Source organism: Pongo abelii, chromosome 3 (assembly GCF_028885655.2).
Source record: "Pongo abelii isolate AG06213 chromosome 3, NHGRI_mPonAbe1-v2.0_pri, whole genome shotgun sequence".
Lineage (NCBI taxonomy): Eukaryota > Metazoa > Chordata > Mammalia > Primates > Hominidae > Pongo > Pongo abelii.
In genome coordinates this window covers 15,177,150-15,321,328 of record NC_071988.2, presented here as the reverse complement: position 1 = coordinate 15,321,328, position 144,179 = coordinate 15,177,150, and the positions used below count along the sequence as shown (strand labels likewise).

The following is a 144,179-nucleotide window of genomic DNA, read 5'->3' as shown; positions in this document are numbered from 1 at the left end:
GGCACACACTGCCTCATCCTTCAAGGCCAGGCTCCAATGTGAGCCCCTCTCTGTTGGTGCCATTGGCTCGTGATGCTCACCATGCCACCCCACGCCTTCATGGATGTCCACGGGGAGAAATGCATGCTTCCTCCAATGAGCTTATGGCGTGCTGGGCAATGAGCAAAGAAAGGCTGTTTCCCCAAGTTTTCTTCACATCTAGATGAGCTTAGGAAACGTCCTTTTCCAGTGCCCTTGGGGAGACTGCAGAGGACATGGAGCCATACAGTGCATAGAAGCTTCCTGCAGCTGCAGGCCTCTCCACCTCCCCATGCTCCCAGGACCGAAGGGATCTGTAACTCCTAGAGATGAATGTGTGAAGGCCCATTGGCTTTTATTTCACAAGAACCCTAACCTAGGGGCAAAGTCTGCCCAGGTTCTCATGGGATAGATGGGAACTGCGGCTTACAGGGGCCGAATCCTTTGGCAAATGCTGCAGAGCTCAGAAAGCAGAGCCTGGACTTGCCTGGGTCTATGGGCAATGAACCTCCCAGCAGAGTGTTTGGGGCATTGTCATATGGTTCTTAAATCTGAGCCTCTCCCTCCCACAGATTTTGGGGAAAAGACAATCCCTCCATCTTAGATACCTCCATCTTCCATTCTCCATAGCACTTCCTGGTATATACTAGATGTCTTAGTCTAATTATTTCAATAATAGGTTGAGAATCTCAACTTTAACCAGCTTAAAAGAAAAGAAAAACATTTGCTGGCTCACTGTATAGAAGAAGGGAAGATGGTTCAGATAGACATGGATCCAAATGTTTGCATAATCTGTGTCTGGTCTCCGTCTCTGTGTGTGTGTGTGTGTGTGTGTGTGTGTGTGTGTGTGTCTGTAGCCCTGTCTCTCTCCCTGTCTCTGTGTCTCTCTGTAGTTCTCTCTCTCTCTGTCTGTAGCTCTGTGTGTGTGTGTGTGTGTGTGTGTGTGTGGATAGCTCTCTTTCTCCACATCTGTGTGTGTGTGTCTCTGTGTGTGTGTGTGTGTGTGTGTGTGTAGCCCTCTCTCTGTGTGTCTGTGTAGCTCTGTGTGTGTGTGTGTGTCTGTAGCTCTGTCTCTCTCCCTGTCTCTGTGTCTCTCTGTAGTTCTCTCTCTCTGTGTGTAGCTCTGTGTGTGTGTGTGTATAGCTCTATCTTTCTCCACATCTGTGTGTGTGTCTCTGTGTGTGTGTGTGTGTGTAGCCCTCTGTGTGTGTGTGTGTGTAGCTCTGTGTGTGTGTGTCTGTAGCTCTGTCTCTCTCCCTGTCTCTGTGTCTCTCTGTAGTTCTCTCTCTCTGTGTGTAGCTCTGTGTGTGTGTGTGTGTGTGTCTGTAGCTCTGTGTGTGTGTGTGTGTGGATAGCTCTATCTTTCTCCACATCTGTGTGTGTGTGTGTCTCTGTGTGTGTGTGTGTGTGTAGCCCTCTCTGTGTGTGTGTAGCTCTGTATGTGTGTGTGTCTGTAGCTCTGTCTCTCTCCCTGTCTCTGTGTCTCTCTGTAGTTCTCTCTGTGTGTAGCTCTGTGTGTGTGTGTGTGTGTGTCTGTAGCTCTGTGTGTGTGTGTGTGTGTGGATAGCTCTATCTTTCTCCACATCTGTGTGTGTGTGTGTCTGTGTGTGTGTGTGTAGCCCTCTGTGTGTGTGTGTGTGTGTGTAGCTCTGTGTGTGTGTGTGTGTGTGTGTGTCTGTAGCTCTGTCTCTGTGTTTGTGTATGTGTGTGTGTCTCGGTAGCTCTATCTTTCTCCACATCTGTGTGTGTGTGTGTGTCTCTCTCTCTTTGTGTGTGTGTAGCTCTGTGTGTGTGTGTGTGTGTGTGTGTGTAGCTCTGTGTATATGTGTGTGTCTGTAGCTCTGTATGTGTGTGTATCGGTAGTTCTATCTTTCTCCTGTGTGTGTCTCTGTGTGTGTGTGTGTGTGTAGCTCTGTGTGTGTGTGTCTCTCTCTTTGTGTGTGTGTGTAGCTGTGTGTGTGTGTGTGTTTAGCTCTCTGTGTGTGTGTGTGTGTGTGTGTAGCTCTCTGTGTATGTGTGTGTGTGTCTGTAGCTCTGGCTCTGGGCGCGTGTGTGTGTGTGTCTGTAGCTCTGTCTCTCTCCACATCTCTCTGTGTTTGTCTCTCCCTGTCTCTCTCTCTTTCTCTGCTGGGTACTTTCCCCTATCTAGTTTCATTCTCAAGCATGTTCCTTCTATTTGCAAAATAAAAGAACCTGGCCTTTATCTACTTTGCACTCACGTGAACTCTGAAGGGATCTCTCACTGCCCACCCCTGGTACAATCACTGAGTCTGTCACAGGGAGCAGCGGCCACATGGTGGACAGCTGCCCAGAAACCCACAGAGTAGAGGAGGGCAGTTCTCAACAGGAAAGGGGCTTCTACTGTCCACAGAAAAAGACGGATACAACTTGCATGCCTGCACTTCAGGAGTTACTCATTAGATAGGAACTAATCCAGATCATAAACTACAAAAACAATTCACAGTCATCAGCCAGTTGGCTATATGACTGAGAAAGACTTCCTTGGGGCTGGGTACCATTGAACTAATTCAGGAAGCTATCTCAAACTCATGAGACACTCTGTCGGAGGATCAGTAAGTAATCTAGTTGCCTGAAGGAGCAGGTTTGTGGTGGGAGAAGTAGGAGAAAGATTGCAAAGTCGAAGAGAGGTCTTAACTGCAAAGCTGAAAAGTTTATCCCACTGGCCAAAGATGACAATTCACCTGGATCATTTTCCCCTCCAGTGCCCCCGGAAGGCTGCTTGGCACTCCCACGAGCCTGAATACAGCCTCAGAGGCCATTTCAACCCCAGCCTCCAGAATGCCAGCATAAAGAACAACCTGTCCGCCGGTTCTGCTGTAGATAGGGGAAGGGCTTTTGATCCTCATTCTTAAACAGAAGAGTGAGTGAACTTATCCTGTACAACATCCTCAAGCTTTAAGCAAGAAATTAAACATGCATCAGGAGTAGAACTTCCATGGAAGGCTTTCCTTTCCTTCACATTTTGTTCAAGTTTAATAACCCTGGAGAAAAAGTAGAACCAGTACTATCTAAAGTCCCAGGGTTCGATGTCTCCCCTTGGTCTGAGAAAGGATTTGTCTCCAACCAACCAACCCTACAGGGGAGATGGAAAGAGAAAAAATGGCACAGAGACAGGGCTGGACAACCAGGGTAGAAGGAACCTTCATGTCATTATGACTCTTTTTAGGGTGCTTGAAGCTGAGAAATATTCACCTAACAGAACTCACTTTGTCCTTCCAGCAGACTGGTGAGACAGTTATCCTTATTTTATACTAAGGAAACTGAGATTTAAGATATTAAGCAATTTTCCTCCAATATATCTAAATAATGATGATAATGATGATACTGATATTAACAATCAGCAACATGGTGCTTCTCCATTCCAAGCACTGCTGTAAAAATGTGTCTCACTTCATTTTTACAGCAACCCAGCTATGGTCTCCTTTCGTTTAGAAAGGAGAATACAGAAACAAAAGCACAGAGAAGGTAAAAAAAGCTTGCTAGGCAAGTTCCTTTGACCTGAAAATCAGATTCCTCATCTGTAAATGGGGAGAACTGTATCCACTCACAGGGTTGGGTTATGCTTAAGTGAGATCTGTACAAAGTATTTAGCACATGTGTCTGACACACAATGAAATGAGAGAATTAAAGATCACTTCTGTTATTTTTATTAAAATGAAGTAATGTGCCATACATTGAAAAACTTCTTTTTCTCTTTCCTTCCCTCTCATTCTTTACATATGAAAAAAAAACAAACTTTAAAATCGTTTTACATTTTCAGAAAAATTGCAAAGAATATTTCCTGCCCCACAGTCACCCAGAGGCCCCCATGTTAACCTCTTACATTACTGTGGTGCATTTACAACAACTAATGAACCAATGTTGATAACTCGTTATTAAACTCCATACTTTATTCAGACTGTATTAGTTTATAGCTAATGTCCTTTCTATTATTAATGGACTATAATTTTTGCAGCAGTTTTATGTTTACAGCGACATTGAGCAGAAAGTACAGACTGTTCCCTGTGTCCCATATCCCCATCCAGGCACAGCCTCCCCTACTGTCAACATCCACTCCAGATGGGATATTTGTTACCGTCAATCAACCTACGCTAACACATTATGACCACCAAAAGTCCTGGTTTCAACTCTTGGTGTTGAACATTCTGTGGGTTTTGAGAAATGTATAGTGACATGTATCCACCATGATAGTACCAAACAGAATACTGTCACTGCCCTAAAACCTTCTGTTTGCTTATTCACTCCTTTCTTTCCCCTAACTCCTGGCAACCACTTCTCTTTTTACTGTTTTGCCTTTTCCAGAATGTGAGATAGCTGGAATCATACAATATGTAGCCTTTTCAGACTGGCTTCTCTAGTTCAGCATTTAAAGACTCTTCATATCTTTTCACGACTTGATAGCTCATTTTTTAAAAATCACTGAATAATAGTATATTATTGGATAGTATTATTAGATACTATTATGAATACTATCCACTATTATTGGATAGTATTAATAGTATTATATGGATGTACTACAGTTTTTTTGCTTCCAAATTTTGGCAATTATGAATCAAATTACTAGAAAACTGTATGTACAAGATTTTACATGGACATAAGTTTTCAATTCATTTACAAAAAATGCCAAAAAGCAAAGCATGATTGCTGGATCATATGATAAGAATAACTTTAGTTTTTAGGAAGTGTCCAAAGCGTCTTGCAAAGTGGCTGTACAATTTTGCATTCCCACTTTTGGTATAAATGAGAGTTCCTGCTGTACCACACCTTTGTCAGCATTTAGTGTTGTTGGTGTTTTGGGTTTTGGCCATTCAAATAGATATATGGTGGTGTCTCATTTTCATTTTAATTAACAATTCCCTAATGACGTGATGTTGAGGACCTTTGCTTATGCTTATTTGCTATCTGCATATCTTCTTTGGTGAGATGTCTATTCCGATATTTTGCTGATTTTTCTTATTACATTGCTTTTCTTATTGTTGAGTTTTAAGAGTTATTTGCATAATTTTATTACCAGCCCTTTAATATATATGTTTTTTACAAGGATTTTACTCTGTCTGTGATTTGTCTTTTCATTCTCTTAGTGTCTTTCACAGAGCAGAAGTTTTTAATTTTAATGAAGTCTAATTATCAATTTTTTCTTTCATGGATCATGCTGTTGTGTTGAAAATCTCATCACCAAACCCAAGGTCAACTTGATTTCTTCCTATGTTATCTTCCAGGAGTTTTATAGTTTTGCATTTTACATTTAAATCTATGATCCATTTTGAGTATGATTCCATTTTAACTTCTCTTTGAGTGGTTGCCCTGAGTTAAGTGATACACATTCATAATTAATTATAGCTCTACATCACTTCATGAGTAATGCAAGTATCTTATAATCTTATAACAAAGTGTTACCAATTCCTTCCTGTCTGTCTCTTGTGACATTGCTGTCATTCATTTCACTTATCCATATATGCTAGTATCACCCAATACATTGATACTATTGCTGCTTCAAACTGACAGTTACCTTTTAGGTTGATTAGGAATAGGAAATAGAAAAAATTTTATTTTACCTTCATCTGTTCCTTCTCTGTCACTCTTCCTTTCTTTATGTAGAGCCAAGTCACTGAACTATATCATTTTTCTTCTCCCTGCAGAATATATTTTAACATTTGTTGCAAGAGAGTTCTGCTAATAATGAATTTTCTGTCTTTGTTTAAGAAATTCTTTATTCCTTCTTTCTTTTTTCAGAATTATTTCATTGGATATAGAATCCTAGACTGGTGGATTTTTCTTTCAACACTTTATTTATTTATTTATTTATTTTGAGATGGAGTCTCACACTGTTGCCCAGGCTGGAGTGCAGTGGCACGATCTTGGCTCACTGCAACCTCCACCTTCTGGGTTCAAGCGATTCTCCTGCCTCAGCCTCCCAAGTAGCTGAGATTACAGGCAACTGCCACCAGGCCCGGCTAATTTTTTTGTATTTTTAGTAGAGATGGGGTTTCACTATGTTGGTCAGGCTGGTTTCGAACTCCTGACCTCATGATCTGCCCACCTTGGCCTCCCAAAGTGCTGGGATTACTGGCATGAGCCACTGCGCCTGGCCTCTTTCAACACTTTAAATATGTCATTGTACTCTCTTCTTCCTTGCATGCTTTCTGATAAGAAGTCTGATGTAAATCTTATCCTCACTTCTCCTATAGATGAGGTGCTTTTTTCCCCTGACTTCTTTCAAGATTTTCTCTACATCTGTGCTTTTCTGCAGTTTGAATATGATATACACAGGTGTAGACTTTTTGATATTTATCCTGCTTGATATTTTCTGAGCTTTCTGGATCTGTAGTTTGATATCTGTCATTAATTTTGGAAAATTCTTGGACATTATTACTTTACATATATTTTCCGCTCTATTCTCCCTTTCTTTGCTTTCTTGCATTTCCACTACACAGAGGTTATACCTATTGTCGCTGCTCCACATTCTCTTGTAGCTGTAGCTGCTGACAATTCAGATTCCTCTAGTGTCATTCTTTTTGTCTTCTCTCTTGACTTTGGCCTTCCCTGTACGCTCTTCCTCAGAGAGAGTGCCTTGCAGTTCTTTCAGTTGCAATCCACAGTGACACTGCATCCTTGTTGGCGGGGTCACCAGATATCAGGGAGAGAGAGCATCTTACCATCTTCTGATTAAAACTCAGACTTTTCTTATGCCTGGGTCTTGGGATCATGACCTTCACAAGTGTTTCTTCCATGATATAAATTTCCACCATGCCCCTTGGCATCCCTCTCCGGCCTCAGTATTCCAACTCTATTTCCTTGAAGCCCTGTCCTCTGATGGCTATGAGTTTTCTTCCCCTCAGGAGGGACAGGAAAGCCAATGGGATCTGGAGTGGGGAGGAATTTCCTCATTCCAGCTAGAATAAGTTTCCATTAAAGTTATTTTTAGGAGAGCTGCCCTTCTTCATCAAGTAGGCTCTGAGCTTATTTCACAATAGTTACTCTCCCTTTCCACTGCCAGAGTCTCAAGGAGGTTTTTCTCAGCCTCCCCATCATGAGAACTTGATGTGGCTCCTAGAAGGAAGGCCCATTGAAAGTTTGGAGACCTCCACCATTTTCCCATTCTCACACTGGTCCTGTATCCCAGGCAATTCATTTAAATTACTACTTAAATATTCCCCAGTGTATGGCATTAGTAGCTTCCCTCTAGGTAAGCAAATCTCTGGATGCATCTATCTCTCTACCGTGTTAAGCTGGCAGCTTGTTCTGCAATCACACTTCTCTGATGATTCCAGGAGAAGTCACTGATTTTCAATTTGTCCAGCTTTTCTTTTAAAGATGGGAATGATGGCTTCCTAGCTGTTTACATGCTTGAGCTAAAACTCAAAGTCCCTACTTAATGTTTTATAGTTTCAAAATGTGCTTTTTTTATTTTAATGGATTCTATTGGAAATTCCTTATCCATAGAAATCTTCTTGAGTCTTATTTTGTTGTATTTTGTGATCGCCGTGACTCTGAAACTACTTTTTTTTTTTTTTTTTTTTTTGACAGAGTTTCACTCTTGCTGCCCAGGCTGGAGTGCAATGGTGCAATCCTGGCTCACTGCAACCTCCGTCTTCCGAGTTCAAGCAATTCTATTCTCCTACCTCAGCCTCCCAAGTAGCTGGGATTACAGGCATGTGCCACCATGCCTGGCTAATTTTTGTATTTTTAGTAGAGACAGGGTTTCACCATTTTGGTCAGGCTGGTCTCGAACTCCTGACCTCAGGTGATCCACCCACTTCGGCCTCCCAAAGTGCTGGGATTCAGGGGTGAGCCACCACACCCAGCCAACTCTGAAAGTTCTAAGCAGCAGACTTTTCCTAGTTCCACAAAGAAATAACCAAAGAGCTGTTGGCCTCTAGCTAGATCACATACCTCTTGTTGCCTAGCCTGGAATTCCACACTGCTGCCCACTCCCTTTTGGAACCCATAGAACACTTACATGCAACATGCATCCTGGAAGTAAAAGAGAGTGGTGACCAGGGGACCATCTTTGACTAATGGAAGGAAAGAAGCCGATGGATAAATGTTTTTCTCTTTCATCTCCCAGGGACATAAGGATTTCAAAAGGCCCTCAAAAGATCCTGGTGAGACTGAACTCCCAACCCTGCAGCAGTGGCCAGTTCAATAACTCATTCTTGTATCTGCTTCCTGATCTACTCCCAAATTTCTGCTCCCTGAAATCATTTTCCAGAGGATTAGCCCATATGAGAACCTTTGTCTTGGGCTTTGCTTTTGGAGAACCCAGGCTGAGATATAAGATTATTTAGAAGAAAAAATTATAACATGTCTATAAATGGATAAAAACAGCCATTTGCCATTACAAAGATGAATTCTTCCCTTCCATGACTTTCCAAAACTTTTTTGCCTGTAAATATCTATTCCTCTTAGCTTATTCTTCCCATCCTTCTGCATTTTGATAGCACATTATCAGTTGCATAAAATTGTCTGTTCTTACCCACCTCCCTCTATATTTTGAGAAATTTAGAAGAAAAGAAAAGAAAACGATGCCATTAAGGACTATTCCTTATACTCTTATGTTAACAAAAGATTAGCAAGAGTTAGGAAAACAGTACTCAAAGTGTGGTTTATGGACAGACTATTGGCCTACAAACTGCTTTTTTAGTTTACAAACACTTAATAAGCTTGCTCCAAATGTAAATCAACTGAATCACTATATACAATATTATGACTGATTTTAAAAACAAATTTATGACTTCTTCAATGAAGAAAGCAAGGCATTGATTTACATTGGTGTGTCAGACTCCTGATCTCAAGAAGTACTGTCTCTTTGAGTAACACTGGATTACAGGATTAGACAGTTATCAAAGTACTAACAGTGGACATTTCTTAGTATGCACTTGGTTCTAAGCACTCTTTCATGGGCTTTACTGATATTACCCCATTTAATTCTCAAAAAAACCTTGCATATGAGGTAGGTTATATTATTATTCTCACTTTATAGGTAGAGAGACTGATGCACAGTGAAGTTTAATAATTTTCCTAACATTACAGAGCTAGTAAGTGGTAGTGGCAGCCTCCCAGGTGACTGACCCCCAATGGTCTTTGCCTCTTGGTATTTACTCCCTTGTGTAGTCAGCTCCCATAGTGTATTTGTGACCAAAGCACACAGAAGTGATATTGTGTGATTTTCAAGGATAGATCATAACAGATATTGTTCCTTTTGGCTTGCTCTCTGGCATCACCTACTTCAAGGAAGCCAGCTTCCACGTCATGACAATATTCGTGCAGCACTATGGAAAGGCAAGAAACTGAGGCCTCTGTCAGCAGCCAGCACCAACTTGCAAGCCATGGGAGGGGGCATTCTTGGAAGAGAAGCCTCCTGCTCACTCAAGTCTTCAGATGACTCCAGCTCTGGCTAACATCGTGACTATGACCTCATGAGAGATGCTGAGTCAGAACCACCAAGCTTAGACACTTCTCGATTCCTGACCCACATGATATGTGCAAGATAATAAATTTTTATTGGTGTTTTCCATCTCTAAGTTTGGGGCTAGTTTCGTATCCAACAATAGATAACTAAAATAGTAGTAGAAAATCTGGCTCCAGAGCCTGTTTTGTTAATTGCTATGTGTACTATCTCTCAACTGAGAGTTTATCTTGGGTATACGAAGAAGGATTAAAACAGAATTGAAGGTGGAGAAGGAAATTACTTCCTTCCTATGTGATGTTATTTAATGCCAATATTGTGTACCAGCTACCCAGCTACCATTGTCTCCACTAACACCAGCAGCATGCATTCAAAACTCTAAGAGAACAGGAGTAGACAAGAGAGTATGGGATTTGAAGGAAGATAGTCTGGAATTGAATCCCAGTTCAGTTCCTTTGCTCATTTTGGGTATTCCAAAAAAGAGGCCATAATAACCAGCGAGGAAAACAACTTGTAAAGCCCAGTCTCTCTGTGCACAGCTGAGAGCTGGCTATATATATTTATTTGGGATGTATGGATTTCAGGGATTCATGGAATTTCTCAGAAGTGGGGGTATTTACAGATTGGGTAATATTTAGCTGTATGCCTGCGTGACAGTCTTGCTGATTGGATGACTTTCAGCAGTGTTTGCGCTGATGCAAAATAGCTAATGACCAATTAGGAAAAGTTTAAAACCATGTCTGGCAATTGTTTCAAGGCCAAAGAACAATGAGCCCTTTCCTAAGAAGATAGGAACTTTCTGTTCTTCCTTAAGCCATTTCCCTTCAATGTTCTTACCTGTAAAATGGGGAGAATACAGACAACTATTTATTAAGGGCCTACTATGATACTTGCCACGTGCTAATCAACTCAGCCATTGTATGGCAGCAGGTGCCATAAACCATAAGTACACAAATGTATGTGGCTGTATTCCAATAAAACTTTATTTACAAAAATAGGCAGCATGCAGGATGTGGCCAGTGGGCAGTAGTCTGCCAGTTCTGCTCCAGGTTATCTTTAGTCCCAGCTGTGGCCTGCTCTTCTGCCTCTCCTAGCTTCTAGCTCTGCTGTCCTGTTGATCTGTATTACACTTTCCCCTCTCCTTAAATGCTTTTCTTCTACTGATCTGTTAGCTTTCAGTAAAGCTTTACCTCATCGGGAGAAAGTGCTGTCCACACCTTTAGACTATTACAGGCCCCCCTGCTGTGTGCTCCCAAATGCACTTCCTCTTTCGCCCGCCACCTTCATCTCACTTTGTTACAATTATTTATTTCCATGTCTTTCTTCCCTGCTAAACTGTGAGCTCTGTGAAAGCAGGGATTATTTGTTTCCCACGCCATTTGATCACAGGGCTTAGCACAATTCCTGACACATAGTAGGTGTTTGGTAAATACAAGGGAAAAGAATGAATAAGCACGAATTTACAGAGAACATCTAAGATAAACTTTGGCTACTGTACACTTGTGTCTACCTATTTTACAATTTTTCCTAAAACCACCTTGTTCCCAAGAAATGGATTCTTCACATATATATATTTTCAAGCTCACAGGCAATTTTGCCTCTATTTTACAGCGTAAGAATTTTGAAATGAGGAAACATCAGTGAAATCCATGTTTAAGGCACTTTTATTCTCATGCCACTATTTCCCTGCAATGGTGACCTTTAAATTTAGCCTGAATATAAGTGGGGTTGTCAGAACATCAGGTTACATTATGTTATTCAGCTATTTGTGCCTTTTAAAGACGATGTAAGTTCCAATATAGACCGCACAGCGGGAAAGTTACCCTGATGATATTCTGGAAACCGCCGCAGCCAGGATCACATCCGCAAGTGGGTCAGTATTCAAGAAGGCTCATGCTTCTTGGAAGTCACTTTCACTGGAAACAGGTCCACATTTATCCTTCCAGAAAATAAGTAACCTGTGGCTCGTGCATGGCCTGTCTTCTTCAGGCAGATTGGACAGAGGATTGTGTTTGAAAGAAAAGGATGGAAATGTGCCTGCAGCACTTATTTTTCTCCTTCAGGGTGGCGTGTGGAGCTGTGTGCTTGGACCTGCAGTGAATGGTGGAGTCACTGATTGTTCCACCTAATCTGGGGCTCAGAGGACTCTGGGATGGTACTGGTTCTCCACAATTCCTCCTAGATGTAAACCAGCCCCCCGACCTTTTTTGCAGCTGTTTGACTAGCTGAGCCCACTTCCTCATTGATAAACAGCTTTGATAAATAGGTTGAACCAAACAGCTCCCAGAGACACTTCCAGCTCTGGTCATGCAGTTGATTTCTTCAGGATGCTTTCAGAGACACAGCTATCAGGGCAAGAAGCATGGGGCATGGGGTGAAAGGAGGAGGGAGAGGGGATCCAGCTTTTAATGGTAAGGCAGGGCTTCTCCACTTTTTGTTGCATTGCCATGAAACAAAGACCTCTCGCTGTGCTCCCAGTCCCAAAGAATATGCTGTAAGCTGATGTCTGAGAAGAAAGATCCGAAGGAGGTGCATAGACACATAGAAATCACAAATAATAATAATAATAAAACCTAATACAATGCCTAACTTGCTCCTTAGAAAACTGCAATGTGGCACTAGACAAAAGACACGTTCCTGGGCTTTACCACAACCAGTCCAGTTTAAATGACAATGGACCTGCACACTTTAATAGTTTTTAAAGCCCATTGCCTATAGACAGGCAGGATAATCTAGTAACAATGAGAAACATCATCAGGCACTAAGTTCTAGCACTGTTCTGATTGTTGTAAAGGTGTTAGGTAGAGTCATATGCAGCTGCTGTTTTTCTAGGCCAAAAATGGATAAACACTAGCAATTTCATATTTCTATCTAAGATTAACTCTTTTGATTTTTACAACAATCTTCTAAACACTGTTGTTGTCTTTTGTTATGAGCTCTAGATGGGTTTTTAACTCAGCTCTGCTACTCTGGTCAAATGTGCCTTCATGTTCTCCCATGTAAAATGAGACTAATAATACTGCTTGCTTCATAGGGTTATCACGAGGACTAAATGAGTGAATAAATGTAACAGTGCCTGACACATAAGTGCTAAATAAATATCGGTCATTGTCATTAGCTTTACGTAAAGTGACGTTAAGTTCTTCATTCTAGAAATACTTTGTGCAGTGGCATTTCATGTTTTTTTTTTTTTTCCTGCCAGGCACTTATTTATTCTTCTCTTCTAAAATAGCATCCCAATTTCCCTTTCAGGGAACTTGTGCCCCCGGCTGACTATCCGCCAAGGATCCTTGCCTCCCCTCACTATGGCGTATATATGTGCCCTGAGCTGGGTTAGCCAGCCTCTCTCCTGTGTCCTGTATTTTCCAAAGCCACATTATTCTGCTTTTCCTGTGATTCTGAAGCTCTTCTGTGTCCTTCCAATAAATTCCTTTTTTATTGCCCATGAACAATGGGCATGTGGAGGAAATACGGAAGGTAATTTAGCAGATTGTTGGCAAGTTAAGTTAGCAAGATAAGTGGTTTCTATTGTTGCAACTAAAGATCTTTAAAATATATATCATTGGAAATAGACATTGTAATGTTCTTTTTATGAATAATGAAACCAGCTAACATTTACTGATTCTCTGTCTAGACTTTTACTATGTGGTTATGTTTAACACATTTCTGCGACAGTAGGCATCATTAACCCCATTTTGCAGAGAAGAAAATTGAAGACTTAGATTCCCCTGCCAGCTTGTCCTGCTTGTGTGTCCTTGAGCAAGTTTCTGAACATCTCCAAGGTCTCAGTGTCCTGATATGTGAAGTGGGGTTGGTGACATTTCCCACCCACAGGGTGGTTTTGAGAATCAAGCAAGATGATGAAAGTATAAAAGCTCTTTGTAAACTATATAGTTACATGCTATATACGGGTGAGATTGCATTAGGATTCTCTTTGACGAAAGGACACATTTTAACTCCTGTGTCTTGGTGCCTAATTTAAGCCATTTGTTGTCCTTTCTGCATAATAATAATAATAACAAATAAATAATGCATGTTTCAAAGTGAAAGCCCTAGCTAACACACACCCCAGAATGAGATTCTTTTTCTTGGAAGCAAGACTACACCTATGTAGATTTCCTGGCTGCTTTATTTTCTTGCCAGGCTAATCACGGCTGAAGCTTGTGTTCTTTGCGTTTCTGATCAAACTTAGAGCCCTTCTCTTTCTTTTCCCTTTATTTCCCTCCTGTCTTTCCCAATCTCGAAGCTCCCCAAGGACCAATAAATTCCAGCAATGACTACACACAGCCTTCTAAGGGTTTTCAGTATATTAGAAATAAGATCCAACTTCCTGTATTGAAACCAGAATTTAAATGAAGGTTTTCCAAAGTCTACTGAGGATTATATAAAGAGTAAGCAGGAATCATAAAAATTAGGAATATTATTTTCAAATGCCAGGGTTTTTAATAAACAAATAATGTATGGGATCAGGCTGCAGTATATTAGCAAAAGATAAAGAAAAATGAATGGAAGATAAACGTATTTCACTGTGAAAACCAGATGAATATTCTCATTGGCCCACAGTGCCATCTTGTGGATCATTTTTAAATAGGGCTTCATTTTCAGTTGTGATTGCATTTGTTTGACTGTTTCTAATCATGTAAAGCATCCATTAAAGTCTGCAAATGATTTCCAGGTAACCCAAGAGAACATAGATGAACACACCTGGTGGAACTCATATGTTTATTGATATCTCATCCTCCTTAGGCATAGTTGGCCTGTCATTTCATGCTTTAAATAACTTCTCTCTTTGCCCTCTGTAATAGTAGATGTTCATGGTTCTCTCTGGCCATTTTCTTCCAGCCTTCACCAAATCTACTTTATCTATGTAACTCCTTAGGTATGTTCTTTGCCTTCTCTTTCTAGATGTAGTGGTTATGCACCTTTTCATAGGTTTTGTAACCCATAGAGAACCAATGATTACCCATGGTCCACGGACATTCTTTCCAGAAAAAGACACTCAGATGACTGTGCCCCTCCTGGCACACACACTCTGATAGACACAGAACACACACTCTTACACACTCACACACACCTACACTCACATACATGCTCACACATTTCGGCCAACAATTTCAGGGGGGGTTCACAAAGCTCCTGGTTCCATGTTTAGAACCTTTCCTTGACAGTACTTCCTTCAGTGATGTTATGGAATCCTAGACTTGTTAACTATCACACCTATGAAGAGGTATCTCAGATGCCCAGGTTCTTTTCTGTATCCAGTCCTTTGTTTCCAACTGCCCTCACTATTTCTGATGTAAACATCCTGCCCTTCCCTATGGCTAACGCTGTAGCCATGTTGATCTCCTCTCAAGGAACACTTCTGGGCACATTCAAATTCTGTTCACTCTCCAAGCCCCAGCTCATATGCTACCATCTCTGGGAAGTCAGTCTCTAATCAGAGAGAATTAAACTTTCCTTTTGTGATCTCTTAGACTATTTTTTTAAGTTTTCACATTAAATATTTCAGACTTTCTGCTGTTTATAACTGCCTGAGTAGATAGGTTCTTAAGGAAAGAAAACATGTCGGGTTTCATTTTGCAGCTTCTATCATAACAAGAGAGGGGCTTACCTTGTAGCTTGTAGGTTTTCCTTTAAAGTCTTTGAGATTGGAAGACTTGGTTTAATTTCTCACTTTAGACCTTAATGTGTGACTGTGAGCAAGATAGTTAAGCTTTCCAAGCCTCGGTTCTTCATCTGTACACAGGGATCCGATGGTTCCTATATGTGGGGTCTGTGGGAGGATTCAATGAGTCAAGGTATGTAATGCACTTTGCATGTTTCCTGGCACACAACTGGGGATCAAAGTATGTTTCTTGAATAATAGGACCCTCAGAAAAGGAAAAGAAGCTGAGGTCACTCTCTCCAAAAAAATGTATTCCCATGATTTTGAAATCAAGGAGTTTGTCCTTTCTTTCTGTAGGAGTGATTAGGGTGTCCCTAAATGTTAGAAAGTCAGTTAACAGCAGAGAAACAAAGATGAATCAGCAGTTTGCTCTAATAGATCCAATCTTTGAAACCTTTCAGTCAGCATTGGGATGGCAACCCAAGTAATTTTTTTAAGTATTATTTTATTTAGGCCTGTGTGGCTGGCTTTTCAGTCTGGGCTGACCATTAGCAAGAGTGATCTGCAGCTGGTTTCAGTCTCCTGGCACCAGTGGTTTTCACAGCAACAGCAAGTTGTCTGTGGTGCAGTAGAAAGAGCATGAAGTTGGAGGTAGAGAGTCTGACCCAAAGGATACCCTCGTTCCTCCAAACCACATAGCCTGGAGAATAAATATGGACTTCTGCTGCTCATTGACATGCGCATGTCTATTGATATAAATTATTTTATGTCCTCCAGCGTGATATTTTGTGCAAAAAAAACACTATTTTTATAAGTTTATATTTTTAATTAAAATCTGTTTATTTTACAACTTAAAAAATATTATCTTCCCGGTTTCTGCCATATTGCTTGCCAGCCCACTCCCCAGAGTGTTGATCCAGTTAACAACGGGCTAGATCACATTTCGCACAGCTCCCACAGGCTGAGACGTGAAGCTTACTGTTTCTCCCTCCTCACCCCTGCCATCCTTGTTGAACTAAATATCCTCCAACAATATGATTTTCATTAATCTGATAGATGTACTGTGGGGTCATGTTGCCATTTAAGTTGGGCATTTCTATGGTTATGAGAGATGTTGAACTTTTTTCCTAAGCTATTTAAATTTCCCATTCTATGACTCCCCTACTCATGTCCTTTGATGACAGAGTTGGCTTTCTTACCTTTTTCTTGTTGGTATGCAGGAGTACTTTGTATATTCTAGGTATTAATCCCATTCAAAAATTCTCCTATTTTTTTCTTTAGCTTGTAGCTGTATGTTTAACATTGAAGTCTCTAATTATCTAAAAGTTCCTCCCTTGACCAGCCTGGAAAACAGAGTGAGATGTCATCTCTACTAAAAAATACAAAAATTAGCCAGACATGGTGGTGTATGCCTGGTCCCAGCTACTCAGGAAGCTGAGGTGAGAGGGTTGCTTGAACCTGGAGGTGGAGACTACAGTGAGCTGTGATCGCGCCACTGCACTCCAGTCTGGGTGACAGAATGAAACCCTGTCTGAAAAATAAAAGAAATAAATTAAAGTTCCTCTCCTTGTTTGTGGAATAAGATGAAGCTCTCACTTTATTTTTCTCCTTAATATGAGTCTATTTCCCAATATCAACTTCTTAACAATCTGTTCTTGAGCCACCGACTTGTCTTGCCACCTCTATCATATATCAATTACTAGATATATATGGATCTGCTTCTGAATTTCCTGTTCCATTTCATTGTGATAGTTGAATCTTCCTGTAATAGTACTGTTTTTGTTTCCATGGTTTTGTAGTATATCTTCATATCTGCTAAGAAATTCCCTTTTTCTCTTCTTTTTAAAAATTAACTTAGCTATTCGTGAACTTTTAGTATTAACCACAAATTTGAGATAAGTCTTAAGTTTATTTTAAAAATGCTGATGTTTATAAACTGCATTAATTTCTAAATTATTGGTTTGTTTTTGTTTTTGTTTTGTTTTGTTTTTGAGATGGAGTCTCGCACCATCGCCCAGGCTGCAGTGCACTGGCGTGATCTCGGCTCACTGCAGCCTCTACCTCCCAGGTTCAAGCGATTCTCTTGCCTCAGCCTCCTGAGTAGCTGAGATTACAGGTGCCCGCCACACGCCTGGCTAATTTTTTTGTATTTTTAGTAGAGACGGGGTTTCACTATGTTGGCCAGGCTGGTCTTGAATTCCCGACCTCGTGATCCACCCACCTCGGACTCCCAAAGTGCTGGGATTACAGGCATGAGCCACCATGCCCAGCCAAATTAATTTTTAAAGAATTGACTCTATTACAATTTTAGGTCATTCCACCCATGAACATAATGGCATTTTCATATATTCAAGTCTTTGTCTATTTCCTTTAATAAAGCTTTAAATTATGATTTGCAAAGCTCTTATATTTTCTTTGTTAAGTAAATTCTTAAATATGCTAGAGATTTATTGCTGTTGTAAATGTTATGTTATTTTCCATTATATGTTCTAGTTTGATGTTGCTGGTATAGAGAAACACTATTATCATTTGATACAGTCTCTGCAAATATTACTGATATGTCTTATTAATTCTAGCTCATGACGGTTTGAGTTTTGTGTAGATTATCATATCATCTTCAATTATGTAACTCTTCTCATCCCTTCCAGTCTTTAAATTTTATTTTTCTTGGCTGATAGTAGCACCCAAGACCTCCAAAGCCAAAACCACATTCACAGTAGCAGTTCTATTTTCCCGATCTAATGAGTTCTATTTTCCCGATCTAATGAGAATGATCAAAGATTTTACCATTAAAGATCATCTTACGGTAAGGTTTAGGTATGGATATTTTATCAAGTTTAAGAAATTCCCTGCTAGTCTGAATTTGCTAAGAGGTTTTAACATAAATATATTTTGAATTTTATCAGATATTTTAATCTACTAATCATACAATTATTCTTCTTTAGACCATTTATTTGGATACCTAGTTAATTTTCATTAATATTTCTCATGTGCTAAAAGAAAATGTCATCAGTTAGGATTTTTTTGCTTATATATCTGTTATCAAATTGTCTTCTACATGAAAGTCACTCATTCTACTTTTAAAGTGTTTACCCTTAATTACTAAGACCTATACTTGTGTTTATTTTTCTATATGGGTCTCCTAAACTTAGCATTAACTCTATGTTTCTCCAAACAGTACAAAGACCCTAATTATCTTCATTCCTTCTCCTTTTTTTTTTTTTTGGTTTGATAAGAGTCCACTGTTTCCATTATAGACTTCTCACATCCTAATTTTCAAGTTGGTTATTCTTTGCAAGTGCTTGTTCTGGCCTTTATTACAAATTCCCTTGACTACTCCTTTGAGATATTTATTATATCTATTTAGATTTTTTTAATATGCTCCATTCATTCTACTGCATCTGGTATAGGTATTTGTTTTTGTTGTTGTTTGTTTGTTTAACATTGATTCAGTTGGCCAGTGTCTTATGATTCTCCCTGGGAGCTCATATTCCCCTGGGAATATGAATGGCTTCACCATATCATCTCTACCAGGAGAGGCAAAAGTTCAGCCCCTGGTTTCCCTCCTGTAAGTCTGGGGAGAAAGGACCCTGCCTCAGGACATTGGGCCTCTGGGATTACTTATTTCTCTTGGTATTGTCCACTTGCTGCTTCTACCAGCAACATTGACCTTTACTAGAACTGCTTTAACAAGGTACCACCAACAGAATGGTTTAAACAGCATATTGTCCCATAGTTCTGGAGGCAAGAAGTCCAAGATCAAGGCGTCAGAAGAGTTGTTTCGTTCTGAGGGATGTGAGGAAGAACTGGTTCCAGTTCTCCCCTAGCTTCTAGTGGTTTGCTGGTGTATTAGTTCATTTTCATGCTGCTTATAAAGACATACCCAAGACTAGGCAATTTACAAAAGAAAGAACTTACAGTGACTGGGGAGGCCTCACAATCATGGCAGAAGGTGAAAAGCATGTCTCACATGGCAGCAGATAAGAGAAGAAGAGCTTGTGCAGGAAAACTCCCCTTTTACAAACCATCAAATCTCATGAGACTTATTCACTACCACAAGACAGCATAGGAAAGACCTGCTCCCATGATTCAATTACCTCCCACAGGGTCCCTCCCATAAGACATGGGAATTTAAGATGAAATTTGTGTGGCAACACAGAGCCAAACCATATCATTCTGCCCCTGGCCTTTTCATGTCCTCACATTTCAAAACCAATCTTGCCTCCCCAACAGTCCTCCAAAGTGTTAACTCATTTCAGCATTAACTCAAAAGTCCATAGTCCAAAATCTCATCCAAGACAAGGCAAGTCCCTTCCTCCTATGAGCCTGTAAAACCAAAATCAAGTTAGTTACTTCCTAGATACAATGGGGGTACAGGTATCGGGTAAATACAGCTGTTCCAAATGGGAGAAATTGGCCAAAACAAAGGGGATACAGACCCCATGCAAGTCAGAAATTCAGCAGAGCAGTCAAATCTTAAAGCTCCACATGATCTCCTTTGACTCCATGTCTGACATCCAGGTCATGCTGATGTAAAAGATGGGTTCCCATGGTCTTAGGCAGCTCCACCCCTGTGGCTTTGCAGGGTACAGCCTCCCTCTTCACTGCTTTCACGGGCTGGCACTGAGTGTCTGTGGCTTTTCCAGGTGCACAGTGCAAGCTGTTGGTGTATCCAGGTGTTTTCATACATCCTCTGAAATCTAGGCAGAGGTTCCCAAACCTCAATTCTCCACTTCTATGCACCCACACCACATGGAATCTGACAAATCTTGGGACTTGCACCCTCTGAAGCCACGGCCTGAGCTGTACCTTGCCCCCTTTTAGTCATGGCTAGAGTGGGTGGGATGCAAGACACCAAGTTCCTAGGCTGCACACAGCACGAAGACCCTGGGCCTAGCCCACGAAACCATTTTTTCCTCCTAGGCCTCCGGGCCTGTGATGGGAGGGGCTGCCATGAAGACCTCTGACATGTCCTGGAGACATTTTCCCTAATGTCTTGGGGATTAATATTTGGCTTCTTGTTACTGATACAAAATTTTGTAGCAGGTTTGAATTTCTCTTGAAATGGGATTTTCTTCTCTATCACATTGTCAGGCTGCAAATTTTCCAAACTTTTATGCTCTGCTTCCCTTATAATACTTAATACCTTTAACAGCACCCAAGACTCCTTTTGAATGCTTTGCTGCTTAGAAATTTCTTCTGCCAGATACCCTAAATCATCTCTCTCAAGTTCAAAGTTCCACAAATCTCTAGGGCAGGGGCAAAATGCCACTAGTTTCTTTGCTAAAACATAAAAAGAGTTTTGCTCTTTGTAACAAAGGTGTTTGCTCCAGTTTCCAACAATATCTCCACCTGAGATCACCTCAGCTTGGACCTTATAGTTCATATCAATCATCTCCATCTGAGATCACCTCAGCTTGATCCTTATGGTTCATATCGCTATCAGCATTTTGATCAAAGCCATTCAACACATCTCTAGGAAGTTCCAAACTTTCCCACATTTTCCTGTCTTCTTCTGAGCCCTCCAAACTGTTCCAACTTCTGCCTGTTACCCAGTTCCAAAGTCGCTTCCACATTTTTGGGAATCTTTTCAGCAGCACCCCACTCTACTCATACCATTTTAGTGTATTAGTCCGTTTTCACACTGTGGATAAAGACACACCCGAGACTGGGCAATTTACAAAAGAAAGAGGTTTATTGGACTTACAGTTCCAAGTGGCTGTGGAGGCCTCACAATCATGGTGGAAGGTGAAAGGCATGTCTCACATGTTGGCAGACAAGAGAAGAGAGCTTGTGTAGGGAAACTCCCCTTTTCAAAAATCATCAGGTCTCTTGAGAGTTATTCACTATCACAGGAAGGACCTGCCCCCATGATTCAATTACCTCCCACAAGCTCCCTCCAATAAAACATGGGAATTTAAGGTGAGATTTAGGTGGGGACACAGCCAAACCATATCACCTGGCAATCTTTGACATTTCTAGACTTCTAGCCATATCGCCCCAGTCTCTGCCTTCATATTTACATGGCATTCTCCCTGTGCGATGTCTGTGTCCAAATTTCTCCTTTTTATAAAGACAACAGCATATTGGATTAAAGGCCCACCCTATTCCACTATCATTTCATCTTAACTAATTATATCTACAATGACCCTATTTCCAAATAAGGTCACATTCTCAGGTACTGGGGCTTAAGACTTCAACATATAAATTTTGATGCCTTTATAAAAAATATGTAGTTTGAAAGACACAATTCAATCCGTAACAGCCTTCAAAGTACCTCCCTGGACCTCTGCCCTGGGTGCTGCAATTTTATAATCTAAATAACTAATCCTTGCTCTGTAGAGAGGAATGGAGAGGTTTGTCCTCAGCTTTTATTTTCTTCCCATCCCAGTTGCATGTATCATTTCTCTGTGGTCTATAGTGAGGGCTAAGCTTATGATAGTGTTTTTCTGATTTATGTTGGCAGAAAACATTAGAGAGAGAAACAAACACAACGAAAGAGCTTCCACCATCTGCAGTTCCTGCCTTCTTCCATTCTAAGCTGCCATTTTTCCTCTATATTGTGACCCAACCGTTGTTTTATCTCTGGGAGTTTTTTACAGTTTTTATTCACAGTCTCAGATCCACCACCTTCTCTCTTGCTTCTGTGGCATTTCAAAAAATTCTTTCACAGGCAAGAGACTTAGTCCACGTGAATTTGATATCTAGTTGGAATCATCCTTTGCCTGAAGTTGTTTTATAGACACCAGTATGCAGGAAAACCCTTAGTTTATCAGGTATTTCTCATTTAGGGAAGAAAAAAATGAGTGTTTTTATAATTCCTACAATGGAGGCAAATGGATAGGTAATTAAAGCTAAAAGCAAAGTTTGAAATATATTTTAAAGTTAAAGATTTTTGCTCAAGAAAGAGTAAGCAGCTGTAGAAAAGTTAGTACATTGATAAATGATTGTTTTCCAGACATGGATTATTGTTGAAAACAAGAGGATGCTTGTTAAACTGCCGTAGATATATTCATTTTTCTTTTCAGCATTGTTTGCTTAATACTTTGTTATGGTTCTTCCTGTCAACTTAAGAATAATGAGATCTATAAGTTTGGAAAGGACACTTTATTTCTTATAGAGGATTACAGCTTGTAAAGTGACCATTCTGACAGGCTTGGAGTGTAGCCTCCAGTCCAAGCCTAGAATCAGGCACTTGGAGAGAGGGAAGCGTGAGACAGGAATTTAAGCTGAACAGGTTGGCCAAGTATATGTATTCAACAGATTACAGGAGGAGCTATGAATATTCATGAAGGTGGTCCTAACTCAAGTGTACTGAATAAACATACAACCTATGTTCACTATGGGATGGAGACTTAACCTTTAAGTGTATTATATAGGTCTTTACAGGACGCAAAAGCATTCGAGTGTGCAGTCTCTGTAAACTGACCAGAAGCAGTTCATGATCAGTGACCTCTTATCAGGAGAAAGTGATTGAAATCAGTCTCTTGTCCAGTGAAAGCTATACCTGTGGCTTTTGGAACAGGAGAACCAGTCAGTATCTTGTGGTAGATGAGCAGCAAATTATTTTAATATTGCTTATCTTGAAGCCAGTGCTTGTTTCACTGCTAGAGAAAAATAAAAACCTGTGGCAGTTAGAACACGGTTTATTTGTTGCCAGCTGTGATGGCTCATGCCTGTAATCCCAGCACTTTCGGAGGCTGAGGCAGGGGGATTGCTTGAGCCCAGGAGCTCAAGATAAGCCTGGACAACATGGCAAAACCCTGTCTGTACTAAAAATAAAAATAAGTAAATAGATAAAAATAAAAAACAAAAAATGTTAAGCAGTTTTTTAAAAAAACAACATAGTTTAGTCTTTTAAGTGTAGGGGCATAGGTCTTGCCTGGCATGGTCTTAGGTTTACAGGTTGGGATCATATTGCCACAGAGTCCATTCTGTCAGTCTTACGATCTCTATTTTAACATCAATGCTGATCAGTTGTGTCTAAACCCAAAAGGAAGAGGGTATAACGAGGGGAATCTGATCTACTGTCCCATCATGGCCAGGAACTCAGTTTTTACAGTTTCTCTGGAGTACCCTTGGCCAAGGGGAGGTGATGTATTCAGTCAGTTGGGGGAGTTAGGATTTTCTTTTAGTTCACATTTCTCATGCTCTAATGCACTTTTACTAGCTGAATGTGATGGAAGAAATCATGGGTTGAGAGTCAAAATGCCCAGGAGCTTGACTTGACACTGAGCAGGTCCACTGAGCTTCCGTTCTCCTCTGTCAAATGAGGGGCTAGAGCCCACATTCTGTCCACGTTCTCACCACATTTAACATTCCATGAAACAGCATTTGCTTGTCACGGAGTGAAGATCACTGTGCATTGTACTTTTGTTAGTTTGAGAACTTGAAGGGGCTAAACCTCCAAGAAATTTTGTACATATTTTCTTTTGTATTGATTTATCTCACAGATGGATGATATAACCTATTTGCAGTAATTCTGAAGTAATTTTATAAATCTGGTGGTAAAATGAGATTTATAAATAAACAATTTGACCCTAATGTCTACATTTCTAAATGGATAGAAAATGAACACTTTCTAAGAATACCCGAAACAAAGCCATATAATATGCAAAAGCAGACAAGCTTTCCTTTGATTTAAAGAATGTACTTCAAAAAATGAATTTACTTCTCAGTCTATCCTTGATGGTCATGACCTTCGGCATCTTGAGGCATACTGGCCAGATGTCCTGTAGAATGTCCTGTAATTTGAGTTTGTCTGATGTTTTTCTTGCAATTATCCTGGGGTTATTGGGTTTTTACAAAAACCTTACTGATGTGAATTATATCACATCAGATTAGGTGATACATGATATTTGCATGATACCACTATACTACGTTAACTTTTATTACCTGACTAAAACAGTGTTTTCCAGGTTTCTCCACTGCAAAGGTACTGTTTTTCCCTGTCCCTGTGCTATTCTTTGGAAGGAGTCATTAAATGTAGTTCGCTCTCAATGACAAGAAGTGGGGGAATTAAACTCCAACTCTTAATGGAGTGGAAGACCACTACATATGTCATTTGAAATTCTCCTATATTGCTTGACCTTTTGATACACTTGTTCTATTTTGTTTTGTTTGTTTTAGCCATATATCAATGGTGTGATACAGTTGGCTCATAGCTTGAAAGAGCCTACTGTTAAATTTTCAGAAACTTTGCATACTGATTGACATCATGTTGGTAGCCTAAAATCAACTATGGTGGGAGTGTTTACACCATAGATATTGGCAAACACTACAAATTAGGACTTTTTTCCTAGGGAGCTGGCTGTAAAAGTTATCAGCACACCCTTGTATTGTACATATGCCAAATAAACATACCAAAATATTAAATGCCAAAAAAGCAAAGGAAGATAGTGAACAGATATCACCATGGGCCCTTTATTTCTTTCCTGATTGAAACACAAAAAGAAATCAGAAGATGTCCATGCCCTGCCACCTCACTTCTACATCAGACACTACGCCATTGTCAATGAAGAGGCTCAGCCATAAGTCTAGGCAAGCTCTCAGCTGTTTGACCCCATCAATGGAGCCATACCATCTATACCATCTCTGGAGCCATAACATTCTTCAGACTCCCAGCTGATAAGCTTTTAATATCTATGTTGCTTTGTATTATCCTGAATGCAAACGTGAGGTTTCTGGATCAAATCAATAATTATTACTTATTTATAGCAATAACTGCATCCATTCGTCATGCCTCAATTCTTTTCCCTTCAGGAGTGGCACAATGAGAGCCACACATGCCCACCCAAAGGAGTTTCTTGTATCACGGGAGAGGAACCCCAGAAAACACGAATCTGCAAGCCTACATACAAGTTGCCCTCTCCACTCCAGAGAGAGGGAGGGAAATCTGGTCTTCTTATTGTATATGTAGGCCCTTTGGGAAGGAAAGAGGAAGTTTCCTGGTTTCTTTCCCTTCTGAATGTAAATAAATGTCACATCCCCAAGGGTAAGTAAGACAAACTGGAGTTTAAACCAAGGGCCTTATTCCCCCATTTGAAATGCAAATACGTAGATAACTCTTTAAATCCCTGTTAAGGTCTCCTGGATTTAAATCACCATCTCACTTTCAGGCTTGTTCTTTATCCCAAGCCCCAGATTTCTTCACTCAGAAAGCCCTATACATACAGATACAAAAATATCTTCTCTACTTTCCCACACCATCTCCTAGTAGAAGGCAGGGATCATGCAGATCAACAATTTGAAGTTTTATTTAAAAAGAGCTAAATGGAGAAGAAAACTCCTAAGCAGTCTCCAGTCTCTGGGGTCTTCTGTTATAATCCAAAACACCAATATTGTGGTTTTATCAAAAGAGATGAGATAACTCCCATTTATAGGACCCTAAAATTGGGCAAACAAAATTTTTTAGAAAGATCATTGGTCTCATGAGGAGAAACAAGTAACAAGTGCTGTCTCTCCAGGAAAATGATAAATGCTCCTCTGCAAATTCATCAGGCAGAGTTGGTGTCTATGTTGTGCAGAGTGGCCCCAAGGTGAGCTGGAAGGATTGCATCCCCTGTCATCCCTATCACTGGGACTCATTGCAGGCCTCCTGAATTGGAATCGCCAAGATTCTGGTGCCCAGGAATCCAAATTTTTAAGTCTCTTCAGGTGACTCAAAGGGCACCCCAATTTACCCTCAGCTTCTCCAAGGTTCCTCCCAATTCAAAATGTTATGGTTCTGAAAAAGGTTACAGCTCCACCTACAGATGATACATGGTTTTGCAGCAACTCAATATATACCAGGAATATAGTTTCAGTGGGATGTAAACACGAAAACCTGAAACATTAACTTTTCTACAATTATTCCCTTCATATAGACTCTTTAAAATGTCCTTTGATATCTGTATTATGCTGTTTTCACACTGCTATAAAGAACTACCTGAGACTGGATAATTTGTGAAGCAAGAGGTTTCATTGACTCACAGTTGCACAGGCTTAATGGGAAGCATGACTGGGAAGCCTCAAGAAACTTACAATCATGGCAGAAGGTGAAGGGGAAGCAGGTACCTTCTTTACATGATGGCAGCTGCGGGGAAGTGCCATACACTTTTAAACCATCAGATCTCATGAGAAATCACTCACTATCATGAGAAGTTTGGGAAATTTGCCCCCATGATCCAATCACCTCCCACCAGCATTGGGAATTATAATTCAACATGAGATTTGGGTGGGGACACAGAGCCAAACCATATCATTCCTCCCCTGGACCCTCCCAAATTGCATGTCCTCACATTTCAAAACCAATCATGTCTTCCCAACAGTCCCCCAAAGTCTTAACTCATTCCAGCATTAACTCAAAAATCCAAGGCCAAAGTCTTATCAGAAACAAGCTAAGTCCCTGCTGGCTATGTGCCTGTAAAATCAAAACCAAGTTAGTTACTTCCAAGGTACAATAGGAGTACAGGCATTGGGTAAATGCTCCCATTCAAAAAGGGAGAAATTGGCCAAAACAAAGGGCTACAGGCTCTATGCAGGCCTGAAATCCAGCAGGGCAGTCATTAAACCTTAAAGGTCCAAAATAATCTCCTTTGACTGTATGTCTCACATCCAAGCCCCACTGACACAAAGGATGGGCTCCCAAGGTCTTACGCAGCTCCATCCCTGTTGTTCTGCCGAGTACAGCCTCTGTGGCTGCTTTCATGGACTGGCATTGAGTGCCTGTAGCATTTCCAAGTGTATGCTGCAAGCTTTCAGTGGATCCACCATTCTGGGGTCTGAAGGATGGTGACCCTCTTCTCACAGTTCCACTAGGCAACCCCACATTTCCCCTCTGCACTGCCCTAGTAGAGGTTCTTCATGAGGGCTCTTCCCCTGCAGCAGACTTCTGCCTGGACATCCAGGCTTTTCCATGCATCCTCTGAAATCTAGGTGGAGGTTCCCAAGCTTCACCTCTTGCCTTTTGGGCACCTGAAGGCCCCACAGCATGTGGAAGTCACCAAGGCTTGGGGCTTGCACCATCTGAACCAATGGCCTGAGCTGTACCTTGGCCCTTTTTAGCCATGGCTGGGGCGGGAGTGGCTGGGACACAGGATGCCACATCCAGAGGCTCCACAAAGCAGCAGGTCCCTGGGCTTGGCCCATGAAACCATTTTTTTCTCCTAGGCCTCCAGGCCTGTGATGGCAGCGGCTGCCATAAAAGTCTCTGAAATGCCCTGGAGACATTTTTCCCATTGTCTTGGTTATTAACATTTGGCTCCTCTTTACTTATGCAAATGTCTGCAGCAGGCTTGAATTTCTCCCCAGAAAATGAGCTTTTCTTTTATACCACATGGCTGGGCTGCAAATTTTCCAAACTTTTATGCTGTGCTCCCCTTTCAAATATAAGTTCCAGTTCAGATAATCTCTTTGTTCATGCATATGAGCATACATGTTCAGAAAAACCAAGTCAACTCTTGAATGCTTTGCTCCTTAGAAATTTCATCCAACAAATACCCTAAATCATCTCTCTCTAGTTCAAATTTCCACAGATTTCTAGGGCAGAGGCAAAATGCTGCCAGTCTCTTTGCTAAAACATAACAAGAGTGACTTTTACTCCAGTTCCCAATAAGTTCCTCATATTCATCTGAGGCCACCTCAGCCTCGACTTCATTGTCCATATCACTATCAGCATTTTGGTCAAAACCATTTCACAAGTCTCTAGGAAGTTCCAAACTTTCCCACATATTCCTGTCTTCTTTTGAGCTCTCCAAACTGTCCCAATCTCTGCCCATTACCCAGTTCCAAAGTCACTTCTACTTTTTCAGGTATCTTTATAGCAGTGCCCCACTCCTGGTACCAATTTTCTGTATTAATTTGTTTTCATACTGCCATAAAGATACTACCTGAGACTGGGTAATTTATGAAGAAAAGAGGTTTAATTGGCTCACAGTTCTGCAGGCTTAACAGGAAGCGTGATTAGGAGACCTCGGGAAACTTACAATCATGGCAGAAGGTGAAGGAGAAGTAAGCACCTTCTTCACGTGGCAGCAGGAGGTGGGGGAGAAATGCCACACATTTTCAAACAATCGGATTTCATGAGAACTTATTATCATGAGTACAGCATGGGGGAAATTTGCCCCTATGATCCAATCATTTTCCATCAGGTCCCTCCCTCAACATCAAGAATTACAATTTGACATGAGATTTGGGTGTAGACACAGAGCCAAACCATATCAACATCTTTGAGGGACATCTTGGGCAGGTGCTATAACTTTCCAGACATATCCTGCTATTAAAAGTCCAGACCAGTTTAAAACTTGAGACTTAAACATGATGTAAATCTCATCTTCTCTCTATTCCCTCCTCAACACTGCCAACCTCAGGCTGTTTTGGTGGCATAAAGAATTAGGATAGAAGTTGGGGACTCTTTCCTAATCAGTCTCAGACCCCTTAAAGGAGAAGGAGAAGTGTGTAATTCCTGACACACGAACATCCATCCCTTTCCTCTTTTGAGTCTAGCTCTCCCAAGGTTAGTGGAAAGTGGAGAGGAGAGAGACTTGTTGGAGAAGATTGTGTATGGAGGATGTCTTTTTATGTAACTACTAACATTTTGTGACATATTGGTGGTGGAGAGGCTCCCCTCCTTGGGTCAGATTTGGACTGAGATTGATTTTGTTTTGAGGTCATTGTCCCTCACAAGTACCACCACTGTCCCTCAGTAGTACCGTGTCCCTCACCAGTACCATTAAGATAAGTGGGGATTAGAGCACACCATTCATTGGCATACCATCATGGGTGCTTCCACTAAACAGTAGAGTTGAATAGTCATGACAGAAGCCATGACCTACAAAACCAAAAATATTTACTGTCTTAAACTTCATGTAAAAATTTGTCTACTCCTGTGATAGTTGGAAGAACTCCAGGTTGGAGTCAGAAGATATTAATTTTAGTGTCATTTCTACCTCTTTCTCAACTATGTGCTGAAGATAGTCTAGCTTTCCACCTGCCCATTATCCATTCCCTGCTTATTCTAGTAACTCACCCCAGGTAAAAGTTCCACCCAGGTAAAATCTCCGTTATGACACAGTTGCATCACTTAGGGTGACTTTAGGGGCAGCTCCAAACTGAGGACCCAGCTTCAAACTGCTTTAAATAAGAAGAGAATAATCACAGAAGCCCTCGGGCAGGCAAAGTTCGATGGCTCAGGGATGTCATTAAAGACCAGGAATCTTGCCACCTCTCTACTTTGCAGGTTACAGTGACATCTTAGTCTTAATGGTTTATTCCCTTTCTTCTGGTTTCATGTTGCCAATTTTTCTTGCAGGAACTACCTCTCCCAACAGAAACACTTTATCCAGAAGTGGTTTGTAAACTGTAAAGTAGCAGGTAAGTATAAGGAGTTATATTGTCATTGTTATGTTGTTATTTTGTGAAATCCCTAACAAACAAACAAAAAACAGCAGTGGGTTGTTGATTTAAAGTCTTTATTCTGGCCGGCCATGGTGGCTCAGGCCTGTAATCCTAACACTTTGGGAGGTCACGGCAGGCAGATCACTTGAGGCCAGGAGTTTCAAGACCAGCCTGGGAAACATGGCAAAACCCTGTCTCTACTAAAAATACAAAAATTAGCCGGGTGTGGTAGCACATGCTTATAATTCTGCTACTCAGGAAACTGAGGCATAAGAATCACTTGAGCCTGGGAAGCGGAGGTTGCAGTGAGCCAAGATTGCGCCACTGCACTCCAGCCTGGGCAACAGAGTAAGACTCTGTCTCAAAAAAAAAAAAAAACGCATTGGGGATAAGGAATAAACAAAATATCTTGGTTCTTCAGTATTGATACATTTACTCTTTCATTCATTTATTCATTGATCATATACTAGAGTATATGTCAAACACTGTGATAGATGGTGGGATACAAGATTAAGACATAAGAAGATTAAGACAAAGAAACTCTATAATGATTCACTAATAAGGCCACATTCTGTGACTTTTATTTAAGGAGTTTTTACCTGGTTCCAAAGTACTTCTAAAAATGTTAACATCAGTCGTTAAAATTTGGATGCTCAAAGGTTAAATTTAACCACTATGTCCATTTGTTTGCCCAAATAGTGCTTTTAAATAATTGGACATTAACCCTTTTGGGGTCCACTTTATAATCTGCTGGTAGCTCTGAAAATGGGCGTGAATACAAAAATTTGCATACAATTTTAGGGAGTTCCATGAATCCTCAGGTAAAAGCTCTTTGATGTGACAGTTGTATCACTTAGATACAATTATGATTATTAGAAGGATTTAAGCTGCAATTAACTGTAAATCCAAGCTCATACTGCTTTGAACACTGCTTTGAACAAGAAGCAAATATACCTGGAAGTCCAATTAGGCCTTATGTTCCAGACCGAATTGTGTTCCCTTTGCCCAAAATTTATATGTTGAAGCCCATCCTCCAATGTGATTGTATTTCGAGATAGGGTAATTAAAGTTAAATGAGGTCATAAGGATGTTGCCCTAATCTGATAGGGCCAGTGTCCTCATAAGAAGAGGAAGAAACACCAGAGCGCTCTCTCTCTCTCCACGAGCACACACAGAAGAAAGACCATGCAAAGACACAGTGAGAAGATGGCAAGCCAGGAAGAGAGGCCTCACCAGAAACCAACCCTTCTGGTACCTTAATCTTGAACTTCCAACCTCCAGAACGATGAGAAAGTAAACTTCTATTGTCTAAGCCACCCAGTTTGAGGTATATTGTTATGGAAGACCTAGCTGACTAATATATCTTTCCAAAATTGGCAACTCTCTAAAGCCTTCTGTTGGCTTCCTGCAAAAGTTGTGTTACTCAAGGATGACATGACTATGGCTCTGATGTGGACAATGTTGCAAAAAGCCCTGAGGCCCATCAATAACATGAAAGATGGCAGCTGATGCGTATTGAGAACTTACCATGTCCCAGGTACCATACCGTGTGCCCTACATATATTATCTCATTTAATTATTATGATAGGAATAATTGTCCCTATCTGACAAGAAAAAAAGAAAACTGAAGGTATTTGACTCCAAAAGCTTTTCTCTCTCCATTATGCATCCCTAGTTTGAGTAACTAGGCTATAGTATGGCCCAAAACTGTACCCCCAAAGGCTGGGCTCATTGAAGGGGCCCCAAGTTCACAGTCATCTCTGATCCCACATTCAAACACTCACCCAGTCTTTCTGCAGATGCCCAAGATGAACCCTTAGACCTGTGTAGTGACAGATGCAAATTTGTTCTCTGGACTCAGATGTGCAGAAAAAAATAACTATTCCACCTAATACCTGTCTACACCCAATGGATAGTAGAAAAAAATCTAAATTTGTAACACTCTTCCAGTTTAAAACAATGCCATTTCAGATTAAGTACTTAGTCAGCCCAAATTTCATATATCAAAAAACTGAAACATGTGTAATCCACTCTTCCCATTATTAAAACTTAACGATGGAGCTGAATTAAGAAAAAAGAGAATGTTATGTAGGGGTGTAAGATGCCCAGTCCCTGCCTCCGCTAGACTGTGGATACCAGAAGGAGTCCTGGGAGAGAGGAAAAGACAAGAATGAGAAACCCATCCCCACCTCTGGTCCCAAGGGGATATAGCAGAAGTGTGAATAGACCAGCAGCCAAAGAGATAGCCTGTCCTTGTTTCCCCTCTCTGGGCTCTGGCTGGGAAATGGGGAAGGGTGCATCCCTAAAAATCCCTAAAAATGGGAAAGGGGGGGTGCATCCAAGAAGGTATAGGACGCCAAGGAAAGATGGCACTTGCCTCACTTACACATGTGGCTCTGAGGGGCGATCACCTGCCAGAATGTCCCATCACCACCATTGAAGAAATCATCTCTGAGTGCCTTTGACATGTCAGGCACTGATCCAGCACATCAGACAAGAAGATGACCATATTTTAATTGCATGCACGTGTGTGTGTATATGGATTTTTGGATCATTTGATTCTATTAAACTTCCTGAAAAAAATATAAATTTTAGAGATTAAATAGTATTTTCACTGCACCAGGGGCACTTTGGGATTTAAAGACCGTTTTTAAAAGAATCCTTTTGTAAAGTTTAAGTCCCCAGTTGTTTGTTTTGTTTTGTTTTTAATGCAAACTCAAATTTTTCCTATACATTTGGTTTACTTAAATTATACACACACACACACTCACACACAAAAATATCTCAATTCCCTTGGCAGCCTATGATATTTGCTTCATTTATCAGATTGGAGGAAGGAGAAATATTGAAGAGAAGAGGAAGATGAGATGGGTAATTTGTGCTGTGGAATTTTTAAATAAAGTTTTCCTAGAACAATCACATTTTCATATTTGCAGTTTATATTGTTTTTCTGTCATGAGTGGCTTAGAAACTAAACAAACAAACAAACAAAAATCTACATCAGAGGAAAGGTAATGGAACAAACTGAAACGCTGGTTTAGAACCACGAGTTTAGTGGGAGTTTATTATTATACTTCCTTAATTCTGCCACGTGGCAAGGTTTTCTATGTGATTAATGAGCCACCATTGTACATTACCAGAAGGCAAACAATTCCAATTACCGATAGAGCTAAACCATAATTACCATGCAAATGATTTCAATAATGTAATAGAATGGAATATCTGGTCATTACAGGGCAGACAATTCACAATGTTAATTGGGGTTAGTCTGTTTTCAGAGAGTAAATAATATTAACAGTAATATAAATCCAAACTAATATTAGGTTTGACTTTGCTTATGATCAAGGGGAATGGTCTACTTCCGAAATTACGTTTACATTACAAAGACAAACCATACTCGCTTCGGTTTCTATCATAAGTAAAATGATTTGTATCGAAAATACTGGGAAGCAAAATGATACTGAGATGAGACTGAAAATTTGAGAAGACAGGTCAGCAATTGAAGGCCTTTAGGCAAGAATTTAGACATGGGAATAGACAAGCTCTAATTCCCAGTGTTGCCTCCTGGGAGCAGGAGATGATGGTTGAGAACTCCGAAAAGAGGGGAGAACAAGGAAAAAGAAAACTGCTGTTAAGTCACCCTCTTAAATCCTACTTTTCCTTTCATTCTTTCTTCTATTATCCAAGTTTTAATCTTACATAACCACCTACTTGGTCTATTGTAATAGTTTTCAAGTCAGTTTCCTGCTCACTCCCTCCTCTTCCCCATTCATACTTACCTCTTCCCCATTCTGTGCAATATCAATAGAAAAACACGAAGTTCTTCCCTCCCACTACTAAAGTCCCAATACTTTCTACTTCCGTTCTGAATACCCAGAGGCTCCTTCCCCAAGAACCTTCCTCTCACCATTCTGTACAGTCCCTAGGACGTGCATGGTCCAACTTGGCCATTTATATTTATTCTTCCAAGGCTCCCAAGGCTCCCAAGACTCAGATGAATTGGGGTTTTTTTGCTCCAGCAGCAGTGCCCTGAATTTTGTGAAGTTCCTGTTGCTTATACTTCCACAGTAGACATAGTTTACGTTCGTGGCTCCTCCCATCCTATTTTTAAGCTTGATTCTCCAGTTTCCCTCTTATTACCTGATCCATACATCCCTCTAACAAATTCCCCTTTATAAGATCTTGGCCAGAGTTCATTTTTGTGGCTTTCCAAAGAGGAACCCTAACTGATACACCTCTCCTAAGAAATTTAAGCCAGATCCACATGGCTTCCCCCGATAGGAGGGAAGACAGTCATGATTATCTGGCAAATTGGGGCTGTTTCTAAGGATTGCTTGCGGTCATTTTAAATTGGAAAATATCCTGTGAGTAGATGACATAATCAGATGCAGTGGAGGTAGTGGTTAAGAACCAAGCTCCAGAGCCAGGCCTTGCGGGTTTAAACCTCACTTCCTCCACTGAATAGTTGTATAACCTTGGGCAAGTTGCTTAAAAGTGAAATGGAGAAAGCAAGAAGCCATTCCTCCTGGAACTGCTACAAGAATGAATGAGCTGTACATGTGGAATTCATAGAACAGAGCCTGACACCAGCAAGCATTTGTAAGCATGTAAAATGTGATTATTAAGCCTTCTGAAAAAATAGGCTCTGTGAGTAAGCAAATAAGATTTTTAAAATAATGATTCAATCAACTTACCTGACATCCGTATACAAGTAATTGTATAGCATCCAAAGTAGTCACCCTGGGGCTACAAATATTCTCATGATGTTGCCATTATTCAAGGTTTTTTTTTGTCAGAATTTCTCCTTTAGAATTTTATTTAGAATCTGCCATACATAGGTTTGATTGCCCTTGTTCCAGCAAAAAAGGGATTTAGTTACAAAATCCCAACGAAAATAATGATTAGAATATGTAGGCTCAGTGTGTGACCATTCCTCCTTCTGGGCACCCAAGCCTTGTGCTGCAGGTAACCACAGAGGTGAGGAACTGTGAATCTTTGCCCCTGTGAGCCTCACTGGCTTGGGGAAACCAAGTCCTGTGGAAAAACTCCAAGTGCTTGCCTGGAAAGACTCTAAGTCTCCTTAGCTGCCTTGACAAGTTATCACATGGCTTCCAAGGAAACCTCAGTCCCAGAAAATTTTCTTGGCTCTATGTCCCATCTCACATTTCCTAAAGGTCTTGATCAGTAAGTGCTGCTACTACCGCCACCGCCTGTTGGTCCTTTGCCAAGGCTTGGGTGGGTTGCTCCCCAGTCCTGTCCGTAGTGCTTTCTTAAGCTCTCCAAAGGTATCCAGAATCAGTCCATTCATCATAGCCCCTGACACATGTTAACTTGAATCAGTTCCCAGCAAACTGAATCTATGGGGTAACTGAAGGTCCAACCAATGCCTTATTAAGGTTTAACCCTCTGCACTGTTCAGGATTTGAAGATAATTGAGAGTGAGAAAATTTAGCTCCCAACTGCCAATAAGAGCAGGAAATAAAAAAGCCCATGGGCTCCCATCCCAGTGCCAACTGATGCTGTGCTTTTTATTCAGGACTCCCCAGTGCCGACAGATGTCTTGGTTGAGGGGTAGTGGTGGTAGATATCAACAAGGCACAGGTGTATTTCAATGTATGTGTGAATCAGAGAAACAGTGTTTGAGTAGAAGCTGGCATTGATGATCCTGTTATGATCCCAAAAGGTGGTCCAAGTGACCAAGTCCTATGGTGAACACAAGCAGTGGTACAGTCCTCCAGTAATAACTACTTTTTAGGGATACTGGCTCACCAGTGATGCCGCCTAGAAGGCCTCTGAGCCCAACCAGTCAGGCTCTTAGATGAAAGCTGCTTCAGTTCCTACAGCCTCAGAGACAGAGACAGATGATTGTCTCTGAAGCCAGTATGGACACTGAGTGCAGCTCAATGAGTGAGAAGAGGCTTGGGAATAGATGAGTGGTTCTGCTGCTCACCGCTGGGAAGCCTAAACTCCAGAGACAAGGGTTGGTGGGAGGAAAAGCAGGTTTATTTGGAGAATCAGCAAACCAAAAACATGGTGGACTAGCATCCTAAAGTATCATCTTAACTTGGTACGAATTTCAGGCTCTTTTCATGTTAAGGGCAGGGGGAAGAAGAGGGAGTTGTGATCAAGAGATGACAAATGACTGCAGGCATCTGAGCACCAGTGAGGGTTGGAGGAGGTTGGCAACTTCTTTGTCGTTGGTCAGGTCACAGTGCACCTGATATATCTTTAACAAAGTACAGTTAATTGTTTACCTACTTTCCCTCTAATTCCAGAGTTAGTTACAGAAACTCCATGACTGCTGTTTTTGCATATTATCTCAGTGCTGTAAAATTATCCTAGCCTAGGTGCAGGAATGGGTAAATGCTCCTTAAACAAAAACGGAGTTAGTTATGTTAGTTCATTTGCTGTTTCCCTGTTACAATAAAAGCCAGGGCTGTTCAGAAACGGGGCTACAGTTGGGACTCTCCTGCGAAGACACAGGCTCCAGGGAGGTCATTCCCTACCCGTGCAGGGGAAACAGTCCCTGAAATGAGGGCAGAAAACAATAGAGGAGGCCCATTCTCAAGGCCCTTCTGGATTAGTGACCCACAGCATGAGGCTCCATGGAGACACCTGCAGCACTTACAAGGCAGAGCCCAGTGGGTTTCAGTGACAACAGGTTGGTATAGGTCTCCTGCCACAATTTTGACACCGAGCTCCTAACACCATCTTGGCAGTCTCAGTGACCATTTCTTCAGCAATGTTGCTAAACTTAAGCTAGTTCAAATTAACACCCAATTTTTTATAATTTCTCCTTTCTCAACTACTAAATCTTGTTCACATATATAAATTGCTGACTGTATGTATTAATGCTTTATTTTGAATTCTATAAATAAATATTCTTAAGGAAGATTCATCTGTTTTCATTTCTTATATTGTCCTTGTTTTGTTTTCAAGGGGAGATCAGCCTTATAAAATGAACTTAAGAACTTTGTCTTTCTCTAGTCGCTGGAACAGTCTGCATAAGCTAGTGAAGAATCTTTCTTCACAATTTGATGGGCTTAGTCTTGAAAATTGTCTGATCCAGGTGAGTGACAGCATGTGTGTGTGTGTGTGTGTGTGTGTGTGTGTGTGTCTGTTTTTGAAGACAAATTCAATTTCTCTAGTGTTAACAGGACTTTTCAGATTTTCCATATCTTCTTAAATCATTTTTGGTTCTCTACGTTTTTCTACAAGCTTAATGAACTATTTGCAAACTTTTTGGCATAAAGTTGGAAATATCTGTAATATCTTCTGTATCTGGTTGTGATTCCTTTTTCATTCCTAGTGTTAATCATCATTTGCCAGTAACAAATGCTTAATATCAATTATCATTGCTGTAAGTTTGTCTGTTTTGTTAGCCTTTTCAAATAAGTGTTTTAATGTTCACTGATGGTCTATTTTTTTGCCTCCCATTTAATTAATTTCTGCCTTTATCTTCATTATCCCCTTTTTCTCTTGCTTTAAGGTTACTCTGCCATTCTTTTCCTAACTTCTCAGACTAAATAGTTTCTTTTGTAATTTTATATCTTCTTTTGTCTAATAAATGTATTAAAGCCATAAATCTAAAGTATTACAATAGCTAAATCCCATTATCTTTTATATGTAGTGTTTTGTTGTTATTCTCTTCTTAATATTTTGTAATTTTTATTATAATTTCTTCTTAAGATATACACCATTAATTGATAGCTATGAATTTTTTTAATTTCCAAAACTATGGGGATTGTTTTTAGTATCAATTGCTAGTTTAAATTGCATTTCAGTCAAACAACGGGGCCTACAGCATATTAATTTTTAGGTAATATAACTTTTTTGTGGCTCAGATTTTCTTGTGTGTCATTCAGTAATATGTGTATTCTCTAACTAATGGGATCAGGGCTCTATTATGTTCATTTTATTGTATTGCTCAAATTTTCTAAATCTTTAAACAAATTGTTTTATCAAATTTTGAGAACATATGATAAATTCTCCCATATTTAGTAAGAATATACCCATGAAATTCTTTAGGTATTCAGCTTTTTGAAAGACGATGTTCTTAGGTGCAGATGGGGTCAGACTATTTTAACTTCCTGTTTTTATTTTATTGTTATATAGTCACTCTCTTATCCCTAACATTGCTTTTACTGCTATGAAAAAGGTAGTATCAAGCTAATATTGATAATTAATATTAATAATAATGCTACTTTTTTGGTTTTTGACATGGAGTCTGGCTCTGTCACCCAAGCTGGAGTGCAGTGGTGCCATCTCTGCTCATTGCCACCTTTACCTCTCAAGTTCACACAATTCTCCTGCCTCAGCCTCCCGAGTAACTGGGATTACACGTGTGTGCCCCCACCCCCGGCTAATTTTTTTTTTTTTTTTGTATTTTTAGTAGAAATGGGGTTTGGCCATGTTGGCCAGGCTCATCTCGAACTCCGACCTCAGGTGATCTGCCTGCCTCGGCCTCTCAAAGGATTACAGGTGTGAGTCACCACACCAGGCCAATAATAATGCTACTTTTAATATTGCTATCACAACTTTTTGGGGAGGAGGGCTTGCATAGAAAACTCGTTTCCTGGAGGCAGTGAGCATGGCTTGGGCTGCCAGCCTGCAAGCTCAGGACCCCTTTGCTTAGGCCAGTCCTCGGCGAGAGAAAGCAGAAGCATGCCCTATAAGCTCTGTCTTGTCTCTCCTTGCCCTGCATGTGCTGGGCAGGGACAGGGGAGCCAAGACTTTGCTGATGAGCCCTTCTTCATGGGCTGCTGACATCTGCAGATGCTGCTAAGCAGAAGTGCCCTGTTCTGAGCAGCTAATCCTGCTCCTCCTACCGTACTGCAGCTCCTCTCCACCCCGGGTAAGTCTATCCCGCTCTCTCACCGAGGACAAGGAGCATATCCCAGTGTCTAGCACATTTGATGGCTATCAAGACACTTCAGCCTAAGCTCAGCTCTGCCATGAAGAAGCTCGGAGACCGGGAAAATCTACTTGGCCTGTCTGGGTGTATGTTTCTTCTATAAAGTAAGGGAGGTACATGTTTTTAAAGTTTGAGATCATTGATAGCTAAGGGAAATGCGATGAATCTATCTAATTGTAGTAAGTGATCTTGTTTTTAACATATTATGAATTTCAAATCCTAAGTGCTTCACTGAGAAATTAGACAAATCCTCAGAATTAGGCACAAGAAGGCTTGGTGATGGGGAATGGCAGGAAAAGCCATGAATAATAGGAAATATTTATTAGATTGCAGCCTGGTAGAGCAGGAGCAACTTTCTTTTAAAAAAATCAAACTAATGATGACTTTTTTTTTCCAGAAAATTCTCCTTTTTCCTAAATTTTCACATATCTGGGGAAAATGACAATTTTCAAAACAAAGCAGGTGTAAGTATGGCTAAAACATGTTTAATACATAATATCCCTTTGAATTTTATCTTGGTCCTCCAAACATCTAACAAAGTAACTTTCTCCTAAGGAAAAAAAACCAAACACATACATATTATAAAGAGCTTTTCCTAGGAAATCTTACCTATACCAGTGTTTTCACCCTAAAGTGCTACATAATTTGGGAAAATCCCGATACTTATCAAAATTCAGATACAAAAAGCACAAATCTGAAATCCCAGGCACAGTTCTCCTGCTTCCTTATTGTCAAGCCTATGAATTTCACTAGGTGGCAGCATGTAATAACAAATAATGACATTATAAGGTTATAAATAATAAAACTGTAACAAGCTACTTTAATAGCAAATGTCAGCCTCACAAAGATTCTAAAATAATAGAAAGAGTTCTAGTCCTTTTTCAGCATAACTCTAAAGTCCTTTAGAGGACTTTTTTTCTCCACACATTCACACATTCTATTTTAAGTAAAAATTATAGAACTAAAGCCTAATGGCTAGAGGGGTTAGGATTCTCTTTGACATCTTTTCTTTGTTAATATTTAGATAAAAGAAATGAAAACTCACCTCTAAGCCAAAAGAAGTTTTAAAAGATACCAACAATTAGTTACAATTAAGACTTTCTCAAGGTCAGGATTTTATTTGGCAATTAGTGATCTAGAAAAGAATGCCAAAATTTTTGATCCAGAAAAAAACATACCAATGCAACTGAAATATTTAAGGCCATAGGTAGCATTCTACAAATTCAGGGCATGAACATGTTTTGCCTGGCCTGAACTCTGTGTGTGTACGTGTGTGTGTGTGTGTGTGTTTGTGTGTGTGTGTGTGCAGAATTGTCCATATTCAAATTTGAACTTTTTCACAGAAAACTGAGAGAAATTAAGGAAGAGCTAAGTTGATAGAGAGTCACTTTCATAGATCGGAAGACTCAATATTATTAAGATGTCAATTCTACCCAATCAAATTTCCAGCAAGCATTTTTGGTAAAGATTGACAAGTTAATTCAATAATTTGCAAATCCAAATGACACAGAACTGCCAAAACTATTCTGAAACAAAAAAAGAATAAAGTTTAAGAACTTAAACTACCTCATTTCAAAACTTATTCGAAAGCTGCAGTAACCAAGACAGTATGATAGAGATACAAAGAGAGACATACACATCAGTGGAAGACAAGACAATGAAGAGTTTAGAAACATGCAAACATATATGGCCCATTAATTTTTGCTGAAAATGTCAAAATAAATAAATGGAAATACAGTAGTCTTTTTAGTAAATGGTGTTGAAAAACTAACTATCCATATGCAAAAAACGAACTATCCATATGCAAAAAAACTCAATTTTTAATTCACACCACACATTAAAATTCATTTAAAATGGATAAGACCTAAGCGAAAAAGCCATAACTACAAAACTTCAATAAGATGGAAAAAAATTTACATTAAAAAGCACGAAAGAAAATCCTCACAACTTTGGGGACAGGCAAAGAGTTCTTAGATAGAATAGCAAGGACACACCATAAAAGAAAAATTGATAGATTTGACCTTATCAAAACTTGTCCTTTCTAAAAGGCACTATTAAGAAAATGCAAAGACGAGCCACAGATTGGGAGAAAATGTTCACAATCCATATATATGAGAAAACACTTGTATTCAGAATATATAAAGAATTCTTCCAACTCAATAACAAGAAGACAAACAAACACCCAGTACAAAATGGACAAAAGATTTGGATGCTTTATTGGCTAATAAACTCATGAAAAGACAGGCAACATCTTTAGTCTGTAGACCAATGCAAATTTAAACCAAAATAAAATATAACTGCACACCTATTAGAATGGATAAAATTTAATAGACTGGCAATATCAAGTATTAACGAAGGTAAGAAGCAACATTGCTGGTGAAAAAACCATCTGACAATTTCTTATAAAGTTAAATGTATATTTACCATCTCACTATTCAGTATATACCCAGAAGTAACCAAAGCATACGTATATGCACATGAATCTCCATAGCAGCTTTATTCATGATAGCCAACCATTGGAAACAACCCAAATATGTGGTTTGATTGGATAAACAGATTGTGGTATATTTATAAATAGACTACCATTCAGAAACAAAAAGGAACAAATTACTGATAACAACATGAATTAATCTCAAAAATGCTTTGTTGAAGAGTCCAGACACAAAAGAGTGTATACTATCTGATACTATTCATATAAACAGTCAAAACTAATGTGGCGCCTGGGCGCAGTAGCTCACACCTGTAATCCCAGCACTCTGGGAGGCTGAGGCGGGTGTATCACTTGAGGTCAGGAGTTCGAGACCAGCCTGGCAACATAGTGAAAACCCATCTCTACTGAAAATACAAAAATCATCATGTCGTGGTGGCAGGCGCCTGTAATCCCAACTATTCAGGAGGCTGAGGCAGGGGAATCGCTTGAACTCGGAAGGCAGAGGTTGCAGTGAGCCGAGATCGCACCATTGCACTCCAGCCTGGATGACAGAGAGAGAGACTCTATCTCAAAAAAAAAAAAAAAAAAAAAAAAAAAAAGAAAACCCTACCGTGACATTCTGCATTCGAACAAGCACAACTAGTCTATATTAAGAGCAAGCAGATCTATGGTTTCTTGAGATTGGAGATGGGGGACTTTGAATGCAAAGGGGCATGAGGTAACTTTTTAGGGTGATGGAATCAAACTTATGTCTTGATTGGGCTGGCAATTACATAAGTGAATATATATATATATAGAAACTTATCGAACTGTGCATTTAAAAGAAGGGGGGGAAGTATACAAATTATCCCACAATAAAGATAATCAAATTAGTGGGCCCAGAAGTGTGGGGAGGGGAAATATAAGACAGAGTAATTGCACCAACGTTGCTGTTTTCTGCAGCTTCCCTTTGATGCGTGACACATGTGTGCTTCCAGTAGCCATGCTTCATGCTTTCTGCACTAGAATATATTAAGGATTCAATACAAATAGCAAAGAATTCTGTCTCTCCACCTACAAACACTTCACACTTTATTTTTCTGCATTTTTGTACATCTGCTTTTCTTTCTGTCATCCGGACTGCTGCACTAGTCCAAACATAGCAATGAAGAGTATTGTGTGTGTGTGTGTGTGTGTGTATATATATATATATACACATATATATGTCATCTGCCTTACATAAAATCCCACCAGTCATAAGCCCAGCATAGCAGACACTGGGAATATAAAGCCTACCTGCCAAAAAATAGTAAGTGCAGAGACCATCACATATTTATTTCTAAGGAGTCACACTTCACCAAATGAATAAGGCTCCAGGGGAGGTGGAAAGGACAGGGCCAAGAGACAAGCATGGGAACTGGCCTTAGGAAAAATCCAGGAACCCTGTCATTGAGACAAGAAAGAAGAAGGGCTGAAAATAGAGGTGTTGTGAGGGGGATGCTGCAGAATCGGCAGCCTTTTGTCTCTGCATCGTGGAAGAAAAAGTGGATAGGGTGGGGTTGGGGCTTGAGGGAAATGAGAAAAGTTTGCAACAGCCACTGTGAAGAACTGGAAACAAGTTCACCACCGAAGAGCGGTACTGACACTGCTCAGTGCCAGGTTGATCAGAAGCCTTCAGTTTCTGAATGCACCAGTCAGTCTCCAGGCAAAATGGTCTCTTCTGAGAGTCTTGGGACTGTTCTTTTTTTCACAAGCAGGCATTTGAGCATTTTGAAAATGCAGAAGTATATATATATATATATATATATATATATATATATATATATATCACTACACATCTCTGGGTAGTGAGACTATGGAGGTGTTACTTTATATTACTATTAGGTTGGTCAAAAGTAATTGTGGTTTTCATCGTTACTTTAATGGTGAAAACTGCAACTATTTTTGCACCAACCTAATATAAATGTCCCTAAGTCTTCTCCTTTCCAGCTTAACATCTCAACCTACAATCATTCCTCAAAAAGCAATCATTTTGCCATCTTGGCAGTTTTCTCTTGGAAAAAGATAAATTACTACAAAAAGTTAATAATTCTTCACATTACTTTATGTGATGGTTAACTTTATGTGTCAACTTGGCTGGGCCACAATGCCCAGATATTTCATCAAACTTTATTCTAGATGTTTCTGTGAATATGGTTTTTGAATGAGATTTGTATTTAAATTGGCTGACTTTGGGCAAAGCAGACTGCCCTCCATAATGTGGGTGGGCCCCATTCAATCAACTGAAGGCTTTATTAGAACAAAAACTGATCTTCCCCCTGAGAAAAAAGAATTCTGCAGGTGGACTGGCTTTGGACTTGAAGTGCAGCTCTCCTGTGGGTCTCCAGTCTGCTGGCCTGCACGAACAGGTTTTGGACTCACTAACCCTCCACAACCACATGAGCCAATTCCTTAAAATAAACCCAGATAGATAGATAGATAGATAGAGATATAGCAACAAAGATAGATATAAACATAGACATAGACACAGACATAGACATATAAAGATAGCAATATGTAATTCTGTTGCTTCTATTTCTCTGGAGAATCCTTGCTAATATACCTTATTTTTTTAAATGCCTTCACATAAGCTATCCAGTAGGTGGATCATGGAAGCCATTTTGCTAATCAGCTCATACAGATTTCATTCACTCAGAAGGAGACATAACATGTAAGATCCTTCCTCCATTTCTTCTCACTAACAGTAATTTCCAAATACCAAACCCCATAGAGACCACCAAATTTTGTGTGATATTTAGTATATCAATAGAGATCAGAAAAGAGTTAGTTACACAGTTGTATGTTCATTTTTTAAATTAAGACATTTATTAACAAGTGCTTGAAGTTTGTTAACTTTTTTGAAAAAAAGTCGTTATAAACTTTTATTACAAATTAAAAATGTTCTTAAAAATCTCAACTTGACTGGATATAAAACATTTAAAAATCTTTAAAGGCATATTGAGTGAAACCAAGCCTCCATTCATGGCATTTAAAAAAATAATTAGTGAGCAGGAATTGGTTTATTTTCCAACTTTCCCACTGATCTTCAAATACATCACTTTTGTTCAAATAATGCAAGGTTTCTAACAGTCCAATTGTAAAGATTTTTACTAAAGTGGATTTGAAATTTAGCCTCTAATCTATTGAGAATGATGAGGATTTTGCTGGAACAAAGATGACTAATAATTATTATCAAGAATTGCAACAGCTAGGCTGATGCAATTGGCAACTCACCCACATATTTCCAAAAGCGGCCCACCTTTTATAGATGTGTGATGTGATACTAGCACCCTTCTCCTCAGGCTAAGCTGCCAGGGTCTTTTCTTTGACCCAGTTTGTTGACAACTCATTACTTTCAAGCAAACAAATCCTTGTCCCTGTGTTTAGGATGGGAAGAGAATTGAGGAACATAGTATATACAGGATATATTGTCTCTCTTTTCAACTCTAGTTATGTAGGATTTTGTTTGCGGGGCAGAGCTACTTTAGATCAGAAGCACCAGCATAGCTAAACCAGATATTAAGATAGTGAAATTGCTTTGTACTTGTTGGAACATGGCTGCTATCCTATGCAAACACCTTCACCCCATACTGCCACTTCCTCTTCTCTGGTACATTCTTAGGACCCCTCCAAGACCTTTCCACAATTTCTAACTAAAGGGATAATGCATGGCAGAGTTGGGGCCCCCAGGACCCTCATCTGGAGCTACTGCCAGCATTTATTCCAGTTGGGCAGCATCCATGCCCTATTGATTGCTGAATATTCTAATAACATACTTGATTGATAGGAACATTTTTGAGCATCTTTTGACCTCCTTTGTTTGCTCATAGAGAGATTCTGATTGCTCAATCTATTTTTATTAAAAATAAGAAGTACAAGCATTTGTATAACAATCTACCCTTTGTAGCTTTCCCAATACATTAGCTTATTCAACAACTAGTCATTTAGCCCTGCTATGTTCCAATCACTGTGATAGGTATTTACACACACATGTATATGCACACATCATTTATTCCTCATGACAGTCCCTAACTTGGGTGGTACTATAATAATAATTTTACCAAAAATTATAATATTAGCAATATTATATATTAGTATATTATTATTGTTATATTATTAGTTATAATAATTATAATCACTAATAATTATATCACCATAATTATATTATTAGTATATATTATTCTGTATGCTAGATGACAGGCACTATGCTAAACACATAACATGGATTTGCCAATTTAATCTACAAAAATGTCTTGAGATATATTCTTTTTTCATCCCCATTAGATGGACAAGTCAACTGGGACTGGAAAAGGTTAGGACACATCCTTAAGGCTAAAGAGCTGTAGGAACAGGGCAAGGACTCTGATCCAGGTTATCCAGTTCCAACTTTTCCACTGTTTTCTCCATTGTTCCAAGTTCCCTTGCATTAGAAGTTGATATTGGCAGAAGTACTGAATAACAGGGCTATAGTAATTTCTAAATGGATACAAGTATCTTGAGTTCTGACTTTCAGTTTTGGCATTGGCATCTTATATTTTTGACATTAGAAAAGTGACAAATTCATGCAAAAACCAACTGTTTTCTAAACGAAGCTCTGCTCCAATTTCTCTTTGCTAATTATTCTGTTTAAAGGATGGGCATTTTGCTAGCCTTTGGAGACTCTTTCTGTGTTTTTCTTATAAATTTTATTTAAGATTTCTACACTGATATATCTTGCTAGGGATATTATAGGGAAGAAGCGAAAGCTTGACCTGATTCTGTCTCCTCTCCCAACTTTTTCCTACTCTTGTCCAGGGAGGAATGCTAGACCATAAGCTTTGAGGAGAGGGACTATGTCTATTTCGTCACATCTCCAGCCACCAACCTAGTGCCTAGAACATAAGAAAATAATAAATATTTTTTGAATGCTGGAATAAGTATGGGTGGTGCTTTTTAAATGTCTATAAGAGCTACAATTGTCATAAGTATGATAACTGTATGTTTTAGCTCCCACAACATTCTGCCCACGCCAACCAGGTTAAAAATCCACTATATGTAGTGTACGACATCTTGCATTTGGTTCTCTCTTCATTCTTTTATAACACTTACAAAAAAATTCATTCATTTATTTAACAGATATTTGCTGAACACCTCCATATGCCAGGCAATTTGCTAGATTGTGGGACTACAGTGATGAACATGAAGGTAAGTCAGGCCCCTTCTCAGAGAGCTTAGATCATAGTTGGGAGGAGGAAACAGGATAAACACATCTAACAAACAAGTTTTTTAAAATAAGCAAATTAATTAGCAATTGTTTGAAGGACTATGACAAAGATAAACACGGGAAAGAGATGGAGCAGCTGGGAGTAGCAGTGAGAAGGTGACCTTTCAGTTGAGACCTAAAGGATGAGGTTGACCCAGCCATGCAAAGAGATGAGAAAAAGAGCTCTCTAGGCAGAGAGGAGAGAGGATGAGGATGACCCAGCCATGCAAAGAGATGAGAAAAAGAGCCCTCTAGGCAGAGAGGAGAGCAAGTGCAAAGGCCAAGGTTCCTAGGGAACAGAAGGGAGGCCAGAGCTGCTAAAGTCCAGTGAGTCACGGAGAACAGCGAGGGGAGGAGCAGCCAGGCCTAGCAAGGCTCCGTGGTGCAGTTTGGATTTTATTCTCAGACAAATGACAAGCCAGTAAAGGGAGATGAAAATAATTGTCTCTACTGTGGAGAGTGGGCTGAGAGGGAAGAATAAAAGCAGTGGGGTGATGTGGGTTGCACTCACAAGATGACAGTGGAAATGGAGAGAAGTCAATGGATTCAAGTTCTACAGCAACTGGTTATGTCAGACAAAGGGAGAAGGTAAGGGAAAGGATGTGACTTAAGCAACCAAGATAGGGAAGAGTAAGGTAGGGGTAAGTTGCAATCAAGAACTTTCCTCTAGCCCTCTAGGCAGAGAGGAGAGCAAGTGCTTCCCCTTCACCTTCCGCCATGATTTTAAGTTTCCTGAGGCCTCCCAGCCATGCTTTCTGTACAGCCTGTGGACCTGTGAGTCAACTAAACCTCTTATCCTCATAAATTACCCAGTGTTTTCCACTGGCTATGACATACCCAAATGGAAATATCAAGTAAGCAGTTGGATATACAAGTCTTGAGTTCAGGAGAGAATGAAATCAAAGCTGGAGGTAGTAAATCTGGGAACCAACCACAGATAGTTGGGATCAACACCAAGCTAATACATACAAGGATCTGCTATTTAAATACCAGTTATGAACCATGCTAATTCTATGATCTTGAGAAAATAACGACCTCACTCCGCCATTTTCTCATCTGAAAAATGGGAATGAAAGTAATGCTTTTTAGGGTGGTTGTGAGGATTAATAAAATGATCCCTAGTACCTGGGTAAGCGCTCCAAGAATGTTATTGTAACTGGTTTATATTATTTTCCACAACTGCCTTTACACTTGCTCTAGGTATGGCCGTTTTAAGACAACTAAAGCCTGAATGCTTTCCATGGGGTCCACTCAGACATGCTTGCTCATTCAAACTCTGCAAGTCCTGGAGGCTTACCCCTCTGCTGGCCCAAATCCTCACCAGCCATCTCAAATAGCTTCAGCCAGCTTTGCAACTTTGGAATTCTCCAGGCTAGAGAAAGGCACCAGTCTCATGGAGTGATACATCAAAATCCACTCTCCGTAGACATCTTCCCTTCGAGATCTGCTTTGAGGGCTGCTCTAACTTGGCATAAGAGGACAAACTCTCGGCTTTCTCTTGCGCGCGTTGTATGGTGGCAGCAGGCGCAGCCTCGAAATGCAGAACGACGCCGGCGAGTTCGTGGACCTGTAAGCGCTGCGGAAATGCTCCGCTAGCAACTGCATCATCGGTGGCAAGGACCACGCATCCATCCAGATGAACGTGGCCGAGGTTGACAAGGTCACGGGCAGGTTTAATGGCCAGTTTAAAACTTATGCTATCTGCAGGGCCATTCGTAGGATCGGTGAGTCAGATGATTCGATTCTCTGATTGGCCAAGGCCGATGGTATCGTCTCAAAGAAGTTTTGACTGGAGAGAATCACGGATGTGGAATATTTGTCATAAATAAATAGTGAAAACCTAAAAAAAAAAAAAGGACAAACCCTCTTTTCATCCCACAGAGTGAGGAGTCAAGAAATGTCAAAATGCTCGTACACCTATAAATCCTCTTTAAGGCACCTTCTCAAGCCCTTTCTTACATAGTTGAAGGGGGTTGATGGAGTTGATAGTCACAGGTTCTGTATTGTAATTTCTCAGTAAGTCCTAAAAATGTTTCCAGTGTCACTATTTATAATGTAGAGAACTTGTACATTATAATCAGCTTTGAGCTTCAGCCACAATTCCAAGAAACAAGAAACATCTTGATATGGTTTGGCTCTGTGCCCCCACCCAAATCTCACATTAAATTGTAATTTCCAGTGTTGGAGGAGGGGTCTGGTAGGAGGTGACTGAATCACGGGACAGACTTCCCTCTTGCTGTTCTCCTAATAGAGTTCTCATGAGATCTGGTTGTTTGAAAGTGTGTAGCACTTTCTCCTTTGTTCTCTCTCTCTCCTGTTCCACCATGGTAAGAAATGCTTGCTTCCCCTTCACCTTCTGCCATGATTTTAAGTTTTTTAAGGTCTCCCAGCCATGCCTCCTGTACAGCCTGTGGACCTGTGAGTCAATTAAACCTCTTTTCTTCATAAATTACCCAGTCTCAGGTCGTTCTTTGTAGCACTGTGAGAACCGACTAATACACATCCTATTTCCCACCATATATATTTAATTTTTAATTTTTTTCTCAGTATCAAATGTATTAGCCCATATAGCCTCCATGCAAATAAATACTGTCTCATGAATCTGAAGTCGAAAGAGATTTAAGACAAATGATGGTATATAATACTGCCTCTCCTTTCTATATGCTTACGTATTGGGTTACAAATATGAATAAGGCCTTACAAAAATCTGTATTATAGAGAAGTTTGCCAAAAAAGTCATCTGGGTGATGTTTGAGTTTAAGGGAAGGTGATAATTAACCGATGCTTTTCTCCAGAGTTCAAAACTAATTAAGAAATGGAGTCAGATTCAGAGAAGCCAAATCATTGGCTGTATAATATAGAAAGGCTAGAATGGAGAAGGCAGCTTATCCTTTAGTCAAATGTAGGCTTGGCCAGGTGCGGTGGTTCATGCCCGTAATCTCAGCACTTTGGGAGGCCTAGGTGAATGGATCACCTGAGGTCAGGAGTTCGAGACCAGCCTGGCCAACATGGTAAAATCCTGTCTCTAAAAAAAAAAAAAAAAAAATTAGCTGGATATGGTGGCATACGCCTGTAATCCCAGCTACTCAGGACGCTGAGGCAGGAGAACTGCTTGAACCCAGGAGGCAGTGGTTGCAGTGAGCCAAGATCATGCCACTGCATTCCAGCCTGAGCAACAAGAGTGAAACTCCATCTCAAACAACAACAACAACAACAAAAAAAAAACCACGTAGGCTTCCCACTACTTCCCTCTACTACCAGCTCAGAAAGGCAGGCTGCCATATTTGTCAAGATGAAAGCCTGTCCTTGAAACCCTCCCACATGGAGGTGGGAGTCATGAAAGCATGCTTATTGTGGCAGGCAGATCTCAGAGAGAGAAAGGAGGGACAAATAATCTGAGAAGCTTGGACAAGAACAGATAAGACTTTCCTTGCCTTCTAAATCAGAATAATGAAAATGGAAGCAGATGCTAAAAGTAATCCTTGCATCTATTTCCTTCCTTTCTGTTCCAGAGAAAGGAAGGTTGGAGCATAAGGGTACCCCTCAACAGGAAGAATGAAATGCTATAAGAATAGAGAGTACAGAAAGAACACCTTGAAGTAGAAAAACCCACGAATGGCAGAATCCATGGATGCTCACTTGTTCTGAGCCTGTAAGGTGTGATTTTTTTTTGTTTGATTGTTTTTAAGGAGAAGGTATGCAGGAAGCTTTCCATTCAGAGGGGAAGCATGAGTGAAAGACAAGTGGAGGAAGGCAGTTGGGCTCAGGGAAAGATTAGTGGGCTAAACTTACTTGAAAATCCAGGGTTTGGGTGGGAGAAGAGTGAGAAACAGTGAAAAGGCAATCTGAAGCCACATCAGGGAAGGTCTTGATTACAAGTCAAGGACTTTGTGTACTATTTGGTCAAGAACTGGAAGGCAGTCAAAGTTTTTGAGTAGGAGAGGAGCATAATTATAGCAAGGCTTTAAGAAGACTAAGTGGGCAGCAGGGTGCAAAATATATAATCTAAGGAGAATTTGGGAAGGAGAAAGTTCAGTTAGAGGCTCCTGTATAGATTGGAAGAGGAAGTAACATTAATTCATGTCATTGCAGTGGGACTCGAAGAAAAATGACATTTGTATAGTGCTTTAGAGTTTACAAAGTTCTTGTTGCATTAATTACTTCATTTACTTCATTTGATATGACATTTGTGGAAAGTAAGTTAGCTCAAAGATAAACAGACCATAAGACAGTTTACAGTCAATAAATGTGAAATGAATAAACATAAGACTCTAAAGGGCTCAGTGACTACACACAGGAGGGAATGCAACTGAGGAGTCAAATATGACTCACGGCCTTGAATAACCGGAATTATTCATTCATCAAGTATTTGTTGAGCTTTTGCTATATGCCAGGAAAAGTTCCAGATGCTAGGATTACAGCAAAGAACATGGTAGACAAAGACCCTATTCTCAGGGAGCTAATGTACTAATGAAAGAGAGTATCAATAGATATATAAAGAAATATAAAACATCATATGACAAAGGAAAAAACAAATCAGGGTAAGAGGATAGAGTCTGTGGGGGTGCTTTTTTAGATATTATGGTCAGAGAAGGCCTCTTTCCGAAGTGACTATTGGGCAGACACCAGAAGAAAGCCAGGCAGTGAGCCAAGTGAAGTTCTAGGAGAGAAGTATCTGGGGCAGAGAGAGTAGCATGAAAAAAGCCCTGAAATGGGTGTCCATCTGGTGTGTTCAGAAAGTAACAAGGGGGCCTGTGTAGGTAGCAGAGTCAACAAGGAGGAGGTGATAGGTAATGAGCCCAGAAAGATAGCCAAAGGCCTAATCCTGAATGGTCTTGTAAGCCAAGGTAAGTACCTCTGGCCTTTGTTTGGAGGAATCATTTATAGAGAGCAAGAGTAAACAGATACCAGTAAGAAGGCACCATGGGAGCCCAGGGAAGAGAATGGTGGCTTGAACTGATATAGCACTGCTGGAGGAGATGAAAAATGGCCAGATTCCAGATCTATGATCAGGCAACGTTTGTACGATTTTTTTTTTATTGGATTTGATGTAGAGTAGAAGAAAAAGGATGATTCCAGAGTTTGTACTCAGAACAGCTGGATAAATGGTGGTGCCCTTACCAAGATGGGGTATGGTGGGCAAAGACAGCAGGGGCTTTGCTTAGCCCCTGCTAGATTTAATAAACGTCTTGGACATTCAAGTGGAGATGTTTTGAAGGAAGGATGTTATCATGGAGTTAGGAGGAATGTCAGGGTTAGAGATATAAATTTGAGATGGCTTCACCACCATCAAAAATAAAGAAACCAGGAGAGAGAAGTAGATTCACATACTGTATGTATTCACATTCAGTATGTATTAAGTACAGAAAAAGTGTGTGAATCCACTTACTATGTGTTAAGCACTTTTTTAGGCCCTGAGTGTACAGACATCAAAGACATACTTCTTCACTTCCAAGGGCTCACAGTTCACCTGGGAATACAAACAAGTAAGCAACCAGCTACACTTTAGTGTGATACGATCTATAACAGAAGTTTCCAAGGGGTGCTATAAGAGACAGCAGAAGGGCATCAGATGCAGGAAGCCTTCCTAAGGAAAACGATACACAAGAAAAATTTGGAGGGTTGAGGAAGGAATGTTTTGGGACAAAAAATTCAGGCCCGAGGAGAAGGATGTTTCAGGGGGACAGAACATAGTTTTCAATAGCATAGAGGCATGTGAAACATGACATGTTCATGAAACTGCAGTTATGTGATATGACTGGAAAAGAGGGTGCTTGTAGAAGAGTGGTAAGAGATGAAACACGAAAGGTGAGCAGGGAATAGGCCAGAAAGGTCTCTTTAGCCCATACTGAGGAGTTTGAAGGTGAAGAAGACAAGTTTTGTTTTAGAAATGCTAAGTTTAAAATACAAATGCATGCTGCTCAGGTGATAGATGCACCAAAATCTTACAAATCACAACTAAAGATCTTACTCGTGTAACCAAGCACCACCTGTTCCCCAAAACCTATGGAAATAATTGTTCTTTTCCAATCACTCTGGGAGCTTTTAATAGACACAAGTGCTGCAGCCCCATCCTGCATATTCCAACATAATTGTTCGGGGGTAGAGACCTGACATTGGTCTCATTAAGATGTGCTTGTGTGTATATACACAATATACATGTATATGTATTACATATGTATATGTATATGTATATGTATTCATATATATATATACAGTACATATGTGTATGGATTCATATTTCTACAATACATATGATTATCTCATTTCTTTCTATAAAAATAAAATAAAATACAAATGGGACTTGCCTAGCAGGTAACAGAAAATGGGAGATTAGAACTCCAGGGGAGGTCAGGGTCAGATTTATATTTCTAGTTATGTCTGTATCTGTCATATTTCAAAACCTCTGTCATAGAAATCATCATTGAAGCCATAGGAGTGAATTAAATATCCAAGAAATAGAAAATGCAGAAAAAAGAGAAGTAAGAAAAGAACAGTTCTGTAGGCAGACCCCACAATTAGAAGACTAGAGAAGGCCGGGCGCGGTGCCTCACGCCTGTAATCCCAGCACTTTGGGAGGCCGAGGCGGGCGGATCACAAGGTCAGGAGATCGAGACCATCCTGGCTAACACAGTGAAACCCCGTCTCTACTAAAAATACAAAAAATTAGCCAGGCGTGGTGGTGGGTGCCTATAGTCCCAGCTACTTGGGAAGCTGAGACAGGAGAACGGCGTGAACCCGGGAGGTGGAGCTTGCAGTGAGCCGAGATGGCGCCACTGCACTCCAGCCTGGGTGAGAGTGTGAGACTCCATCTCAAAAAAAAAAAAAAAAGAAGACTAGAGAAGAGGAAGGGGAGTCATTATGGAGCTCAGGGAAAGAACAGTCAGGAGGATTTAAGAGCTGGAAGAATACAATGTCACCATCACCACGGAAACGGACTCATGAAAGGGACAGTGGTTGACAATATCAAACACAGAGAGGTTAAGGAGGGTAAAAATGGAGAGAAGGTCATCAAATGTGATGACCACGTGGTCCTTTGGTGACCTTTGGGAGAGTAATTTAGGAGAAAGCAGGGGTAAAAGTCAGCAGCAAAGATGTTGGAGTAATTAAGTTACAAAACGTGAAAACAAGGAAGGTGGACTCTACTAAGCCTTCTTTTCCAAGCCCGTCCCATTTTCCTGCCTGGCATCTGCCTTTTGTACTCCACCTTGACTTGACCTTTTTCTCCTGGCATTTTGTCCTGTCTCTCTTACTTCCACTGTCAACTGGCCCCCTGTAACAGCATTCCTTGCCAGCAACAATTCTAGCATTCAGCCAACTAGCAAGCTATAAACTGAATCATCAAGTAGACTTTAACAGATAAGAAAACAGATCAAAGGTTACCTTGGTGAAACATGTGTCGTCATAGATTCTGTACAATGAATGGAATCTCTTTAACGACATTTCTGACTGGAAGAATCCCCACCTGTCTGTTAACAGAAGTTGTCCCCGGGGTTTTAGACAGTAGGAGGTTGTGGTGGGGGATGCCTTTTTATTTTTACCATATAAATAACCTTATTGTTTTAGGTTGTTGTGATTATTGTTGTTTTACAACAAAAAATGTGCTGGTTTTCAAATTTAATTTTTTTTTTTTGCATGCCCTCCATTCTTCTAATCTGCAGAGGTACCATTTGGCTAAGATTGTCTGTATTTCTTCTTCTTTTCTTCATGTTCTCCTCCCATAGTTCTTTGGCAGCCAGAATTAACTCAATGGAAATGTTGGCAAATTCTCCAGTCAGTCTTTGTTCTTTTTAATGTCATGGACATATCCAGATAATTGTTCTTCTATATCAATTGATATCTAGCTTTTAATGTAATTGAACCTTTGCATATCCAAAAGCCACTTATGCAAATTTAAACAATGACTTCACCCAATAAACTGGGAATGATAACCACAGTAATTACGAAAGTAGGAGAAGCTAATCAAAGCCCCATCTTCATAATTTTCTTTTTAGAGACCAGCAGCTAAAAACAAGTAGACAGGAAGAGAATAATTGGCCACTTATTCTAATCCCTGCCATTTGTAATAATAATACACAGCACAAATAGCAAACAAATTAATGATTGCTCCCCCTGAGCCAATCAATTACCAAGCTATGATCACTTTACCTCCTACTTCTTGAAACTTTTCCTTCACCACTGACTCATTCAAGCTGTCTTTTCCTCTTTCGTGGATCATGGCAATAGCTTCCCAGCCTCTATTCTTGTTTCTCTTAAAAATATCCTCCATATTGGTCACTAAAATGAGCTCTGTCATACAAAAACCAAGCCATTGCCTTGCTTGAAACCCATCAATGGCTCTGAAAGCATCATGGAATGTCTAACCTCCTTATTGCAACATGCAAACTTGATAGTTTCCTGACTCCTACCTGTAAATCTTCTGCACTCAGACTCCTAGTGCACCGGACTGAGCTCTTTAACCTGGAGTTAGTGCTGTTGTGTGGAGTTCAGATCACTGCCAGACTCTACTTCCCCTTGTGGTGAGTTGGCCTTTGGGACCTAACTGTCCTCTTCTCTCATGCACCTTGGTGAAGACCATCACAATCCACTGTGGCAGGGTTTCCTAATTTTAACATTTGGTAGTAGGAATTGGTGCCTCCCTTCCTTCTCTTTCAGAAGGCTTTTAGGATCCTTATTCAAATACGTCCACTCCCTCCCCAAACCTCTGCAAACTGAGGAGAAGCCTTTGCTAAGACACAGGACTTTTTTTTTTTACAGTTAATTGTATACCATTTTCCAAAGTCAAAATATGCCCCAATTCCTCACCTAAAGGATGCTGTTCCAACATGACTTTCTATGTTCACCTCTAAATAAAAAAATCCACCACGCCAGGTACACTGTTACACACATATAATTAGATGTGTATAAAATTCAACTCTCTATAAACACATACATATATCTTAAAGCTTTATATCTCAGCTTAGAAAATTAATTTTCTGACAACATCCTTTAATAATATTATTGCTGTTTTACAGAGGTCAATAGGACTAAGATCAGAGCCTTCTGTGACTTTAACCGGAACTCAAATGAATGAACCCTCTCAATTAACTGATTATTATTTCTTCTACACCAGACTTCTAAAAGAAAGAAAGAAAGAGGCTAATAAATACAGATGTGTCAGAGACCATTTTCAGGCTGTTGAAACAATGCCTTCATCTATAGACTTCATTCATAAATACACACACACAAATACCTACAGTTCTTAGGATCTATTGACATTCTGGAGGACAAAGTCTTCAAACTTGGCCCATTCAAGCCCTTTCACCATGGGTAACCCTACCTCTGGAAGATCTTACTCAGGCATGTAGAAAATGGTGACCGCAGAGATGGGAATTTCCATTGAAGAACAGATGGAACAAAACTTTAGGAGCGAAATGCTGAACCGTCTAACAGCAATAAAAATATCTACAGGCCCTACAGTCATACAATCAACTAGCAAGCTACAGATTTAAAGATCTTTTTAAAGATCTTTAAATATGTAAAAATATAAAAGTCAGTCCCACGTATGTTTTCAACTCCTTCAGATTTCTGAGGTCATCCACTCTTAAAAGTCCAAGTTGAAGCAGACAAGAAACTACTTTAAAGACATTAGCAGCTCTAGAACCTCTGGAAGGGCCCAAGAATCACTGTTGAAAGCTATCTACAGAGGCACTTGTAAATCAACTTATGCGAGGAGTTCCACCTATTTGGTTTGAGATTATTGGGAGAGATAAAGAAAGCTTTGGGTCCTTCTTCACATTATAGCACCTTTAAAAATAATAATAAGAAGAAGAAGAACCTTATAACCCAATGCTTAGCCCCTTTTTGCTTTACTCTCAGGGAACACAGAGCTCAATACAGAACTCCTGGCAGTAGCTCCCCAATTAAAGGGCTGGAACACATCCACTTCCCTTTTGGAATCACCTTGTTTAGATGGGTTAAATTTTAAAAGCTAAAATACAAATTCCAAATAAACAAATTAAATTAAATAGAAAGCATAATATCATCACAGTCAATTATTGCTAGACCAAGGTACAGACATAGCATGGCTATGGCTTATTAAGTAGACTCTAGATTATCAAAAATCAAATGTCCAAGGCTTACTTTTGTCAGGCCCTCATGTCTTCTGAAGTCGTCATCCTTTATTTTACCAAGAGGACCTAGGTCCTATACCATATATCTTGGAAAATTCTGTGGCTACTTTCTCCCATCACAGACTCCCACATCCAGATACCACATGCACACACAGTTGTCCCATCACCATGTCAGCATCTCGAAGGTACCTCAGTAAGACTGTGTTTTGAGCAGTCGGCACATCCTCCAATCTGTCTTCTTTCCCCACTTCTTTGCTCCAAGATGGTTGGTACAGTAGATGCCACTGGGGCTCCGTTCATCAGAGATTTGTCTCAACCAAAAAGGAGCTGCTTCATCCAGATCACACTTCCACCTCAACTCCTTCAGAGAAGACGGGGGCCAATGACTGACCGACATAAGGGTTTAAAGACCATACTCCTTACCCTAAGAGGAGTCCAACTCTGTCATGCAATTCATGCTCCAGAGACCTCTCCATGGGATCTAGACTAATTTGATCCCCAGCCAAAACAACATCCACACTTGGGCTTCTTTCCCACCCTGTTCTTTTCTCACTCCCCTTGTCCTGAGAGCACTCACTCAATAAGTCACTTTTACAACAACCCCTGCCTCAGGCTCTACTTCCTGGGAACCCTTCCTGACACAGTTGGATTCAGTAGCTTTTTCCTGAAAGACAATAATAACTCAACATAGAACACTAACAATTTAGATGTGAGTATCCATGCTACATTGCTAAAAGAAGGAGCATCAGAGTGAACAACTGCAGAGTCCACAGCTCTCTCCTCTATACAGGGTTTTGTAACCCAAGTGGAGAACATCATCTCTATTTTCATGTATCAGAGGCTTTTATTCTGTACTCTCTCTTGACTGCCTCCCAGGGAGGGAAGTGAGCACAAAAATAAGAAAGCAAATCCTTGGTGTAGGAACATTCTAGAGTTTGACACTTGTATTAAAAAGTTTCTGAAAGCAGGCCTGGTACAGTGGCTCACATCTGTAATCCCAGCTCTTTGGGAGGCTGAGAAGGATGGATCACCTGAGGTCAGGAGTTCAAGACCAGCCTGGCCAATATGGTGAAAACCAGTCTCTACTAAAAATACAAAAATTAGCTGGGTGTGATGGTGCACGCCTGTAGTCCCAGCTACTCGAGAGGCTGAGGCAGGAGAATCACTTGAACCTGGGAAGCGGAGGTTGCAGTGAGCCAAGATCACGCCACTGTACTCCAGCCTGGGTGACAGAGCAAGACTCCATCTCAAAAAAAACAAAACAAACAAACAAACAAATGGTCTCTGAAAGCTGTTGGAAGAGACACACGGCATAGGAACCAGATAATTCAACTCTTATAGATGCATGCTTCCCCAAATTCATTCCTCTCACTTTCTTTCTCACCTACTCTTATCTACAAACTGAAAAATGTTTCCCTCAATTCCTTCAGAGATTGTGCTAAGAGTTGCCAGGAGGGTATTGTGATGCCGTGAGGGAGGGTATAGGCAATGTGATCACAAGGAAGTCCGTGAGACCTGAGATGGGCAGGAAGGGCATAGCTTCCCCACCTACGAGATGTGGATGCCATAGGGTTAATGTCCATTCGGGCTGCTACATGGTTCATTCTGGTGGGTGGGATAAATTTGAGGGATATACAAATTGCCACAGGACTACAGAAAGAGAAACAATCAACACCACTTTGTGATGAGGCAGGGAAGGTCAGCAAAGTTTCCACTGAGTGTAGAATGTCTGATCTGTGCCTGAGAGGATAAGTAGATGGCCATGTAGAAAAGAAGAAAAAAGTCCCAGGCAAAGAGTCTGGACAGCACAGAGATGTGGATGCAGATGGCAGTGCTGGGACCAGGCAAGCACAGACTACCTGCTAGGGTGTGGCAGTATATAAGGCTGGGAAGACACCCTGAAACCCACTTGAGAAGGACCAGAGGATCGTGGAAATTGTTCCAGCAGGAAGTGCTTTGTTCACGCGTATTGTTAAGACCAATCTGCACACTCTCTGGGGAATAGATTAGTGAGATGAGAAGGCAGCAAAACCAGTTAGTAGTCTTTTGAAATGATACCTAGTGCTTATTATATATTTATTACGTAGCCAGGCACTATCCCTAGCATTTTACACATTTTATCCTCACTCTGACTGCATGCGACAAATACTCTTTGGCATCTCAAATGACATGAGGAAACTGAGGCACAGAAGGTTAAGTAAGTTACCCAGAGAGTCAAAGCTAGTAAGTACAGGGCAATTAATTAAACCAAGGGGGATCTGGCTACTTTTCTGCCCCCCTAATGCTGAGGGACTATTCTAGGGCACTAATGACTAAAATAGAAAACAGAGGACAAGACAAATGACATTTTGAGGGTGAATATAGGTGAGGCAAAGAGATAAATAAAAAGAACTGAGGTTTCCAGTTTCAGTGACCCAGGAGAAGGGAATTGGAATTAATAAGATATGGAGCAGCAGCTTCATGGGTGAAAAAAATACCAAGGTTTTAGGCATGCTATGTTTGCAGAGATTGGGAGACATTCCGGTAAGTGTCTGAAATGTTTGTCTTACTCCCAGCCTTATCTTAAGATATCCTCTCCCACTGTGATGGTTAATACTGATTGTCAACTTGATTGGATTGAAGGATGCAAATTATTGATCCTGGTTGTGTCTGTGAGGGTGTTGCCAAAGGAGATTAACATTTGAGTCAATGCGCTGGGAAAGGCAGACCCACCTGGGTGGGCTCCATCTAATCAGCTGCCAGCATGGCTAGAATATAAAGCAGGAAAAAAATGTGAAAAGCCTAGACTGGCTTAACCTCCCGGCCTACATCTTTCTTCTCTGCTGGATGCTTCCTGCCCTTGAACATCAAACTCCAAATTCTTCAGTGTTGGGACTCAGACTGGCTCTCCTCGCTCCTCAGCTTGTAGACAGCCTATTGTGGGACCTTTGTGATCGTGTTAGTTACTACTTAACAAGCTCCTATATATATCTCCTATCAGTTCTGTCCCTCTAAAGAACCCTGACTGATACGCCCATCTTCCATAACTTGGTATCATCACATATGCTGTCTCCTTTGTGCAATCAGAGTCTGTTCTTAAGGCAGTGTCCAGTATAGATGCCATTCACACATTAATGTCAGCAAATCCTCTCCTCCCAGGTGGGCCTGATATTAAATGAAAGCTTTACCTCTTGTTAAAGAAATCAGTAAAAATTAATAGACTATGATGGAGAGGCATTTCTGGAGAATCTATCCTGCCTAAGTATAAGACACTCAGCCCCACCTCCCAAGACAAAACCAGACATTCAACCCGATCAGGTTCTCCCATTAGTTCAATAGCTGTGGAATGGATTTGGTGAGTTCTCAGAGTCCTCTCACAAGGCACAAAAGCCACAGGGAATAGAGAACACTTTGGAATGTCAGCCAATTCCCTAAAGTATCCAGGTCTTCTTTCAAAAATGTTCTTGGCCAGGGTTCAGTGGCTCACACCTGTAATCTCATTTGGGAAGCCAAGGCAGAAGGATCACTTGAACACAAGAGTTTAAGGCCAGCCTGGGCAATGTAGGGAGATCCATCTCTATAAAACATAAAAAATTAGCCTGACATGATGATGTGTGTCTGTGTTCCCAGCTACTCAGGTGGCTGAGGTGGGAGGATCACTTAAGCATGGGAGATCAAGGCTGCAGTGAGCCATGATCATGCCACTACACTCCAGCCTTGGTGACAGAGTGAAACCCTGTCTCAAAAAAACAAAAGGAAAGTTTGGTTCAAAAGATTATCTTTTTAAAAATCAGGCATCTTCCTTCCCCCCCTCCCACCACCCTCACCTCTCTATCTCTCTCTTCTGTCCTTCTGCCCTCACCCCTACTTGTTTTTGTTAAAAGAAAGTGTTAAAAGAAAAACTGAGGCACAATACAAATCTTAGAGTTTATCTGAGCAAACAACAATTCATGAGTTGGGAAGCACCAAACCAAAAGAGGTTGGGAGCTCCATAAAGAGGCACAAGGAACTGGCTTTTATACAGTGAATGCAGAAATAAAGAAAATATTTGCTCAGCAGCACCTGAAGATGTCGAGACAAGGGGAACACTTAAGGCCAAAAGTTTGAGACTAGCCTGCACAACATAGCAAGACCCCTATTTTGTCCCCCTTTCAGCCCCCTTTCCTACAAAAAAAATAAAAATTAGCCAGGTATGGTGACACACGCCTTTAATCCTAGCTACTTGAGAGCTCAGGCAGAAGGATCACCTGAGCCCAGGAAGTTGAGGCTGCATTGAGCTATGCTCACGCCACTGCATTCCATCCTGAGCAACAGAGTGAGACCTTGTCTGTTAAAATTAAAAATAAAATATTTGACTGAATATTTAATTTCCTTATTTGGTTTGTCCCACTAGAAAGCCTCTAGTTACCTAAGTTAGTTGGCTGCTTCTGATTGATTGAGCTAAAGTTTTGTTTTCCTCTGATATAAGCATCTACATGTAATGGCCCAAGTTAAGTTTTGCTTATGTTTGCAATTTAAAAAAGGTTAAGGTTATTTTCAAGGCCTAACTCACTTTGTCTGCTGAGGGATTTTTCAGGTCTAGTCTCTATTTTAGTTTGTTTTTAAAACTGCCCCTTTTTGGTTATCCTCTTTATCCTCTCAGCAAACTGAGAGTGTAATTAAATGGTATAGCCTTTGTCTTGGTTATCACCATTGAGGGAGTTGACGTAGACACTGGGACAGAGTCATAGAGACATTCTCATCGTCCATAGTTGCACTGGAAGGAAGGGTGGTGGTGTCACTGTTATCAGCACCTCTGTAGCCATCACTGGTCAGGTGGTTGAGCTCCTCAAGTTATCTGATCCTGATGGCAATCATTTGATATGTGAGTAGCTGCTGGAAAGCATTTAAAACCCCTGATAGGAAACCATGCACTAGGAAGGTAAATACAATGACTCTAAAGAGAATAATCGCCAAGGACTGAAAAATCTCTCAGAGCAGAGATTCCCAGGAGCCACGATTTAGTCAACTAAACAAATCAGTAGGTGTAGCATCACCTATGTGATGAAAAACCTGTATCTCCTCTTTTAAGATCTTTTAGATTTGGGGCAACAATTCGTGATTTATTAACATAGAAGCTACATTTTTCGACACTAACAGCACATGCACCACCCTAGTGAGTGGTTAGGGTATACAGAACTTTTCTATTTTGCAAAACTAATGAAGCAAGGTTGGAGAGATCTCATTTATAAAGCCAAGACAAAACTGGCAGTGTCATTAAAGCTTTTTTCTAAAGTCCTGGGAACATTTATAATAGCGTTTCCTAATTCAGAAGTATCAACGGAAGGAATCAATGCTCTGACAAATGAGTGAAACCCAAAATTGCATGTAGTGAGAAGCTTAGCACTGCAAGAATTTCTCTTATTAGAAGATATTTTATGGACAAATAAGCCAAGAATAATGGTTTCATTGCAGAGAGGGTTTTTTGTCTCTGAACATTTGGAGCCACTTTAATCCAAAATGGTCATTCAATTTGCGGGCAATTCTTGCACAAAGTTGTGGTGCATTGGAAATAGAGTCCCATTCCTTTTATGGGTAATGCTAAAATTTGAGGCTCTCAGTTCTGTTCCCTCCAGTTTCCTTAAGAAGTAGGCGGTAAGCAGGCTTCCAATTATTGAATTTAGATAAAAAGAAGAGTTTGCTGTTGGATATAGAATTGGGAAATACCTAGTTCAGGAAAATCTATTTGGATTATAGAATTAAGAATGGGTATAGGCAGAGCAGGATTTTGTGTGGTTACATTGGGAAAGGCTAATCAGAACAGTTTCAACACACAATTGAGGAGTAATACATTCCAGAGAGGAGTAAGTCTGATTACTAAAAATACAGACAGGGAATTTTCTTTCATTTGAGGATAGATACGGAATATAGTTGGGTAAGACTAGCTAGGCTTTGGAGATATGTCCACATCCCATTAGGTTGGTACCAGGCTGTTTTATTGGCTGGATGAAACTGTGAAAATATATCAGGTTCTTCATATATTGTATGGGCACAAATCCAGTATTCTGACTGATTAGCTATAGATGCTATTTTTTATACAACATCCACCAAGGAGTGTTTGCAATCAATGTTAGTAAAGCCTAATAAAGCTACTGATAACAGAAGCATTTTAATCATAGTGCCATAAACTTGTATCATTGATAGATGTAAAAGACTATTCATTGTGTCATTATTTATAATAGTAGAAGATGGAAAACAATCCAAATATCTACTGATAGGGGATCTATAAACTATGATATGTCCCCAAAATGCTGTATATTCAGCTTTGAAGAAGAAAAATAAGAAAAAGCCTCATGTACTAACATGGAGTGATCTCCAAGAGAAATTGTTAGTGCAAAAATCAAGGTGCAAATCAAGGTAAGTAGTATACCACTTTTATATATATGCATATGCAATTCTTCCAGTATTTCTTTTTGTAAATATAAGCATACATATTTTTGCAAATATCAGCAAACATATTTTTGCAAATATAAGCATACATATTTTTGCAAATATAAGCATATATATTAATCCACGTTAATATATGTTAATATAAGCATATATATGCTTATATTTAATATTAATCAAAGTTAATATATCAAAGCATATATAAAATATAATATAATCAAGACACATATATATATATATATATGCTTATATTTGCAAAAAGAAATACTGGAAGAATAAACCAGAAACAAAAATTAGTTACCTGTAGCCAACTGAGGCAAACAGGGCACAGGGCTCGAGGCTTGAAGTAAGAGTATCCTGGCATATTCGTCCGTTTTCACGCTGCTGATAAAAACATACCCGAGACTGGGCTATTTACAAAAGAAAGAGATTTAATTGGACTCACAGTTCCACATGGCTGGGGAGGCCTCACAATCATGGCAGAAGGCAAGGAGGAGCAAGTCACATCTTACATGCATGGTGGCAGGCAAAAAAAGCTTGTGCAGAGAAACTCCCATTTTATAAAACCATCAGATCTCGTAAGATCCACTCTCTATCATGAGAACAGCATAGGAAAGACCCATACCCATGATTCAATTATCTCCCACTGGGTCCCATCCACAACTCGTGGGAATTATGGGAGTTACAAGATGAGATTTGGGTGGGGACATGGAGCCAAACCATATCACCTGGGTATAACTATATAACGTTGCCTATAACTATATAATGTTGACTTTGGAATTATGTGTTATATATATTTAAAAAGTGAAATTTTAAAAAGGAATAAACCCATCTCATGTAGACATTCAGAGGACATATTTTACAAAAGCAAATCTACAGGGAGAAGTCAAACCAAGGCCTAACCATGGTTTATGGACCTTAGTGCCCACTCAGTCCTCTAGATGGCCTGCCAAGGATGAGTGTAAAATGGGAATGGAGAACAGTAGCAGGGAAAAGACAAGGATAGGATAGAGAAGGGTAGACAATGTCAAGAAGAGTGTGGCCAAGAGAAAGTGACAAGAGAACAGGAAGTGAGAAGCAGCACAGACAAGACACTGCTTCTCCAGACCACCGCCTCTGTCTGAAAAGCCTTCTCTCTCAATCTTGCCAGAGATCTTTGTCATTAGCTAATATTGGCTTTTTTAATAAGTTAAAAGTATATTTTTTCTAACAGTCCTAGTAATTTAGGGGATCTTTTGTTTGTGTGGCAGGGCACTATTTTAAGACACAAAGCTGTGCAATTTTGTCTCCACATGTGTTCATCCTTTCGCTCCCTGCTCCTCTGTCCCGTCTAAGCAGGTAGGCACCTGTGTTCACTACCTCAGGGAGCAGATGCGGAGGATACAAAATGAAAGCCCCTCTGTCTAACATTCACTGCTCCTCTCACTTCCTGCCCTAGGGAAGTGGGGGAGAAAGAGGAAGAAAGCAGCCACTGGGGTCCTGAGCACTATTCCTGCAGGGAGGGGAAGACTTGTGCCAGGAATGGGCAAGTGGCTGCAACACTCTATGCAGAGGGCATAATAGGCAGCCTTGCACACATCTGTAATCCAAGCAAGGGAACTTGGAGGGAAACAGAGAAAGACCCACTGGATTTGAAAAAGCTATGCTGTCAGGGACGGAGTCCCATCCATTCCTTGCAAAGGACAAGATCAGGAACTGGTAGACACAATGTCAGAGAGAGAAAGAGAGTGCCGGGAAACATTTTATTTTCCCAACAGCCTGCCATAATGTAGAGTTCAAAGTTAATATTAAAGTGGTTTACAGATAATTTTAATGTAGTATTTACTGCACATTTTATTTTTTAGGAAGACACTTATGTCCAATATCTCTGACTTGTTCTCAACCTAATTAGACATGCTTTGACCTCAAGGGGTTTAGAGGCCCGGTGCAGGAAAGCAAGAACAGGGCATCTCCAGCTTTCCCCAGGCTCTCTCTCTCAGACCCGTGCTGTCCCCCACAGTACCCTACCCACATGGGGTGTCAGTGCTGGAACCCAGAGACAGCGGCACAGCCAAGGAATCAAGAAACAGCAAAGCAAGCAAAGGCAGAGCCTTGGAGAACTTCTCAGAGAAAGATACAGATTATGACCTCTCAGTTTACCTTTATTTCATTCATATGCTCAGAACTAAGTTCCACAGAGATCAAACAAATACACTTGACTCAAGAACAGACACAAAATTGTCCTGCACTTTGTCCTGAAGGCAAAACCAACCAACCAATCAACAAACAAACAAAAAGGTCAGAACGGGGTCAGGGTGCTAGCTAAAAATATAAAGGGATTTGAAGAGAATGCCCTTTTTTCAATGTCCTGGAAATTTAGTAGCTGATCTTGGCTGCTACATAAGCAAATGAGTCTTCTTTAAGATAAATCGCAGTCCTGGAACCTATCCAACTCATAAAACAGACTTACCCTTGTGAGCTGTGTAGACTGGCAGGGGAAAAAATTACGTGAGGATAAGAAGAGTGTATTTCATATGTTCAACTGAACTCATGAGATTGTTTAGATTCTGCCAAAAAAAAAAAAAAATAGGATAATCTACCAGTTTCTCCTTACCTAGGCTAACTGGTTCTTCACTTTGCCCATCTAGTACACAGTATCGCAACAACGATTAACTTACCTGTAGGACCCGGAGCTCCCTAAGGGCTGGAGCCATGTTTCTTCATGGTTTAACCTCCATTTCTTATCGCAGTGCCTGGTGCTAGGAAGTGCCCAACAAACCTGCAGTGAAGACACCCGGGGTGGTTAGATGAGCCCTCCGTGGACGGAGAGAAGGATGTGTGCATTGGCCGCCACCCTATTATTCATAAGGCAACCCAAGTTTTGCTGTAATTTGTTCAGTCTCAGGACAAATGGGAGGGACAGAGAATGGTCAGGGTCACAACAGAGTGTTTTGTTTCATCTGACCTGTGAGTGGTAGATCTAGTAAGTGAGGTAAGACCCAGCTCACAGCTGGAGAGCAAGAGTATGAAAGCTTATCTGATGTTGTGGCCAACACGTGGTAGCAAGACTTTCTCAAAAGCAGTAATATTCAAGGGTCATGGCAAGTGATAGTATTGTGGGGTTAAGGGCAGTAAGATCCCCTTGACTGAGATATGAAAACAAGTGATAGCAGCTCTGGAGAAAGTTCTGGGCCCAGGAAGGAATTAGGGGTTTAATCGGGAACCCAAAGTAAAAGCCCAAATGGATGGGCCAGATTGAGGATGGTTCTGTCTTGGGCACACGGCTGCAGAGGAATCATTAGATATGGAGATTTAGGCAGATATGCTAAATTCTACCCCCGGAAAGGACTGGGATCTTAATTTTCTTCTTGGGGATCCTGTTCCAACTCTCCTGTACATTCATCCTCTCCTCTCCAACCCATCGGCACCTAACCATGCTTAAGTCTCTCCATACTAAAAGGAAACAAACCAACCAATCACTAAGCAAATTTTTCTTCTTGCTGCCCAGTATTGTCCTTGTAATTGTCTCCACATCTTCGCTTCCTTCTTGCTCCTCTTCTGTATACCCAGCTGCATATCTTTCTCCATTCATGAGGTTGCCTTCAGTGATGACAGGGTGATGTTATTGTTGCAAAATCCACACATTTCAGTATGCATCCTCTTTGCAGCATCCAACATTGTTGACCACTTCCTCTTTCTTGACTTGACTCCCACAAGAATGCCGTCTTGTGAGTTTCTCCCTACCTTCTACCGCTCCTTCCTGGATTCCTTCTCCTAGTTTTCTGGGGTGCTCTTCTCTTATGCTATATACCCTCTGGTGAGATGTCATCCACTCTCTTGCCCCCATACCCAGATGCAAATGCTTACAAATCTACATTTCGTCCTAGACTTCTCTTCAAATCGCCATACCTATATACATGTACCTATGTTCTGGACTTCTCTCCTTGGCTCTTCCATAGGCAGAAGAAGGCCATTTAGATTCTGAGGCAGTTTTGGTTTTAAGGACCAAAATGAAACCGAGAAGGGCCAAAATGATACACAGCAAAATTTGTTATAGATGAAAAGCTGACTTGAGAATCACAGATCATTGGTAATTTTTAAAGTTGAAAAAATTGTCTCATGAAACTATTTCGCTGGTTAGAAAAAAAAGGTAAAATACAACTGAAAATAGCAAAAACAGAAAATGGTAAAAAGTTATTATTGCTCACAAATTAATGAAAAATCAAAAAGAGTAGATGTCCAAAATTTGACACGGTAAAAATTTGTAGAGCTAAAACGACATTTATCATGAAAAAGTTGTATCTGTAAAAATTTGACAAAGATGATGATAAAGAAGTTGATAAATCAAGTATTCATTGTAAAATGTACACAAGAAAGATTTTGTCCTGATGGAAACAGTGCTAGTAAAACAACAATACAGGAGGGAACAAATTGGAAAAGATTAAATTTGCCATATAGGAAATAGGTCAAGAAATTAAACTAGCTTAATGAAGTTAACCCTGGAATAAATCTTTACCACAAAATTCATCAGTGTTGATATCATCTTGATGGCAATGTTTATATTCAAGAACAAAAAAACAGCAGGGTCAAAACATACAAGAGCTCAAAATGATGTCAAAATGTCCTGTGCTCCCTCCGGGTACTTCAAATTCCACAATTTCCACACTGGACTCACTTTCCATTCCCTACCTATACCCTAAACTGCTTCTCTTGCATTTCCTATCTCCGAGACTAGCACTGTCATCCCCAAGTCAAAATTCTGCACATTTTCCCCAAAATTTCCTCTCTTCCTTACGCACTTTTCCCCCACCTGTACACCGTATCACTTCCTGCCTTTTCTGGCACCTAATTATCTCTCAACGCATTCTCTCCACCCCATTTCCACTGTAACTGCTGCTGTTAAGGCCATTAACACTTCTGGGCTACAGTCTCTTCACTGGTCATAGTGATTCTCTTGACTCCCTCAAACCATTCCACATGCCATCAAGGAAAGAGATCTTCCTAAAGTGAAAATCTAATCATCTACTCTTCACAGGTTCCCTCTGCCCCGTGCCTAGCTTGCAAGGCCCCTTGTAATATTTGTATCTGCAGCCTAACCCCACCATCACAGCTACATTACACCTCCCTCTGTGCCTTAGACTTCCCATCCTCTCCCTGGCTTAAAGGCATTGCACACAGTTCTCCTTCTACCTCAAATCCTGCTGCTTTCAACCTAAACCCTATAACTCCTGTGCTAGTGAATCCTCACTCATCCTTTAAGAATTATGTTGCAACTGTCTATTTTCTAGTCTTTATCTATTACCACATTATAAAGTTCTTAGGACAAAGTCATGACTTATTCATCTTTATATTCTTATACCAAGTACAGTTACACTTGCAATTACTGACATATAATAGGACATCTCCATATATTTGTTGAACTAATGAATGGAGCTTATTTAATCTTCACAACAATCCTGCATAGCAGGTATTACTATTGTTGTTTTAAAGAAGCTCAAAGAAGTAACTTGCCCCAGTCCCCACAGCAAGTAAGGAGCAGTTTGGATTTAACCTGTCTCAGTTTATAAGGTGCATGTTATTTCTACTCTACCATGCTCTGTCTTTCAACTGGATGCAACCAAAATACAGATATGGGGACACCGTTCCTACAAATATGGGATCAAGAGCTGACAGGGGAAGTAATGCATTAAAAAATAGTTACAACGCAGTGTGGTGTGCAGTTGTAGACGCATGAACCATGGGTGTATACTGAAAAGAATGGCCATGGGGGAATGGGAGGTTAAAAAGACTGTGAGGGGGAATACTAGAGCTGGGGCTTAAAAGATGTGGAAGAGCTTGACTGGCAAAGTTGGGAAGAGAGTCCTGGGCAGATGTAGAAAATAAGTTGTTTTCTTATACATCAGTTACTGCATCAGAATAAGCTTAGGAAATTAATATTCCTTCTGAGTGTAGTATAGACGAGAAAGCTGCTAATGCCAATATTTTGAAACTCTAAAATGATTAAATGTGTAAGAGTATAAATCATCAGCAAGGATGATTTCTCAGAAGCATTGAGCATTATACTGAAAGCATCTTTCTTGGATGCTGCCAGAGACCTCGGGCAGGCCATTATGAACGTATTTCTTCATGTCTTGTGCTCATCAATGTATTCTACTGGGTTCCAAGTGCTAATTAAAATTGCACACTGACTGCCAAAGAAAAAGCAAAAGCGCTTACATTAAAATAATGTGTCTAAATTAAATGGCTCAAAACAGAGTCTGATTCCAAATTGACATACAGTTCTTACCCTACTCCATAACTATGAGGGATTAGGTTGAGACTCAGACACAAAACTGAATACATAATGTCTTGTTCCTGATATTTATACTTAACTCACAATAATCTAGAACTTTAAAGTTTACAAAAGACTGCTTCCAAGCCATCAACATCCCATTTCATCCTTTCAATAGACAGAAATGATTTGATTTGAGGTTTTGAGGCTAAATATGATATTTTATATGTGAAGAATACATTGCCTATCATTAAAATGTATCTGTGAGTTGCTGTCAAAAAATGTTAATCCTTAATGATTTATTGTCTTATAGCCAAACAAAACAATTTTTTTTTTAAAAAAAGTTTGTTCTACAAATGTTATGCTGAAACAACTTTTCAGAAAAAAAAAGATGGTAAAATGTCTTAACTAGATACTGGACTTGGACATTGAGAATAAGACTTAATGCATAGTAAATGTTCAATAAACAGATTATTGTTCCAACTGCTCTCGTGAAAATTTTGTAGAAATGCAAGCAGATCACAATATATACCAGATTAAAAATATAAACAAACAAAAAAAAAAACGGAATTACTCTTCAACATGTGGAGATGGCCGAGCGGAAGTGTTGGCAACCTATTAATGCCCTAATTCCTCATTTCACTTCCAGGCCATTCTTCCCCATTCTCCTTAATTCAAAATGCCCTATCCCACCCCCACTTATGGCCTACTATTTAGCCTTGGAAACAGAAACTCTATCTTGAAGTTCTACTCAAACACCACGCATCTTCCTACCTCTCTCATTCTGCCCGTGCCCTAGCACCCACCTGTCAGGCCCTTCAGTTGCCATCCTCAGCCCAGTTTTCCATCTGGCAAACACATCTTTCCAGATCCATCCAAATGCCATTTCCTTCTAAGCTGACCTGGTCATCCCAAAGCAGAATTAATATCTCCTCTGAACTACCATGGCACTTCATTCAGTCTTCCATTGTGGTACTTAGTGTATAGCAATGTAAGTACTCGTAGGTGGGAAATTCATCTTATTTACCTTTGTTACTCTAAGGCTGTGTACCAGTACCAGACACATAAAATCTGGTCAACAAATGTATGCTGAATAAGAAATACTAAAGACTGCTGATTGAAGGTAAGCAATTTCAGATAAACATTATCATTTACAATAGGGTACCTGTGCTCACCAGAATGAAAATATTACAAATGAATGTCAGCATTTAATGCTAGCCTTAAATAACCCAAGAGGCACCTAAAAAATCACATAACTCTAGAGCTGAAAGGAGACTTTGAGACAATCTAGCCCACCTTCTGCTATATGAATTAGGTAATGATGGCCCAGAGCACATCCACGTTCCACAACTAGTAAGTGGCAAGCCTCCTGATTCCAAGTTTATAGCTTTCTCCATTACATTCTGCTACTCTCTATATGATGAACTCTTATAGCCTACTGCCATCATTCAAGATCAGTTTTTATGGTCTAGTCCCAAACAAATATTTCACCCACTTTGGCACACAGGCAAAAGAACAGATTGTTTTGAGAAAACTATCCATCAGTTAAAAACAAATGCTCGCATGGGCGAATCCACCTGTGTGTTTATATATGTCCCTGAAGGATTAACAGTTGCTGCCTTTCTAAAAGATTTAGCTTAAAAAAACACATACTCAGAAGAAAAACCTTTGCTGATAAGCTATTTTAAAAAAGTACTCCTAACTAAAGAAAATTATTTGCTTTCAAGGGAGAAGCCAGTTATACTGTCCATAAAATACCAGTGAAGAAGGCTAATCCCACCAATTAGGCATCCTCTGTGGAACACTATTAAAATATCAGAGGGAAACAAATGACAGATTTGGAGTGGACATTGCATTGCCCAAAGTCAATGGAACCAACTGATTTTTGGACCTTTAATTACTTAATACAAGACTGATTTTGTTGGATGCATTAATTACCTTACATTAATTACATTAATTAATTGCATTACATTGATTAATTACATTAATTTAATTTCATGTAATTTGATTTTATTTTTACTGTGTAAAACTGTGTTTATTCAGCTAGTAAAAATAAAATCAAATTACATGAAACTAAGTACTGTTCAGAAAAAGAATATCTAGCCAAACATGTCAGATAATATCAGAACTATAATAAATATTAAAAGTGAGTACTTAAAAATGGGTTGCAGCACTAGAAATGAATTATTTATATTAAGACAATTGTGTTATTACACTGCTAAGTAGATGGATGACAGGTCAGAGTGTAATTTAAAAGATGACAATGACCAGCATGTGATTTAGTCTGTTTTCTTAGCAATCAAATATTTATGTGTAAATTACACATGCCAAATTTGTAACCCCAGTGTATATCTGTCAAGAGTGGGCATATGCTTAGGAGAACATGAATTAACGTTAGTACCAGCTTAGGCAAAGTATAATTAGGAGGATAAAACTGTCACGAGAAAATAATGCTTGCTAAAGCCACAATGTTTTCTTTTTATTGCTATTTCAAAAAATTAACCACATTCTTCTATTCTCCTCCATGAAACTGTATACCTAAGTTATAGTATTTATTAAGCATCCACATGGAAGACAAGCAGGTAAAAGTGGTTCATTATTAGAAATTGATACTAAATTGGAAAACGTCAGAAACAAGAGAAGCATTTTACACATAAACATAGGCTTAGAACTGAAAAGAAAAGGGAATAGAATAGATGCATATAAAAGGGCAATTTGAAAATCTAAGGCCTTGAAATCAGATAAACTAATTTCTAAAACCTGGAAAGCAGAAACCCTGAGAAGATTTTTGAGAATCTGAAAATTTATCATGCATTTCCAATAAATTTTGGTATGAAGGCAAAAGAGAGATAAATACTTGGGTTTGCCTAAAAGATAACAAACAATAGATCCTTGTAAGAGACTGCTTTCACTTTTTAATATCTCAGAAACAAGGAGAAAGAAAAGGAAAAACTGTCAGAATGGAAACACTGATTAGTGAACAGAATGAAAGCTAATTACAAGAGCAGGATCACAGCCCAAAAGAGCTTAAAGGGCATCGATGTCAAGAGAAAAATTACTCAGTCACCTTAATCCATCATGGTTCAACTAGAAACACTAGCAAAAAGCAAAAAATTATCCTAAATATCATGTAAAATCTTCCGATTACCAACTACTATTTGATGAGTGGCCAAAAGAAGCAATAAATAACTCGCCACTGGGGAATAACAACAACAACAAAAAACTCTGAAAGGCAAAATTCAAAAGGACTAGCAACAGGAACTGGGTAATAAATAAAATCTCTCCTGCTTCCTGAATTCCAAAATGAAAGCCTTTGCTAGCTAGAATTATAAAAAAGGATTTTTGACAGTTATCAACACATTTACTGGAAGGTCTGAACTTATTCTGCAAAAGGATTCTTGTTAATTAACCGACTAAACGATTAATACACTTTGAAACAATGTCTATTTATTTTCATCGTGATAATGAGAAACACTGTTCTTTTTTCTTAAAGAGATAAATCCGGAATGGAAAGCCTGCTGAGTCATTACCAGGGGCCCTTTCATCAGTATTTTGAAATTTTCCAGAAATTTAAAGTTCAGCACAAAATAAATTTTATATCTGATCATGAATAAAAGGCCCTATAAGCCAATAAGCCATGAAATTATATAGGTTCATACACTTTGATTACATAAACAGAACCTACCTTTAGGTCTTCAGAACATAATATCCTTTATAAAACACCCCTTTTAGCAAAGTATTGTTTTCAAAAAGTCCTATTTACAATGGTTTCTGTCATATATTCTCATGTCAAAGAAATGCTTTTAAAAATGATGTTGCTCATGACAGTTTTAGTTAAGGGGTAACAGGTATATTAGAATCAAAGGCACATTACTTAATTTGTGTTACATCTTCCAGAAATAAAGCGAACTAGTGTCCTTTAGAAATCCATGGAATAAAGCCCAAAGAGAATAAAACGTAATGAGGATCAGTCCAAAAATGATTGCCAAAGATAGAAAATATTACTACTGAAACTCAGAAATTCAAACTCACATTAATTTAGTGCAAAGGCTTGTTCTGGGTTCAGCGGTATATTTTATTTCTTTAGAACACCAGCTGCAAAGCTCTTTAGATGGTGAATGAATTAAATTCAGAACTACAGTTTGTGAAGAAACACGACATTTATGATTCATGAAATAGAAGTCACATAATGCTAAAATAAAGTTTCAACTGAGAAATTTAATTAAAACTGTGCTCTATTCAGTGTTTGAATCCATACTACGAAAATCAACTGTACAATGATTACTGAGTAATCATCTCAAATATAACTTCAGGTGCTGTTTAATGTCACCTTACAGCAGAGTTCTTAGACTCAGGTGTGCATGGGTACAATACTGGAAATTTGTTCGAAATGTAGAAACCCTGAGGCCTGGTATGAGAAACACAGCCTTAGAGTTCTGGAAGGTCACTGAGAAACCATCACTTCTCCTCATGCCAAGGAATGAAGGACTAATGCATAGAACATAAAGGTACATAAAAACTTACATGTCTTTGTTGTGTTATCAACACAATTATTGCATTTGAACTCTATGCATTCAAATCTTAGACTCAATTACAAAGTAACTCTAAGCATTTCATATTTTTCTACAAATGTTGATAGTGCAGGCCTGTCTACTATTTTTAACTCAGAAGGGAGGTGCATGGAGTTTAGCCCAGAATTTTGGAGCTAGAAGGGAGGATCGGTCATTGAGTCCAATACTCTACAGGTCAGAAAATGAAGCAGAAAGGGGTCACCTGTGCTCTTTTGGTCGAAGACTTTAGTTGGAGGGTCAGAGAGAATCCAGGCCATCTCCTGACTCGGGATTCTTTCAAGTTAGCAAATATGTGATGTTTTTATTACTCAGGAAAAGTGTATAGAACTACTTTCAAAAATACTTTAGGGACAATACACTAGAAGTGTTATCAAGAGATAAACTGCTTTGTAGTTAGAAAGTGAAAACTACAGCCTAAATGAAAGGAAGGGAGAATAAAAGGAAAATCGTATTTTTTTCAGCTTTCATTATACAAAAGATGTTGCCCCAATTTACCAATGAAAAGACACTGAGGGCCACAGTGGCCCTCTGAGACCCTCTTTCCAGGGTCACATAGATGAAATATGTGGCCAAAACAGTATCTTTCCCAAGGCTTATAACTGTAGGCCCTTGTACTACACTGCGCTATACCTGGTAGGAAAGAACATAGATATACAAACTAAAAAACATCACTTATTTTAAAACTTGTTATTTCATGAAATGGCAGACCATAATGATTTGGTGTGGACATTAAACAAAAAGAGTTTATATGCCTCATTAAAATAATTTTCTGGAGCTTTGAATCCATGGTTTATACATAATGGGTTCAGTATATTTTGTTCAGCCACAAAATCACTATTGTTAAATCTTTAATTACTGAAATATGAAGTTATGCAACTTATTTTGAAGTCTGTGTATGCTACTCACCAAATTTTTGTTTGAAAAATATTGTTTTGCAATTTTCAAAATACATTAGCCTCATAGTGCATATAGCAATCATAAGACTTTACCAACCTCTGATTTCTGAACTCACATCCAATATTCATCACTTTCCTCTGCTGAAATTATTCCCCACTAGTGGAGTATTTTTTTTCTTTCTAGTGTAATGACATGCTATGGCACACCATCTTATTGTTTGGGAAATCAATATTTAAGTTGATTCAGGAAAAGTGTATGGAACTAATTTCAAACATCTTTTAGGGGCAATTTACTAGAATTGCCCCTAAAACTAGTTATAAGATAAAACCAGGATTTCGATAACAATGATGGACAATATTGTCATTGTCATCCAAATCTTGGTTTTATCTTATAACTTAATTCAGAATGTTATTTGATGCCTATTTAATGGCTAGGGTTGCTATGTTTCTTAAATACTCATATTGTTTTTCTAATGGTAATACTATAAATCTAAGCTTGTATTTTTCTTTTTACAACTGATATAAAGTGCATTATGATATTTTAACTATTTATCTTCCTCAGAGAACTGCTGGTTCTTCTATGCTGCATAAATATTTCTTGTTTTAAGGTAATTTGTAACCTAGTATTTTGAAGATTCCAAATACACATTTGAAAATACTATTTTCCTGGATTCTAAGTTGCAATATGTTGAATTAACTCAAAGAAAACAACTTTCCATATGCAATAAGCTATTTGATTATCTGATTATCAACACCTATACAAGGGAAGAATAGCGTTAACTGAAAAAATTATTTTTACTAATGGTTATTTTTTAAATGCTTTTTTGTATGTTGACTTCAATACGGGTTTGTTTGAAATTGTGCGGTTTCACATGTCAGATATAATAAAGCAGCTTCAGTGAAAAGATTCAACCGACGAGAAGCTACAAGTTCCTCAACTTGCCCACATTCGCATTCCCACATTTCCAATTTATTCTCCCTGCTTCTTTAGGCAGTACCTAGCCTTGGCACGGCTGCTTCCTCTTCTTTTTTTTTTTTTTTGGCACGGCTGCTTCCTCTTCTCTTTTTTTTTTTTTTTTTTTTGAGATGGAGTCTCACTCTGTCGCCCGGGCTGGAGTCCAGCGACGCGATCTTGGTTCGGTTCACTGCAACCTCCGCCTCCCGGATTCAAGCCATTCTCCTGCCTCAGCCTCCCAAGTAGCTGGGAATAGAGCCGCCCGCCATTACGCCCGGTGAATATTTGTATTTTTAGTAGAGACGGGGTTTCACTATGTTGGCCAGGCTGGTCTGGACCTCCTGACCTCGTGATTCGCCCGCTTCGGCCTCCCAAAGTGCCGGGATTACAGGCGTGAGCCACCGTGCCGGGCCCTCTCTCTTCTATTTAAAAGGATAGGCACAGCCTTTGGAACTGAATGTCTTTCCTCAGGCCTCATAATAGAAAATGAGGAAAGTCCATTCTGACAACTGGCTGCCTTAGGAAACAGAATTTCGGATTCCTACCCTTCCAGCTCCTGTTGAGTCAAAGGCAAAGGCAATAACCCAATAAATGTGGTGAGACAGTAAATGGAAACTAACATAAACATAGCAATAAGCCTACTTCCTTCTTGACAATCAATACATAATGTAATGGGTATGATTTTACACCATAAAACATCAGAGAATAACAGAATTTGGGCTGAAGAAAGCTCAGAAAGAAGCCACTACATTTTCCCTACCTTTTGATTTTCAAAACGATTCTTAAGATTTGTCGGGAGTATTTGTTTTCAATTGTTTCAGTGAGGCTCAGTTTTGACCACATGCAACCAAAATAGAAAATTTCATGGGGGATGGTCACAGGATTGGCTTAGAAATGTAATCCTGTGAGCTGTCCCGTTTCATAAATAATAAGGTTCCGACGGCTGCACCGAATGTTCCTCCTTTCAACGAGGTTGGGCCCAGGTTGGGCTCCCAGCTGCTGGGACATTTTTAGTCCATCTTGGGCTCTCACCTCTGCCTCCTGCTCAGCTGTCAGAATGCCAGGCGGCTCTGCAGCCCAAAGCAGCCCACTCCGTTTTAAACTTGCTCAGTTTGCAATCAGGTAACCCGCTACTGACGACAGAACCCTCATGGCCCATTTATATGCGGTTCTCAAGTTTAGGTCTAGGGAAGTTTCCAGGAAGCTTAGTGTTCGGGGAGGAATTCGTTTTGCTTTTGCTAATCAAAGAGACACAAAAGCACAGCTGAGTCCCGAGGCTGGCACACGGGAAATCGAGGTACCACTGTCCCCTCACCGGAGCGCGCAACAATCACTTGGGGAGCGGGGAAAAGGTCTCCACCTTCCCCGAGCCTGGAGCACCTTCGCTCCCACCGCCCCAGCTGGTGGTGGTCTCGACACCACGCTCGGTGCGGGGTCACACGCCAGAGCTGGAAAGGGGAGGTCCAGCCCCAAGTAAAGCGACAGAGTAAGGACACAGTGGTGGCCAAGGGCTGTTTTCTAACCCCAGTCCCGAAAGACAGTGTGGAAAACCCGTCGGCGCGCCAGCCCTTGAAGCTCTCTGCTGGTCCGGCCGCGGCCCCTCCCCTGCGCGTCCCCACCTGTTGTGAAGCTCCCCAAGCTCCTTCTTGCCCAAATGCTTGGAAACTGCCAAAGGACACTCAGAGGCCAGGGAATGTGACAGGCAAGCATAAATATGCAGAAGAGATGGAACCAAAATAGCGGGCACGCAGGGCCGGCGCTCGCGGGGATCTGGGATCTGGAGCCGGGCCCCCGCCGCCGCGGCCGCGCCAGCAGTGCCAAGACCTGGCGGGCGGCGCCGGCGCACTCCGGGCACCGAGTCTGCAAAAGGGGCCCTGAGCGGGCCGCCGGACACCTCGCAGACTGCGGGCAGCAGTGGTGGCGGCCGCCTCCCCGGGGCTCCACGGCCGACCCGCCGCCCGCCGCCGCCATCCCCGGCCCGCTCCTGTCCGGTCCCCGACCCGAGCCCCGGAGGCGCCCGCTCTGCGCGAGCGCGCAGCCCGGCTGCATGGAGCCCGGCGCGGTACCCCGGCCGGCCGAGCCAGCCACGGCGCGAGAAACCGCCGCCCGCCACAGCGAGGGCAGGAAGAAGATGGCGGCTGCCGTGGCGGCGGCGGCGGCCTCACACGCGTCGCTGACGCCAATGGCTCGCGCCGGTCGGCGGGCCGCGGATGGCGGCGGCGGCCCGGGCTCCGGCGAGGGGCGGGGCGAGGCGGGGAAGGGGCCGGCCGGAGGCGGAGGCCGGGCCAGAGGCTGGAGGGAGGCAGCGGGGACAGTTTGTTGTGCTCGGAACATGGCGGGCGTCGGCGACGCGGCCGCCCCGGGAGAAGGCGGCGGTGGCGGCGTGGACGGCCCGCAGCGGGACGGCCGCGGCGAGGCGGAGCAGCCGGGCGGCAGCGGCGGACAGGGGCCCCCGCCGGCGCCTCAGCTCACAGAGACGCTGGGCTTCTACGAGAGCGACCGGCGGCGGGAGAGGCGCCGGGGCCGCACAGGTGAGGCGGACGGCGCTAGGCCGCGGCGGGCTCCGAGGGGCGGACTGGGGACCGAGGGCGGCGGGGGCGCCTTGGAACCCCGGCCCCCGAGCCGCGCGACCGCCGCTGCCTCCCGGGGCTGCCCAGGTTGTGGGCGCGCGGAGCCGCCAAGGCTCCGCGGCCGTTGACAGCTCCTCGAGCGGGTTCCGCGCGCAGCCCCGAGGCCCCCGCGGCCCCCGCGGCCGCGCCAGGCCAGGTGTGCACTAGAAGGGGTCTGCGGCCGGGAAAGTTCTGTCCGGGTCCCTGCACCGCCCTCGGAAGGTCTTAGGTTGGCGGGCATCTCCCACGTCTCGGAGCCCAAACGTGAGAAGCACACGGCTGATTTCTTAATTATATTCATGCCAAGGTGACTTTTTTTGTTCTGTATTTTAAGCGAACTTGAGCCGTAGAAACCTGTTAACTTGCCCTCCAAGTAGATTTTTCACAGACAGCTGACGGTATGGTAGTGACCGTGAAGTTCAGTAGTTTTGCCCAGTACAGAAATATTTAACACTCCATAAAATGTTGCATCTGAACTTTTCCTGAACTGAAACTTATGCCAAAAAAATTACTAGATGAGAAAATGTGTACTTATGAATCCTACATTCAATGACCACTTTTAAACGTATTGTTACAATGTTACAGTTTCTATAACCTCTAGGTTTTTATTCTCATTTTAAAAGAATTTTTAAAACTTGCATTTGTATTCATATTGCAGTTGCAGATTAGTTTTAAATGAAAAAAGGTTTTGAGATGGATGTCGTCTTGAATATAGAGTGAACCCAACGTTTTAATTCTCAAGCTGTAAACAGCAACTGAACCATAACTCCATTAAATTTCTTCCAACTAAAAAATTACTTCTGTTGTCCAAAAGGGGCTATGTTAGCCGTTATTTCCTGCAGTTCATGCAAATAACTTTTAGTTGTGAGGCTGATTACGTCATTGATTGTACTTGAGTATTGAAATTTTAAAAGTACTTAAGGGGCATAAAGTTGATCAGATGAGATTCTAATTGATTTGCTGATTCCCAGAACTGGACGTAGGTTCGATTTTGAAGCAGTCTATATCTTTGGAAAATTACAGACTGTGTTGTTTGGTCTTTTTCAATTAACCACTTAAAAATTCTCAACCATACTTTATTTGGTTTAGTTCTCGGTTAAACATTTGCTTTCAAGAGTATTTCCTTTCTGAATTGGCAGGATCTAAGTAAGACAAAATATCAAATCTCTCAACTGTTTACTTACTTAGACTTGAATATTAAAAGCACTCTGTTGTAAATAGAGATAGATGTAGCCAGGCTTCACTATACTTTCTTTAAAATATTTCTCAGTTGCAGGAAAGCCACCATTTTAAAAGCCCTTTTTTGTTGTTTGCATGGAGAGGAAATGAAGTTGTTTGAAGCCTATTGATGAGCACAGATCTTGAGCTTGCAGTATCACTTAACACTTCTTCCCTGGCTTTTTCTGGGACTGGAACCTGGACTTCCATGGACTTCATTATACCACGTATCCATTCTTCACCAACATGGCTGGATTTTTTTTAACCCATAGTTGCAGGAAGTCATTATCAGGGAGATGCCTCCAGGTTTAGCTGTTGGGGTAGTCCTTGTTCTTTCTCCAGTTCTATTGATTTTGTGTGAGGAGATGTCAGTGGCCACTCCTGCTTTACCAAGTCACACTAGCCTTGGCGATCAGGATTTAGGTGAGAATTCCAAATTCCAGGAGTATATCAGCTGGAGCCACTGGCCAGTGTTCTCTCTGAGCCTCCACATGAACCCCTCCTTCTTTTCCCCTGGTGTCGCTGCTCTGCTAGTCACATAGCTCCTGCCACTGCTAGCACCCAGTCTGTAGCTCTGATAACCACATTTGTTAGAGGTTTCCCCACTAGAAACTGAATTATTTTAGTCCTTCTTCAATGCCCAGGCTGCTAAGTCTAGCACTGCCCTCTTCCCCTGTTTTGTAATCCTTCCTTCCCCTCCTTTTAAGAATTTAAAAAAACAATTCCGTAGGAGCTGGCCTGGGTCAGAGGGCCTTTGAGTGGCAGCACCTAGAGTCATTTGGATAGCATTTCTCCCTGAATCAAATTAGTCCTCCAAGGCTAGATGCTCGGACTTAAGGTATTACTTCTCGACTTTTTATATTCTTGTGTGCCTCTGAGAGTCTAGCACCCCTGCTCTTGAGATCTAGATCCCCCTGCAAGTTAAGGCAACCTTTGGCTTTTCTTTTTGAAAGTCATAATCTCAGTGTCTTGGTGGCTGAACCATCAGTCAGTTCCAAAGTTCCCTTTATCATTTCTCACAAGGAATTTAGGGCTCCTACAGATAAGACATTTGTTGATCAGTCCCAACAGCCTAGAATTCCCTAAATGAATGTACATATTAGACACTTATCCAAACTCTTTCCATCTGAATAAAATAAATCAAAACATGGTGTCTGAGGTTCATTTTTTGTTTTGTATCTCTCCTTGTTGATTTATATGTTTAGAAACTAGATATGTATATTTGTCTGTATGAATAGTTGTATATGCTCTATATTGTATTATACATGTGTCTCCATTAAGTCTAAGCTTGCTTTTCCTCATCACTTCGTTCTCAGAACTCCCATTCTGACTTACATTTAGCCTGACAATAGGCTGAAGCATGTCTCAGATGTGAGTACTTACACCTTTTAACGTAGTTAGAATTGGGAATCCCACTCATCATTCCTATTTTTATTTGCTCTCTCAGAGTGGTCATTGTGTATTCCCTTGTTGCATATGTGGTTACTGGCCCTGGACTCTGGATATAGTGGTTATCAAGAACTGCAGATTGATCTCGTCTGTATTTTCTTCCTGTCCTTGAAAATACTACCAACTTCTGTTGTTCCTTTTGACATAAAACCAAATAATCAGTATTATGTTTTTGTGCTTGTTCCCCACTTGACTCATCTGCAGAAGTCCTAGGTAGGAGAGTTTCTGTATAGCCATATTTTTATTTAGGAATCTAAGTACAGCAAATCAACTTTGGACTAAGCATTAGGAAATCTGTGTTTTTGGCTTGGTTGGGTTGTTGAATTGCTTTGTAAACTCTGTGCTTGCTTAGACTGCTTGCCTAATCCATTTGGTTCTGTTTCATAATGCCACTACTAGATAGTTCAGTATCTGAAGCATCTAGGTTGCTTCTAGTCACCGTGGAGACTTAACAGAAGGCTTGGTGTAAGTAAGGGTAGCACCTGTGAGGATGAAACGGTACCTGTGTAATGCAGGTGTTGGAGATGCATGGGGATAGGTATTGCTTGTAAAACAAGAAAGCCTGAAGTCAGGTATAGGTGAACATATTGTTTCTACTGGTAACAGTGCCATGGACCCATTTCTTTCCTCCTTTAATAGTGACTCTGGACTTCTAAAACTTCAAGTTATTATCTATCTCTTTTGCCTCTCTCCTCTCCCTTTAACCATGGTTAGACCTCTTCTTGCTTCACCTCTATTAGAGACTGAGCAGAGGCAGGAAGAAAGACTGAAACCCAGACAAGTCAACTGAATTTTTAGCAATACCCTCAAAAGATTTCGAGTGGGACGAAGGTTTTAACTATTCATATTACCTATGTCTTATTCTTTGTGTAATTGAAAATTTGTCAGTTTCTTCTTACAAATACATTTTTATTAAAATATGTTTTCATTTAACCAGTCTTCACCTATATCACATAGTTATCCCAGTGGCCCCAAACTTAACCTAATGGATGATTAAAGGGTGACTGATTCTAAAATTATGATCTAGAGCCAATTAATTTGTTTACAAAGAAAACTAAAAATAATTATAAAGCCGGGAAATTACTTGGAGTAACCACAAACCAGATACAAAGTAAAATTAGCTGCTTCTGACAAACTATTGGTTTGCTTTTAAAATTCTCACTTGCTTTACTTAATTAGTATATATAGACCAAACGACCAATGAAATGTTACTTATTTTGGTTTTTGATCAGTTCAGTGTCTTGGCTTTTTACAGTTTTTAACTTTAACTTAGTTTACGCTCTGAAATTCAATCCTAGCAGCTCATTTGTGCTCCAATTTGGGGACTACTTGCGTAAAAGAAGTCTCTAGAAAGCCTGTGTAGCATTGACTGTCAAATTAATGATATTCTATTCTCATTTGTAATCCTTTGCTTTATAACCTTATGACCTTGGAAAAAGTCACTGCTTTGTTTATACCTGTTTTCCATCTATACATTTATAAATATTCTACTCTTTACTCTAAATGAGACTATAAACATTTTTTCAAACATCTTAAAAACTTGAATATACTGTGTGAAATGGTTCTTTTACTAAATGTTTGACTTAGGAAGGCAGAATTGCTGTTGTATTATTGATTCCCAGAAAAGCTGATTACTAATTAGCCTTGTACAAGAGTGTGTCTCTGTTTAATAAGCTTATTTAATATTTTAGTGTAACCTTAATAAAGTTTACTAAAGTTTTATGTTATTTAAGACTATGGAGATATGCATGTTTCATATTTTCCTAACAGTTAACCAGTGTTACTTTCTAACTTTTTAAATGCTCAGTGCTATTTTAGGAAAGATATATTTAGACATATTACTGAACATATAAATATATTTATGATTACTCATTACTTTTAATTAATACTTTTTAATCTTAGGTTCTTATTTCTAAAATAAGCTTTCTTAGAAGATAATTAAACATTGTGTTTTTTCTTCTAGGCGTGAGGAAAAAGCAATTTATACTATGCTTTTTCTGAATTTAAGTTCTGGATCACAGAGCAATTCTGTGGTAGGAGATGATATCATGTAAAAATATACTGGAGGGGCTCACGCCTGTAATCCCAGCACTTTGGGAGGCTGAGGCGTGTGGATTGCCTGAGCTGAGTAGTTCGAGACCAGTATGGGCAACACGGTGAAACCCTGTCTCTACTAAAATACAAAAAATTAGCTGGGCGTGGAGGTGTGCGCCTGTAATCCCAGCTACTTGGAGGCTGAGCCAGGAGAATTGCTGAAACCCAGGAGGTGGAGGTGGAGGTTGCAGTGAGACGAGATCGTGCTACTACACTCCCGCCTGGGCAACAGGTGACAGAGCAAGGCTGTCTCCAAAAAAAAAAAAGTATATATATATGTACATATGTGCTGGAGGAATTGATTTGGATTTATGATTGGTATTAGTTTCCTCATATTACATATTCACAGTTGACGGCTGGGCGCGGTAGCTCACACCTATAATCCTAGCACTTGGAGAGGCCAAGGCAGGTGGATTGCTTGAGCCTAGGAGTTCAAGACCTGCCTAGGCAACATAGTAAAACCCTGTCTCTATAAAAAATACAAAAGTTAGGTGGACATGGTAGCGTGTGCCTGTAGTCCCAGCTGCTAGAGAGACTGAGGTGGGAGGATCACTTGAGCCCTGGAGGCAGAGGTTGCAGTGAGCCAAGATTGTGCCACTGAGCTGCAGCCTGGGCAACAGAGTGAGACCCTGTCTCAAAAAAAAAAGAAAATTCACAGTTGACAAAACATAGTTCTTCTAATGTTGAAGTATTTGTTTATGTTATAATTAAATAGTAAAATTTTTTTTTTTTTTTTTTTTTTTTTTTTTTTGAGATAGAGTCTCGCTCTGTCACCAGGCTGGAGTGCAGTGGTGCGATCTCGGCTCACTGTAACCTCTGCCTCCTGGGTTCAAGCAATTCTCCTACCTCAGCCTCCCGAGTAGCTGGGACTGCAGGCGTGCACCACCACCATGCCCAGCTAATTTTGGTATTTTTAGTAGAGACGGGGTTTCACCATGTTGGCCAGGATGGTCTCCATCTCTTGACATCGGGATCCACCCGCCTCAGCCTCCCAAAGTGTCTATTTTTAAGACTTTCACTGAATGATATTTCTTCCTGGTAAGATTGGGATAAATGAATTAAAATTAATTGACATCTTAAAAACTGAAATCAGTGTTCAGAAAGTAAATATTTGGATTATTGGAAAAATACTTATTCTTAAAACGTAAAGATAGATATTTGGCATAACAAATGAGAGTGACTGTTTTGCTTAGAAGAAATGAAATACTGCAAAAGTCTAACAGAAGTTAAGATGTACTTAGCTATCAGAGTTCTTGGTGATACCCATAGGTAAAGAACAGTGGCTTTGCTAAATAATTAACCTGTCAACTATAGCCAAAATTATAGGACAGATAAGTTCAGATAGGTCTATAGAATTCTAGAGAGCAATGTTTAACAAAATAAAAACAAGCAAAACACTGAAACACAGGTATACCTTGGCACTGGAGATTGAGTGGCGCTCTGGGAAATGCAGCCTTCTCCAGGAAAACGTGGAAGTGGTCCTGGCAGAGCAGAAGCAGCAAGGCTAACTCGATGGCTCTGGCAACAAGGCACTGTACCCTCCTACCTCCTTCACCATAAATCACAGCCAAATTATAATTGTCAGAGAGATGGTTGGTCATTTTGATGTAGGGGAGAGAGCACGCTGGACTAGGTACTATTCCCAATTTGTCACTTAGCTTTTCAATGACTTTGGACAAGTCTCTCAACTTCTGTGAACCTCAGTTTTTTCATAATATGAAAATGGACAAAATATGGACACCATTAATTGCTCTCTTTAGCTCTCATGATTGTTGCAAGAATTGTATGAAGTAATGTGTGCAAGACCTTTGTAAACTGCCTTATACTGTAAAGTAGAAGGATCCTAATCCCTAAAATACAGCCACTTATGCAGGAGTAGGTGAGAAGGAGGTAAGACAAAGCTTTCAATATATTTAACCTTATGAAACTTTGTTGTTGTGGTTAGTATTTCTTTAATGTATCATTTAAAACCATTCCCCAGCCTATTAGCATCGCGCTAATTGTACGCAAAGATTACCCTTACATTCAGAACTCACTGGCAGGGCTGGACTTCGAGAATATAGGGTTACATGGGGCCTGCTCTTAGAAAGTTCATGGTCTTGTAAGGGAGCAACTAGTAAAGAGTGTAGCTTCACAGAAGTCAGCCCAAGCTGCAGTGGGAGCACAGGTAAAGGGGAGGGACAGAGGGCTCCTAATTTTCCGGAAGTAACACAGTGGCCTGTTTACAAAGGCACTTGAGGCAATAATAGGCAAAGCTATGTAATGGTGAAAAGCACACACTCTAGCCATAGACTGCTTGACTTTGAATTCTGGCTTTTCTGCTTGCTTCCTGTGTGACCTTGGAGATCTCCTTAGCCTCTCTGGGCCTTGGTTTCTTCATCTGCAAAATGGGCATAACAGTAGAACTTGTTTCATAGTTATGAGAGCTGTACACTCAAAATAGGTTATGTTTTTATTTGACTTTTTATATTCTTCGTTGTAGAATCTAAACTAGTGTTTTTAGAATTAAAATTCTTGGAAATCTAGAGGTAGAATCCGGACACAGCATTGTTTTGTACTTGTAATTAAAACACTCAGTATTTATGTTGTATGATAACATGTTTACAGAAAATTACTTAGATGATATAAGTTGTTAAATATACTTATTTGTCATATTACCTTTTAATGATAGAGCTGGGATTGCAGAAATAAACATTAGATAACCACCAAACCAGAACTGATTAATACTACAGTACTTGTGAAGTTAATATGAAGTAGTTGAAGACACTGCGTCATGCTTTGCGATTTTTATATACTTTCATACAAATACTGTCTTAGTCCTTTGATGATGCTGTGGATGAGGCAAACAGTTGACAGGTACTAAAAAACTGCTCTAAGCTTCCATTTTCTTTTCGGTGAAATTGACATCTGTGACTGGAGCAGGGTCACAGGACTAATGTTTAAGACAGCTGGTATCAGGACTCCCTTCCTCTGATTGCTAATCCCATGCTCTTCTGTGGATCATAACACAACTCTCATTATGGTCAAAGCTGTCATCTCCAGTCACCAGAGAAGACACCATTGTGGAGAATAATTTTCCAAATAAACCTTTTTTTTTTTGAGATGGAGTTTCACTCTTGTCACCCAGGCAGGAGTACAGTACACGATCTCGGCTCACTGCAGCCTCTGCCTCTGGGGTTCAAGTGATTCTCCTGCCTCAGCCTCCCAAGTAGCTGGGATTACAGGCGCCTGCCACCACGCCTGGCTAATTTTTTGTATTTTTAGTAGCGACAGGGTTTCGCCATTTTAGACAGGCTGGTCTCAAACTCCTGACCTCAGGTGATCCTCCCACCTCTGCCTCCCAAAAGTGCTGGGATTACAGGTGTGAGCCACTGTGCCTGGCCCCAAATAAACCTTTTTATTTAATTTGCTTTTTAAAATTGAAAATGATTGTGCAGTAATGTGTTTCTGTAGCTCTTTAACCCAGATGGCATTCTTGTGGGCTGCCTAATTTCTTTCCTTGCACTTAGTGTGGACAATGAGGATCTCCTTATTCCCAAACCCAGGGCACTCACTGGCTGTGACTGCATCATGGCACCCTGTTCCCTCAGGGGGTTTGAGGTTCAGGTACCCATTGGGTTACCTTTACAGTCACTTAGCTACACATACAGAGTAGAGGCTCCTGAATCAGCAGCAGCTGCTACCTTGAGTGAAGCTTTTCACTCCTTCCCTGCTAACTCCCCGAGTCTCAGAACATTCTGTCACAATCACAAGTTCTTTTCTCAAGTATCTAGTATGCTCTTCTTTTGTCACGTCTGATTTTTGTTTCATATTGGTACATTGTTATTTATTAAGCAGTTCCATTACTATTGAACATTTTGATTAATTCCAGTTTTGTTTTCATATATATCATCTTTCAATAGAGAAATTCAGCGGTAAAGAAAAATGAGAAAATACCAGAAATTATCATATCAGAAGGGACAAATCACCCACATGAAAGTTTAGCTCAGTTTGCTGTTCATATCACTTCCTCAATTCTGTGTCAGTTCTGTTCTTTGCTGCTTGACTCCTAAAGAGACTAATTTGGCCACTCCATTTTATGTCTAATTCTTTCTTTTCTTAGTCACTTCCCTTTCCATTTCGTCTTTAGCTTCTCACTGTCTGATTCTGTTTTTGTTCTCTATGATTTTTCTTCTTCTCCTCTGACCTGTATATTGTTTTAGCAAACATTTGTTGAGTACCTGTTATGTGCTGGGTCCCAGTGATGCAAAGGTGAATGAGAAAACCAGACAAGAAAATGAATATAGTATCCTGCAGAAAATCATAGGCAGGTGCAGGTACTGTGGAAGCCGAGTAGGGGAAAGGACAGACTCTGCCTGGAAGTCTTCACAGAGAGGGTACCGTCTGTCTGGGCATGTTCACTCCTGGAAAATTGGTAGGGGATTCTCAGACCAAGGAGCAGTGCGAACCCATTGACGTTTGGGAGAAATGAAAAGTAGTATAAAAAGAAAATTGTGACCTAGAGATTCAGGGGAGGCAAGTGTGAAGCATGACTAAAGAGATGGCCTGTGTCCAGTCGTAGAGGTTCTGGGATGGCCTGCACTGAGGAGGTAGGACTTTATTCTGGAGGTAATGAAGAACCACTGAAGGGTTTCAGCAGAACCGTATCTGATCTGTGTGAGCTGCTGACTGGCTGCCAGGTGGAGTTAGCATTGAAGGGAGGAAAGATGGGAAGAATGGTACTCAATCAAGAAGCTTTTGCTATAACCTGGAGAGAGATGGGGAGGACTAAACCAGGGTGGAGTATCGGAAAAAGGGGAAAAAGTTAATGTTTTAAAGGAAGAATTGGTAGACCTTGGTAAGAAGAGAGAGGGGATTGTCAAGATTGGCCCTGGGCTTCTAGTGCAGCAAGTATGTCACTGGTAATGCCAGGAAGTGAAGTCAGGCCTCCAGGAGAGGTGCTGAATCAGTGGGCAAGATACTGGTTTCGTTTTGTAGGTAATTTCCGTGTCTATGGGATATCCAGGTAGAGGAGGCTGATGGAAATACGACTCAATAGCCAGAGCTGAAGATGTGATTTTAGGATTTTGATGATGGTTTTAATTTTAGTTAGGAATCTATAGGAAACAAAGCATGTATAGGAAACAGAGTGGGTATAGGGAATAAATACAAGAAAGAATGATGAGGACATATTGGAGAATACCAGCATTAAAGGATGGCTGACATTTTACTGTAGTGAATAGAGCACTGAACCAGCAAACACTTAAGGATCAGGTACAGGAGGAAGGGCTACCAAAGAAACTCAGATGAGAAAAATTAGCCATTCAAGACAGAAGAGCACCAGTGAATCAGGTTTAGGTGGCATGGAGGGACAGGGAAGCTGCAGGGTTGGCTGCTGTCCGGAGAGTGTGGTGAAGTGGCCTCTGGGGTTCAAGATTCAGAGTTCACTAAGGTCAGTGAAAAATTATATATGTGGAATCTCCTCTGCTTTCTGAAAGTCCTGTTGCTTCTCGATTTTTACATGAAAGAACTGATATTTGTAGATACTAACTAATCAAAACATACTTTTTTCCCTGATTGGAAAACTGACTGAACTGAGTATGATTTGTTTATCTTTCATTAGTCTTGGCTGTTTTTGTTTTCAACTCAAAAGGTTTTCTTCTTCTTACCTTGAAAGAGCAGATCTTGTTCTGGTTCTAGCCAGTGTAGAACATATTAGAAAGTTCCTAACCAGGAGTTCTACTCTACGTGGATTTGGTTAGACTAAGTCCTTTAAATCCAAACATCTGTTAATTTATACAATAGAGTTTACGTATTGCGTGCACTTAACCCATGTGACTTCAACTGTAACTGTACTGAAAAGAGAAAGTACGACACACATAGATAGATTCCGCCTCCCATTGCGTGAGGCTGGCAAAGGTGGAAAGAAGTCTGCTTTCCTCTCCTTCTGTTTCAACTCCAGGTATCTCTCATGGTAACACTGACTCCCCAAACAGATTGTGAATCTGGTATTTAAAGAAGTGTGTATGTGTGTGTGTGCACATACACATATATATGGAATAAACCCTAACATAAGCAAGCCACTTGACATAATACTCAAAGAACCAGGAATCCGTTTTAATGCTGGAGGAGGTAAGCTGTTGTAGACCTATTGTTTAAAACCATAGTCAAGTTGGCTTCTAAGTCTTTCCAAGGGCTTTTAAGGATATATATATATATTTGTTGTTGTTGTTTGGAACCACAGTCCTGCTGTGTCACCTACGCTGGAGTGCAGTGGCGTGGTCTCAGCTTACTGCAACCTCTGCCTTCTGGGTTCAAGCGATTCTCTTGCCTCAGCCTCCCAAGCAGCTGGGACTACAGGCGCCCACCAGCACGCCCGGCTAATTTTTTTTGTACTTTTAGTAGAGATAGGTTTCACTATGTTAGCCAGGCTGGTCTTGAACTCCTGACCTCGTGATCTGCCCACCTTGGCCTCCCAAAGTGTTGGGATTACAGGCGTGAGCCACCGTGCCTGGCCAAGGATATTTTTTACTATAAACGCTTCCCCCCTCACATGTAGGCTTTAGATCATAGTACTTCTAGAAGGTGCAACTCCTTAAGTAGATCTGCATAAATGAAATCAACCTTCCTCCCTTGTCATTTTTTGGAGGGAACGTTAAGACCACATTTGGTAAAAAGGACCACAAGGCCAGCTCAGAGCAAAGAGAACAGTGGACAGTTGGAAACCTTTTGGTAACCTGCATTCTGGAAGAGAGTTTACCTCCTGCAAAGTAGAAGTAGGAAGGTGTAGATGAAGTAAGGGGTGCTGAGGGTCATTGAGGGGATGGGCTATCAGGGAAGTGTAATGCACTGAGAAGAGGTGGGGTCGAGCATCCAAAGCTTTGCTTCTCACCTCAAGCTTCCAATTGTAGTGAGTGGAAAGTATATAAATAACTTCCTTTGACCTTGTTTTTCTCACCTGAGATGAGATAACTATGGAGTAATTTGCTTTAGAGGAACAGAGGAAAAACATGGGTGAATGGAAAGATCCAAGGAAAGGGAGGTTTTTCTGATCCGGTTGAGGTTGCACTTTGCGTAACTATTGTGAGTATCATGTTGGTAAGTCTTCATGTAGGGAAATGGCATTATTTAGACGTTTGTGCAGGATCTCTGAGGCTGAGCTAAGAAGGGAGCTGGGGCACCAGTATCCATGTAGTTCATCCAGGATGGTTCTTGGACTAAAGCGGTGCCCGTTGTGTGACTTGGCTCCCTTTTGACTCTATATATTGCTCTATTTTATATATTCTTGACACTTACTGATTTTCCTTCCATGTCTGTCAGTCCAGGTACTGTATCACCTGTAAGAACCAAGACTGAGCTCTTGAAAAATACTTTTCTGACTATTCTAGCCCTTAGTAATTATTCCCTTCCATATTCCTGTGGCATTTTCAGGTTATACCACAAAGAAGAATACTTTTCTCAAAAATGCTTGCTGATCATTGTGTGTAGTTGTTCAGTTCTAGGCATAGAATTATAGATAACATTTATTTTGGTGTCTTTGTTTTATATATGTATTACCTGTGGCCCCAGCTAGCATGGAAGTTCCTTGATAAATACTGTTCTTTTTGTTTTCTGTCATTTTCTTTTCTGTAGAGCTTTCATTGTTGAGGTTCCTCAGTGCTGAGCTAACAAGAGGGTACTTCCTTGAACATAATGAGGCCAAGTATACAGAAAGAAGAGAAAGAGTATACACTTGTTTGCGAATACCAGGAGAATTGGAAAAGGTACTATTTTTTCTTCATTACCAGACATCATTTTGAAAGTTATGTCAAAGTATTAATTATGCAAACAAATGGTGAACAGCCAGAGTTGAGTTTTTTAAATAATTGAAATAATGTTATTGGGGGAGTAGAAATTTCCTTACAGGAAGAAGCTTTAAAGTTATATTTTTTAGTGTAAGACCCAATGATAGGATATTAATAGATCTATCAAAATCTCAACTTTTCTGCCTATCATTATCATTGTGTGCTACATCAAAATAACTTTTGTAAGGAATTAATCTCTACTTCTGTACCCTTTTAGTTCCCTTCAGTTCTGTTTTACTAGAAACAGGTTTTTTTTTCCCCATTCAGCATGATAAATTATTTAATTTCAGCCTTTTTAAAGGTTTCAGTTTCTCAGAAAGCCCACGTTTATAAACATACAGGACAGTCTCTTCAAAGAAAAAGATGGTTTGTTTAATCCTTATCACAGGAAGCATCACATTACAACATTACAGGGTGAGTGTAGTAACAGCAGCACTACATCTTCACCTGTCTTATTCCTTGGCTGTGCCTTATCCTATCAAGACCAATAAAATAGGCTGGGAAAGCAGCCCCTTCTCCACTAGGCGATCCTACAGTTGGTGAGTCTAAGCAATTCCAGAATTTCTTGCTAAAAGAAAAGAAGAAATAATTCAGCTTCAGCTGTATTGAAACATGTTTTCATACTTCTGTAGTAACATAAATCTTGTAACTGTCCAGTCGTCTTCTTAGAATCATACTTTCTGTTGGAGTGGCTATCAGAAGAGTTTGGTTGGCTGGATTTATTGGTACATTGTAGTAACAAGAGGTACTGCAGGCAATGAGGAGTAAGGACCCAGCTGGTTTGGCTGATGTTCTATTTCTGATAGTCTATCAGTTTAATAGAAGAAAAAGAGCCAAATGTAGAGTGACAATTTCAGAAATGTTGCCTTATGTAGGTTCTTGGTGAAGCATCACTTGCTGAAGTTTTAGGGAGTTCTGTATTAGGGTGGGATTTAGAGAGCTGGTGAGCAAGCAAAGATTAGAGAACAAATATGGCAATGGTTTGATTGCCTTTGGCAAGGATCATTAAATATACTTAACTATTACTGTATTCCTGCATTTCTAGAGGACTAGGGTTCCATGGAGAAGCCTGAGGGACTGACAGATAAGGAGAGAGGAGGAGTGGGCAGGGCTCTCTGCAGCACTCCTCTCCAGCGCAGCAACAGCTCTGTCTTATACATTGAGATTTATCGAAGATTTTGTTTGGAGAAAGGAGTAGGGTAGGCGTATGTTTCTTTTACTTGGAAAAAAATAAAAGATTAAACCAGTTCTCGTGTCTTAAAAGACTGTTAGCTTGCTTTTCAGCTTTCTTCCAGCAATAAGCCATGAGATGGAAGTGTGAGGACACAGTGCAGGAGAAGTGGGAGGGACAGCCTGCCAGGGCCTGTATTTGGACAGGATAGTGCCAGCCACAATCAGTTTTTGCCCACCTAGCCTCAGCCCTCTACAGGGGAATTTGTTTCCTGTCTGTCTGAGTAGTTATGAACTCCCATGTTTCTCTGGGGAAGACACAGAGGGATTTACCTTCAACTCCCACCAAACTTTATGAACACGACCAGGGGACTGCTTCAAAGTGGGTTAGTCTCTGTCTCACCCCTTTTATTATATATCAGGAGCAACATCCACTCCTGATTCTGTTACCTCAGCAGAGGCAGGCTGGTTTCACGTTCCTTCTTTCTTTCTCTTAAGGCAACACTGAAATAACAAGCGATGTTTTGGGGTAGATTTCTCACAGAAACTTATAAGCATTTCATGTTTGTAATTATGAGTATAAATTGTTTTCTGGAGAAAATAGCTTATACTTATGTCTTGATGAGACTAAAGTATAAACCAGTGATTCTAAATTGTGGTCCACTATAGAACCACTAATGGGTCAAGTAATCAGTATAAGTTGCCATCAGAATTTTTTTTTTAAGAGAATAGAGGAAGTATTAGATAACATTGCCTATACTAAGAATAAGTATTGTTTCATGAAACTTTGATTCCATTCATATGAATGTAAATGTATAATGTCAGAAAAGTTGCATTAACACTGCTCATACACAATTGTAATAATTTTCTAATGATTTTTGTTTTCCCCGAGAGAGGCTTTAGGCCTGTTTGGGAAAATTTGATGTAGTCTCTTAGAACAATACTTAAGAAGCTTTGTAGCCTAAATGTACAAAAGAACGTCATGATTTTCTGTTTGGAGCATTTTTTCTTAACTTCTAAAACCAAGTGGGATGTAGAGGAAAGCAAATTTAGGTTTCAGTTTAATTCCAGGCTTAAATATCTCTCATAATCGCATGAATTCACTCTGATATCTTTAAGGCCTTTATTTTTTATAAGTAGGATTTCACTTTAAGTTTTTATTATAAATTGAGAGCCTATCTAGACATGCAAGATAACCTAAATTATTTTTTATTGGCTTTTTTTGTTTACATCGTCTATTCTAATATATAATATCTTACTCATTTTTTTTCTTGTTTTCGATAAATGCTATGATATTTTCACCTAACCTTTTCAGGAAGATAAACTTGAAAATTAAAGAGCACTTTGCTTCTACAAAGGTTGCAAACACCGTAAAACATGTAATTAATTTTTATATCTTAAGATAAAGGTCAACTTAATATCTCTTATCAAACCTGTTTACTAATGTGAAAAAAATCCCCCAATTTTTGTGTTGTATTGTCATTGGATAAATACCTTATACTTGACATTTAGTAAAAATGAATTGCTTATATATTTTACATAGTATTTCCAATTATTAGCACATTATTTTCACTCTTAAACTTCTTATTTTAAGCTAAGGGTATATAATTTTGGAGTGTTTTATTGGCTTTTGAGAGACATTTCTTCTCTTCCACCATAAATGTCCTCCCCTGACCCTACAACCCCTTCGTTCTATGTACCAGATATTCTGCTGTTTATGTAGTCCACTTTGGGAACTTTATTTTTCTTTTTTATACAACCAAGGAGATTGAACTATACTTTCTCTGCCTTCTAAATTGAGAGGCAAGATAGCGAATTGTTTAAGGGGATCATCTCTAAAGCCGAACTGCCTAACTCTGAATCTTGGCTTCACAATTGATTAGCTGTGAGTCCTTGAGCAATTGACTTAATCATTCTGTGCCTAAGTTGTCTCATCTATATATACATATGTAAAATTTTTCACAACCTTCACATCAACAACTCAGGGGGAATGCACTACTCTGCTAGAGTGAGAGGAATTCAAAGGTTTCTTGTCGCCGATTACATTCTGGTGGATGTAATATTTTTCTTTGCAGTAAGGATAGCTTTCATCTTTGGGATGTGCACAGCAGGAGGTGATTGGGAGAGGTGTGGTTTTTAGGATTTCCCTGTGTCCCAGTTTTATCTCATGTTATACTTTTAATCTCACTGCTTTTCTTGCCACTAAACTTGACTTTGCTAACCCTGCAAGGGGCATGATTTTCTGACTCTTGGCCCTCTTGGGTTGCTGACCATAGGCAGAAAAAACCTCTAGGGAAAGCTGTCTTCTTTCCTCTTTCCTTTTACCCAGGCTGTCTGGGGGTAAAGCTGATCTCTTTCATGAAGGACGTAACCAATGGCCATGAGAGATGATAACACACCCTGCCATTTTCTGCCAAGCCCTATAGAGTCTGGCCTCAGTGGGCACATGCCTGAAGCCTACAGTTATAACAGAAACAGGGTGCTTTAACCAGAGACTTGGTGAAATCGAGGGCAGGGAGCATCAGTTTCCTAAAGAGGAAATTCCTGGTGAGTGATTTCTCACTGTCCCATACCCCACCTTGACTTGGACACTTACATCCCACCTCTTGTATCCATTTCTGTGTGAATAATAATGTTTGTTATGTAAGGATAGGTGCCAGGTACTGTCCTAGGCACTTTACATGTGTTTGCGTTCAATCCATTCAACAGCCTCACCAGATATATATACTATTAAAGCTCCAATTCCTTTGCCCACCCCACTGTGGCAGTTCTACATTGACTTCCAGACAGATCTCTCCTTCCACCGTTGTTTGGTGGAGGTATGTGCTAGTAGTATACGCTCTCCATTTAGGTCCCCTAGGAATAGTTTACCATGCATCAGATACAAAATTGTCCCTTGTCTAAGGACTAATTTTTGTCATCTTTGTGAATCTAAAGCTACAGTAAATAGTAAAGAAATACACATTATAGGATCTTCTAAAATTCCCTGGTATGTTTAAATTCAAATTTAGAAAGGTAAAAATCACTTACACACTTAATTATTAATTTGCTCTGTCTATATTTTGAGTACTTTCTATGTTCCAAGAAGGCACTTTTGCAGTGCAGAATACAGAGATAAACAAGACTCACACCTAGCTTAGGAGATATCAGATCCATAAGTTATTATAATACAGGATATAAAGTGACAAGTGCTTTTAAATAGTATAAATAAAATATGAAGAATTTAGAGAAGGGGAAGTGTGCTTAGACGACAGGCCTGGGACAAGGATCCAGAAAGGAAAAAGAGGGAGATTTTGTTGTATAGGCTTTGTAGGATGGGGTGGGTATGCTAGGAAGATCCAGAGGTGGAAAATTTTTAGGTGTGGACAGGAAATCACCAACACATGCTGGAAAGAAAGATAGACTGGCCAACCTAGGCAATGTGGCAAAACGCTGTCTCTACAAAAAAATACAACAATTAGCCAGGAGTGGTAGTGCGCGCCTGTAGTCCTAGCTGTTCGAGAGACCGAGGCAGAAGGATCGCTTGAGCCCCAGAGGCAGAGGTTGCTCTGAGCTAACATCATGCAGCTGTACTCCAGCCTGAGCAACAGAGCAAGACCCTATCTCAAAAAAAGAGATAGGCTAGCTCCAGTTATGTTGAATGGTCAGGCTGGAGAGTTTAGAGTTGAGTCTATGGAAGGAGACTATTAAATATATGTTTCTTAGGAATGCTTTTAGCTGTATAGAACGGAAAAGCTGGCTAACAGTCATTTAAACAAGTTGGAAATTATTTTTTTCAACAAATCTAGAAAAAAAGAGGTCTCAGTTGTTGCAGCAGATTAATGAAGCTGTCATGGACCCAAGTCCTTTTCATCTTTCTATTTTGCCATCCTTGGCAAATTGGCTTCGGGTCCTCTTACTTGTTGTCTTCTAGTAGAAAGATGACAGCTGCAACCTCAGCATTACATCTGCATTATAAACACAAAGAAATGGGGTGGGCATTGCCACTTTTTTGACTATGCCTTTTATAAAGAATTGAAAGATTTCCCAGACGTGGCCTGGAATACTTCCACTTCTGTCTTATTGTCCAAACTGAGCTACATAGCATCCCCAGCTGCAAAGGAGGCTAGGACAGTGAATGTTAGGCTTTTCCAACAAACAGAAAAGAACTGAGAATGGTTATTGCATTAGCCATCCCTCAGAGCTTTCTTTCTAGAAAATTAGTATAGTCATATTCAACATGGACTGGAAATGAGACAAGCAGGGAGAGCTCAAGATCCTTCCATGAATATAGTTAATATATAATTTAACCCTACAATTAAAATTCTAATTTAATTTTACAATTACATAATTTAATTCTACAAATTAAAATCTTCATTTGATTTATTCACCTCTCATGGTATTTATTTCTTGTGTTAAATATGTCAGATGTATGTTGTGGATTATCATGAAGCCTTTTAGCGATATTCTTTTCCGTGTTTATATATGTTCACGTAAGCTTGCATATCTGGTTAAACTAAAATGAAAATATTCTGTTGACTTTTCTTTATCTTGTAATTCTGTGCTTTTTGGCAGTTCGTTATTTCATTGTTACCATGCCTTGTACATTATAGCTATTTAATACATTTTTCTAAAAATTAAATTCAACTGCTTAGACTTAAATAGAATGACTTAGTTGTCTTACCAATGTAGCAAATTTTTATAAGCCTTAAATTTGTCAGATTGAAGGTGTAAGTATTAATATATTGTTATTACTAGGCATAGACTATTGTTGGAAGGGAGAAGGGTTACTGTCATACAGGGGAATTATTTGTAATCAAGCATCAACAACCTTAGCTTCTTGAGTCTGTTTGTAATAGCTGAGGCCTGATCAAGGCATCAAATCTCTTGGGTTTTACTTTCTTCTATGATTAGAAGGTTGTACCTAGGTCATCTCAAGAGGTCTAATAGTGCATGATTCATTGAATGAATTTGCCTATGAGGAATGGTGAGGGTAGATGGAAAGATTTAAATGTCTAGTGGAGTAACTTAGTTTTGCCTTTTTGAAGGTCATGGTGGAGTTAACATTTAGGAAAAAATAATCCAAAAGTTCGTTTCAAACGAATGGACTTAAAATGTCATATAAAGCCTTTTTGTTTTATGTCAGTGTGAGGATATGTTAAGAAAACGTAATGACTATTGTTTCCCCTTTATTTCAGTAAAACAGTCCTGGGATTTCATTGTGAAACTAATAGAGAGTATTTACTCAGACCCTATTTATGGCAGTGTTTTCTTGGGCATCCTAGTCAGTTTCTAATTTCATAAAAACATGTTCAGAGAATCATCCCTCTAAATTCTTCTCATAATGCAGCTCTTGCTGGTGACACACCCTTGCGCAGATGTCCCGTCCCCCCACCCGCCCCCGCCCCCCCACCTCCCCGGCCGTGTGGCTGCTGAGAAGCAGGAAAGCCAGTAGGGATCCACATGTCTCAGAATCTCAGCAGCCTTGGCTGGTGCTTCTCCCCTTCTCTCCGAGGCTTGTCACACCCTGCTTGTGGTGGTGGTGACCACAGCTTCCACGTTCTTTCTGCAACTGTCTTACCATTCTTAATTTTCTCAGGGGAGGTTGGGCATATGAGACCCATCAGATAGTTCTAAGACAAGCCAGCAAAGCCTTTAGGCCTCTAGCACATTTATTGATGTATTTAAAAGATAATTTTTGAACTTGGCACCATGGGGCCATGTTTATCTTTGTGAATCAATCACTCATTTCTCTCATTTCAGCTTTGGAAACAGTCTTAAATTTCTCTTCTCTGTCTTTCCATTGTCCTATGTCAGGCTGCTGTGATCATTCACAGTGATGGCTCTTCTCCTTCCGTACTGTCCTCTCTGCTCACTGCAGCCTGCTGCGGTGCTTCGTGCTGACCACTCCCTAGAAAGTCGATCTGATCCTAGATAGAAGGTGTAGGATCAGAGCCTAGAGCAGCAGCTAAGACCTCTGTTCCTTAGGTGACACTCAGTCTTGCCCTGGGACCCTGAGGGCACTCCTGTCTTGCTGCATCATTCCAGCCTCTCAGTGGGAACACCATAGCCCTGTATAAGCCCTGTCTGTAGCAAGCAAAATACCAAGTAATAGTTCCTGCCTGGTGGGTTGTTGTGAGGATTAAGTTAATGTGGGTCACATGCTTAAAATATAACAATATTCAGCATGGATTGGAAGTAAGAGAAGCAAGAAAGTCTCAGGATCATCCTAGGTGCATAGTCCTACAAATTAAAATCAATTGACTTGTTTTCCATGGCTACATATGCTTACATAGCTTGCCTATCATAAGAGAACCTGGCTCATGATAATCCCTTTGTTGGCCATCTCCTAGAGTATAGACTTTCTGGGGCATGAATTTTTTAATTCGGAGGATTAAAATGATTTTATTGTACGGATGACCTTGAATCTGCAGTAATTGCTTTCAAAGTCAGTCATTTATGGTTTTCTTATTGATATCCTGTTCCCCTTGACATTCTGCTGATTATTGATCCCTACATGTGAGTTTATTGAGAACATCTTCATTCTCAGCAGAGATTTATGAAAATGTACATGTTTCAAAATAACCTAATCATCTTAAAGAGCTATAAGTGATAACAGTCAAAAGACAAGGATACCTTGGAACCTAAGAATGAAAATTTGAGCTCCTTAGCAATGAACTGAACGTGATTTTTATGCCTCTTGCATAATGATTATATCCTAACCTCACCGCTAGGAGGCTACTCACATTGTACCTGTGCATGCTCTTCGCTTGGTTTGGAATTTGGTCGTCTTTACTGCCTGGCAATATCTAGTGCCCGTCTTCTCTCCTCTGTGGGACATCTCTGCTATCTCTTGCACCTTCTTCCCTGTGGTGTGCATGCCACTCTCCCCTACCCCCAAATACACTTTACAGACCCAAGCTCTTCACCTGTGTTTCCAGAGCACATCATTCATCTGGCACTTAGTGTGCGGTTTGTGTCAAGCTCACTGGGTTGTGAATTCCCTGGAGAGGATGTCTTTCCTCCCAGTGCAGTATTAAGCAAGATATGGTCTCTGCTTTTACAGGAGTAGACCCAGAGCTTTAGCACAAGCTTTATAAAAGTGAGACTAAGCCTCTTTACTCCTACTTTCTAACACCCTAGACCAGCGATCCTTGACTAGCAGGTGGTATTTGGTGGTTGTGGTGGAGGAGATGGTATTCAGAATTTCCAGAAGATGGTTAGTGTAATTCAAGGAGATATATTGCAAAATCATTATGCTTCTTTCATTTTAGCCATAACATTTTATTTATTTTGAAATTTCAAATGGTGCTAAAAGAAGGGCAGGAGATTTTTGTCATAAAGGGACACATAGATTTTTTTAAAAGGTAAAGAAACCCTGCTTCATTCCCCACAGAAAGAGGCTGGCGTTTTTACTTGTTTATTTCTCTTGAGGCAGGTATTTTTCAGATGCTAAGTGCAGTACTATCAGGTTCAAAATAAATATGATAAGAGCAGGTTGTAGAAATTTTCACAAGTGAGTATTTTGTTTATTTACAATGTCACAGGATAATTTTCATTTTGTAATTTCCTTAGCATTAAAGTTCAGATGTTAAAAACTTACGTTAAACTTCATTTTAAAATGTGTATAATGGTACATCCAGTGGTGAGTGAGGCCAGAAGGATGAGTGAAAGTGTCATTAGTAGAAATAGTGCTTCAGTTTTCTGCAGACTGAGTGAAGTCCTGGCTCTGCCTCCACCACTCAAGAACCCACGCCAACTCCTTGTCTCACTGCAGAGTGTGAGTGGTACTAGACTGCAGCCATGCACAGGCAGGGCCCAAGCCCAGCACCTGGCCAGTGCCCAGTTGTGTTGCCCAGAACCTGTAGAAGGCTTCTGAAGTCCTTCCAGATAAGATCTGTCAGAGACAGAGAGCCTGGTGAACATTTCTGTCCTTTTATTGTTTTCACTTACAAGTCTTTTTATTTTAAAGAAGTACCTGAAGATATTAAGCAAAAGATTATTTTGAAACATGTACATTTTGATAAATCGCTGCTGAGAATGAATTTTAGAAAATATTTTAAAATTATGTCTGCAGTTTGTAACTCAGTACTTTTAATTCACTTTTGCACAAAGAACTTCCCAGTGTGTCCCCACTCCTATACTCTTCTGCAAAGCTTTCTGTAGTCAGTTTGAGCTGAACTGTCTTCAGTGCTTTGGAAGCTGCCTAGGAAGGAACTAAATTTCAACCTGGCTGCCTATCCGGGACCTGATTTTCAGACTGAGTTGCAACTTTTTAGTGGATCACAAACGCTCCTTCTGGGAACATCAGGTTTCTGGCAGTTTCTGCCCTCAGTACTGAACCAGCAGTCCACTCGCAAGGACGGAAAGCCTTCTCAGTGACAGGAGAGTAATAGAAAACGACCATGAACTCTATCTATATGGACCTTGCTCAACCTCCTGCTGTACTGCTTTGTGTGTAAGACAAGAAAACATGTAACACTGGGACTCTACGCTAAGCTACCACATGTGACTCTGCGCTAATCTAGCATCATATTTTCACTGCTGTTCATAATGAGTCTAAATTGTTAAAAACAAAAAAAGGGCCTGTATATTAAGATTAAGAAATCTGGCAAATATATGTGTAGCATATTTTTGAGATATTTTTATCCAAAATTAATAAAATGTATTCTTTCATTTAAAGACGTGTGAATTCATTTGCTAGGGCTGCCATAACAAAGTACCATAGACTGGGTGGTTTAAACAACAGACATTTATTATCTTGCAGTTCTGGAAGCTGGAAGTGTGCAGTCTAGTGTCAGTGGGGTAGTTTCTTCTGAGGCCTCTTCTTGGCTTGCAGATGGCTGCCTTCCTCCTCGGTCTTCATATTATCTCTCCTCTGTCTGTGCCTGTGTCCAAATTTCCTCTTTTATAAGGACTCCAGTCATACTGGATTAGGGCCCACCCTAATGACCTAAACTTAAATTACCTCTTTAAAGACCTTGTGTCCAAGCACGGTTACATTCTGAGGTACCAACATAGGAACTTAAATTACCTCTTTAAAGACCCTATGTCCAAGCACGGTTACATTCTGAGGTACCAACATAGGAACTTGATAGAGGGGACACAGTTCAGCCTGTAACTGTGAATTTTAATCTGTGGAGGCAGGGCAATTTATTGACTAAAGATACATGGATGCTGTGGTGAGGGCATATGTATCATATCATAATTGTGTGTCAGACATACAGAAAGTTGTCACTCTTAAAATGAGTAGCTGAATTTGTTAGCCTAGGGGTGGCTACTTGGCCAAGTCCTCGAAAGACTTCACCCTCTTTCTGTGAAATATAGTCCTAAACTTAACAAGTAAGAGTGTCTAATGTTACCACAAAAAGAAAGGGTATGGCAAGTACTCAAGAAAGGAGAAGAAATATAGACACTAGGAGGCTGGTCCTGGAATTAAGAATAAGGCCTTCTGAGTGCAGCAAGTTTCAGTGCACATGAAATTATGTTAAAGTTAGTGATCAGTTTGCATATTTTTAACATAAACAATATTGTAACTCAATATGTATTCCAGTCTTTCCCATCAATGAAGCATTCTAATAAACAGGAATAGCAAAATTATGAGGAATAAAGATTTTTCCATAATATCTTTAGAGCTTGAGGAGAAGTACTCAGAAAGCCACATCAGATGATGTGCCATTAGCTATGGTCAAGGGCAACTTGTTTTTGAGTAATTTCTTCTGTGAGTTGTAAACCAAAGGCTCTGAGGAAGCACAGACTCACTCTTTGAAGAGTAGAACTATTAATTTGTTATTCCCAGGGCTAAGTTTTAAGAAATTAATTTTTTTTAATGTTTAGAAATTCTGGTTGTTTGAAATTTTCATCTACAAGTATTTTTAAAATACTTTTTTTTTTTTTCTTCTCTCCTTGTTAAAATTCAGCTGATGGTTTTTGGAATCTTTCTGTGCCTGGATGCGTTTTTGTATGTGTTCACCCTGCTTCCTTTAAGAGTTTTCCTGGCACTATTCAGGCTCCTCACTTTGCCTTGCTATGGCTTAAGGTAAGTTTAAGATCATTAACTATTGTAAATGTATAGTATTTCATTATTTTTAATACTTGTAGTGGTTGCAGAGTAAGGATAATTCATACAGTTTCATCCACATTTTGGCCCTTCATGCATAAACTGTTTACCTTTTTAATGGATATTATATAATATGTTTATATAATATTATGCTTTTTATATGCTTATTTTTTTCCAGAATTGTTTTGAACCGAAACTTTGCTTTAGCCGGTAAAATAATGTTAATGCTGGAGGCTTTGTAGCAGTGTAGAAAGGACCTGGGTCTGAAAGTCAAAGACCTACTTATCACATTCCTAACTCACCTGGGCCTTTATTTCCCCGAAGTCCTTGGGCCTCGTAGGCATCATCTGTAGAAAGGACAGGGTTCTAGGCTGGAGTGGAAAAGGAATCTCCTCAGGAGCTCTTACTACAAGGGTTCCTCCTCCATTTCATTTGAGAATCATTGTTGTAATGATCTATGGAGCCTTAGTTACTGGTTATGGACAAGACTGATTTGTGAGAGTGGAAAAACTCTGGAAGACCATTGTCCCCATGGGGAGGATCAGATAGCCTGACCCGACATTGACTAGCTTGTGAGCTGTGCACAACTGCCTGACTTCTCTAAGTGTGCTTTCCCATCAGCAAAAAGGGGTTATTGAGAGCTCAGCATCTTTTACCACAAAGATTGGAAGATGTAAAAAAAATACCCAGCATAGTACCTGGCTCATAGTAGACCAGAACAGATAATCAGTTTTCTTCTTTTTCTTCTCTACCAAAACTAAGAATAGTAAGGTGAAGATGTTAAGCTTACATGAAGCTTAATGCTTTATTGGTCTTGAGGTTAAAAGCAAGTTTGGCTTTTACAGTTTTCTTTCTTTGTATAGTTGTGCCGGTGTGTCTCCACTCTGTATATAGTCACTCTTCACAGCATTTTTATTTAGTTCTTAGCATAGATGTCGAGGTTACATTTCTGACATGCATCACTTTTCTACATACATTTCATTCTGGAAAAGTTCTAAAATGCTAAAATGGACAATAATTTGTGAGACTTCATTGAACTATGACTGTTCCATGGTGTATAAAATATATAATTAATAAAATAATTTAACCGTAGCAATTGAGTTAAAAATTAGTGGTCGATATACACAATTATATGGGTTTTTTTTTAAAAGACTAAAGCCATGAAAGATTCTTTTTTAAAGTAGTAAATGAGCGTATACTTGATATTTAGTAACACATACAGTCTTTTTAAAAATAAGACTTAATCAGTTTTGATAGAAACTCCTCCCAGTATAAATTGGAATAATTATTATGATGATCACATTATAAAAGGATTTAAAATTCTTGTTTTGTAAGATTACATGGAGTAAAACAATTGTAAAAATTCAGCTGCTGTCATTGTTATATGCTATATTCTGTAACTTATTTGCCTTCCAGGATAACAGTGAATTAGTGTTACATATTTTATTAATCACAAGTTAATCAAATGGGAAGGTAGTTTTAGAAATTTAGTTATTTGCTTTAAGGCATTTCTAGTACATCCTTTTTTCTTTTGGGAGAAATTTTAAGAAGGCCTTATTATTAACAAGACTTTTTAAAGGCATTTGTAGCGTGGTGCATTAATACTAACAAAACCTAACCACAATAAACTATTTTCTTTTATCACTATTGGGAGTTTCATGATATCATGGCATTTTAGTTCATTTTCAGAAGACCCAAATACAATCTAATAAAACATTACTAAATATACATCTTTATTTGGAACGGCATAAAGCGAATAGAAACATGGAAATTTAGATAAAGTCAGGTGAAACACATGACATAAAGTTACTAATATTGCTGGATGTGGTGGCTCATGCCTGTAATCTCAGCACTTTGGGAGGCCAAGGTAGGAGGATCGCTAGAGGCCAGGAGTTCAAGACCAGCCTGGGCAACATAGTAAGACCTTGTCTCTACAAAAAATTTTAAAAATTAGCCAGACATGGTGGCACATGTGTGTGGTCCCAGCTACTCCAGAGGCTGAGAGGTTGGAGAATCACTTGACCCTGAGAAGTCAAGGCTGCAGTGAGCCATGATTATGCCACTGCACTCCAGCCTGGGTGATGGAGTGAGACCCTGTCTCAAGTAAAGAAAGAAAATAACTAATACTATGTAGGGCTTTTCACATCTACATTATGAGCTACATTACTTTTTAGTTATTCTTTGATCAACAGTGTGCGTCAAGTTCATGTTCTAGCCATCTTTATGTGGATGGCTTTTAAAGACATGTCATGTTCTTAGTGGCTGTTGGCACAATGTGATAAAACATTAAAATGATAGATAAGCTAATGACTATATTCCTTCTGGAGTGGTCCCTTCCTTAGGCATTGGTTAGCACACGTATGAGGTGTACTAAGTAACAGTGGAGATTTGCCAGTGATCCCAAGGGTCTCTCTTTGGGGACAGTTGTTTGAAGTTCCACCTTGTTATATTGTACAGGCATTTAAAACTGTGCTGCACTCAAGTTCATTTCTGTGTAGCCCCTGTTACGTGGGGGTACAGGGCACATAAAATAGCATTAGAAGAGTCTTTTCTAGACCAGCATGGTGGTACACACCTGTCATCCTAGAACTTTGGGAGGCCGAGGTGGGAGGGTAGCTTGAGGCCGGGAGTTAAGACTAGCCTGGGCAACATAGCAAGAACCTGTCTCTACAAAAAATAAAAAATTAGCCAGGTGTGGTGGCACACACATGTAGTCCCAGCTACTTGGGAGGCTGAGGTAGGAGGATTCCTTGAGCCCAGGAATTCGAGGCTTCAGTAAGCTGTGATTGCACCACTGCATTCCATGCTGGTTGATAGAGCAAGACTGTCTATTTAAAAAAAAAAAAAAAATTCTTAAAGTGTTTGTTCTAAAAACTAAAAGGTGTTGCAGGGAACTGGGAAATCTTAAATCCTCTGCCAGTATTTACTTTTACTAGTGGTTAATGATCCCTACCTCTAACCTTTTTTAGATATTTTAAGATTTTTTGTAGCACATAAGATGATTGCTTTCTTACATTAGTTTGAAATACTTTGAATCTAAATTAATTTGAGTAGCATTTGAAAATAAGATGTTTTCTATTTTCAAAGTTTTATAGCTAAAATGACACTAGAGGGCAGCCTGTTACACACTACATTTAAGACTCCATTGAGGATTTCCCCTGCAAACACTTCTTACTATTTCTGCTTTGGATTAACTGAAAAATTAATTTCATGCTATCACTAATAAATACTTATATGTATAAAAAACATGAAATGCAGTTAAAATTATATAACAATTTCAGCAATTTTAAATGATAGGAGTTTAAATGAAACTTAAATTTTCATTTAAATTTTAAATGAAACGGAGTTCAGGCAATTTTAAATGCTTTGAGGATAGGCCAGGTTACACAGAATATGAAAATCCTGCCTAATGTCTTAGTGCCTTAAGTATGGTTTATCAAAATTGAGTAATTTGTGCGTACAGTAATATAGGTTACAATTTTTGTTTCTTTGAGCAATTTAGAAAATATCTCTTTGAGCATTATTTTTAAAGTCACAAAACTTGAAATATCTGATAAGGTAAAAGTTACATTAAACAAAGCTATTGTTAATATTAAGTCTAAGACCCTTCAAATATTTTGGAATATAAAAATACTTTTTAGGTTTACCAAATGATTATTTAGAAATAGCCACATTTTGCCTTCTGATAGCTTTTATTCCTGTGTTTTCTACTTCCATTAAAGATTATTCGATTTGTCTTGCCTGTAGTGATGTCATGTTCCATCCTTTTCAGCAAGCAAAAAGTGCTCTTTCCTTCAGTCTGACTTTAATTTTTTCAAAGAAATAAGAAGAAGTGAAATAGACTGGCAAAGAAGTTGATTGCAATTTTTTAAGTAATGTTTTCTTTTTTCACTCTCCTGTATTTCAATCTTCTTTCCGTAAAAACTTAGTCTTTCTAGTCTCTTTGTTCTTTGAAATTGTTTTCACAAAAGGGAGGAAACAGTCCATTTGTCAAATTAATCACGATGCTGACGTGAAAACAGTAACTCTTTGCAGACTCTAGAACTGTTTGGTTCAGTATCACATCAATAATGTAAATTATTGCCTTCTTTTTATATTTGAGATCAGTGTTCTCACCTCATCTGTTTGCAGATTTACATCTTGTACAGCATTTGTGAGAAGCTTTTTAAAGCACATATACCCCCGTGTTCTCTGCTTCATAACTTAATATTTGAACCTATTTCTAGATCTTCTGCAAACTTGCCATGGTTTTTGACTTAAGTAAAATAAAGACCCTGTCCCTTCACTAAGGCTGAGGACAAGGGTGGTTCTACAGTGCCTTAAGTAAACCCAGCCTTCATCATGATGGCCCATCCAGCAGGGTGTTTTGCTGGCTTTGACCCTGTTGTTAAAGTACTGTTCATTATGAGATGTTGGCAGGGTAATTATCTGCAGTCATATTTGTGTGTGGTGTTTGCCAAGGATGCACTCCCTCCCTAAAAGTTAATGTCTGTCCTCAGCGATCTCAAGAATACTTCACTGAAATTGTTTCTGATGAATTAACAACCTTGAAAAATCTTTGCCCCCAAATATTTTGTTGTAGACTTAAAAAAAAAATTAGAAAATGCATCTAAATTCTTTAAAAGCAGATTCACTTATGTATATCTTCCCTCTTTCCCAGATAAGAGTAGTGTCATTTTAGAAATCATTTGAGAAACTTCTTGAACTAGGATAATCTTTTTAATGATTCATGACATATAAAACAGAACTAAGTTTTGATTTATTATATGAAGTGTCTGTTCCTTGGAAGAATGATAGAATTTTTGTTTTTCAGAAAAGCAGACTGCTCTATATTATGTTAGAGGTACCAAACATCCTTTTTCCAAATTTGCTTGTAGAATTGAATGAAAAATAGCTAATTATGTACATTTGATTTACCTGGCATTTTTGTCAGCCCTCTGTTCTCCTAAAATTTGTGACTTCGTTTTGTGCTTTAGAATTCTCAGTCACGTGAGTTAAAAGTTAAAGAAGATTGTAGAGAAAAATGATATAACCTGGTACCGAGAATTGAGTTATTGTTGAAAAAACTTTACTGAAACATTTTAGAAAGTGATACGTGAGTTGAACGGGCTTAAGTAATAAATGCCGGAGTGTTTTTTGGTTTTTGTTTTTTACTATTAGAGCAACTAAAATATGTGTGAGCAAATGTTCTGTCCCCTGGCCCGGCTTTAGGCATAACTCTCACATGAGGCTTCACAGGCTTTTATTTTTCTTGGTTGAAGAGGCAATAGTATCATTTTCTTTTGAGAGTTTATCCCATGGGAGAGCTCTTGTCTCCCAGAATTATGAATTTCAGATGCTTGAGAGTTTCCTAGCCTTTTGAGTTTCCTTCGTATGCCTTACCTCTTTCGAAATAGTTCTGCCCAAGATTAACCTCACCTATATAATAGATTTTTCTCTTTTTAGACAAAATTAAGCCTTGATTTTGGCCTAAGTGATTGATGCCACCACTGTAGCACAAGTAGGGAGAGCTCTTGGTAACTTTCTCTGGGGAAACAAATATGCCTTTTACTTCCTTTTACCAGGGCTGATCTATGTGGCTTATTTGTTGAGAGCAATATATTTGTTATTATTAGAAAGTCTTCGTAACGCCAGGTTTTGTTGTCCCGTTTCCTCACCATGGAGCTCTTAAGTAGCGTAGCAACATTACAACCTTCTCTCTTTCTTTCTCTCTCGTAAATCAGACCGAAGGGAGGAGCACTTTCACTTCCTTTATAGAATGGAATGTGGTGGCACAGGGACTCCTTGTGGTGAGTAAACCCTGATTTTTCCTTCTATACTCTTGGCCAAATTGACATTCATTAAACGCAAAAGTAAACAGGATAGGCAGACATAGCCGTTAGGGGGTAGAAACATACTGAAGAAAATGTGGATCCCTGTCCTTTTTAAAATAGCATCTTTACTTGGTCTTAAAGCTTTGTCCACATTTCTTTGTGAAGGATTTGACTGTGATTTCACCAACATGGAAATCCACTCAAAAGTCATCTTTACACATGTTAGCTTAGACTTAGCAAATACTTCATCTCCAAAGCCACAGAAATTGGCTGAGCTTAATTCCTTCCATATAAGCAGTTTTTATTTTGCATTACTAAAATTATGAACATAGCTTTATAAATAAGTTTTTTTTTCAGTATAGTTTGAAATTAAAGTTTAAGAAATGGTTTGAATCATTCCATTTAAGTATTTATTTTTCTGTTACATGTCAGTCAAACTGAAAATTTAAGATACTTAATTTTCTAATTCAGGAAAACATCTTGATTTCACTACTTTATTCCAGTTTACTTTAAAATTATAAAAGGATTTCACTTTCAAAAATAAAACCATATTATTTTGCATTTTTATTTCAGTAGTGCTTGTGTTTCTTCACTCTTTCAATTATACCACAAATGGCTGAAAATATTGAGAGAGAGCGAGAGATCTAGTCTATGTATCTTGTAATGAAATAACTCATGCTAATACTCTGGCATGTTTCAACACTGATTTGAAATAGCTATGCAGGGATTCTCCCATTTTTTTCGCTCATTTTTGGTGCCACGTCTTCCTTCTTGATCTTTCTGTCCACTACCAGATTTTACTTTAACCATAGTTAGCATATTATCTTCCTCTAAAGAGGAAAAGGAAAAAGCTTACCCTTGATCATCTTTCTCTACTGGATAATTCAGTTTCTATAAGTCTGTGAGCCCTTTGAAACAACTGGAGATGCTCTAATTGGTAAATTGTACAATGTAAAATTGTACAGTTGCTAAAAATACAATGGAAATGGAAATGTTTGTAAGAATAAAAAATAAAATTTTAGAAATGTAGTGAATTTGGTTTCTGTAAGGGTGGTTTTACTAGAAATTTTTAAAAGAATTCTGTTTAAATGTCTTATGTTGAAGAATGTTTTAAGTTTTGTTAAATACCTGATGTAATATTACTTGTGTGATGACATACACCCAAACCTGCAAATTAGTGGGTTTTTCACTTTGCCCAACAGTATGTTTCACTTGTTTATGCTTTCATATGGGATTTTCATCATTTGCAAGGTGAATTGCCAGTAACCACCATTTAGCCATTTGTAAGAACTGTAGCATGAAAATATTTTTCAAAAGCCAATTCGGGGTTGAATGGCAGGGCCTTGGATAAGCTTCTTAGGGAGTTTGAAGTGCTTATCAGATAGTCATCTAAAAATATCCTGGCAGAGAAGGAACAAATAAACTGATTGGTTCAAGTTGTTTTAACCAGGTAAACTTATTTGTGAGGTTAGGTCTTTTCTTAGAAAGAAGCTGTGGTACATACAGCTGTCTTTTAAGATGCTACCTTAGAAACAATTTTTTATTTTGGCACCCTTTCTTTTTTATTAACAAGGACATTTATATGAAAACAAGACCCTTGCCGGGCACGGTGGCTCAAGCCCAGCACTTTGGGAGGCCGAGGTGGGCAGATCACCTGAGGTCAGGAGTTCAAGACCATCCTGGCCAACATGGTGAAACCCTGTCTCTACTAAAAATACAAAAAATAATAATAAGAAGAAGAAGAAGAAAGAAATCAAGACCCTTGTTTTTTTAAAGGTTCTGCTTCTTGTATTCTTTATTTGAATAATATTCTTCCTGAAAATCACAGTCATTCCTGCAGCGACCAATTATGATGTTAGCAATGGATGGAACACTTTCACCAGAGCAGAGGGTGCACAGAAAGCAGTGAATTCAGTATGTGTATATCATATATATATCATAATAGTCCAGTTTTTTTTTGCATTCATTTTTAGAAATACCAAATGATAGGTTTGTTTTTTTGTACAGCAATTTATTGAGATGAGATTGCAGTACAGTGATAAATTATCCAGTGTAAAATTTTACAGAAAGATAATAGGTTCTGAGTTGTTGATTCCTGCAAGTTTAGAAGTTCTGTTTTAAAAAGTCTAGAGTGCAGATGGCTCTGAAGAGCATGACTTCTGGAGCCAGATTGCCAAGTTTCCATCCCTGCTGCACCGTGTGGGAACTTAATCACTGTACAACCACAGGCATGTTCTTGACTGTCCCTTGGCTCATTTGTAAAACCAAGATGATTAAATAAATAGGATTATTGTGAACACTAAAAGGAATATATGTGGAGTGTCTAGGACAGTGCCTGCCACATAGTAACTAAATTGTAGCATTAGGTGTTTCTACAACTTTTCTTTGTTAATTTATCAGCTTGGTTCAAAAAGTGTGATATTATATCATTTTGGGATATGTGTTTCCAATGTTTGGTAGATCTAATTTCTAACTGTGGCTTGTATTAAATATACTATTCCTTCATTGATATACTAACACATTGTTCTTTGATTCAAAATATGTATATAAAGAAACACAATTGGATATATACTTAAAAGCCCTTTGTCTCTTAAATAAAATTGCTCTGACTGAGATCACTCAACTAAGTAGATGCCATCTAATACCAAAAGCTCTAAGTATAGTTTTCTACTTTAATTAGTTATCAAAATTATTTTCATAATTAACACAAATTAATACTACCCTACTTTTAGCTCGTATCATTTTCTTTAATTTATAAACATGACTTACAGTCTTTAAACACAAAAGCCCATGACTGTTGATGATGTGTGACTTTCAGTATATGCTGAGCTGTGCTACACTTCTGAGTGGGGGCTGGTGGCTCACGTTTGTTCCCTGCTGCCCAAGTGGAGACAGTCACACCAAGGCCAGGAGCTCACAAGTGTTCAAAATGTCTCCTCTTCTCAGTGTTTGAATGAGAAATATGTTTAAGTGATCAAGATCCAATTCTTGGCAGATATAATAGGTTTTCCATTTTCAGTCTTGTAGGGATAAGGGCAGGAAATTACCTTGATATTCAAATAGCCCTTGGCAGAGATCTGTGCTCTGGGCTGGTTGGTTGGGAGTCAGGAGATGAAAGGCATTCTTTGTTCCCCGAGGAGAAAAAGGTCTCTCTTTCTCTCTGTGGGAGAAAGAGGAACATCATTGGATAAAAGAAAGTCGTGGTGAAAAAGAAATAATGATAGAGATTGATCAACTTTGTCCTTGATGCAATCTTTCCTGAAGCCTTAACTTCACCTGCTAAGAGTAATTTTACTTGGCTTTTCATACCCATCTTAAGTCATGTGATCTGAGTTAGACACATTCTGACCTCTCTCTCATTTAGGCTCATTGGTCCAGCCCAGTGTATTTCCAGCCCTTCGTGAACAGTCTTCACAGAATTTGTCTGCTTTCAGAATTTCTGCAGTATCTTAGATTCTGTCTACAAATAGATCAGCCAAATTAATATCTAACTGAAAACATCATACAGTGCACATTATAGAAAACAAGAATGAGTTTCTGTAACAACTGCTTACAGAATTGGTAGAGCATCATTGTGACCTTATAAAGCAATGTTTCAAGTAAGAGTTTGGAAGATTTACAAATTCCTTCTTAAACTCCACAAAGATCTTTGGAGGAAAAGCATTAGGAAAGAGCTCTGGAGAATATGTAACCAAGGAATATCAAATACATAGGTGGCTCAGATGGCCAATGGCCATTTAGAAAATGAGCCCACCCCTATATTGTTGCTTAGAACATTGTCACAAATGGTGGAAATGAAGAGATTCTGCAGCTCCTAAAAAAAAGTGCTCGGGCCATTTTATTGATTGCACTATGCATAAAAGCTGCCAAAACAAGAGACAGCATTTTCTGTCCTGAGGAATCAGCCTGCGACAGGCAAAGAGAACGTATCTTTCCCATTCTTGTCACAAGAATTTTAAATCCAGTGGAAGAAATCTTAAATGTCTTCTTTTCTAATGTATTTTTTGCTCTGTCTTGTTAAGATGATTCCTTTCACAATTTCGGTTTAGCTCCTTATACTCTAACCTCAGAAGTAAGGAGTGATTCTTCTGCTCATATTAATTATGAAAAAAATATTTCAACTGAAGTCACAGAGGTCTAACATTTGTGATACAAAAGCTGTCCTATAAACCAGTACAAAAAAGATAGGGAGTGTTCATGTGAAATATAAATAACTGTTAAATATGTGGAAAGATGTTTAGTTTCCTAATGATAGAAATTAACGTTGAAACTACACTGTGTACGATTTTCCACCAATGAAACTGGCAAAGATCCAAAAGTTGATCAAACACTGTATCACCCCTGGACTACAGGCTTTCTCATGACCTTGCTAGTTGAGGTATAAACTGTACCCAGTTCAGTGGGCAGTTCAGCTGTTTCTATCAAAATTTCAAGTGAATATAACCTTGGAATTCCAATTTCAGGAATTTATCCTACAGATACACTTTCATATATGTGACATGGCATGTAAATTGCATCATGGCGCATAATTGCAAAAGACTAGAAATCTGTCAGTTGTATGTTAAATAAATTATGGTTCATCCACATAGTGGAACACTATGCTGCCATAAAAATATGAACTCCTGATGAACTTATATGGAATATTATGCCGTTAAATAAAGTACAAAATGCAGAGCAGTATGCATAGAATGTAGCATTGTGTGAAAAGGGCTGATCCAGCAGGCTACGTGCAGGGATTCATGATTAGGTTAAAAGCTTATGCCATAATGGTGGAAATCTGTTGCTGGAAAGCACCCTATCAGTAGATACCTGCCCTGTGTGTTCCTTTGTTAAGTTTGCCAACATCTAATAGTAATTCTCACTTAAAATCTTTATATTCTATACTTGGACAGAAAATTTTACACTGTCGAGTAGTCATTTAGTTTAACCTCCCTTATTTGAAGTTTTTAAAAGATCAACATAATTCTTATTTTTACCTTTGTATGCCAGTGTATATCGAGTAAAGATTATTGTTTTTGTGAGAACATACAGAGTAAAACTTATATTTTTATTACTTCTTGTATGTTTCAGGGACAGGCGTTTGCTTCAGCCTGCCCAGGTGTGTGACATTTTGAAGGGTGTCATTTTGGTAATCTGCTATTTTATGATGCACTATGTTGACTACTCCATGATGTACCACCTGATAAGGGGGCAGTCCGTCATCAAGCTCTACATCATCTACAACATGCTGGAGGTAAGGGCCTTGCTTACCACGCACAGGCCTGGCCAGGGCACTCAGCTTCAAGTCTTCCCGTTCTGAAGGTACCTGAGAGTCAAGAGTGTTCTACCAACTCTAGTTATGGTGCTTCTGGCCTTTCCTGTGCTATCATCACTTGGGGGCTCTTCTTAAACATGGATTCTGATTTAGGAGATCTAGGCTGGGTCTGGAGAATCTGCATTTCTAAGGTGGTGGGGCTCATGCTGCTGGTCTGGGACACACCTCTGGTGGCAAGCCTGCAGGCATGGCATGTCCTCATGTAGACTGGGAATATTCTTGCTGCCCAGACATTTTAGAACCAGTACCCCCTTGAGTATCCAGATTGTCAAGTGCTAGGGAAATTAGTTTCACAACTTCATTAGAAACCCATGCTAGAACTTTAAATTATGAAGTAAATGTTATGATTATGTATATGTTTGCTATAAGAAATACACATTTTAAATTGCACATTTAAATTCAGATCTTTACATAGGGCAAATAAATATAAGCTCCCAATTTTTGTAAGTAATGTTTTTAGTACAATATGTCTCACTTCAAAGCATTCAGCATATGAAAATCTGCATTTATATGAAAAATAAGTTGAGCTGATATACATTCACTTTACAAAAAAATGCTTCGCTTTATAAGCCAGATATTCACAAGTTTTTTAAATAGTAAGCTACCCTAAGTTATATAATAAACTTTGAAATTCAAATTGCAGGCCGGCATGGTGGCTCACACCTGTAATCCCAGCACTTGGGGAGGCTGAGGCGGGCAGATCACCTGAGGTCAGCAGTCCAAGACCAGACTGGCCAACATGGTGAAACCCCGTCTCTACTAAAAATACAAAAATTAGCCGTGCCTGGTGGCACGTGCCTGTAATCCCAGCTACTCGGGAGGCTGAGGCAGGAGAATCGCATGAACCCTGGAGGTGGAGGTTGTAGTGAGCTGAAATCGTCCCACTGCACCCCAGCCTGGGTAACAGAGCGAGACTCCATCTCGAAAAAAAAAAAAAAAAGAAAGAAATTCAAATTGCATTTTTATATTTTATTTTTGGGGGGATACAATAAGATCTATTTATCTTTTTAATTAGCCATGAAGAGATTTTTCCTAGTGAGAGGACAGATGGGGTGGGGGCTGCTAGCTTTTCTGCTCTGAAGCTGCATTGCTGTGGTAGACTAGGACTCTCCATCTCTTCACAGAAGCCATGGAGCTCTAGCCTTCCTGGTACCTCCTAAATTCAAGACCAAGATGTTTTAAAACCATACCCCAGCTTCCTGATTCTAGGCTTGCTGCACATACACTTTGCCCCACCAAGTAGGTTGCCTAGGGGTGGATGGGGACAAAGTTCGTGAAACAGAATAGCTCATCTTGTTCTCCCTTCCTTCTCACAGAAAGAGCCTAGGCCTCATTCCCTGTTCCCCTCTGCTCTCTGCCTTGCTCTTTTCACTGCTGCCCTACTAGTCTCTCCTTCGTAGGCTTTCCATCTTAGGACACTGGAAAGTGCGTGGGTTTCTCCCTGTCCCCTGACTTACAAAGCCCTCTCAAGGTAGTAGTATTATTGTTACTAGAAAATAGGCCAAGAAAAAGGATCCATGAATTGCTGATTAAAATGATTTATATACGTATTCACATTGCAGACTATAATTGATGAGGTGGCTTAAACACAGTGGATGAGAGTCCATTCTCTGGAAGAGGCAAACCACCTCTGACCAAATCCTAGTCCTTCCTTTATTACCTGCTTATCCTGGACATAGTTACTGTTGCTGAATATCTCTAATCCTCAGTTTCTCATCTGTAAAGTGGAGATACTAGGGAGATTATGAGGATTAAATAGACTTCACATAGAAAGGGTTTAGCACAATATCAGGCCCATGGTAGGAGCTCCCTAAATGGTAGCTGTTATTCATTCAGCAGGTCTTTAGTTGGCACTTGCTGCATGCCAAGCATCTTAGAACCTGAAGACTCACAGGTGAACCAGCCTATTCTCATGGAGCTTGTATTCTACAGGTGAGAGATAGACAATAAACAAGGAGATATTAGGAAATGATACATCTTATGATGAAAAAGAACAGACTAAGGCAGTAGAGACCGTAGGAGCCACAAGAGATTGGATGGTCTGGAAAAGGCCTCTGTTAGGATGTGGTATTCAAACTGAATCCTGAATATCATGCCCTCCTTTTCTCTCTTTTATATGTCACTTTTTACCTGTTATACTGTATTCAAGGAGATTGATACCTGAAAATGTGGTTAGGAAGTAAATCTGCATATTTTATTCCATGTAATAAACCTCAAAACACAGTTACCATTATTTACAAATATTAGATATGAGTAGGTCAAATGATATATTTGTCCTAAATTTGAATCCTGAGTTTGAATTTAAAGTGCTAAAACCAGAGGAACCATGATTTTTATGTGCCCACTCCCTTTTTTTTTTTTTTTGGTTGAGACAGAGTCGTGCTCTGTCACCCAGGCTGGAGTGTAGTGGCGCAATCTCGGCTCACTGCAAGCTCTACCTCCCGGGTTCATGTCATTCTCCTGCCTCAGCCTCCCAAGTAGCTGGGACTACAGGCGCCTGCCACCACGCCCGGCTAATTTTTTGTATTTTTAGTAGAGACGGCGTTTCATTGTGTTAGCCAGGATGGTCTCGATCTCCTGACCTCATGATCCGCCTGCCTTGGCCTCCCAAAGTGCTGGGATTACAGGCGTGAGCCACCGTGCCCGGCCAGATGTGCCCACCCCTTTTATTTTTGCCACTATTTAAGACTTTCTTTGTTACAAACATAGCTAATTAGTCTAATTGAAATTCTATACATGCTTTAGCAGTTACTATTTGTTAAAGAATAAAGAAATGTGAGTGAATAAGTAAACAAAGATCCTCACTCCTCTTTAGCTTGCCTTCTACTAGGATTTAAAACACAGATCTCCAGGATTTGAGCTATATCTCAGTTTTAGTTACATATTTAAATGGAATATTAAGAAACATCTTACAAATTTTTTTTTTTTAGGTAGCTGATCGTCTGTTTTCATCTTTTGGACAAGATATATTAGATGCTCTCTATTGGACAGCAACAGAGCCTAAAGAAAGAAAAAGAGCCCACATTGGGGTGATTCCTCACTTTTTCATGGCTGTTCTCTATGTCTGTATCCTTATAGACCTACTGGAAATTTCCAACAGTTAATGCATAGTCTACCTTATTTTATTTGGTTAGCCATTTTATAGATTTAAAGATAATATAGATAATGTATGTATTCTGAAGATTAATGTGAAATATCTGTGTTCTGTTGAGAAATTGATTGTCATAATAACTAACTAATTTAAGAGCCTCATGTATGCATTACTCTTTGAGCTGCTGGAAAACAGTTCTGTTTGCAGTGTAACTGATTATAAGGAAGACTTTTATAATAAAAAGGCAGTGTATTTTTATACATACCTGACATAGATCTATATAATTTTTCATACTTGTGTTAGAATTTTTCTTGAAGTTATCTTTAAATCCAGGAATTCTTTTTTATGGGCTTAAAATACATGGAATTTATCTAAAAGTATAATGTGAAATTGGTTGGGAGGAGTTTTGGTGGTTTTATGTGTTTGTGTATTCATCCCTGGCTTAAAGCTTTTCTATTGGAGAGTAAGTGCTTTACTGTATAAGCAGTGTACATGTTTGTGTGCCCCTACATATTTATACACACGTTCCTGCTCTTAAGTTCCATGTGAAGTCAGGACTCATTCACAAGAATGTGTAACATTTTTTTTTTCTATCTCTGTAAGAGTGACACTTGAAAGAAATTGGGTCAATGCTTGGAAAGTTAAAGAACCAAGTAGGAAGATACCTGTGAGGGTAAAAGCTTGTTCCAGTTTTAATGGAGTAAAGCAGTTACCACTCTTAGATACAAATTAACTATTCTGTATGTAATACAAATATAATTCTGCAGTTTATGGATATCTTCAAAATGACATATGAAGAAGAATCTTAATTATCAGATATTTCTTACTGCCTTACATTCCACATTTCCTGAAGAATCAGGGAAGAAAATCACTTGCAGAATTATATTTTGTGCTTTCTTTTTTAGAATGCAAATTATCTTAATTCAGAATGTGTATTTCTTAGTCTTTTCTTTCAGTATTTACCATAATTTATTCCATTTACTTAACAAATTTTTTTGAGGGCCTATTTCCTGAGCACTGTGCCAAGTGCCAGAGATACAGAAAGAACAAAACAACCCTGTTGCAAAGGATTCATGGTCTAAATAAATGAATGCATAGAGGTACATTTCCACTTTTGTTCGTTTCATGTGGATTGCACATATCCTGTCAAACTTATATCAACTATAGCTAATAGGGAAATTATGAAGATAGTACAATACTTATTAAGACAATTTAGAAAAGAAAGTCATCTTTATTATTCACTTTCAAAATTTTATAGTATTATCAGTAATAATATGAAAGCAAATTTAAGTTTTTTCCTTGACCTTCTATTAGTTTTCCATGCAATTCTTATAATGGTTCAAGCAACAACTCTCAATGTAGCTTTTAACTCACACAACAAGTCTTTGCTTACTATCATGATGTCTAATAATGTAAGTATGAGATTTATCTTACATTTTTAAAGTTATACAGGCATTTCAGCTGCAATACTCTGGGTGGGATAAAATTCTTTGTTCTATATGTTGTTCTCCCGGAAGTTTTATAAGTAGCAAGTCTAGTTTTTAAACTGTTATAATCATAAAGATGGTATTTCTGTTTACTATTTCAGTTTGTTGAAATTAAAGGAAGTGTTTTCAAGAAGTTTGAAAAGAACAATCTCTTTCAAATGTCAAATAGCGGTATGTACAATTAGATTCTACTTGAAGTTCTGTGCAGTATTATTTTGCAGTTCATTCTGAAATCCTAATGGCACATTTTCTCTGGGCCACTCTTCAGCTTAAACTGTACCTTCTCTTACGCTATCAACATCTTTACTAGGTTTTCTTATCTCTGGTTACTGTAATCACAAGATGTTTGAGATAAAAAATTAGAAACATTTGTGTAGCACCATACGCTACTTTGAGAAGCTTCTTAATAGTCTAGAAATTTCTCTGAAGTGGGTGGTATTTTTCCATTTTATAGATGTGAAAACTGAAACACAGAGAAAATAATTTGACTTCTCCACCGTCACATAGCTTCTAGGAGAACTATGACTGTAAATCTCAGATTGTCTCTAAGTCCTTAGCTTTTTTAGTTATTATTTAGTTATTATTTACTGCCTTCGTTCTAGTTCTAAAAAGTGTGAAGGCACAAAATTTTTGTGCCTGGAGTCATTGTCTTACATAGTTTTTGAAAGCCAGAGCCACATAGCGTGGTGGATCATGGAGCCCCCAGGAACAGTCCCAGGGGCTCTGCCAGGGAGTGTGCTCAGAGTCAAAAGTGTTTTCACAAGAATATGAAGACATTATTCATCTCTTCTGCCATGGTGACATTTGCACAAGTCATGAAAAAATGATGGTGTTTTAGCATGAATCCAGACAGATGTACAATAGAGAGGACCCCTAAAGGAACCTGGCTTGATGATGTCCTTGAGGAAGGAGGGGTGTGTTACAGGGGAGGCCTGCAGTCCGGTCGTAGATAAGAGCACACATGGCTCATCCAAAGCAGCGCTTGTCAGACTTTTTGGTCCTGAGAACCCTTTTACACACTTTAAAAAGTATGATGATCAGCCAGGCGCAGTGGCTAACGCCTGTACTCCCAGCACGTTGGGAGGCCGAGGCTGGTGGATCACCTGAGGTCAGGAGTTCAAGACCAGCCTGGCCAACATGGTAAAACCCCGTCTCTACTAAAAATACCAAAATTAGCTGGGTGTGGTGGCAGGTACCTGTAATCCTAGCTACTGGGGAGACTGAGGCAGGAAAATTGCTTGAACCTGGGAGGCGGAGGTTGCAGTGAGCCAAGATCGTACCAGAGCACTCCAGCCTGGGTGACTAGAGTGAAACTCTGTCTCAAAAAAAAAGAAAAAAAGTATGATGATTCCAAAGCACTTTTATTTATATGGATTATGTCTCTCACTATTCACCATATTCGAAATTAAAACTGGGAAATTTTAATAAAAATATTACATGCTTACAAAAATAACATTTCAATAAAAAAGATATTTTATAAAACAAAATTTAGTAAGAAGAGTTTCTCAAGTAATGCTGGAACAGTTGGATAAAGGTTAAAAAAAAAAAAGAACTTTGGCCCCTCCCCTGCCCAAGAAAATTAATTCATGGTGGTTCATAACCCTAAACATAAATGCTAAAGTTATAAAACTTCTAGGAGAAAATATTCACAACCTTGGTCTAGGCAAACATTTTTGGAGACTACACAAAAGGTACTAACTGTAAAACAAAAGAGAGAAACTGGACTTCTTCAAAATTAAAATGTGTGATCATAAAACTTAAAAAGTAAAAAGACCAGCCACAGTACTAAGAGAAAAGATTTGAGATGCATATATCTGACGACAGATTTTTTTTATTTTCTGAATATATAACAAACTATACCAATCAATAATGAAAGGACAATCCAGTTTTAAAATGGGGAAAAGGCTTGAACAGACATTTCACAAAAGAAAATCTATAAATGTCCAATAAGGTCATGAAAAGCTGCTCAGCATTATTAGGGAAAATGTCACTGGAGAAAGACAAAGCCATAATGAGATAGCACTGCACACCCTCCAGAGTGACTGCTCTTGTAGCCTGACAGTGCCACAAGTTAGGATATGGATTAACTGGCACTCATGCATCGATGGTGTGAGTGTAAAGTATTACAACTGATGTTTTTGGCCATTTCTTATACAGTTAAATGTTCACCTGCCCTGTAATTCGGTGCTGGAAATATATTTCCTCAACAGGACTTGTTGCAAGAATTATTATGGCAGCTTTGTTCATACTAGCCAAAAACTGGAAACAACCCAAATACCTATCAATAGGAAAATAAACAAACTGTATATCCATACCATAGAATACTACTTAGCAATTAAAGATAAAAGAATGAACTCCTAATATTGTCAGCTATGTAGGTCTCAGAAGCATTATGTTGAGCAGAAAAGCCAGACACAAAAGTGTATATAATGTATTATTTCATTTATATGAAGTTTATGATCAGATAAAATTCATTTATGATGATAGGAATAAGAGGTTGTTTGTTGGGCATTTGGATTGACTAAGGGGACTCAAAGGAGCTTTCTGGATGATGGAACTTCTTTCTGTATTAAGGGCTTGGTGTCACAAATTATGCATTGATCAGAACTCATCACATTATGTACTTAAGATCTGTGCATTTCACTGTATGTAAATTTTACCTGTATCTGTATATTAGACAAGGAAAATAATGGCATATGAATATGTTAAAACAAACAAGTTATAGGAGATTTGAAAACTAAGCAAGGAGCAAAAAGAACAAATGGAAAACTTGAACATAAAGCCTAGATGATTCTATGAGGCCATGCTAGACCTGACTCTCAAAGCTCTGAGAGGCAGTTCACATTCTTGCTGCTTACTAATGTTCCTCACCTTTCAAGTGCAGATTGCCAAGCATCATGAATTAGAAATGAAAGAGGAAGGAGGGAAGGTACTAAATTATAGAATACTTTGCTTCAATAGTTAACCATAGAGTAAACTGATTCAACTGTAAGAATTTCGTTTGTTGTGGAAACCATGTTTTTTTTAAAATTAATTCATATTAGTAACCTCCTTTGGGTAAGTGCTCTTTATAGAGCCTTAAACTAGACACGCAGATCTTAAGTTTTAAGGGTTTTCAATCCTTGTGTATAAAAGCCTCAAAATTATGAGGGGGAAATTGTGAATGTTTTTAACCTTATGGCCAGCATGTTGATGTAATTAATACCCCTTTTCATTTTTATAAACGGGTTCCCCAGAATTCCAACCTCTTAGCTTAGAAAGATTAGGTATTCAATATTTGAGTTTTAAGAAAACTCTGGAAAAAAAAATGATGCAATGATCAGGTATGCATATCAGTTTACAAGAAATTTGGACTTTATTTTGGCTTAAAATGGTTACTACTTAGCACCAAAAAAAAATTACTTTTTGCTGTAAGCAAAGTAGCTCATATTACAATGCAAGGTGGTCTGCATTGTACCCTTTAAGAGTTTTATAAGATATTAACTTTACCCTAAGGCAGATTTTAAGACCCTTCTCAAGTAAGAAAAAAAAATTCTAGGCAACATTCAGCTATTAAAATGGAAAGATCGGAAGTCACCAAGAGGTGCTTTTTACTCTTTATATGAATATGTTGCCTTCTTCATATGCTTTAGTAGTAGCTACTTAATAAGAGCCAGTCAGGAGGGATACTCATATCGACTAACTTTTTCTTATGAATTTTCCTATGAATTTTTTCTCCATCAGAAGTTGAGTTGCCAGATATGTAGTGTAAGGTTCAGTCCTTCATGCTGGTTTAATATAGAAGACTTCATGGAGAAATCTGAGAGTAACTTTACCCCTTTCAGTGGTAGCTCACTGTATATTTTCTTTGGAGGAATTGCCTGAGGACATGTGAAAAGTAGTTTAGTTAATAAAACCAGATTTTTAACAAATTATCCTTTTCTTCACTTCATTTTAACATAAGCGTCAGCTGAATGTGGAACCCCAGCCTTTCTGGGTTTGCATTCTTGAGATGAAGAATTTTAGATAGCTTTTTACCCATTGGTAATGTGAACTGTGCATTTAGAAAGGTCCTTCAGGAGTTAGGTTGTCTGGAGTAAGCTTATAGCTCGCTTAAGACTCTTAGAAGCCTGCAAACCTGCAATAAATGTGGATGTTTGTTGGAAATAGTCACTTATTTTATATGTAAAATGTGACTGCAAATATGTTAAAGTATATCCCTGTTAGTGGTAATATAGCAAGGAAAAAGCTTAATAACCTGAATATCAGAAATATTTTAAAAGCATTCATACCAATGTTTTTAAGCTTCTTAATAAAGGTTAGGAGAAAACATTCCTAGAAATTTTAATTTTTAATCAATGTAAGAGTTCAGTTCTAATCCGAACCCTGACTATTCTGAAGATGAGATGGTATAAATATGTTGCTAATTGCATTATTTATGTAATATATATTCGATTATCAGTATCAGACTGTTATTCTCATAAAAATTTTATTTCTTTTTATATCTTACTTTGGAGAAACTTAAAAGTTGAGTATTTTTTAACTCAAATTTTAAAAGTCAAATCTTGATTTTATAATGTCTATGTAAAACATTTAAATGTAAAACTTGTGAAAGTGTAAGAATAAAACTTTCAAAAAAATCTTCACATAACAGCCTCATTTTTATAGTTAGATATAGTTTTGTATCTTTATCTTACCAAATAGAGTTAATTTTTATGGTGTCACTTTTTAATCTTTAAGCTTGCCATCCTTCACATCCTTCATCTTATAAAATTGCATTCATTTACCGAATTTATCCATTTTTATTAATCTCTATCATATTTTGAAATAGTCTGCTTTTCTAAAATTTGTTTTGGGCCAGGCACAGTGGCTCACGCCTGTAATCCCAACACTTTGGGAGGCCAAGGCGGGCGGATCACCTGAGATCAGGAGTTGGAGACTAGCCTGGCCAACATGGTGAAACCCTGTCTCTACTAAAAATACAAAAATTAGCCGGGCATGGTGGCATATGCCTGTAATCCCAGCTACTCCGGAGGCTGAGACAGGAGAATCGCATGAACCCGGGAGGTGGAGGCTGCATCCAGCCTGGGAGACAAAGCAAGACTCTTGTCTCAAAAAAATAAAAACTTAAAAAATAAAATCTGTTTTGCCCTAAATACACCTTTAATGAGATAAGTTTTTCCCCTTTCATCAGTATCCTTAGAAATGAAATTATTGCAGATTTTCTGTATACTTGCAACTGCCATATGTCCAAAAATCAAATACAGTTAATTTAAATTCGACAGTAGTTTTGCTTTGTTAGAGTTTACAAAAGTTACTTTGGCTCATTTCAGATAGTGTTTTAAATTTCTCAAGGCCATTTATTTTCAGATAATTCTGTAATGAAGCAAGTCTATATTATACATGTTTGGGAAGTATCAAAAATAAATACATTTCATTGTTAAATTCATTTAAGGAAATTAGAAAGGACAGCACACATATAGGTATAGCTTGGTGAATAATTCTACAGAATTCCAATTAAAGATACATTGGTAAATTTAACCCCATGAATTAAGATCCACAGTTAGCTATAGTAACAAAGAATATATTTTGTGTCAGACTTTGATGGAACTTATTCTAGAGCAGACTTTTCTTAGTTTCCTTTAACCTGTATCCTCTTTTGAAGTCACAGAATAAATTAAACATGTGATCTAGAACAAATCAAAACAGGTGCACCTGAAAACTCCACATGGACTTGCTCTGGAGGTGCCCTGCCTCCTAAGGAGGCATCTCAGTGCTTGGTACCTTGAGCCTCACTGTGCCCTGAGCTCACACTCATAATGAATAGTGCTTCAGCTTTGGAAATAGGAAGCGAGTAGTGCCCACTGGGCTTTGAGGGAGTGAAGGCACAGCTCAGACCCATCACTAATAAGGAGCTGAGCTATGCTGAAAAAGAAGGTACCAGCAACTGACTGGAAGAGCTTAAGGATGTAGGGAAGGTACAGAGAGTAAAGGCCAACTCACTTATAGAGAATGAAATTTTGCTGTGGAATAAAAGTTTGCATCACGTTGCTAGAGAATAATGGGGAAAGGTGGAAGTAAAAAAAGAGAAGCAAAGACAGTCTCATGAAGTACATCAGGATGAAACTGAAATTCAGAGCGCTTACAGGAGGTGCGCCATGGCTGAATGATATGGGTGAGGCTTGCATTTACTGAGGCAGTGGGAAAGTAGGGAAATGACAGCAGACTGTAAAAAAGCTTTTGAGATGGGTTGTTAATATGAGTGATTGTTTCTGGTCACAGCCCCCACTATTACATCGGCACACATACATGGGTGTGCCACTCTTACTGCAGACAAATTTATTTCCTCCCGTTTCTTGATTACACGGTATCTAAGACTATGAGAAAGTTAACAGCTTAAAAAGTGAAATGTGTACACTGGCCTTTAGCAAGAATTCAGTGATTTGCTTTTATTAAATTCCTTCCACCTAATCTCAGCACACAGTTATTAGTCTATGGTAAATATTATGAAGCCCAATTTGGGGTTATTTTCCCTCAAGTTCTACATACACCCCCAGAAATGCTAGTGTAGTAGCAGGATTCTCTCAGCTAAAGGACTCATCAGTTCAGTAATTGTGTACTATTTACCAGATTGGAAATAGTCTGGGATTTTACACAAGGATTTTGTTACCCAAAGTCTTTCATTTTACTCTTTGCTTCTATTTTTTCTTCTGTAAAATGGAAACAGTTGTCATATGTCCCCAAAGCCCGTTGGAGGAACCTAATGACCCAGTCTGAGCAGTTTGATGGTTTGAATACTTTTTGAAGTTTATAGAAAACTGGAATTTCCATACTAGAATTATGTTGGCAAAAGAAGTCAATGGCTTACCAAGGTAGCACCAGCCTATATATACACACGTATATACATATATATATATAAAGTTGTATATTTATAGACATTTATACATCGTCTAATAATTTCATCATGTTCTGGCTAAAATAATTATTTTATATATGTGCTTTATTATGTTGTTTATATATACTACAGTACTTATGTTGATTTTTTTTCTTTTAGATATTAAGGAACGATTCACAAATTATGTACTTTTACTGATAGTTTGTCTAAGAAACATGGAACAGTTTTCTTGGAATCCAGGTAACTCACTCTTAACAAAACAGTGTCTTATAATTTTACTTCTAAGCCAAAATCATTCTTTTACATGGAATAAAATGAATATTGCAGAAAACTTCAAAAGACTTTGGCTGTTTTACTGTTTGGGTATTGGAGAAACAATCATCTGTCACATAATGACCTTCAGTCAACAATAGACCACATATACAATGGTGGTCCCATAAGATTCTAATGGACCTGAAAAATTCCTGTCACCTGGTCTCCTAGTGTGCTTTTCTGTGTTTAGGCATGTTTAGATACACTTACCATTGTGTCACAGTTGCCTACAATATTCAGTATGGTAACGTGCTGTACAGGTTTGTAGCCTAGGAGCAATAGGTTATACCATATAGTCTGGGTGTGTGGTTATACCATCTAGGTTTGTGTAAGTACCCTCTATGATGTTAACACAGTGACAAAATGGGCTAACAACACATTTCTCAGAATGTATCCCTGTTGCTGAGTGACACATGAATGTACCTGTTTCAGTAGAATGGATTGGGTATGTTTTCTGTGGTGTGGTGGGATGCTGTCATTTTCCATAAACTCCTCAGTGTCTCTGGAGCTGTATACTCAGTAGGTGAGTGCGCCCTGTTATGCCTGGCAGCTCTGAGCCTTTTGGTTTTTAACTGTAGTGTACTTTAATTACCTAAATCCAGAAAGATCGTTTTCATCTTAGGGGTTAACCAGGAGAACCTTTGCTCTTCCGTAACATTATCTTTTACCCATTGATTAGCATTTTATATAGGGATAAATTAAATATAAAGTAAGGTGGAAATTTTGCTACTTAGGTGTGTCTCTAAATTCAGGCTGACAGGAAATAGTCAAGACTCCATAAATTTTCATTATCAATTCAGTTAGCAGACATTCACTGAGCATATGCTAGTTTCTAAGCACAAGGGCAGGCACTGTGGTAATGTAAAAAATGCTACGACATTTGTAGGACTTACAGGCTAATTAAGGGGAAATGGGTAATTATAATGCTAAGTGAGCTAAGTGGGAAATGATCAATTTCTCAGGTATCTCAAGTAATTTAGAGTTTTTGTTTGAATGTCTGACGTTTTTGTTGGAATCTCATTCTTAAAGGATGCAACCATGTTTTGGATTTCATTTACTACTCCCAATATTATATATGTTATAGGCATTTATTAACTTCTTCTTAATTTATTTTAATTCACTGGTAATTTTCAAGTAACTGAAAAATCAAAAACATATAAAATGAGAGATACGCTCTTGGAGATACATTTTCAGAAGTTTTTTTCATAGAGAAACCATAAGATTAAATGACATCTCACAGCAGCTCGAGTAGGCTACCTGGCTTGTGGTGGAAAAGCCTCTTCCTCCGTACACACAGCTAGATTCTTTTGTGTACCCAGATTTGTTTTAGTGAATGGTGGTATATTTCTTTATAACTAAGTCACCTAACAGGGTGTCCATGAAGGGCAGAAGGGGGTATGTGTCACTGGTTCCAGTAGAGTACATGTAGGATCAGCAATTCCCAAAGCTGAGTGGTTAAACCAAAAGACAAATAGTCTTTATGCCTCCTAGACAGCTGGATATTTGAAGTCATATTCTCATTTATACTGTGACTTTTAATAAATTATCTTGCCTCGTTTGTTAGTACTATGGCAGATAATATGATAAACGGAGCACTTGCTTTTATTGATGAATTCACCATTTTCGCTCTTGTTTTAGGTTTTCACTCTTTTTTTAGGTTTATTAAAATTTCTTTAAAAAAAAACACCAACAAAGTGCCATTTATGGAAGGTTGCTCTAAGTGCTCAGGGTCATGAGGAACATAAAAACAGCACTAGCCATTTTGTATGCCAGGCACATTGCTGTGCACCATTATTTCATTTAGTTCTCATAATAATTAAGTGTAGACACTTACTATCCTTACCTTGTGGTTGAGGAAGCTGGAATTTAGCTCATTAAGAAACTTGCTCTTTGCCAGTGATGTGGATTAAAAAAACTTGCCCAAGGTAATATAGCAGTTAGTAGCAGAGCTTATCGGTGAAAGAGGTCCCTTGATTTCCAAAACCTGATGTGATGCCAGACTCACAGAAGCTGTCTACACTGTCAGCCAGGATAGCCCAGCTGTATCGTCTCCATCCCACCCTCTGGCTACCTGGGTCTTGAGTTGCTGTGGGTCCTTGTGAGCATTTCTCCCTGTCTTTTTCTTGCTGTGTCCCACTCTTACATTCTTTTCCAAGTTCTTAGGAGGTTGTCTGTGGGTGTGTTTCATCAGGTACCTGGTACTGAATTGGCATTAAAAAATTTTTTTTATTGATGCATAATTTGCATAGTTTGGGTATGCAAGTGATAATTTAATGTATTCATATAATTTGTGAAGATCAAATCAGTGTACTTGGGATATCCATTACCTTAAATATTTGTCTTTTTGTTAGAACCAGTCAAATTCTTCTCTTCTACCTATTTTGAAATACACAGTAGATTATTGTAAACTACGGTTACCCTATTTATCTATCTAACACTAGGTCTTATTTGAATAGACATTTAAATGTCATAATGGTGAGCAAATTTATCAGGCTAACATCTGTATGACAGTGAAACAAAGGATTGATTAATATCTTTACGTTGTAGTGATCAAAGAAGGAGAAGACTGCTCATCTACAAAGACTACAACACATCTCTTCTAGCTATTTAGTGTCACATTGAGGCAGCTATGGAATTAAAGGATTTTCTAAGGAACCTGCTTAATCTAGTCATCCCATCAGCATGTCAGCACGTAGGCTTCGTGAAGGTAGAGGCTCTCTGCTAAACCACCGGAGCCCGCATGTAAAGCAGTTCTTGGCACTTAGAAAGTACTGAATAAATATTTGGGTTTTTGTTGTTGTTGTTTGAGATGGAGTCTTGCTCTGTCGCCCAGGCTGGAGTGCAGTGGCACGATCTCAGCTCACTGCAACCTCCACCTCCCGGATTCAAGCAATTCTCCTACCTCAGCCTCCCAAGTAGCCGGGACTACAGGTGCACGCCACTATGCCTGGCTAATTTTTGTATTTTTAGTGGAGACGGGGTTTCACCATTTTGGCCAGGCTGGTCTCAAACTCCTGACCTCAGGTGATCCAAAATGCTGGGATTACAGGCGTGAGCCACCGCACCGGGCCTGAATAAATGTTTGTTGAATGAAGTATCCTTTAACTTGATACAGTATAGCTCTTTTGATAAAGGTTATAATTGAATGCTAGTTCATCATTTACTGAAAATACTACAGTTTTTTTCTAGAGATTTCATATTTCTCTAGTAGCCTGTGATATGGATTCTGTTCATATTAAGATATTTCGTTGTTTTTCTTTTTTCTATTTACAGATCATCTCTGGGTGTTGTTTCCAGATGTCTGTATGGTAATTGGATCAGAAATTGCCGTGGATATTGTAAAACATGCCTTTATCACTAAATTCAATGACATTACTGCAGATGTATGTATTTTGATATGCACTTCAATGTTTAAAGTTTACTTCTGTTGCTTAATTTTTAAAAGTTGTAGAATAATAGCAGTTTGTTAATACTTTAAAGTAAGAATTGTAATTTTAAGTTTCTAAAAATTATTACACTATTGAAAGTATTCTGTTTTAATATTAGGCAATGATAATTCCGTATCTTGGGGTAGAAGTATAGACCAGCCAGTAGTCGAAGTCACAGTGTCACTAACTCAAAATCATTCTGATCAGTTAACACTGTCATAATCTGTTTAAAGACTTTAAAATCACATTGTTTCTATTTTAAAACTTAGACCATCAAAACTTTTCTCTCTGGCTAGGTTTTTAAAATATTTTATATTTAAAAGTTGATTTTTTTCCACGATTATGAATAGGTTCCTGCTAAGTTTTAGAAGACGAGAGCCTACATTTTTCTGGTGAAAGTGTTTAAACTTTGAGAAATTTGTTTTATGTTCTAACCAGATGTTCTGGATAATTTCTAGAAATAGATATGTGGCTATAGATTTATTGCATATAAAACGTAAGAAAGTTTCCTAATGTATTTCTCATTTCTGCCTCAGTCCCAAAATAAATAATAGTTCCACAGTTTTCTAGATTTTACTGGGTGGTACTTTTAATAACAGTCTCACAGTAATATTTGTTTTATTTCAAAAGGCAATTATTTAAAATAAAATGCAGTTGCAACAGCTGTGATTCAATTATGAGTTTCTGAATGTTTTAATGTACTTAAAGTAAATACAGTTTTGTACTTTTTTGTAAAGCACTGATAAAGTAATTTCACCATTTACTTTCTCAGCTTTCTTAATGCAGAATGATTCCCTTTTCATAGGATCATTTATTTAGCATCTGAAGTCAAAATTAATAGGCTTGATTGAGACACTTGTGCAATTTTTAGTGGTAATGATCATTCACAAGTGCCTTCATATTTACTATGTTCCCTAACTTAGTTTTATGTCTTTTTCAGCATTCATTTTTCTCAGAAGACATTATTATGATTAGACAAACAGTAATTTTTTTAAACTATTCATTTAATTTAAAATTTCAAAATTATTTTATATACATTACACTACTTAAAATAGTCACTCTTCCCCAAATTCTAAACTCTCAGGATCATAGTCATTGGATATTTATTCCCCTTTAAAGAAAAACGTTTAGAAGATCTATGAATGTTAACAGTTCAGGGGAATTGAGGTTACATTTTACCTTTACTGTAGGAAAACAAATAAGGAAATTATGCCCAGATGTCTGCTTGGTTATTAGCACTTGTTCCTGGTTAATTATTAAATGTTTTTATTAATAAAGTCTAAGTCTTTCCACATGATACATTTTTACTATATTACTTAATATTTCATTCTTGTTTGTCTTTAGGTGTACAGTGAATATAGAGCCAGTCTTGCTTTTGACCTTGTTAGCAGCCGACAGAAAAATGTGAGCATTTATCAAGGGCGTAGTCTGAAATTAACAAAGGCATAGTCTGAAATTAACTGAATAATGCTTAATTTAGCATGAAATATTAACTAAAGGAAAGCTACATAAAGCTGCCTACTTATCTCTATTCTCAACAGTAAATAAACATTTACAAATTAAGAATAATAGTAATACTTAACATTAAGTAGTGTATGCTCTTTGCAGCATTTTAAGTTATTCAACTTTGTATTTAAGACTTCTGAACATTTGGATTTCCACATCATTTTATAAGTGCCAGGTTCTGTTCTTGCTCCATAGCCTCACCTGTTTAGAACATAATAAGTGAATAGTACTTTTAAAACGCTGTTTAAATCCCATAAATCTGAATCTTTTGCTTCTTTCTCTGTTCAGGCATACACTGATTATAGTGACTCTGTAGCACGGAGGATGGGCTTTATTCCTCTCCCACTAGCTGTTTTAGTAAGTGCATACTTTTTAATGTTTTTTGTAACAAAGTAGCCATCATTATAGAATATTAATAAATGGGTTATTAATATGATTGTTTCAAAAGGACTTGATATAAAAATTAAGGGTAAATAACTTGGAAGAAAATTTTGTTTTAAATTATAGCAGTAGCTTATATATCCAAATATCTATTGGTTGAGCCATCCAATAGATAAGTGATGCTTAGCTGTTTTATGTAAATGGCTTTCCTAACAATGAGAATACTCTTTTTTGCTTATTCGTTTAGTAAAAAATATTTTTTAATGGAAATATCTGAGCACGGGCATTAACGTGGCCATTGCAACACATATTCATGGAAGTATAAATTAATCCAGTATTTCTACAAGGCAATGTGATGGTATCATGCTTTAATTCAGTCATTTCATTTCTAGGAATTATCCTAAGGAAATAGTTATAAAAGATACACAATGATTTATGGGCACAGCTTTGCATTTCAGTGACATTTGTAATAATAAAAATTTAGAAACAAACGAAATAGGTTAAAAAATTATGGTATGCCCAAATGAAGACATATTCTCTATCAGTGGTAATTAATACTTTTTAAAAATTGTCCAAACTTTTTGCAATGAAAATTCCTGCTTTTATACCCAAGAAGTATGTATTTTTTTTACTTGGGAGGCTGAGGCAGGAGAATGGCATGAACCCGGGAGGTGGAGCTTGCAGTGAGCCGAGATCGTGCCACTGCACTCCAGCCTGGGCGAAAGAGCGAGACTCCATCTCAAAAAAAAAAAAGAATAAAAAGAAATACGTATTTTTTTTTCAAAAGTACTACTGAAACTTACTAAATCAACCCTCAACAAGTTATCAACTTTGAATATTTAAATGAATTGCCCAGAACAGGCTTGCAAATAGTTTCTAGCCAGGTTAGGCTATAATAATGTTAATTAAGAGGATTTGTTTAGCCTGGCTTAGTGGCGTGCACCTGTAGTCCTAGCTACTCAGGAGGCTGAGGCAAGAAAAAATATATATTTGCTGGCTGCACTTATATTTGATTATGTTCTTTCTTGACTACCTACTCTAACATCAAAACAGATGCAACCAGCTGGGCACGGTGGCTCACACCTATAATCCCAGCACTTTGGGAAGCTGAGGCAGGTGGACCACGTGAGGTCAGGAGTTTGAAACCAGCCTGGCTAACTTGGTGAAACCCCATCTCTACTAAAAATACAAAAATTAGTCAGGCGTGGTGGCAGGCACCTATAATTTCAGCTACTTAGGAGGCTGAGGCAGGAGAATCACTTGAACCTGGGAGGGAATGTTGCAGTAAGCCGAGATCGCGTCACTGCCCTTCAGCCTAGGCAACAAGAGCAACACTCCATCTCAAAAAAAAAAAACAACAAAAACAAAACAAACAAATGCAACTGTCTTTTTTGCCAAAGGACATCTAGACTTCTATAGGTGCAGTCTCATGCAAATCAACTAAGAAATGTGTAAAGAAAGTGAAGGTCATACCAGCTATATTTTAGACCAGCTTCCTTGACTTTTTTTAGATGACAGATGATTAATAGGCTTAATGCTATTTAAATTTCAGTGTGCCTTTACAGACAACCACATCCCTAAACATTTTTAATTATATTAATAGCTTGCTTATTACATCATCATATAGCTTTCTTTTGCTTTGAAAAAGGAATTCCTAGAATTTTGGAAAAATGGAGGCTTCTAAATAATAAAATTGTTTGTTAAAGGCTTAAGAGATTGATAAAATAGAATACTAAATATTTCCGCATTTGTTTACTACAACTAGAAATATGAAACATACAAATATAAGGATAAACCTATAAGGCCTGATTTTTTTTTTTTGTAAGGATTGGTCAAATGGTTGGATTTAAATATGATCCTGCTTTGCCAAATAATAATTGACTTATTTGTCTAGTACTTGTCAGAAAATTCATAGTATGAACTTTTTTTGATTTAGTATTTAAAAGTTTTTCTTTGATCTTTGTTTTATTCTTTAAATGAGTTTTTAGGGCTGTTATACCAAAATATTTATGAATAGTTAATAATTGACAAAACACTTTTGGAACACCTGCAGTGTGCTGAAAGGGGGTTATATAGTTAGGCAGAGATCTAGTGGGCTTCGTTCCATAGCACTTTGCTCACAGAGCTTCGTTGTGTGCCACAGCTTTGGCGGGCATCCAGGAGCCGTGAGAAATACATCGAGGCCTCTGTGACATGTTAATTCTTTAATTAAGGCACAAGGATGGCAATTTTTTCTTCTAAGCATTACATTGGATCATAAAATGATTTTATATCCGAAAAAAGGAAGAAAAAATGTGTATTAAAGTCTCATGGAAATTAGACTGAGTAAAAGTTAACTGATAATATGCTAGATAAAAGTATAGTTATTTAAGCCTTAAATGTGATCATTGGTTTGCCTTTCATATTAATGAATAAAATCCTGGAGTCGTGTTAACTTCAGTCACAATTGCCTATACAGTAGACATTACCCTGTAAAGACTATGACACAGTTGAGGGCTTCCATTGTCACTTTTCTCATAGTGAGAGTTTATTGAACATATGACAAGCCACTGCCCCAGCTCTTCCCTATTGTTCTTTTATTAAAAGCATTTTTAAATGTCTTTTTAAATGTGTACCATTATGATGTTTATTTAAGATACCCTAATAGACTTTGGATAACTTGATGTTACTAGATAAGACCACTTCTCCCTAATTCTCTGTTTCTCTTTTAACATATGGGCACAGCAGCACTTGTAATGTGTGGACATTTTCCTTTAACTGATTCCACCAGATTTATTCAGCAGACTTCCAAGGATAATGCTTTTATTCCTTTATTTCTGTGAAAGAAGTAAGAAAATGGATATTTAACTGTAACTATCCAAAAGAGAGAAATGTTTCAATGTTTAATTAATTTTTTAATAATGTTTAGTTTTTCTAGATACAAAACTTTTAAGGTTCCATTTTTCTTGTGTTCCCTGTGAGTTACTGGGGGTTCTTAAAAGAGTCAAAGAAGAAAGGACGGGGGGCAAAAAAAACAGGAGTAAGGAAACGCCCACCAAATGAGTCTGGCTCTGGTGTGGACACTTGTAGCAAGATGAAATCATTTATACTTTGCAGAATAATATTTTATAAAAATCAGCTGCTTTGCATCCCTATGAGGTATAAGTACATGTGTCATTCATGACCTAGGTATAGGGCCGAACTTAGAGAGTCCACAAGAGTCAAACTGTTGCACTAGCCACAGGCATCCCAGATTTGCTTGAACCAATCCAAATGTACCACAGAAGGTTTCACAAGCAGGCAGATTTTGATACAAATCGACAAATCTGCCCTCTTGGATTTTTAGACAGAGGCCATAGATATATGCCTAAAATGTTAAAGTCAGCATGGAGAAATCTTTTAAGTATTAACTAATAACTCTGTGGTTGTGTGTTCTGTTTGTGTGTTTTTGTTGTTTTGGTTTGTTTCTGGCTAGCTCATCAGAGTTATAACAAGCTCAATTAAAGTGCAAGGAATCCTGTCTTATGCCTGTGTCATACTCTTCTATTTTGGGTAAGATTATTCTTGAATATGTTTTTGGCTATACAGTAAAGCATAAATGCAAGATGTAATGGAAGTTAATAGCATCCCAATCATACTACTCCCAATCTATGCCAGGGGTTTCCATTCAACAGCTATACCTCCAAGTGTATTTATTTGTGACTCAGTTAGATTAACTACACTGCTATTTGTAGTAGTATTAATAGTACTTTAGATTTTATTTTAATTTTTAGCAAAATCTTAAAGCCCTTTTTGCTTAAGATTTAGATTTCACTCACATTTTTTTGATGAATAAAAGCCTGCCATTGCAGACATGTTTTCATATTTAAAAACATCTTTGATGCTCCAATATGTTTGCCACATTGAATTGTTCAGCACACTGTAGGCAGGCATCACGTAAACCCAAATGTAATGCACAAGCGTAGGTTTTCTGTCTGTGACCAGTGGAATCCATCTGCAGGTTTGTTGGTCTCATGATCTTACATTTTGGTTGGGGGAGACATACAGTAAATTAACAACTAATTAAGATAGAAATAAATGGTATGACGAAAATAACAATATAAAATGATGATTTTGCCATTGTTACTTTTCTCAAGAAGTGAACGACGATAAAGTACCCAGACCTGGCAGTCAGTTAACTCACTGAAAAATGAAACGGGAAACCTGTTCCACCCTCGCTTAGGTGGTGTGCATCAGGAGCTTCACTCAGGGAGGGGTGGTCTGAGAGGGTTCGAACTTGAATCCCTCCAGAGGAAAAATGTTGGAGGGTAAGCATAGCAGTCACAACTTGAGCGGTGGATTTGCTTAGAGTTCCAGTTTCATGGTATTTTTAGTGTGTTTTTCACATTGTTTCCTGCCCAGGGCTTAGCACACTACCTGGCACGTGCTCAGGAAGCTTCTGTTGAAGTAGCTTCTGTCTGCACTTTCCACCTCTCCACCAAGTATCCTGAGTCGTGAGCCGGCTTCCCAGCTCCTGCAGTAGCTGGCTCAGGCCCTTGTCCTACAGAGCTGTGTGTAGGTCATGTGGCTAATTTCAGTGTTTCACAGAGGAGGATGAGGTTCTGATCACACTGGACAGCATTGCCTGTTTTTTGTTTGAATGAGTATGTAAATGGTTTACTATATGAATGTAACTCTTTTCATTTTTTGACATTAAAAAATATTAAGACCTTCCTTTTCTAATGTAGATTCTCACACCGCCCCTCAACGTTTTTAACATTGTGCTGTGTTTACGAAGTGGTATTGCTGTAATCTCAATGGGAATAATTGTTAGACAATCTAATTATTCTAGTGTTCTTTACATAATAATCAGGAAATGAAGCATGTATATGCTACATCTGAAAACCTTTGTTTAGTTACAGTTGCCTGTGCATAGTTCACCCAGGGGTATGTGCTTTAATCTTGAGTTACTTAGAATTCAGGGCACCTGTGCCCCCAGCCTCCCGTGTCGCCTCCCTCCCCATGTTGCTTCACTTCTCCACCTGGATAGTGCAGCCAGACAGATCTGCTTACTCACCTTTCTACTTTATTCACCTACTCTAATCCTCATCTCAGGGTGATTCCTAAATTATCCTCTTCTCTTTCAGAAACTTTCTCAAAACTACCTTGTCCATGCATTCTTTATCAATTAACTACACCAAACCCAGGAATCTGTCTTCAGTTAAAAAAATAAAATCAGAATTCAGTTGGGCTTTTTGACATAAAATGCTGAACTTTTTCCCCACCACACCCAGTTTCTCCTCTTTCCCTCCAGACTCACTCTTGCCAGCTAAGGTGGGAGGACTTGCCAGCCTCTGCCGTTACTGCTGTCTGCCCAGTGCTCCTCAGGGAATAGCTGCTTAGCAGCAGGGCCTGGGCTGGTCTAGGGCTTGGCCAAAAAGAAGCCAGACAAGTGCCCTGCCTTGATGTCGCAGAAATTCCCAACAACAAATAGACAACAACTAGAAAAACAAGTCACTCTATTGACAGTTGGTAGGAATCATTAGGAAGAAAAGCACAGTAGTATGAGGAGATGAATGGGAGAGGCAGATGGAGCTGCCTTAGAGAGGGTGGCCAGGGCAGGCCTCTCTGGTGAGCTGGTGTTTCAGTAAGGAAGGGAGCTGTGCAGCCACCTGGGAAGAGTGTAGGCTCAGCAGAAGGGCACAGGGACACAGGCCTGTTGGAGGAACAGCAGGCACCAGGCAGCTGCAGTAGTCCATGAGCAGCCATGGGGGAGGAGGGCCCAGGGAGGGGAGACCATGAAAGGAGCTGAGCAGAAGATGGCATGGTGGCTCATGCCTGTAGCCCCAGGACTTTGGCAGGCTGGGTGGGAGGATTGCTTGAGCCCAAGAGTTTGAGACCAGCCTGGGCAACATAGCAAGACCCCATCTCTACAAAAAAGAAAATTAGCTGGGCATGGTGGCATACGCCTGTGGTCCCAGCTGTGCAGGAGGCTGAGGTGGGAGATTGCTTAAGCCCAGGAGTTCAAGGCTGCAGTGAGCGATGATCATGCCACTGCACCACAGCCTGGGCGACAATGCAAGACTGCCTGTTAAAAAAGAAAACCAACTTCTTCACTGGTTATAAAACCGGCATTGAGGTTAATGTGAGACTTTTTTCTTCCCATACTTTTTTCCAGATTTGTATTGAATGCCTTAAAATATTCATATTCTTTGACCCAGAAATTTTATTTCTGTAGTCATAGGTATCTAGGTATCCTAAGGAAATACAGATTTAACATGTTTTCTTAATCAGAAACTTTTTAGTAGAAGCAAAATATTGAAAATAATCTAAATATCCAGAAATACGAGTTGTTTGGGGCTTTGTTATTTGATAACCCATATAGTGATGTTATAAGGCCATTTAAAATAAGGTCACTGAGGAACATTAACTGATATGGAACAAATTCATGATACATTGTTATATAAATAACAACAGTAATAACAAAATTGCTTGCCATTTCTGTGTGCCAAGCACTGCTCTAAGCACCATACCTGACTGCTCTCCTTTCCAGATTAGCTGGTTGAGTAGCTTGCCCAGGTGCACACAGGTTCTAAGCAGTGGACTCAGGACTCCACACAGACACACTTCACCCCAGAGTCCATGCTCTGCCTCCTGACTCCACTCGCCTACTGCCTTGTAAAATAGACCCTGTTTCTATACAGCAAGAAAGTACAAATAGAGGCGTATTCAGAGAAAGCGACTGAAAGATAACATACTAAATGTCACAGTGATTATCATAAGGGTGTGGAATCATGTAATTTTATTATTTTCTTTTTTGTTCATCTGCATGTGCTAAATGTATTTGTTGTGTAATAAAAGAATAAATGTTAAAATATTTAATACCAGGAAAAATTTCTAAATGGTATAATTTCTTATAAGAGAACTAAGGAGGCCAGGCATGGTGGCTCACACCTGTAATCCCAGCACTTTGGGAGGCCGAGGCAGGTGGATCACGAGGTCAGGAGTTTGAGACCATCCTGGCCAACATGATGAAACCCTGTCTCTACTAAAAATACAAAAATAGCCGGGCGTGGAGGCAGATGCCTGTAATCCCAGCTACTTGGGAGGCTGAGGCCAAGAATTGCTTGAACCCGGGAGGCGGAGGTTGCAGTGAGCCGAGATTGTGCCACTGCACTCCAGCCTGGGTGACAGAGTGAGACTCTGTCTCAAAAAAAAAAAAAAAAAGAGAACTAAGGAATTCCCAAGTTTTTCTTTGTGGCAAAGAAGCCTCAGAAAACTCAAGATTTGTGTTAAGTTCCTCTAAATCCCTAATCTGTCACCGTCCCGTGCCCCCCCACCTTCTCCTTAGCCATGGTAGTAGATGGCATTCACAGGGATTTAGATGAATTCCAACGGATGTGGTTTGTTTTGTTTCTGTTTTTAGGTTGATATCCCTGAAAGTGCTTAATAGCATCGTGCTGTTGGGGAAATCGTGCCAGTATGTGAAGGAAGCCAAAATGGAAGAGAAGCTGTCGAATCCTCCCCCAACCTGCACTCCAGGCAAGCCGTCCAGTAAATCACAGAACAAATGTAAACCCTCTCAAGGTAGGTTTGGTCCCTTTCTTCACTTCCCTGGATCATTTTCAAAGAGTTAAATCACAGTTTGATCAATGTTAAGCAACGCTTTAAAGATTGGTTTCCCTTTGCATAGATTTTTGGATCTTTTAATGGTTGTGTTTTAGATCCCATCCCATATATACCTGGCCCAGTGTTCTGAGTTTTTCCATTTACTCATTCGCTGTTCAACATTGAGCACCTGCGACACATCAGCTCCAGTGGATACAGCAGTGGGGTGGAAAGGCAATTCTCTGCTCCCATGGAGCTTGTTCTAGGTTGTCGGGAAGAGGGGTAGAGAGAAATAAATATGCACTATGTCAAGTGACGGGGAACTGCAGAGAAAACAAAAGCAGGACGGGGAAAGGGAAGTACAACAGGGAGTTGGGCGCTCCCCCAAGTGTGAGGAGATGGCACTGCACAGAGTCCTGGAGCCCGAGACAGTGCATCCAGCCTTCCAGGAGCAGCTCCCAGGCAGAGGCCCGGCAGGCCCAGCAAAGGCACCAAGGCAGGAAGATGCTTGGCGCATCAAAGGACATTAAAAGCCAGGTGGCTGCAGTGGCCCATTCCCAGGGAAATGGACTGGAGAGGGGGTCTTGGGGGCCATGGAGGGCTGCAGGCTGTTATGAGGACCTTCCAGGTGGAAGGGGGCTGTTGCGGGGCTTTGAGTGGAGCAGTGGCATGATGCAGCTGACATTTTAAAAGGATCATTCTCAAGCTTTGTGGAAAATAAACTCCAGAGGGGTGGGCCCAGAGGTAGGGACCAGAGAGGCAGCTACCTGGCCAGGAGCAGGGTAGGTGGTGTGAGCAGGGAGACCTGGCCAGGTTCTGGATAGACCTGGGAGGTTTGCGTGAAGTATTTGCTGATGAGGAAGTTATGCAGTGTGAGAAGAATAGGTGAGTTCAGGATGATTCCAAGGTTTCTGGGTTGGAAGATTTGGAGGAAGAACTGGGACGTTGACTTAATTTTTGTTGTTGGGTGGTAGTTCCCTGTTCACAGAGGTATTTGTTCATATAACTTTTAGTTTAAATGATGTATTTTTTTTTTTTCTGAGACGGAGTTTCGCTCCGTCGCCCAGGTGTGATCTCGGCTCACTGCAAGCCTCGCCTCCCAGGTTCATGGCATTCTCCTGCCTCAGCCTCCCGAGTAGCTGGGACTACAGGCGCCCACCACCATGCCCAGCTAATTTTTTGTATTTTTAGTAGAGACGGGGTTTCACCATGTTAGCCAGGATGGTCTTGATCTCCTGACCTTGTGATCCGCCTGCCTCGGCCTCCCAAAGTGCTGGGATTACAGGCGTGAGCCACCGCGCCCAGCCTAAATGATGTGTTTTTAAATGTGTGGAACAACTGTGTGCAAGGTCATAGAGGAGATGCTGAAGAGAGAAAAATAAAGGATGTCCTTCAAGGCCTCATGTAACTACAGGGGTCCAAATAGGTGAGCAGAGGATTTGGAGGGACAGGAGAGGGGGGTTCTTCTAAACTAAAAGCTTGAAGGATGAAACTGCCCAGGGCAGGCTGGTGGAAAGGGCACTCCAGAAGGGCCAGCATGAGTTAGATCATGGAGGCCTGGAAAAGTGTCTGGAGAACTAGCAGCTCAATATGGCAAGTGTGGAGTGTGCTTCACAAAGAGGGAGGAGAGGAGAGTTGGGCTGGACTGGAGTCCTACCTGAAAATGGGGCTGTGCTCATCATGTGTACTTAACCGGAAGTGAAAATAAAGTAAAATAACAATGTGTATAATCACTGGGAAATAATTTTTTTATCATAAGAACACTATTAGTAATAAGGATTGCATTTTTTTCAACCAACTAGGTAATTCATAGTGGGGCCTGTACGTATTCTCTTGTTATGCATATTAGTTAAGAAGTTAGGTCAGGCATGGTGGCACACGCCTTTAATAATCCCAGCACTTTGGGAGGCTAAGGCTAAGGCAGAAGCAGCGCTTGAGCCCAGGAGTTTGAGACTAGCCTGGGCAACCTAGTGAGTCCCATCTCTACAAAAAATATAAAAAGAAGTTAGTAAGTGTCACTCTTGCTTTCAAGGAGGATCCAGTCAATGGGGATAAAAGCTTTAAGCACGTGTTGCAGGTCAGGGCCATTGATTCAGGGGTCATGTTATGAGAAGTACATTCAGGATGACGGCCTGAGTGTTTGCTCAGAATGTCTCGGAGGTCAGGAGAACACAGACTGGAGAACATTCAGGAGGGTGTTGAAGTCAAGCTAAAGAGAGGGATGGGGCTGTCTCTCAAAGCTGCGTCAGATTCATCACATTGTAAAAGCGACAAAAGACAGCGGTCCTGGGGGTGAGGGCAGGAGAGAGGGATTACTACAAGAGAGCTGGATGTGTCATTACCTCCATCATGGCAGTAGTGTGACCAGGTGTATGCACATGTCAGAACTCATCAGATTATACATTTTAAATGTGTACAGCTGGTGGTGTGTCTTTTTTGCCTCAAAGAAGCTGTTCTTACATGGATTGAATGTATGATTCAGATGAGTCTCTCCAGGCCCCAGCCCAGCTGTCCCCAAAGCCAGGCTCCAGGATCTCTGTGGCCTAAAATAAACATTGGGGGTTTTGTTTATTTGTTTGTTTGTTTTTAACCTCTGGTTTGGACTTCCCAGAGATGATGATGCTAAACCAACTGTAGCTGAAGTGACTACAGATGACAGGTGGAATGTAGTAAAGTCTTCTTGGCCCACTCCCTGATGTTCTGTATTGGAGCAAGTGTTAATGTTTCAGGACTGGCAACAGCCATGTTAGGTCTTGATTATATAGAGAGGAGCCGTAATGTAGGAGTTGTGATCTTTCTGCAGTTGGGTGATGGCATTGCTTGTGTGATACGAGCAATGTAATGTACCCTTCCATAAAATTGAACAAACAGATGATTAGCCTCTAAGTTTTATTATAAATGATGGCTGCTTATACAACATGCTATTTGGTTATCATTTGCTTTATCTGAAAGCATGGATAATGGGCACTTTTTTCAGCACCACTATATTGGTAAGTTTGTATTTATTAATAATTGGGGAAAAGTCATTCTCTAATTTAATGGATCTATTTTATCACAGGCCTTTCCGCAGAAGAAAACCTGTCTGCCTCCGTCACCAAACAGCCTATTCATCAAAAGGAAAATATCATACCATTACTTGTGACAAGCAATTCTGATCAGTTTTTGACAACTCCAGATGGTGACGAGAAGGACATAACGCAGGACAATTCTGAATTAAAACACAGATCCTCAAAGAAAGATTTGTTAGAGATAGACAGGTTCACAATTTGCGGAAACCGAATTGACTGAATCTGTGGCTTCATGCACTGAAGAAGCTGGGTCCTGGGGCAACAAGTGCTGTGTTGCCAGGACAGATAGATGCTAAACATGGCACTTAAATATTTATTTAAAAACTTAAATTATTATTGGCAAGCAAATCTTAGTATCTTTCTTCCAGTAATATGGCCTGGCTGAGGATGAGATCACAGGACAGGAGCGACCTCCGGCCTTGACTCTCTGGGAAGCTTGATGGATTATAAAACTTCCTTCTGCCTGGCCAAGCAGCAGCGTCACTTCCAGGACCCAACGAAGGCAACATCAAAATCTGTTTTGCTTTGTCAATCTGGGCTTCCAGAATGTTGAATTTGCCTCAAGACCTCTTCAGTATAAGGAAATACCTGGAAAACTGTGAAACTTTTACCACGACTTTACCTTTCCAGTCTCATACTATTTTCACAAACAGTTTTCAAACGTTACTTCATCTGCCAAAGCATTAAAAAAAATTAAACATAAGTCAAGATAAATGTTCTTACCACCAGAATAACCCTTAAAGATGTATCTTAATTAATCAGAATAAAAGGCTACCTTAAATAAGACATGATGAATACTAGCATTTTGTAGGGTTAAAAAAAAAAAACGCTAAACTAGTTTATTTATTAAAAAAATAATTAATGAAGGCTATGCATTACTGGGAAACATCCTTCATAATTTTTCAGTTTACTCTTTAAAGCAAAATGTGAGCTGGATGTCGTTTAATTGGTGGATAAAACATAAATTTCCTTACAAAAGGGCACTTTTTACACCAAGGAAGCAGAGCAGTGTTAACTTTAAGGTATACTTAACTGATTTTGCTTTGAAACTAATTACTTCATAAATTATTACAGCTAAAAGGATTTGATGTTGAACAGGCTGAAAAATTGTCAATATACAAAATTCAAAACTGTCAACTTTAACTGTAAAGTAAATGCTCCAAGTGTGTTAGGCAGCATCATCTTGCTTGGGCTTACCAAATGCATTAGTCCTTCTGTTTGGGTCGACAGCGGGTGTGCCTGTGCTGGGGCAGGGTGTGTGTTCTGTGGGAGGGTGTCTGTGGGGATGTGACTGTCAGGGTGGGCCCTATGCTGGGGATGGGGCAGGCCTGGGTCTGGAGAGGATTTTGTGTGAAAGTAAATGGGGTGTTTGAGGCGTATGGGTGGCTGTTGGTGTGGGGAGGCATCTGTGTATGGCTGTTGGGAACAGCAACCAAAAGGTGCTTTTTGGTTTTATTTGAGATCAAGATTCTGTTTCCGCTTAATTACTAGTTTGTGGCCTATATCATAGAAGTTATTTCCCACCCCATTTTATCTTGACAACCGTGTTTGCATTTCTGTAAAACTTCTACAACTTCTGGTTTCAGAACTGTCCAGAAGATGGTACTGTTAACTGTTATTTCCTTTGATGTTTTGATTTTGAAGTTTAGCTCTCATGCAAATGTTTCAGGCATACATATATATGCAGAAAGCAATTTTTAGGTGATTTGTCTGTTTCTTGGATGAAATATAAAGCAAGCTTTAATGTTCTGACTTGTTCATTTGAAATACAAAAAAGTAAGTGAATTTTAATGTTTTGCATTAACTAAAGAAATCTGAAGATTAATGTTGAGGAAATTGTATGGACATGCCTTTGTGAAACCAGGAAGTATTTTAAGTTAAAAATGAAAAAGCTTTTAATTGCTTTGTGTGTGTTTTAATGGAGCCCCATTTTAGAATTATTATTTTTTCCATCTCCCTTTACCAACAAAAGGAACAATGCCACGGTGAATGGAATAGTTTGGGGAAAGCTTTGCCAAACACAACCCTGATTTCAGAGCAGGAACATGGTTTGGATAGATCTTCAGTTCCGCTTGAATTATTCTGTTACTGCGCTGTCATTTTCAGAAGATTTCCATTCCTTTGCAGATGCTGTTGGGAGTTCGGGATTATGTTCATTTCTTCTGTTATAATGGCATTCAATACTAATTTTATAAGTGCATCTTGTGTGAAACTCAATAAATTCAGTTTTGTAATCTTTTTTAAAAAGGTCACTGAATTTATTTTAATATTTACTATTGTATTTGGTAGAGTGAATTTCCCACTGTATAATAAGAATTTATTTGTATTTCACAAGTGATAGAGCTATCTTAATTTGAATTATTGTTTTGGTCTTAATGGTGGCAAAATGTTTAATTTTGTCTTTGGAAAAAATAGGCTGGGCCTTGATTATAGACCATTTAATATTTCTCAGCAAATGAAGGTATTTGCATTTTACAGGTGTTTTGAATGTCACACAAAATATTTTTCACATCTGGGAGTCAATTTCAAGACAGTGCTTTGGTTTTAAAAAAATCTAATGAAGGCACAGCATAGGCCAGACCCTTATTAGGTTTTCCTTTAGAATAAGTGTAAAGACCAAGTGTCACTGATATGCTTGTCCAGATTTTCTTGTGGACTTTGGCCAGTATTTAGAGTTTATATTCATTTTACATAACGTGAAAGAAACTTGCTATAATTAGGCCATCAAAATATATCCTGCCACTCCTGGTAACTCAGCAGAGGAGGAGATAAATTTACAAAATAATGTAATATCTCTACATTGTTACATGTTTTCAACTATTTTTTTATCAAGAAAGATTTGTTAATCACTTCGTATGTGTCAGAAACTGTTCTAAGTGGTGGGATCAGCAATGAGCAAGATAAGTCCCTGTTCGTCTGTGGAAGACTGATAGGAACAAGTCGATGAAATAGTGTTTGCTGGTCACAGGGTATCCACTGACCAAATGATCTGTCAGGCTTATTTCGGCTCTAAAATACAGTTCTTTAAAATGTTTATGTAAGTCTGTTTTTTTTCCTATTGGATTGGCTTGAAATAAGATAATTTTATAGCAATTTTACAGTGCTATATACAGAAATAAGAAAAGACTTTCTCCCTGAAGACTGCTAGTTGTCCAGCAGAATCCATTCTCCTGTTCCCTCGTGTAGAGTTGTAGCTGGGCATGTGCTGCTTGCTGGGGACTGCACTTCTCAGCCCCTCTTGCTGTTACCTGTGGCCAGCTGACTCATTCTCCCAGGGGATGTAAGTTGAAGGGTGTATTCCGCTATTGGGCCAGGACCCTTAAGACCGTGGGTGAGTCCCCCTCACCTCCTCTGTCCCCTTCCCACAGGTGGAACCCAGAGAAGGTAGTGACCTTGTCCCAGTAGGTGCCCATCATGGCAGAGCCACAAGAGAGAAGGAACCTGGGTCCCTGAATGCCGCTGTGGAGCAGAGTTGCTGGTCAGCTTGGAAAATTCCGCTTGACTATACATAAGAGAGAGACTTTTGAAATGCCATTGTTTCTAAGCCACTGAACCTGGAGGTTCTGTTCATGAAGTTTAGCCCACGTTAGTACATTAGGAAATCTGAGAGGGACTATTTAGAGATCTTTACATAAGAGGAACAAGGAGTTAGACCTATCTTGCTAAAACACATTCTTCTGAAAGTTCTCTTTCTGGATACTCATTATTTATTAT

General features: G+C 39.4%; 1 protein-coding gene and 2 pseudogenes across 4 annotated transcripts; 2 read left to right on the top strand and 1 right to left on the bottom strand.

The window, feature by feature from the left end:
• The first annotated feature begins 47,564 nt into the window (after positions 1–47,564).
• LOC100459748 (small ribosomal subunit protein eS21-like) lies at positions 47,565–47,889 on the top strand (annotated as a pseudogene).
• Positions 47,890–75,320: 27,431 nt separating this feature from the next.
• On the bottom strand, positions 75,321–77,359 carry LOC100935821 (uncharacterized; annotated as a pseudogene).
• TAPT1 (transmembrane anterior posterior transformation 1) lies at positions 76,569–142,712 on the top strand. Of its 4 annotated transcripts, none has more exons than XM_054553757.2 (14): positions 76,569–76,925; positions 90,205–90,335; positions 101,486–101,604; positions 112,509–112,671; positions 115,683–115,818; positions 117,158–117,255; positions 117,432–117,501; positions 124,364–124,444; positions 127,790–127,899; positions 129,289–129,348; positions 129,739–129,807; positions 133,286–133,362; positions 137,216–137,376; positions 140,456–142,712. In XM_054553757.2, exons 3-14 carry the CDS (start codon positions 101,489–101,491, stop codon positions 140,683–140,685), a joined length of 1,371 nt encoding a protein of 456 aa, XP_054409732.1. In that variant the 5' UTR covers positions 76,569–76,925; positions 90,205–90,335; positions 101,486–101,488; the 3' UTR covers positions 140,686–142,712. The 4 variants fall into 4 exon arrangements, with proteins under 4 accessions (XP_054409732.1, XP_054409734.1, XP_009238090.2 ...); XM_009239815.4 differs by lacking the exon at positions 76,569–76,925 and adding an exon at positions 77,498–77,754; XM_054553758.2 differs by lacking the exons at positions 76,569–76,925; positions 90,205–90,335 and adding an exon at positions 77,638–77,754.
• The last annotated feature ends 1,467 nt before the right edge of the window (positions 142,713–144,179 follow it).

Coding starts and splice junctions, on each gene's coding strand:
- TAPT1 (XM_009239815.4), top strand. CDS start 77,556: ATGGCGGGCGTCGGCGACGCGGCCGCCCCGGGAGAAGGCGGCGGTGGC. Junction 117,256..117,431: donor CTATCATGATGTCTAATAAT/GTAAGTATGAGA, acceptor TTACTATTTCAG/TTTGTTGAAATTAAAGGAAG. Junction 129,349..129,738: donor TTAGCAGCCGACAGAAAAAT/GTGAGCATTTAT, acceptor TTCTCTGTTCAG/GCATACACTGATTATAGTGA.